The 144,179-nt window shown below is 42.6% G+C and overlaps 4 protein-coding genes across 5 annotated transcripts in view; 3 read left to right on the top strand and 1 right to left on the bottom strand.

Annotated features, from left to right (window-relative positions):
* LOC136692727 (ICOS ligand-like) overlaps positions 1-15,472 on the top strand; it is a 29,551-nt gene extending 14,079 nt beyond the window's left edge. The window contains exons 5-8 of one of the 2 annotated variants that reach the window (XM_066666352.1): positions 3,818-3,955; positions 11,533-11,565; positions 12,090-12,137; positions 12,569-15,472. In XM_066666352.1, the coding sequence (XP_066522449.1) occupies positions 3,818-3,955; positions 11,533-11,565; positions 12,090-12,137; positions 12,569-12,621 (272 nt within the window). In that variant the 3' untranslated portion in view covers positions 12,622-15,472. The remainder of the gene's footprint in view (positions 1-3,817; positions 3,956-11,532; positions 11,566-12,089; positions 12,138-12,568) is intronic. The other variant, XM_066666353.1, reaches the window with a different exon arrangement.
* Positions 15,473-20,879: 5,407 nt separating this feature from the next.
* On the top strand, positions 20,880-38,327 carry LOC136692720 (uncharacterized). The gene is made up of 8 exons (XM_066666338.1): positions 20,880-20,966; positions 32,079-32,148; positions 32,581-32,644; positions 33,067-33,390; positions 34,811-35,116; positions 35,380-35,493; positions 36,711-36,761; positions 37,663-38,327. The coding sequence occupies exons 3-8, from the start codon at positions 32,584-32,586 to the stop codon at positions 37,731-37,733; spliced, it is 927 nt and encodes a 308-aa protein (XP_066522435.1). The 5' UTR covers positions 20,880-20,966; positions 32,079-32,148; positions 32,581-32,583; the 3' UTR covers positions 37,734-38,327.
* Positions 38,328-53,024: 14,697 nt separating this feature from the next.
* Positions 53,025-106,247, top strand: LOC136692547 (uncharacterized). The gene is made up of 14 exons (XM_066666056.1): positions 53,025-53,331; positions 53,442-53,507; positions 81,496-81,559; positions 81,811-82,131; positions 83,702-84,007; positions 85,906-86,223; positions 90,128-90,451; positions 90,658-90,963; positions 93,659-93,985; positions 94,630-94,935; positions 96,168-96,494; positions 103,724-103,813; positions 104,781-104,829; positions 105,154-106,247. The coding sequence occupies exons 3-14, from the start codon at positions 81,499-81,501 to the stop codon at positions 105,167-105,169; spliced, it is 2,751 nt and encodes a 916-aa protein (XP_066522153.1). The 5' UTR covers positions 53,025-53,331; positions 53,442-53,507; positions 81,496-81,498; the 3' UTR covers positions 105,170-106,247.
* Positions 106,248-138,435: 32,188 nt separating this feature from the next.
* Positions 138,436-144,179, bottom strand: part of LOC136692920 (CD276 antigen homolog) — an 8,075-nt gene continuing 2,331 nt past the window's right edge. Inside the window, exons 2-5 of the mRNA XM_066666647.1 lie at positions 142,313-142,376; positions 141,753-142,073; positions 141,008-141,361; positions 138,436-138,832 (exon numbers count right to left, since the gene is read on the bottom strand). Of these exons, the coding sequence (XP_066522744.1) occupies positions 138,669-138,832; positions 141,008-141,361; positions 141,753-142,073; positions 142,313-142,373 (900 nt within the window). The 5' untranslated portion in view covers positions 142,374-142,376 and the 3' untranslated portion in view covers positions 138,436-138,668. The remainder of the gene's footprint in view (positions 138,833-141,007; positions 141,362-141,752; positions 142,074-142,312; positions 142,377-144,179) is intronic.

Raw genomic sequence — 144,179 nt, 5'->3', positions numbered from 1 at the left:
TTGAAGATTGCGACTGTGTCTGAGTCCCGAACATTTTCTGGAAGATCATTCCAGAGTCTGGGGGCTTTATAAGAAAAGTCTCTTCCCCCAGCTGAGGCCTTCTGAATTCTGGGAACAATTAAAAATCCAGTAGTCTGTGATCTGAGTGAACGTGGAGGCTCATAATAGGAAATTGTATCTTGAAGGTATTCAGGAGCAAGCCCATGTAGAGCTTTATATGTTAATAACAAAATTTTGTAGTCAATGCGGAATTTAACAGGCAGCCAATGAAGTGATGATAAAACTGGGCTGATATGTTCAAATTTTCTAGTTTTAGTGAGGACCCTAGCTGCAGCATTTTGAACTAGTTGAAGTTTTCTTAAATTGCTGCTGGTGCATCCTGACAGTAGTGCATTACAGTAGTCAAGCCTTGAAGTAATAAAGGCATGTACTAATGTTTCTGCGTCCTGAAGGGATAAGACATTTCTAATCTTAGCAATATTGCAAAGATGTAAAAAAGCTGTCCTAGTGATACTACCTATGTGTTGATCAAATGATAAATACGGGTCAATTATGACACCAAGATTTTTTGCTGCTGAACCAGGTTTAACTGGAAAGTCAGCGAGATTTAAAATTAAATCTAATATATTTCTTGCCACCTTTGGACCCAAAAGCAGGACCTCTGTTTTGTTGCTATTTAGAAGGAGGAAGTTACGCAACATCCAGCCTTTCACGTCTTTTACACAGTCCTCTATTTTCTTTAATCTGTGTTTGTCATCAGGCTTGGCTGAAATATACAGTTGCGTGTCATCTGCAAGAGGCAAGAAGAAGATAATTTGTTATCTTGACTAGAGCTGTCTCTGTACTATGATGTTGCCTGAATCCAGATTGGAATTTTTCATATATATGATTCTTAATAAGAAAGGGAGTGGGTAAAAGGTTTCAAGTCTTTCTTTTACAGTTATATTATGTTTTATATCATTCACATCGGGTGGCAGCCAGGATGGATTTAATCCTGTGGCTTGAGTTTGTTGTCTAAAATTCTCAATTTTGTTATTAAAAAAGTCCATAAAATCTTTACTGGTGAGAGTTGCTGGAATTAGTTGTTCGGAACCTGTTTGATTTTTTGTAATTCTAGAAAACACACTAAACAGTGCTCTCTGATTATTTTTATTATTGGAGATTAGCGAGGCCAGATATGCTGAGCGAGCTTTAGTGAGGGCATTTCTATACTCTATAAGGCTGTCCTTCCAGGCAGAGTGGAACACTTCAAGCTTGGTTGATCACCATTTCCGCTCTAGTTTCCATGATGTTTGTTTTAAAGTATGGGTTTTATCATTATACCATGGTGCAAGCTTTTTCTGTCTTATACTTTTATGTTTAAGTGGTGCTACCTTTTCTAAGGTAGATCGACAGGTATTTTCTAGGTAATCAGTTAGTACATCTAGGTCCATTGGGTCTGATGGAGTTGGAACTGGGGTTGATAGTTCTGGGAGGTTTTCTATAAATTGTAGGGCGGTAGATGGTTTTATTATACGCCTTGTAGAATAACGAGGGTTCTTACATATATTATGGCTAAGATGTAGCTCATATGAAATTAAGTAATGATCGGAGAATGCTGAGGATTGCGGTAAGATATTAATTTTGTCAATGTTGTCTAAAGTGTGACTGCAGTAGTGTGTAGGCCCTGTTACATTTTGAGTAATACCAATAGAGTCTAAGATTGAGGTAAAGGCCTTTTTTAGTGGGTCACTTTCCTTCTCAAAATGGATATTGAAATCTCCTACAATTATATCTTTATGATTGCACACCGCTAGGTTTGTAGCAAAATCGCTGAATTCTTTCAGAAATTCTAAGTAAGGCCCTGGTGGTCTGTAAATGTTACATAATAAAAATGCGTCCTTTTTTGTGACCGGATTTGTAATAATGGTGGAGAGAACCTCGAAAAAAGAGAAGGTGTCACATTGTTTAAGATTACACATACTCCACCTCCTTTGCCTGATATTCTTGGGCTATGTGCATAATTATAGCCTAGGGGGGTGGCTTCATTTAGTGCTGAATATTCATTTGGTCTAACCCACGTTTCCGTGAGACAGAAAACATTGAATTTATGATCACTTATCATTTACGATGAGTGCTTTTGAGTTTAGTGATCTTATGTTGAGTAACCCAAATTTTAGTTCTGAGGTGTTGCTGCTAGGTGTTGTGTATGATTTAATATTGATTAGGTTGCTGAAACAGGCTGATTTTGTACCTATAAGACCAGGCTTGCCCTCGAAACGTAACCAATTGTCTATAAAGCACACTTGATTTTTGGAACACCACTTGGACATCCAGCAATTTAACGGCCAAAGTCTGCTGTAAGCTTCGTCGCCACGCCGCATTGGTATGGGACCAGAGCAGATTACGGCATCGGACATCGTCTGGGCCAGTTTAATCACCTCTGTAATATTACACTTAGTTACCTCAGACTGCCGCACACGAATATCATTGGCCCCTACATGAATGACTACCCTCAAATATCTCCTATTAGCTAACAGTCTAAGGTTGCCACTAATATCCGGCGCTCTGGCTCCTGATAAACAGCTAACTGTTACTTCCGGCGCCCCTAAAGGAGTAGCTAATTTCACGTGTCGAACAATAGAGTCTCCTATAACCAGAGCACTCTTAACAGGCTCCTCAGCGGGTGCTTCGCTGAGCGGGGCAAACCTGTTTGACACGCAAATGGGAGGAGAGTGGTGTCCCGGTGGGCTAGCTTTGGCCTCAGCGTTAGCATCAGCCTTTCCGGCTATGACGCCGAGACGTCACCCATTCACCCCGCTGTGAGGGCTCTAACGCCAGAGTTGTGGGGGTGCTAACTCTCCCTAAGGCACCCGGAGTTGCTAACACTGAATCTCGCTGTTTATCCCTTGACAATAATAAGCTCCGGATGCACACTTCTAGCTGGTCCACTTTATCCACCAGAGAGCTAACTAGCTGACACTTAGTACAAACACAACCACTATCTTTGTCGCTAGAGGTGGAAAAGGGGGTTAAACTAAACATGCCACACTCTGAGCAGGCAAAACAGCCAATAGTAGCCATGGAATTGCAGGTACTTACCGCTTTTAGTTGATTTTAGTAACTTACACCAAGAACGTTACTCCAGGGTCCGGTGGCAGTTTTAGTGCCTCTGTAATAAATATCCCTGCGGAGACAATCTAAAAGATAGATCTATGGATGGTTAGTAGGTTATAAAAACAGATATAAATACAGAAATAACAGTAGAAACGAGTAAACAGGAAAACCCGAGCGATCAAAACAGCTTCTTCTAAACGGGTACAGGAACAGCCAAACGGGTTGCCAGATCAGATGGGTTGCCAGCAAGTTGACAGTCTAGCAGATCCCTCTGGAATGTAGCAAAACCGCTCTCAGGGCCAAGGTATTCCAGAAGGAGCCTCTGTCTGGATAAAGCATTGTGTGCTCTGCTCACTGATCAGTTCTCCTTGTCCCTGGTTTTCAGGGGTGTGTAATCTGTAAATGTTTATAAGCACAGTTGTGTCACTGTGTCATTAGAATCAATATAAAGCTTATTTAAATAAGAAAATATGACGATGATTATTGATAATTGATGTTGTCTGATGCTGCAGATGAAAGTAAAGGCTCAGCCGGAGCAGAAGTGAGCTGTGAATCTAAAGTATAGACTTCACACACAGATTCTGTAGAAAATAGACTCGGTGTGTGGAGGAAGAGTGGGAAATCAAGACGAGAATTGAGTGGCTCTCTTTGGAATAAAGTTGTATCGTAATAAGTGGGTTTCCTTTTGTAAATAAAGTTATTGCTTCTCTGTTTCTTCCAGACGCTCCTGCAGACGCTGTCTCGGGTGATAAAAAGAATCTGACAAACACACAGATCATTGCTCCTGTGGTGGTGATCGGGTCCCTCATCGTCGGACTCCTCTTCACCCTCATCATTTTCAGACGAAGACGCAGTAACCGTGAGTAACTCAACACAACAAATATGTGTTTTCTTAATATGTGTTGTCTCAGATGAACAATCAAACAGTTTTAGAACTGGTCTCTACCCAAAGCTCCCAACAGAAGCAGAGGTGAAAATGAAAGAGGATTTAGAGCAGAGCGATGAGGTTAACGACACTAAACTGATCCAGTATTTCTGCGTTTATCTCGGTATTTATCATATAAGATCAGTAAAGTTGTGTTGTTACAGTTTTTAAAGAACATCCTTCAAAAACGCAGACTGAATGTCAAATGTTCATTGATATAAAGACATGCAGTCTTATTATAAGAACATGTGCCTAATATGAATATTACTCCAATCCACAAGGAAAGAATTCACTTAGAAAATGTAATACATTTTGATTACCCTCCACAGATGATAAAGAACTCAGTTCTAAAATAATTTTCCTACAAAAAGAAAAAATGGTGGGCTTCACCACCTCAAGCTTTTTAAGAAGTAGAAAGAGTAACAAGAAATAGATAAAAAATGAAGCGCTCTCTGAACTGTAAATTACACATTGGGCATTTTCACACCTGCTTGGCGTGGTCCAGACTTTCTGACTTTTCATTTTGGTCCAAACCCAAATCGCAGGAGTGAAACGTGCCTCGGACCACGGTGTGGAACGATGCAAAACGTGGTCCGACCAAAAGAGGTGGTTTGGGTTCGGATCAAACGGAGCCATGGTTGGGTTTTATGCAGCGCGTAAACACAGTTGGTTTGGACTTTCAGACCAGCTACAGGAAGTTGAAAAACCCTGTGAACAATAGAAGAACAAAGAACGGAAAAGAAGTAAAAATGAGCTGCGGTAGCACATGGGGAGATAGGAGAAATATATCATTGAAAAAGCAGATGGAAAAAAGACGCAAAATGCTGAAACGTGCCGTGTTCTCTGAGAGGACGAGAGATGGAGGATATGACGGGACAGAGGAACACTGCCGAAGAGAAAGAAACTGCAGCGGCAACGTATTAAAGATGCCGTCCGGAAAGGCATCACGTCCACTAACGAGAAAGACTTTACTGAGCACACGTCAAGTTCAGACACACGGCATCTACAAACAAATCACAGTCAAGTGTGGCGAGGTGCTGTCCACGTGTGTGAGGACGACAGGACGCGTGTGTGTCCTGCAAAGGTCTTTTGTTCACTCTTTAACTGCAGTGTGAAACCAAAACTTACCGGATCAAATGTTTACAGTGTAACAAAAACACAGACCTTGGCACAGACCCTGGCACGGACCCTGGCACGGAACTTGGTACAGACCTTGGCACAGACCTTGGCACGAACCTTGGCACAGAACCTGGCACGGAACTTGGTACAGACTTAAATATCCTTTTATAAACAGAAGCAGCTTGGTCTCAGAAGCAGGTCACAGTCTACGGCTGAATCACAGAGAACACAAGACATGATTCATTCCTATGTTTTTAACTCGATGCACACAATCACTTGAAGTAAACACCATAGTCTTGTTTCTTGTGCCGTGTGGTCATTACAGTGTGTGCTGCATGATCTGACGGCTTCTGGTGCCAGTTTTATCGAGGAATGTTTATTAAACCATTGTTTAAAACTCATCTTCATTATTGGGCAAACACTTATTGCTTATTGCTTTGTGTCTCAGCGTTGGTGCCAGAGCTCGAGGAGAACAGGAAGTAGTGAATCAATTCATACTCAGGACGACGGGGTCTGAGGTGTAATTACACTGACGTGCCTCCAGATTAGAGAACAGTCCTTCTCTGTTGGACCTTTGGGGACTGTGGGTTTATCGCTGGTTTGAACTCGAAGCTCTTGTCTGATCCAAAGCAGAAGTTGTGGAGGAATGCACTGGGAAATTCCAGCAAGAGATTTAATCCAGCGCTAATATGAAAATAATATCACACCAATATAAAGCTGAAGGCCACACCAAGTAAATCATATGCTGCAGTTGCAGTAAACATTGTAATAAAATACTCTGTCCTCAGAGGGTCATTTCAAACTCCTGAGCTTTGGACTTAGACACTGTGATCCTGACTGACTCATAAAAGACTGATTACAGCGTTTATCACTGTGATTATAAAATAAACATTACACGAACATACCCCTCTCGGACCACACAGGCGCACCCTGTGGTTCCACAGTTACAGACTGTAGTCCATGTGTTGCGCTGCATCATTTTTACTCCCACTTTCCCCCGGGACCCCCACAGAGCAGGGATCAGACACAGCAGTTGCTGCTGGAGTTTTTTAACCCTGTGTCCGCACACTCCTACCTCATCAGTCCGCTTGGAGAGGTAACGTCAGGGGAAGTCGCTAGCCTCCGAGGACGCTGTCGGCTGGATGCTTTTGTTTGTCGAACTAATATTTGTCCAGCCGTGACACTGAGGGATTTTAACCCATTAGAGCCCAGACCCAGTTCACCATGAAGCCAAATTATGAGAAATATAAAACAGACCAAAGAATCAACACGGAACCAAGATTTGTTTGGAATTATTTTTGGGCTAAAATCCCAATGTAACGTAAATATCACAACAACCATTTTTTAAGCTTGTATTTCCAAATTTTGTCCTTAAACATGTATCAGAGCGAGTCGTACGGTAACACACACACCTTTTAAAAACAAAAATATGCTTTTTACGGTCTCTGTGTCCTCACCGTTGTCAGGGAAATGAGGCCACTCTGTCTCCAGGGAGTTCGGTGAATGTCACTCAGGGACTTGATGATTCAAAGTTATTTAGGGATTGTTCTAGACTTCGTAACGAGCTTGTGATACATATATCACCACAAATGTTCTTATGGCTGCAGACACTGGTGAATGTGGAGAGGGAATGAAATGCTAAGTATGTGTGGTACCATTCACCTCCACTGGAGATATGAGCCTCAGAGTTCATTGTAGTAGGAGAGCGACAACTGACCTAGTCACTATTGTATTTTGGGAAACTGGGCAGCGACACTGACCCAAACACGAGCTGCAGAACTGCTGTGTATTATAATTATTGCTATAGTTATTTACACTCTCTCCTCCTGAATGTGTCTCTCTTTCTAAAAACCTCTCCCTGTTTAGCTCTAACCTCACAGTAGTTTGACCACAGCAGAGCCGCTCCTTCAGGAAACTCAGTAATGTTTTTATCTTCATACCTTTACAGCAGAGGAATGCTGGTTATTTGTTTTATTTATCTTTAAAGGAGCAATCAGTCACTTTCTCCCTGTGATTGCCTTTCGTTTGGGACCTTGCCTAGCCGCGGTGATAATTAAAATTAAACGAGAAAATTGTGTAACGTAAAATAAACAAATATAAATTCTAGAAATAAAGTACAATGTAAACCAACTGTTTAAAATAGAGAAGATGATAACAGTTCAAAATGAATAAATAAATAAAATAGTAGAAATATAAGAGAAACAAACAGTTCAGTTCACTCAGATCATGAGAATAGTAAAGGAACTAAATTAAAAACTGTACTAAACCTGTTTCAGACCTTTTTAGTTTGATTCTACGTCTCGTGGGATTTGGACTTCATCGAAAATAATAATTTTCATAAATATTTTTATTACTTCCTGTAAAAGTCCAGATGTGTGTGGACACGCCGTACACTGAGGGACAGTGTTTATACAGCTCTGTAGAGAAACATGAACTGAAACCGGACGCTCTGGAGCAGCTGCACATGAGCCTTCTCTACCAGAGGAGTCTAAATCCGGCAGCATTAGAGAAGAGGAACTATGTCCTTTGGGATGATGTGGGCTCCAGAACACATTCTCTCTAATGTTCTCAGGGTCACAAGGTTCTCACAACAATGTTCTAACATGAGGTTTAAAGCTTTTCCAAAAGATTAGAGGCTGTTAACTCAGACTGATAGGCATCATTTCAGAGGAGACTGTGGAGCAGCACATTTTAAAGCCTCCAGTCTCAGGACTCTCAATCTTAGTTTCGCGTGCTGTGACCAGAAATCTGAGAACTGGCTCGAGTCCCGGGACTGCACAGCTCCACTTTCTGCTTTGGTTTGAAGAGCTCACACGGCTCCTTGTTTGTCCCCAGGCTGTTGATAACTCCTAGCCATTACATCATACTTATGTTGCAACAACCAGATGCAACCTCAGATGCCTGTTTCACACAGCTGTAACAGCTTCAGTCCCACAACTCCCTTGACTTTTCATCTGTGCTCTTCTGAATGGAGGTTTAATATCATCAATCAAATATGTGACACTGTCAGGGTTCACTGTTGAAGGGAAATTAATGAATAAATCCGGTCCATCTGCCCCTGTGGTGTAAACACAGAAGCATTCCTGGTATGATTTACAGAGTGAGGTTTTCACTCTAAACACAAGAAAGATGTTGGCTGCTTCAAGTAAACACTTCAAGTTGTAGCTGTCCAACTTTAGCTAAGGTCTCTTTCATGCAGCCGTCTTGACCGGCCACATGGACCCTCGTTCCCATTAAGGAGAGCTGTGTCTATGGGTGGGCAGTCATCCGACCGGAAATTAGATGGTTTCTTTTTTCCTCAGTTTAAATATTGAGTTTTAGTGTCAATACAACACATGGACAGTTTTGAGTCTCCAATCCACCGATCAGACAGTCACCCGGAGGAAACCCACACAGACACAGGGAGAACACAACACACTCCTCACAGACAGTCACCCGGAGGAAACCCACTCAGACACAGGGAGAATACACCACACACCTCACAGACAGTTACCCAGAGGAAACCCACACAGACACAGGGAGAACACACCACACTCCTCACAGACAGTCACCCGGAGGAAACCCACACAGACACAGGGAGAACACACCACACTCCTCACAGACAGTCACCCGGAGGAAACCCACTCAGACACAGGGAGAATACACCACACACCTCACAGACAGTCACCCAGAGGAAACCCACACAGACACAGGGAGAACACACCACACTCCTCACAGACAGTCACCCGGAGGAAACCCACACAGACACAGAGAGAGAACACACCACACTCCTCACAGACAGTCACCCGGAGGAAACCCACTCAGACACAGGGAGAATACACCACACACCTCACAGACAGTCACCCAGAGGAAACCCACACAGACACAGGGAGAACACACCACACTCCTCACAGACAGTCACCCGGAGGAAACCCACACAGACACAGGGAGAACACACCACACTCCTCACAGACAGTCACCCGGAGGAAACCCACACAGACACAGAGAGAGAACACACCACACTCCTCACAGACAGTCACTCGGAGGGAACCCACGCAGACACAGGGAAAACACACCACACTCCTCACAGACAGTCACCCGGAGGAAACCCACGCAGACACAGGGAGAACACACCACACTTCTCACAGACAGTCACCCGGAGGAAACCCACGCAGACACAGAGAGAACACACCACACTCCTCACAGACAGTCACCCGGATGAAGCCCACGCAGACACAGGGAGAACACACCACACTTCTCACAGACAGTCACCCAGAGGAAACCCACGCAGACACAGGGTGAACACACCACACTCCTCACAGACAGTCACCCGGAGGAAACCCACGCAGACACAGAGAGAACACACCACACTCCTCACAGACAGTCACCCGGATGAAGCCCACGCAGACACAGGGAGAACACACCACACTTCTCACAGACAGTCACCCGGAGGAAACCCACGCAGACACAGGGAGAACACACCACACTTCTCACAGACAGTCACCCGGAGGAAACCCACGCAGACACAGAGAGAACACACCACACTCCTCACAGACAGTCACCCGGATGAAGCCCACGCAGACACAGGGAGAACACACCACACTCCTCACAGACAGTCACCCGGAGGAAACCCACGCAGACACAGGGTGAACACACCACACTCCTCACAGACAGTCACCCGGAGGAAACCCACGCAGACACAGGGAGAATACACCACACTCCTCACAGACAGTCATCCGGAGGAAACCCACACAGACACAGGGAGAAAACACCGCACTCCTCACAGACATTCACTCGGAGGAAACCCACGCAGACACAGGGAGAACACACCACACTCCTCACAGACTGTCACCTGGAGCGAGACTTGAACCCACAACCTCCAGGACCCTAGAGCTGTGACAGAGACACGACCTGCTCCACCATTAGACCTGCTGTAAATAATGTATATGGAAATGTTGGTAATAAATTATATTGTTGTTGATTTTATATCGCAGTATATATTTATATTAAATTATCATCCAGCCCTGAAACAGATGTTAATTTTATAAAACTGAAAAAAGAACACAATCTAGATTAAACTACACAAAGGAGGGATCAGACCATTGCACACTTTCTGTTTCACCCAAAATCACCATTAACCCCTTCATGGCAGTTCTAGCGAGGGTGGAGGTTTGACACACTCAAAAACTCCCTCAGATATTTGGAAATTTTCACGGTCTTTCCGTGTTTGCAGCACGTACAACACCCCCTCATCCATAGAGTGGCAGGAGACTTCACTAAATCAATATTAATAAAATACAAACCCAATATTTGTAGATGAAAGGGATAATGCTGAAGAATAATGTCTATGAAGACTTTAGATTTGTTAAATAGTCCCTCATTGCCCCATCACCGTGATCGAGCCCCTCCCCCACCCCTTGTGATCGTCACCGTACTCTCTTTGTTACATAACATATTATTAAAAAGCAACATGTTTTTTTTTGCCCCTCTGAATAATTCAATTCCCAGCCAAGGATGACGCCTCTGTTTCAGTCCAGAGGCAGAGAGCAGGACAGGACATGTCTGTCATTTTTATTAGCTTTGTTAGTTAACGAATTACACATAGGTTAATTACCCCTCCAGGGAACATTTAAGTAGACAATGGCGTGTAGTGGTTGGTTCTGTTGCACCCGGGGAATACCGGGGAGATGTGAGGAGGAGTGTGTTTATCGAGATAGAGTTGCAAACTGGCATCTGTCTGAGAAACTGAGACTTCATCGATTTTCTCCTGAACTCGCTTTCAGACAGCGTCTCACATCCGTCACCAGATTTCATCATTCAGGCAGGAACTCTACATTTATTTAAAGGTTGTTCTCTGCAGTTCTGGACTGTGCCTTAAGATTTTAGTGGAAATAATGTCAGACTGCAGCGGAAAGCACATCCTCTTTCTTCAAACCAGTATCAGAATGTTCTGTTACGGCAAGTCAGGCAGGAAATATGAGGGAGGACTGTTGCTAAAACATGATTTGCATGTGTCAGTTGATGATCACATGCTGCAGCGGACAGTGGTAAACCCCTGACCTCACAGCAAAGGGCTTTTAAAATAAAAACAATTCAACACTCAGAGCGGATGGTTTCACTTCTGTGTAAACCCTGATAAACGCTGTGGAATTTAGCTGTCGCCTCTCACACTCCTTTCATCACGAGATTACATTCTTCAGGCGTTAAATAAACCACTTTGACGGGAAAAAGGACGGAGAGGATTGATTAAGTCGGCCGTGCTACTTAAAGGCATAATTAATCTAGTTTAAACGGAGTAAAGGTTCGTTTAACTTAAGAAGTCCTTCATTAAACGTTATAACTGATTGACCTGGTTATTAAACATACTGTCATGTAATTTAATGTCTGTTTTGTGAATGTGTTTTTACTGACAGAGGCCCGGAGAGTCTCCACCCTGCCCATTCTGAGTAGGTTTATTATATGTGCTTTGTTTATCTTCTGTTTCTGGATCTGTGGTGTGGGAGCTGGGGGTCTTTACTTGTTTTGAGGTTTTAGTTTCTCCTCTGTTTTCATTAACATCTTCATTAAACATCTCCATTCCCTCAGTGAGCCGCCGTGTCTCTCCCCACAGCAGAACTCCAGAAGAGAAGGGTAATAAAGACATGTCGCAGGGTTGTTTTTGTTTCTTCTTTTTGGGGGAAAGAAGGAAATGTGCCAAAAGAAACAGGAGCACTCGGGGGCACATGTCTCTGGGCACTTTCTCCATCCTTTTATGGCTCTCGTGTTTTTCCTCTGTCCACTCTGCTCTAGCGCTCCATACTTTATTACTGCATGTATTTATAGATCATTTATTTTCAGTCAGAACACTGATAAGCTCAAGTTATTAACTGCGATGAGATTTCAAATAACATCTTAATTGTTGGGATTAATGTTAAAGGAAAGGGTGGTGTGTGATGCTGTGATCTCACAGTGATGTTTTCTTTGGTTTCAGATTATCCTGGGAATGGAACTGAAAACCATTACACTGAGGTGGAACAAGGTAATATTTTGTGCCTGATGGAATTTTCCATCTGTTTTGTTATAACATGAATTCTTCTGCACAAGTTCAGACTTGTTCCATCTGATAGGTTTCTTATACACACTGGTACGTGTTTGTGTTTTTGTCTTGTGTCACAGACTGTTTGTTTCATCTAAAGCGTGTTTGGTCTGTTTGAAGTAGTGGACTATTGATTTTAACAATAACATCAGACAGCAGGGGATTTACAACATTATCTCTAGCAAAATGCTAATTGGAATTATTATTATTATTATTATTGCTAGTAGTAGTAGTAGTAGTATTTTATTATTACTGGCAATAGTTAAACACTGGAGATTCACACTGGATTAAAATCAGTACAGTTATTACTGTCAGACTGTTCACACTGGATTGTCTGTTGTGTCTAAGCTGAGTTTGGATGTTCTGTGTTTCAGGGCACACTGCAAATCCGACGCAGAACGGAGAAGTCATTAAAATCAAACCATGAATCTTTCTGATGACGCTGAAGTAAACATTCACTGATTTTGAGGTTTTTTAATCACTGATGAAACTGATCTTCTTCATGTTTTTGGGATTGATCTCTCCATCTTCTTTGAAAAGTCCCTTCTTTTTCTTCACGGTTTCACTGTCCCTTTTCTTCAAAAGCAGAAGAAAAACCCTGTCGAGGAAAAATGTGGAAAATCCCAGAGAGAGACTCATTCAGCTCCTAGTGAAAGTGAAAGGGAACTGAGTGTGCCCAGATTATTGATGAGAGGTTTGATTCTATAAACAACCAGTCTGCATTCCACAATAACTAATGCATTCATATTGCATTTTTACATAAAATACACATTTACTGATGTCCACTGATAATATTTGTGCTTTATGCATAGTTTAATGATTATTTTCTCTCTTCATTATAAAAATTAAAATGAGCTCAGTTCTGATTCACACAGCACGACTGAAACACTCCTTATGACATCAGTAGGAGTGGGCGGAGCAAAACTGCTGGTCGGTTTATATGAATTCACAAAAAGAACCCATTTAAAACGTCTTGGTTCCTCTAGGTGCACAGTTTTGACACATTAACAGTAATTAAATGTGACATCAGTCTCTAATATTTATTTATAAATTCAGTTTTCCATGTTACTGGCCCTTTAAGGCAGAGGTTCCTTAGTTTTTAAAGTTTCTAAAACACCAGATATTTTAGTTGTACAGTGAGAAAATGCAGGAAAGGATCCAGATTTATACTCGACAAACAAAAGAAAAAAAGGAGTGGGGTTTCAGATTTTTTTATTTAGTTTGTGCTCTTTTATGTTCATGTTTATATTCTGTGTTTGTTTGTGTTTCTGACTTCGACTGTTACTTTATATGTATTTTGTTATGGTAAAAGTTTTGTTAATTTGTGTGAAAGGCCCCATAGGAAATGTCTGCGCATGTTTCTGGTGATTTTACATCGCTGCGCCATTCAAAGTGTGGTCACCTCTGGTCAGTCTTAGATTTTTTTTCTTTTTTTTTTTTTTCTTTACTGCTGATTGTAGGTGAACAGATCTTCAAAAGACGGCTTCTTTAATTAGGAATATGTTATTACTGTGAATACAAAACCTTCTATCTCCAAAAAGACAACTAGATAACAAGCATAATAACAAATTTAATGTTATGTAATATATTCTTGAGATTTTGGCAAAATAATAATAATAATGAGAATAATTAAATTAAATAATAAATTAATAATATTAAATAATAATAAAATAAATAAACAACAAACATAATAATAATAATAATAAATTAATAATAATAATTAAAATAATAACAATAATAAAATAAATTGACAACAAATATATTAATAATAATAATAGTAGCATGATAATAATATTAATAATAATAATAATAACAGTAATATGATGATGATGATAAGCCAAAAAATAAATAAATAAAATGAATCAGCAACAAATATAATAATAATAATAAACCTGAATAATTAATATAATATTTTTCTTCTTCCAATTCCCTGAATTGGATTAAGCGGAAAAGATGATGATGATTTGGAAAATATTTTTCAACCCCCATAATTACAGGTGTCAAACACAAGTGCAGCAAATTATATTTACAAAATGGAGATGGCAGGTTTTGGAAATTGGCCAGAGATTTAAAACATCAGCATGCTTTGCACAGTTAATAGAGACAAGTTTGTAAAAGCTTCAGGAGTTTGTTTGTGGTCAGTGTGTAGGTCATAAGAGTTTTCACTTTAGTGGCCACACAAAAAAGACCAAACGGAAATCAGGTACGGCTTTAAATTTGAAGCCGATAAAGGAATGTTGGCACCGAGGTCTAAACTCATGCACTGTGATGTACTGTGATAACTCTGCAGTCTAGTTATCATTGTCCCAGCGCCAGCGCTAATTACACAGCAGCCACAGCTTATCTGAGCTTTGCTTCTTTGGTGCAGTGGTGCTGTGAAGAGGAGAGAAATAATGCTAATTCCTGTATTAGCATGTTCAGCAATGTACTAGCTACACTAATGCTAAACGGCTACTAACCCTGTTTATTTTTTATTTTGGGGTTCAGACACTGAATATCACACTCATTTATTAACATGGACACAACATGCTAAGTGGCTAACTAGCAACTCTGCAACAGGACACCACCCACATATTCCCCTACACACACACACACACACACACACACACTAGCAAGATTTGTCCCTATGCACACAGATGAACAACACCAGATGCTCTTTAGCACTTCTTCAAATATTTTTCTGTGTTAAATTCCACAATTTATGACATAAAATTCAGCCAAATTCACAAATGTGAAAGTATTTTGCGGGTGGTTTTCACAGCGTCGGCCGACCACTGGACATTATTCAGGTAAATGAAAGATAGAAGGAAACAACCCAAATTAAGAGGCAAATGTGGGTTTTGTTTTGCTTTGGCCATGACCAACATCCCAGACACTATACTATATTCCTCTCAGATACAGAACTCCTTATTTGGGCATATCACTGAGTACAGTATAATATATTTTCATGGGTCTGTGAAGTTTAAGATCTTAACAGATTAATAATTTCTCAGTTTCCATCACTGATGCCAACAGAATTAAACCCTGCCAAAGTAAACAGACCCTGATTCCAAGAAAAAGCACCTTAACCAACCTGTACTGTCCAGGCCTCGCTCTACAAACAGGTTTGGTGATAAAGGAGAGCGTAACCGGTTTCATATTTTCTCACTCTGTTCATAATCAGATTATCCAGAATATTATATCTATAAATTATCTGTTTAAATAATTCATTATGATTTTTTAAAAAGGTTGATTATGTTGGTTTTCAAATAAACATTTTTATTACATTTCTGTTTCCTCTCATTTCTGCTGTTGGAGGGAGTGTGTTTTTATTAATGTTTGTGTTTTATATCATTTTACACTCCACTATTTATGTGTGAATTAAGGTGCACAAATATACAATAAATGGATTAAATGATAAAATGGCTCTAAATTATGCACCAGTGGCTCTTGCTTTTAACAGTTTAATTGTGTTTTTACTTATGAATTTAGCAATGGTCAAAAATGTAGCTTAAATGTGAGATTTTCAGCTGTCACCTGCAGTGCCCTGAATATAAAGGAGAACACTGTAAAGACAGAGAAACTTTATATAAACATCAGTTTAACAAAATGAATATCATCTATATTATCATAAATAATCTTAGGTTTGCAAAAGATTTACAATGTCCTTTAGGGGTAATCTGACACATGATAAATAACTAAATTGTTCATTCATTCATTCATTGTCTGTAACCCTTATCCAGTTCAGGGTGGTGGTGGGTCCGGAGTCTACCTAGAATCATTGGGCACAAGGCAGGAACACACCCTGGAGGGGGCACCAGTCCTTCACAGGGCAACACACACACACACACATTCACTCACACCTACGGACACTTTTGAGCCTCCAATCCACCTACCAACGTGTGTTTTTGGAGCATGGGAAGAAACCAGAGCACCCAGAGGAAACCCACGCAGACACAGAGAGAACACACCACACTCCTCACAGTCACCCAGAGGAAACCCACGCAGACACAGAGAGAACACACCACACTCCTCACAGACAGTCACCCGGAGGAAACCCACGCAGACACAGGGAGAACACACCACACTCCTCACAGACAGTCACCCGGAGGAAACCCACGCAGACACAGAGAGAACACACCACACTCCTCACAGACAGTCACCCGGTGGAAACCCACGCAGACACAGAGAGAACACACCACACTCCTCACAGACAGTCACCCGGTGGAAACCCACGCAGACACAGGGAGAACACACCACACTCCTCACAGACAGTCACCCGGTGGAAACCCACGCAGACACAGGGAGAACACACCACACTCCTCACAGACAGTCACCCGGTGGAAACCCACGCAGACACAGAGAGAACACACCACACTCCTCACAGACAGTCACCCGGTGGAAACCCACGCAGACACAGGGAGAACACACCACACTCCTCACAGACAGTCACCCGGAGGAAACCCACTCAGACACAGAGAGAACACACCACACTCCTCACAGACAGTCACCCGGTGGAAACCCACTCAGACACAGAGAGAACACACCACACTCCTCACAGACAGTCACCCGGTGGAAACCCACGCAGACACAGAGAGAACACACCACACTCCTCACAGACAGTCACTTGGAGCCGGATTCAAACCCACAACCTCCAGGACTCTGGAGCTGTGACAGTTACAGTTCATTTAGAGAATTAAACAATCTACAATCCTGGATTTTCTCACGAAACCTCCGGAGGGACTGAGAGTCCCTCATTATTGTTGAGTGCCAACTAAAATAAACATGGTTAAAGGTCTTTCACATGAAACTCCCATTGTGCATTGTCCCTGAAATATTTGGACAACCTCGGGCAGAGTGGCCCTGCAGGGCTGCAGTGTGTCCAAACTTCATTAAAATGTCACCCGCTCCAAGAATTGGGGCAAAGTTCACCTCAGAGAACAGAAGCAGTCATAACGAAACTGAAAGGGTTTCATACAAAGATGATCTATTCCCTAATCAACCACAACAATACAACCACGTTCAGCTGAAGTGTAGAATAAGTGTCTTGCCTCGGGCCACTTTGCGTCAACACTGACCACTTCACAGCAACCGCACCCCACCCCCACCTCAGACATTTTTTGGAGAGTGGCAAAACAGACAAAACATTACGAACATCACAATGTGACTCTCAGAACCTAACACTGACCATTTCTCTGAAAAGCTATCTTTACAGGAGAAGGGAACCAGGCTGCCTTTATCTCAGTGGAAATCAAGGTAAAGGATGTTATTGAAAGTAACTCTGGAGCGTTTTTATTGGTCTTTCATCATGAGATTTACACACAGAGTGAAGGGCAGCTGCTGAATTCACACGATGCAGTAAACGAAACACCCACAAACACTGAGATACGTGTTGTTTTTCAAAGAGAGAGGATTATTTATTATAATGAGCATCGAACAGGAGTCAGGGACAAAGCCACTGAGTTGTGGGAGCTCTTGATTAAACCGTAACGTGGGCAGAGGGCAGGGACAGACAGGTGTGCAGTGAGAACGAGAGCCATATTCACAAACATACACACCTACAAAGGAGTGTGGAAAACTCTCACACATACCTTAGGTCATAAACAGCCACCCACACACACACCTACACACAACCGCGAATGAGCACAAAAAATATTGAACACAACAAAGTAAACCTCAGGGTTCAGAGGGGTGCCCCACTGCTTCAGCTGCTGTTCTCACCACAAACTGAAATTGAAATATAAATATACAGGGGGGGGGGGGGGGCGCATTTATATGGATACGCCTTAATAAAATGGGAACGGTTGGTGATATTAACTTCCTGTTTGTGGCACATTAGTCTATGGGAGGGGGGGCGGGGGGACTTTTCAAGATGGGTGGTGACCGTGGCAGACATTTTGAAATCTGTCATTTTGGAACCAACTTTTGTTTTTTTCATTGGGAAGAGGGTCATGTGCGTACAAAGACAGTGGGGCCATTCTTCACATTCTTCATCAGTGGAGACCTCAAAGCCACGGGATTTGTGAAATTGCTACATGATGATGTGATTATGCACGGAATTTTTCCAGCAAGATGATGCACCACCACATTATGGGTGTGAGGTCCGAGCATTTCTAGATGAGCAGTTTCCCGGAAAGGGGATTGGTCGTCGTGGGCCAAGGTCTCCCGATCTGACCCCCTTAGACTTTTATCTTTGGGGTCATCTGAAGGCAATCGTCTATGCTCTGAAGATACGAGACGTGCAGCACCTGAAACTACGGACACTGGAAGCCTGTGCTAGTGTAGCGAATTGCTAGAAAATAGTAGTGACTTAGCTAGATTCCAATATTTAAATACCAGCGCTAAACACCAAAGGTAAGTATCTGGGATTAATTAACAAGAAATATAAAATAATACTGTGGGCCAATCAGAAAAAACCTAGGATCGTCTACGGAGCCAAGGACAACACCACGCAAGAGATGACACTGCACCACTGCTCTGAGATTTGGAGGTTAGCCTCCTTTTAATAAAAAGGTAAGTAAAATATTATAAAATAAAATACAAAAAACAGGCAGGATATTCAATATAAATAATACACCTTATATTACTGTTATTACCATATATATATATATCGGATAACTGTATCTGTATCAATATTTATATACTACTACCCGGGTAGGAAAATATGTATATCAATAAGAAAATATATATTTATATATTTATTTATACACCAATATCTATCAATATCAAAATATCCTTTTTTTTCTGTGTGTGTATATATGAGAAATTAATGTCCGGTTGTTTCACAGGTGGTAGTTGGAACTGAGTATGCGCAAAAAGGTCCAGTCTGTGGAAAGGTATGTGTTTCTCCCACACTGGAGAGTAGTGAAAGTTCAGCAACAATAGAAAAGAAGGGGGTTTCACAGAGCAGAGTTGTCCACAGCACTTATGGACAGCTTCCAGGGTCGGGATCCAGGGAGGCTCGCCATCAAATGTAGAAAAGGGGGGTCCAAATTGAATCTAGCCAAAAAACCTGACCTATAGTAGGTCATAATACTCCATCAACATCAAGTTTTTATATGAACACATATGAGCTTTAAACATAATAATTCACATTCAACTACACATACTCACAACATATTTACCTTCTTGACCAATTAATTGAACATATTTACAACAATTGAGATTTATGTACAGAGAGAATAAAGATAAATGCACTGCTTGGCACACAAGGGGCTAAATTCTCGCAACGCGCGCGAATTTGTGGCGCTTATCGTGGGCTCACAAAGGCCAGCCTATGGTTACACAGGCTGAAATATCTCCAATAAATAATAATTCATATGAGCTATAAAGAATTTTAAAGAGTTATATTGACACGTTTAAGCACAGGCATCACCGTAATCCTAATGAAAATGCATGGTTAGCGTAGCATAGTCGGCTAGCGCCGTAATTGCTAAATTAACTCACCGATGCAAAACTCAGTGTAACCAGCTAATAACGCTCCTCTTCACCACGGAGGGCCTCCCAGGTCCACCAGCTCGGTGATCTAGTCTAAAGAGGGTTTACTTGCTATCACTGCAGTTTTTTACTACATAAATCCAGATTTTTAATCTATCTTTCTCCTTTCTTCTGCAGATGCCCTCCGCTCACGATGGCTGCTCGACCCAAAAGAAAGAACTGGGTCCAGATCAGCAGAATTACCCGCGCTTATCAACGTAGTCAATCACCTTATTGGCTGTAGTGTGTGACGTACTACTAAACAAATTAAATATTCTCCAAAATATATAAAATAATTATTTTTTAAGTGAATAAAGTTTCTGTTCCTCACATATTTGTGTCTTTATTTATTTATAATATTTCAATTATTATATTATGCTTCATATTCAATTTCATCTTCAGTCTAACTCTACTTTTGTGCCCTTTTAATAATAAAATATTCTTTTAATAAATCAGGCTTTTATAACCTGGGTTACACTAGCATTTCTCCTGCGGTGTTGCTATCAGTGTGTGAAGAGTGGGAGAAGAGGACTGCATTGACAATCCAACACAATGGGCAGCACTTTGAACACATTTATAAGTGGTCAGAAACTTGTAAATAACTCGTGAAAGTATAAAGTTACGTTAAAACACAAGCACACCATTGTTTTTCTTGTGAAATTCCCAATAAGTTTGATGTGTCACATGACCCTCTTCCCACTGAAAAAACAAAATTGGATCCAAAATGGCCGACTTCAAAATGGCCGCCATGGTCCCCACGCATCTTGAAAAGTCCCCCCCTCCTCCCATATACTAATGTGCTACAAACAGGAAGTAAATATCACCAACCGTTCCCATTTTATTAAGGTGTATCCGTATTAATGGCCCACCCATATATATAAGGACAGAATTGGAATCTAAGGGAATGAGGAAGATATATCATAATACAATGATTGTTTCTCAGATGAGATAAATGATCAGTTGTCTGTGTTTGTGTGTGTTAAAATTGACAGAAATCCCCTATTTTTGGAATATTATGAACTGCTTTGGGAATGATTTACTTAATTAATGACTTAGTAAAAATATAAAGGAATTAGAAACAGTGCTTGGTGCAAATCTCAGAAATAGCACTTGTTATAAATATCACAATAACAGTAACTGCTCTCGATATCGAGGTATGAATGTCTGATATCTGATGCTGATATCTGCGCGGTATCGTCCAGCCCCTGCCACTTAATGACAGCGCGGTGGCGGAGAGAAAACGGAGGGGATTTTAGAGAAAGCGAAAGCTCTTCTGCTCAGTGTCCGCTCTTCATCCAGAGGACGAGCTCTGCTTCTGTGAGTACGGCTCTCATTCACACTTCACTCTCGCTTTCTGGACACTGTTGGGGGTTTTATCACTGCTTAGGCGCTAAAGTTACACGTAGCGTGGAGATTTAAAGTCTGAGACATGCGGAGAGTGCTGCGGTGCACGCGCCGAGGTCTCGGGTGATTGATCTGTGCGGTCAGGGTCAGAACTCAAATCAATCTTATAAAACACACACAGATCGCCTCCAGAGTTCAGAAAACAGGGTCGCAGTGCAGTAGAGTGGCGTTTACCTCCGCATTAAAACACAGAGATAGAACAGAGTCCATCACAGAGCGGAGAAGCAGTGAAACAGCCTCCTGCACAAGACTCTGGAGTTTAACCTCCACAGGAGTCCACCGCTAAAATATTTAACCTTGTTCAGTTCATTGTTTCTATTCAATTCTGTTCTGATATTTCCATTGCTTTTGTTTTTTGTCGTTGTTGTTGTACTTATTATTATTATTGTTGTTGTTATTGTTATTGTTGTTGTTGTTGTTGTTAAACTGTTGCATGCTCCTTGTTCATATTTACCTTTATCTTTTAAATTCCTTAGACACACTATAAACATATACAGTGAAATTAGTCTAAAGTTTAAAGATGATGTAGTTTATTAAACTTTAAAGAGTTGGTGCCTGTGCTACTAAATACACACACACACACACACACACACACACACACCCACACACACACACACACCTGACTAAACACCAAACCAATTAAACACTTAACATACACTAAACACTATTTAAATATAAATCATATCTTTTTTATTCAGAATACGATGACATTTTATAAAAATAAAATTACATTATGCAAAAAACAAACAAACAAATAAACAAAAACAACAACCCTGCACTGATCGTAGACGGAGGAATGTGGAGAGCATTAGCCCATAGTTTGAAATGTGATCTGAGGAGGCAGGGCCAGGTTTATTTTTAAGCCTCTTAAATACATATACATTCAGTAAAGAGTGATGTACAGAGTGAAATGTACTGTAAAGTCAGCTCAGTTAAGAGCAAGAACAAAGGCATTTAATAAAATTGCATCTGTGCAATGAATAACATGATTAAAATGATTCAAATGAAAGAAAAAACACTAAAGTGCAGTTCCAGAATAAACTACAAAGTGAGAGGTGTTTAAAAGTGAGCTGCTCAGGAATGTTTTCAGTTCTGGGACTCAGCTGATTCTTCTTCAGAGCGGGGTGTGTGTGTGTGGGGGGGCTGTTTAATAGTTTAGAGACCATTCATTCCTTTAATCCCACTGATGTTATTAAGATGGTAAAATGCTGGTTTAGCTACTGCTTTAACACTGATACCCCTTTCACACACGAACTCCAGAGAATGTCTAGAGAACCCCTGGAGTGTCAGGTCCCCAGAGCCTTTCCCAGGGTGTGAGGAGGATAAAGTCCAGGTAATGTCCGGGACAAATGTTGTGGGTGGTCGCATTCAACATACACCTTCATGAGGAAAACTCCGGAACATTTCTGGATTACCGCTCATGTGTGAAAGGAGCAAAACCCTGATCTGAGTCCATTACTGCACCAAGGTTGCGAGTCAGTTCTTTAGATTTGAGGGTTCTCGAGTCCAGATACGCAGCCAATCTGTGCCTCACTGCTGTTCCCACATAGAACAATCACTGTATTATCTTTATTTGGCTGCAGAAAGTTGTGTCCCATCCAGTTGGGGATGTGTTCAAGGCACTTACACAATGAGTCAGGACCAGAGTCGTTTGGGGACAGCACTATGTAAAACTGAGTATCATGCACAGCTGTGATAGGAACATAGCCTTGTTGAATATGGTTCAGAGGAAACATGTATATATTAAATAGGAGTGGACCAAGAATCGAACCCTGGGGGACACCACAAAGAAGTTTCTGCCTTGTCGGTATAAACCGAACCACTTTAGGACTGTTCCTGAACATCCAACCCAGGCTGCACTGAGATCAAGAAGTAATAGAAGAGATACTTCCCCAATATTTAAGCGGATGTCATTAATGACCTTAATTAGAGCTGTCGCAGTGCTGTGATTAACCCAGATCCCAGACTGGAATTTGTCCAAGGAACCTAGTTAAGGGCAGTGATTTACTTGCAACGCTTTTCTGAATGATTTGGCAATGAACTGTAAATTTTGAATTGATCTGTGGTTACGTATCTGAGATTATTCTAAATTGTTCTTAACAACCACAGTTTTCAGTGAGTTCGGAAATACCCCAGACACAAGTGAGGTGCTTACAGTCTGGAGTATGTCTGTGGCTGCAGAGTGTAAAATGTAGTTGTTAACAGTACTGAAGTCTGACCTTTAAACCCAGATGCCTTTGCGAGGTGACGGAGAGGGTACAGGCTCATTGTGGGATGTGTTATTGTTTTTAATGATGGGGAAACAGGACTGTCGAGTTTTGGCTGTTACCGTGTTGTATTCACGTATCTTTAAAGATTTGTTTGCGAATATAAAGGCTGCATTTACTCCACCTGCGTTCTGATTTGCATCATTCTGGATGTTTTGACTTCAGTGACGTGAATGTGGATGGGTCAGGGCAGTGTCTGTGTGTGTTCAGGGACACAGTTCCAAAATGAAGGAGCAGCTCTGGAAATGTCTCTCAGCCCCCAGTTGATGAGCTCAGTCCTGAGGGATGTGGACAGGAAACCGATGTCAGAGGTGTGAGGGTTTCAGGAAGGAGTGATGGTAAAGCAGGTCAGTGATAGAGGAGGGTGTCTGTTTATGGAGGGCTTTGGGAGTAAGAGGTGAAACTGAATTTTTTAAACAGAATCTGGTGTGAAACAGGCAGCCAGTGAAGTGCAATCTTGGGAACAGCTATGGAGCTGAGATCTGGACGTACTGGAGTTTGTTGTGACAGAGAATGCTGTTGCTGTATTTCATTTTGAATGCGATGAAGGCATGAATCCAAGTTTCAGCGGCAGAGAAAGAGACGGAGGTGTGCAGTGTTTTAGATGGGGAAAGGCAGTTCTTGTGATGTGATTTACATAGTCATGGAAGGAGTTATTGCTGACCACCATGAAGCAGAGGTTAAGCACATGTGAGGAAGCAGCCAGGGTAGAGTTAGCGAAGGTGAAGTGAAAGTTGTCTGTGGTTTTTGAGGGTTTTTGGAGAAGATAAAGCCATGTCTGCTTTATCACAGTTGAATTTGAGAACATATTTTTCAAGAGTGACACAGTTACTCACTTCAGTGGGGGTTAAAACTAAGGGTGGGGCGATACAGCCCTAAAATTATATCACAATATTTCATGGCATTTTGGTGAAAACGATACTTTTTACATTTCAGGAACACACTCTTTCAACAAAATAAATGTTATAAAATAGATTGAATTTTTCATTTAATTACATATTATTTTAGTACAAATCTAACAATTTCAAACATTCAGAAGAAACAACATATAAACGTGTAAACATTTGCTTGTTTTGTAAACGACCGTAACTTACCAAGATTCCGACTTTGTATTAAAAATAATTAGACTATTGATTTATTTCCAAACCTCCACACGACTGAAGTCACTCGTCTTTTGGAGCAAATTTTGAACGCAGAGCAAATTTTCTCCATCCCTCACTGAGTCTAAATGACTCATGTCATAAATGTACGCCATGTTACATGTAACAGCACGTCATTACGTAAACAAATCCGAATATCACGATAATCACGATATTGATATTGTTTATATTTTAAAAAATTTGCGATATTATTGCACATGATACGATACGGCACAGCCCTAATTAAAACCATATGTCGTTAGTATAGCAGTGAAAATGGAGTCAATAATGACACGTGATGTTACCCAATGGGAGAGGATTAATAGAAGGGGACCAAGCACTGATCTTTGGGGAACACCTTGGGACAGAGGGGCAGTGGAAGACATGCAAAAATCAACGATAAAGTTGCAGTGAGATGGAGGAGGAAGATATAGCTTGTTATGTTTATGTTGTCTGTAGAGAGAAATATGTCCTTTGTATCTTTAAGAAGTTTTGTCTCAGTGCTGTGCTGTGGGCGAAAAACCAGACTGATACAGTTTAAAACCGTCTTTGGAGATAAGGTCGGCTTTCAGTTGGGAGACGTTTGTGTTTATGACTGAAAATCACGATTAAAGATGCTACTAAAATTACTCAGGCTTCAGAACAGGTTTTTTGAGAATGTTTTGTTACGTAAGCTTTTTCAGTTTGGTTTAGTGTTGCATTCGTTGTTGTGTCATCATTTCTATTGTTCTGCTTTGTTTAAGCTTGTTTATATCTAGTTCTGTGTTTTCTTTCTAACATTTGTGTGTCAGCTCAATGTATGCTTCCACCTTTTCGTTCCTCGATAAAGGACAGCAGCGAGGATCGTGCGAATGATTCAGTGGGTTTAAGAGTAAAATGGGTCTATCTGTCATCAGCATAGCAGTGGAGATTGAGGCTATGTAAGCAAGGGGCAGTGTTTAGATAATCAATAAGAAGGGGCCAAGAACAGATCCTAGAGGCACACCCTGAGAGTCCTGAGCAGAGATAGAGTTGTGTCTGCCGGTGCTAACAAAATGAATCCTAGATTTAAATAAGATGAGAATCAGGTCGACACACTGCCAGAGAGGTCTCAGCGAAGGCTGCAGGGAGATCAAGCAGAAGCACATTGGCATATTTTTAAGGACAGGTATAAGATTAGCTTCTGTGAGGTGATGAGGGCGGAAGCCTGATTAAAATGTCTCAAAGAAGATGTAGTGTTTTGAAATTCGTGCAGCGGTGAGACAACTCCCTCCATATTTTTAAAAGCCAAACAGGCAGATGAGACATCTAAAATGTTCCCATTACCAACTACTCAACCCCAGGTTTTTAATTCTAGGGGTAAGAGATGCTTTTTTAAAGCAGAGGGAACGTAGCCAGAAGAAAATCAGTGATTATGAGGTGAGCTGGGGGTAGAAGCGAAAGTTCAGGAGTGAGTTTGGAGCAGGGTGTAGAGTATTAAGATACGATGAGTGATGACCTCAGAGATTAACACCAGCTCAACAGGAGAAACATTAGCTACTGCAGGAGCTTAGAAGAGGGACAGTTAGACTTTGGTGTCTTTGGAATGTCTTTGTGAATAGAGCATATATTAAACATAACAATCAAATCACTGAGCACCGAGTCTGTACTTGTGCAGGATTATTCACTAAACTACTGCCTCCTCCTGCTCTGTGTTTTTTGTGAAGATAGGGATAGAGGAGCCTTTGTGAAAAAACTATAGTTAAAGGTGTAGTTTTTATAAGACAAAATCAACAATGCTACTGACACCCGGAAGCTGTTTTCAACCTTCAAGTCTCTGCTAAACCCTCCACCTCCACCCCCTGCAACCAACCTCACCGCTGACGCATTTGCTGACTTCTTCACCAGCAAAGTTGCTGCAATCAGCAGCCGGTTTTCTGACCCCTCTACACAGCCTCCGGCTTCCCCTTCGAATCCTCCTAAACCTACTGCTTCCTTCCCTTCTTTCACTCACTCTCACAGAAGACGAGGTATCAAATCTTCTTAGAGGTGGCCGTCCCACATCCTGTCCACTGGATCCCATTCCTACCACCCTACTGCAAACTAGATCAATCCATTGTGTCCGCAGCCACTCATGTAATCAATTCCTCACTAACCTCTGGAACATTTCCAAACACCTTCAAGCAAGCTCAAGTAAGACCTCTACTCAAAAAAACTGCTCTTGCTCCTTCTATAGTAGAGAACTACCAACCAGTCTCTCTCCTCCCCTTCCTGTCTAAAATCATTGAAAGAGCTGTCTTTAAGCAGGCAACAAAATTCCTCTCCCAACATAACCTTCTTGACTCGAACCAATCCGGCTTCAAGAGCGGCCACTCGACGGAAACTGCACTTCTGTCAGTAATGGAAGCTCTTAAAGATGCAAAAGTAACAGGTCAATCCTCAGTTCTCATTCTGCTTGACCTATCAGCAGCATTTGATACGGTCAACCACCACATCTTACTAAACAAATTCACTGACATGGGCTTCAAGAACAATGCACTCTCCTGGTTTGAGTCCTATCTCACTGGACGATCCTTCAGTGTGTCATGGCTTGGACAAACATCAGCACGACACCACCTCAACACAGGTGTGCCCCAAGGCTCGGTGCTGGGACCCCTCCTCTTTGCCTTGTACACTACCTCTCTAGGCCCAATCATACATTCGCACGGCTTCTCCTATCACTGCTATGCAGATGACACACAGCTCTATTTATCCTTTCCTCCCGGAGACACTTCAGTGGCAACTCGAATCTCTGACTGTCTCTCTGACATATCTACATGGATGAAGGAACATCACCTCCAATTGAATTTATCCAAAACTGAACTACTGGTCCTCCCAGCCAAGCAAGCTATTCTCCACAACATCAGCATCAAGCTAGAGTCCCTATCAGTGGCTCCCACCAAGGTTGTAAGAAACTTAGGTGTCATGGTTGATGACCAGCTGACCTTCGCAGATCACGTTACCGCTGTAGCTCGATCGTGCCGCTTCTCCCTATTCAACATAAGGAAGATTAGGCCATACCTAACTCAACATACAACACAGCTCCTTGTTCAGACGTTAGTAATCTCCTGTCTAGACTATTGCAACGCCCTCCTGACAGGTCTTCCGGCCTGTGCTGTGAGACCGCTACAGATGATCCAGAATGCGGCAGCACGCCTGGTCTTCAACCATCCTAAAAGAGCACAAGTCACGCCCCTATTAGTTGAGCTGCATTGGCTACCCTTAGCTGCTCGCATCAAATTCAAATCACTAATGATGGCCTTCAGAGTATTCACTGGTTCTGCTCCCATCTTCCTCAATAGACTCTTAAAACCATACGTTAGCGCCCACCCTCTCCGTTCCTCAAAGGAGCTCCAACTAACACGACCAGCCCCCCGTACAGGTCAGTCGAGGCTATTCTCATCTCTGGTACCACGCTGGTGGAACGAGCTTCCAAGCACCATCAGAGCAACAGGAACCCTCTCCGCATTCAAGAAATGCTTGAAAACCCAGCTCTTCCGAGTGTATCTTTTGCACTGAATGTCTTTCTTTAATGCACTTATTACTTCCTGCATATTGCACTTAATGTAAGGTACTTTGTATAAATCGTGCTGTAGTTCGAATGTTAGAACCTCTTTTGTAAGTCGCTTTGGATAAAAGCGTCTGCCAAATGCATAAATGTAAATGTAAATGTAAATGTTATAAAAACACTTTTCATAAAACTCAGAAGATGCTTCCTCACCATTCACTAGTTCTCAAATCTTTGTGTTCGAAACACGTCTAACGCATTTACGAAGCCCCAGTCTCTATAAATGAATAACAAAAACAAACTGGCTCGGTCCCGTACACTAGACTACAGCTACGTACAAACAGCAACCCTTCTTTTAATTCCCTCAAACATACAGTTCCACCTTAAAAGACCGTAAGGTCTGATGACATCACAAACCTCCAACTGTAATGTGAACTGTGGGCTTTGAAAACCACAACAACGGCAGCAGTAAAGTCAGGCGCCATTTAGTCATTGTGGATGTGTGTCAATAGATTGGGAAGAGGTGGTGCAGTGCAGTGAATGTCTTGTTCAATGTGTGGGAAATGGGTCACATGCAGAGATCAGTGATTGGCCAAAAGGAGGAAGTGCATTTAGGCACCAAATGCTACAGTGTGAGGGAAATAGCTGAGTTTGCTGGTGCATGGATGTGTAAAATCACACAGGACACACCAGCAGCAGCAGCGTAAATCCCAGTGGAAATTCAAAGACAGGGAGCTCCGGTAGGATTCAACGCTTGCAAATGAAAACAATTTCCAGGAAATGACTGATCTAGTAGTTACTGCAGCTCATTCAAAACCGGAAAACTCCACAGGGAACTGAACACCGTGAACATCGGGAAGTTCTCATTATTTGAAATTGTAGCTCAGATATCCTTGTGCAGCGCCACCTGCAGTAATCTGACGGTACTACCACCTTAAACATGAACTGTGAATTGTCTGGTGAGCTTATATTTCTTTGAGCTGCAGAACTGAACTCTAAAAAATCACATTAAAACTGTGCTTAAATACAAATAAACAAACAGCCCGTGTCAAAAAAGGCACTAACGTAGCTCTAACACAAAATATGATCCTTATAATTATTAATACAAATAAAAATACATTTAAATGATAAGACAATCATTTACACTACATTAGAAAAGTGGTAAAATAACACATTTTATAGAAAACATAACCACATTGCATCATTTAAATCCACTGTTTTAACAGGGGACTTCCTGTGGGTTTTTTTCTGGAGCAGGGTGGTGGCCGCCAGACCACAAGGACACAGAGGTCTTAGGAGGGGTGCACTGACCTCCACACACAGTCCAGAGAGAGTCGAGCATTCAGCTTAGACACAGTAACGAGAGTAAAGCAATGTGGTGTTTAAAGTGATTGTGTTCTTCTGAGCTCAGTCTGTGGAGACGTATCATTAGAGTCTCTTTTCTGCAGTGTACAGATTTATATAAACACTATACAGATGTGCAGAGGTGCACTGCTGGATGTGAGAGTGAAGTTACAGTAAGTGAGCTCACTGAGGTTTTGGTGCTTTATGGGGAAATGTGCTGGCATTGGTTGTCATGATTTTTCCTCCAGATGGATGAGGTGGTACGGCGGGAGGGGCCTAGCTAGCATACTAATGAATGCAAAAGTTGGCCAACGACAGTGGTTCACTGTCTCCTCTGTGCTTAGTTGGCACTGGAGTGTGTTACTCGATTGTGCAATGATAAGTCTATTATTGCAAGCCCGTAAGAGAAGCTATGAACACACACACACACACCCTGCCTACAAAATATAAAATGGCACACATCATGTGCTCCTGTGGGAAACCTGTGGATCAATGTGGGCAGCCCAGTAAATTTCCACACACAGGGGTCACATGGGCCCAGCATGGGACGCCTTAAAGGGAACGTAGACTATTCAGACTTTCCTATTCAGAAGCTCTGTGTCTTTTAAGGAAGAGTGGTGTGTGTGAGTAAGAAGTGGCTGTCTTTTAAGGTGGAGCGGTGCGTGTGAGTAAGAAGTCACTGAGAAGAGAGAGAGAGAGAGAAAGAGAGAGAGAGAGAGTTTCCTGTTTACTGAGCCAGGGCTGTGTACAAACACTGGACCTTTTTCCAGCACAAACAGCAGAGAGCAACAAATGCTGAGGAAACATTCTCTGTTCTTAATAAATGTGTATTGGTTTAAAATCATGAACACCACCTTTAACAAACCCTCGTTAACATTTAACCCATGGACAGACCTTGCCGTTTCCTGGTGGGCTGTCGGTGTGGGCTTCAAGGATGCTTTGGCAGAAGGGTTGAGAGATTATTGATGCAACATTTTTACTGCTCACTGGGCATTTCATTCCCACGCTTTAAAAAAGACGAGAAGCTCGCTGAGAGGATTCAGAACCCAAAATGGCAGGGGTCACCGCCAGTGGGAGGACGCTGTAATGCCAAACCCATAAGTCCACTGTTTTCACACACACAAAAACGCAGACGGAATTAAACCGGCTGAAATCAAGCCACAAACAACTCTCAGGGTCAAGGTGTGCCTCGGGCTGCCAGTAGGGGGCACATTAGACGAGCTGCTGCTACTGGCTCCAGGACTCCAGCCCCCAGACTCCTCAGCGCTGATTGAGCGCACCTGCTGGGCTCTGTATTTAAACCCAGCACACAGCAGCAGGGTCATGCCTTTGTAGAAGTGAGGCTGGTATGAGAGTGCGTGACAGGAACGTTGAAATAAAAGAAAGATAAAAGAAGACATGAACGATATAAAGAGGAAAATAAGATGGCTCAAAGCAAACAAAAAGGAGAGCTAAAGATAGAAACAGGCAGTAACATAAAGACTGTCTCATGTAATAGACAAAAGAGAGAAAAGAAATAAGACTCCATGCCAAAGAGGAAAGAACAGAGCTAAAACATAACAGGAAATACAGCTTTAGAGAAATGGACATTAGTTTTAACAAAGGGAAGAGATCCATTATCTGTGCTGCCTTTATTTGGAACTGTGCCACATTCTATAGATTTCCTCCTTGTCTCTGTTTTAGTTTAATCCTGTGTTTCCTGTGTGGTTGTCTCCTTTAGCCACGCCCCTCTCGTAATTGGTTAGACATTTTTCCTGAGCTCACAGGTGCATCTTATTATCTCCGTGTGTTAAGGTCCCAGCCTCACTGTCAGTGTGTGTCTCGGTGTTTAGTGACAGTTAATGTGTTTGTGGTCAGTGAACACTTGTGTGTTCTTGGTGTTCAATAAAACATCCCCCAATCCAAATATTTTCATTTTCCTTTCTCTGCGAGAACATAAATAAATAAAGGAAAAAGTATAAAGTCTCTTATTTGTGTCCACCCATGCACTCTGATGACCACCACAAAGAAAACAACACTGAGCCCTTGAGGACACAGGGATTTGTGGATATTTTACACAAAGTAAACAGCGAACAGTGGCACCACACTTTATTTGGACAGAGAGAAACAGACGAAAGCGGTGAAAGGAATGTATATAACAAAGCAACAATTGCATATAATACACTATAGTTACATTAAGAAAAACACTGTTTTATATAACTTTACTCTCCAGAGAAAACCTGTGTGTGTTTGTGTGTGTTTTCTTTACTACATCCTCTGAACACAGCAGCTGTCCTTCACTCTGTGAACCTTTAATGATGAATGACCAATAGAAACGCTCCAAAATGACTTTAGAAATAAAATCTCTTCACACTGACTTCCACTGAAAATTATTATGTTTTTTCCCTTCTGCTCTAAAGGTACTGTTTAGGAGCTTGTTTCTGATTGGACAACACTAATATAAGCTGTGTATACAGTCTCCAGATCAGTGTGTTTACAGGAGGAGGGTTAAACATTCTTTGAGCAGTTAGTAGTGGAGCTGGTTTTAACTCCCACTCCCTGTGAACTTTCGTTTTTTTTTGCCCACTGCTCATGATGTAATCAGAGGAAAGACTAACAATGGCTGAAAATTCCCACTTTAAATCTTCACTGATACACGGCCAGGAAAAGTCCAGACCTGAGCTCAGGGAACTTTCTCTTTTCCTCCTGAGGGCTTTGAGGAATCAGTCTCAAATATAAAGTTGCTGTGGGGATTATGAAGTGAATTTTAAAGCTCTGTTTGTGTTTCCAGATGTTTAGAGTCGCTGTGTGAAGAAACGCCGAGCAGCTGTAGTTCCAAGAGGTCGTTGAACCAAACGGAAGTGAGTTCAAGTTAAAGTTACTTTTGTAAATGACACTGTCTCCAATGAGTCTGACCTCTGACACTAAAAGAGCAATCAGGTGTTTTACCGACTCAAACTTTCAGCTGCTGTCACTGGAGCACAACACACTCGGAGGAGAACACTGAGCCTTCATTGTTTAATCAGCTCAACACATTTCTGATTATTAATAAAATAAAAAAAAAAAACCCTTTATAAAGTGCCACTCTTTAGTCCCTGAAAGACCCAGTTTATTCTTCATAGAGCAGGTCCTCCACCTGTGGGAGGCCATGTTTGAAATAGTGTAGAATCTCTGACACGTCCAGGCCACTAGGTGTCAGTATTAAGGCATTTTCAAATTGTTAAATAATATACTGCATGTTTTTAAACACTCACCTGAATAAAACCCTGTTGTTGTGTGTGTGATTCTCTCAGGACATGGCTGTGAAGATCGTCCTGGTCCTCCTCTTGTTCTCTGTTTCTCTGGGACACGCTCAGAGTGAGTTTCTCTGATTGCTTTACGTCCATGAGTCTACAGTCAAAGGTCACATTTGTTATTTATTATAGTGAAATTGTCATAAATGTAATTAGATAAATGACCTATTTCTCTCTGAGAGAACTGTTAGAGCATTACAGGATTATTCTCATGTTTCTACACAGTTTCATTATTTATATATTTTATTTGGAAGGAAATTTTAAAAAGTAAATTGATCCACCAGTTAATTAAGATTTCACTAATGAAAACGTCACTTTAAACAAGGAGAATTGTTTAGAACGAGGACATTTTATTCTGGACATTCCCAGAGTACATTTAAATAAGTGGCCAGTTCTTCACTGGAACATTTATCACACACAGGGTCTAAACATGAGCTGGTTTTAGTTTCTAGTGGTTTTTATAAATATTTTATATGATTTACACAGTTCTGGACCTGGAGTGTCAGCCTGCTGTTGGAGTCGTCGGAGAGAACACTAACATCACCTGCTCTTTCAGGATTACATCTGGAGATAAGGATGTTATCATCTATGAAGTGATGATTAAAAAAAAAGGACAGAAAGATCCAGTCTTTTATATCAATTATAATAACAATGAAGTTAAAGGAGATCCTCGAGTTAAACTTCCTTCTAGAACTGATCCGTCTCTGCTCTTCACCAACACCGCTGTCTCTGATGAGGGAGAGTATGAATACAGGCTCCTGACCAGCCGTGGCCAGATAAAGGATGGAAGATTCAGTCTGAGAGTCACAGGTGAGTGCTGCCCTTCTTCAGTGAAAGCCCTTGTTAATGAAGCTCTGTGGGGCTGGGGCTGAAGAGCAGGGCTCTGTAAGAAATCATTTCTTAATCAGTGACACCATCTTAAATCTAAATGTGTCCTGAACTGAGGGGCGTTAATCAGGAGTGTGTTCCTCTCTTCACTGCAGTAACACTCCCTGCTCTAATGGGAGGACTTTACTCTAGGGGTTAGAACATAGCTGTGAGGATCTGATGGAGTTCAGCCTCATCATCATCAGTGAGGATCAGGGGCTGATGATCAGCTTTGCTCTTCACAACTGAGCCACAGTCAGCTCTAGCAGCTGGAGTCAGTGTGTGTGTGTGTGTGAGGGGAGTGTACACACTTCTGGACGTAGAGTGGATCTTGTGAGTTACATTAGAAACAGAGCAGAGACTCAGCATCTGTTTATGATTTTATTATAATATGAGGAACTTCTGGTTATAGATTTTGTTGGTTATTATTTGTAGAACGTTTATCGTAGTCTGTCCTCATTGGATCAGAGTGGTGGTGGGGGGAGGGGGGGTTGTGTAAAGACAAGGAGGGGTTTTGTTGCTCTTAGTGGGTCGGTGAGTTAAGTACACAGTGTTCTGTCGTTCCTCCTCCTTTGGCTTTCAATCTTCATCTGGTTTTGTTCCAAAAACATTTCTGTGGCTCTGAGCAAATACTGATCTCCTGCCAAAAATAAACCCAAACGTGTCCCTCACAGAGAACACACTCAAACACACACAGAGCCACTGCCTCAGCTGCTTTCACATGTGGACTCCAGTAAGTGTCTGGAGAGTCAGGGCCAGACCTGTTTCAGAGATTCTCTCACACATGTAGCACACAGTGGCTATTCTGTGTCTGACGTGTTCTCACATCTGGAAATGTTTCACACAGTTCCGGGGCGGAGCCTGTGCAGTGTAATTCACAGTGATATTACTGGAAATTCCCAGCGCCGTTCACACAGGAGACAGTTGGACTGCACCTGCACTGTGCACAGAGCTGGCAGCATGAAGTCTGTGTCAAATTAGCTACAAACGTCACAGATGTTTGTGTTCACACACACACAGCTCCTCAGGGTAGAGTCCAGAGAGATTCTGTGTTACTGTGGGGTTTGTGAAAGGGGCTTAGGACCACCCCAGTCACACCCTGCTACCACTGGAGCTCAGAATCATCATTACATTACTGTAGTTGTGTTAATTATTTTAATTATAAAACTTACAGCTCATGAGAGAATTCAAACCGTTTTGTTGTTTTTGAAGGAGCCAGTTTATGCTTCATAGAGTGATTCTCCCACATGGGGGCGGCCATGTTTACAATAGGTTTAGTACAGAATCTCAGACACCTCCAGGCCACTAGGTGTCAGTGTCACTGCTGTTCCTTTAACATTGTGTGTGTTGTCTCTGTTTTCAGCGAAGTACAACCCACCAGTCATTAATTCAGTTCCTGAAGAGATTAAAGACGGAGACGGAGCTGAACTGTACTGTAACGCTAGCGGTGGATATCCAGCAGGGGGCATTCACTGGTTCGACAGCACTGGAGCCAACTGGACAGAGAGAGCCACACTGAAGATAACGAAGAGAGACGATGAACTGATGACAATGTCCAGTAAACTGACCCTTACTGTCTCTGACCTGAGTCTGGAGCCCTTCAGGTGTGTCGTTCTCAACAGCAGCTTCAGTGAAGTAGGAGAGACCAGCTTCACACAGAAGCGGACCGGTAACTGCTTCAGTATTTACATTAACGCTTATACCAGCTCACCTTAGTGGGGTCCACATGGGAAGGACATGGGCTGAAGAGTGGAAGGGGGGTCTGGGTGGGTTAGTTAACCTGTAATTATATTTATAGAAGCACACACAGTACAGGATTAATAAAACCTGGGCTTATCTCAATAGAACATTTAGACGGGACTGAAATCACTGAGGTACTGCCTTAAGGAGACATTTCAGTAAATTATATGATTTGTTTTTATGATGTTTCAGGTGATCCAGGTTCCTCTACAGACTCTGCGCTGCAGCATGTTGGACTTGGAGTTTTATTTCTGGTCTTAATCCTGGGACTGGCCTTCACCTTCTGGTACCGCAGACGCAGAAACAGTGAGTATCAGCAGTTCTCAGGAACACCTGTGCTCTAGGACCATGAGGATGCCTTTATCAAAAAATGTCTCAATTTTTGTAGATAACGGGTCAAATGTTTAAACCGTATTCTTGATCAAATTATTAAAAACTGTTTAGAAAAACTAAAAAAGGAGGAGCGAGGAGCAGAAGCTCTGGTTTTTAGCCGTTTTCACTCTGTTCTCTTTCTTCTCCGTTTTTACTCAGTGCTCTTATTTCTCCGCGCTCGTTGTGTCTGTTTTGCTGAGTTTAACCTCGTCTTTGTGCTCTCACATAAACACGGGTCCAGCGCTGTGATTGGACAGACTCGGACGAGGGGGCGGGGCCATTCTAAAGTCTCTGCGCTTGACGTCAGAAGCGGAGCAGAATCAGAACGACTCGTTTTATCTTGTGTTTCTGACTCAGGCAGCGCACAGAACACTGACTGTGGTCTTGTTTCACAGTGTGTGGGTTGGTGGGCTCCAGATCCACACTTTAATGTGAACATTCACAATATGCCACTTTTTAAGCTGATTCTGTTTGCAAAGGCACTGTAAACAAGGGTTGCCGCAGTCAGGAATGAGAGAGCAGTTGTAGTTTGTTTTTTCTCTTCTGTAAACGCTGCTTGTGTTGGGTAACTTCAGATTGTGAAAGTGTCTGAGAGAGAGGGTCACACACAGGACAGCTGCAGTTAAACATATGGACTTGCACTATGGCTGTAAATACATTATAATAACCTCTTCTCAACAGCTCCACTGACCCTACAGCACTTAAACTACAGTCTGTAATTGTAGAACTGTTACCTGTTGCTTTTCATACTTTTGGAGAGTTTCCATGTGGACCGTACGACTCGGCCCGTCTCTGTCCGTCGATCAGAAACATCCAGCCGTAAGTGTCCTGTGGTCAGTGAGTGTAGAAAGGAGGATGTGGTTTTAATGTTATGGCTGATGGGTGTATAGTGTCAGTGGAGTGTTTATTTGGGGTAGGTATGTTGTGAGATGATGAGGGGGACCCCCTCCTCTGTCCCTCGTCTGTTCTGTGGCCGACGTCCTGTCCACTTTCCTCCGGAGTTTCCCAGTCTCTGGGCGGAACTGAAAGTGAAAGTCCTCATTCCTCGGGAAACATTCACTGGATTTAAAACCACAGCAGATTTATTTTAGAGTGTTGTATATTTACACTGAACATTCCCCTGACCCTGAGCTCTGTGTCCTTTTCTCCAGGGGCTCCTCGTGGACGGGACATTGAAGCGGATGCTGAAGTTGATCAAACAAGTAAGTTCACATCATCATCATCATCATCATCCTCCCACTGAGGTCATGTCTGCACTCAGCAGTCGACCCACATTTAGAGCTCTGAGTCTGACCTTGAGGTTTTCAGGATTTTCCTGTGTGTGTGTGGGTTTCTGCCAGACGCTCCAGTTTCCTCGCACGTGTGTGTGTGTGTGTGAGAGAGAGAGGGAGCATGTGCTGAACAATTGAAGGAGATGAACCTCTGAAGGCATTGTTTCTGATCAATGCTGTGATTGTGATTTAAACTCTGATTAAAATCACATGACGTGAAGGAGCAAAAAACGGAAGTCTTTGTTTGAGGCGTACGTCATAAACTACAGCAGCCAATCAGTGGAAGACGCTAGTTTGAGAAATAAAAGTCAGTTTGTAGACACAGGATAATGGACTGGAACACACAAATAAATCAAACACATCAAACAAAAGAATGATTGTCTTCATTAGGGGACTGCTGTGGAACTTAATTTGTTTTCTATTTGTACAAATACATTTACTTTGTGCATTAGGTTGAAATTCTCTGTTTTACCACAGGATGTCGCCAAAGCTCGCTCTCTCCTAATTGTTTTTATGGCGTACGCATGGGTCAAACCGCAGTGTCTTAAACCTGCAGCTCAGAGGTTTGAGTTTCCGCTGTGATTTCGATACAGAGACGATTAATCGTTCAGCCCTGGCTTCGACACTTCACTCTTTTCACTCCAGAGCGGCGCGACTGTGTCGTTTATGTAGCCTTTGTGCACAGGTTCTGACAGGAGCTTAATCTGATGTTTCTGCTACTGGAATTTTACTTGGAGATTCTCTCTCTCTCTCTCTCTCTCTTTGTGTTTTATTCCTGTGGTGGATGGAGGGCCCTGATGTCTAACACGTGTTCACTGTTGTATCTCCACAGTGTTTCCAAACAGTGAGGAAGAGGAGGAGGAGGAGAAGGAAAACGAGGAGGAGAAACAGGAAAGAAGCTGAAGAAAACACAGATTCCTTTTCTCTTTTCCAGCTTCTCACTCTCGCTGTTTCTCTCCCTCTCTCTCTCTCTCTCTCTCTCTCTCTCTCTCTCCCTGTCCCCGGCGTCTGGAGCAGTGTCTGTGTTTCTGTGGACTGTGATGGACTGTGAGACGGAGCTGAAGCAACTGCCCATGGGTCTCTGATATAAAACACTGTGTAAATAACAGTGATGAAGTGGTTAGTGTCTCTCCGCTCCAGACGCAGCAGACGGAGTCGGACTCTGAGGAATGAAGTGGTGAAGTCTGATCTTTCTTTATTGACGAATGAAACACTGCTACGACTTTTCTGTTTCCTTCTTCTGCTTCTTCTTTTTAAAACCACTTCCTCCACTGTGTGGGTTCTCAATGCTCTTTAAAGAAGCGATTCTGCAAGAAGTAAACACTAAAATCAGCAACTAATCCATAATTTCTGTAACAACAGCTTTAAAACTGGGACAGGGTCAATCTGCAGGGTCTCGGTCCTGGATACTTTCCTCAGGTCACTGTCTGTGAGGAGTGTTGTGTGAGAGTGATGGGGTGAGTGTGAGAGTGACGGGGTGAGTGTGAGAGTGACGGGGAGAGTAAGAGAGTGACGGGGTGAGTGTGAGAGTGAAGGGGCGAGTGTGAGAGTGATGGGGTGAGAGTGAAGGGGTGAGTGTGTGAGTGACAGGGTGAGTGTGAGAGTGACGGGGAGAGTGTGAGAGTGACGGGGTGAGTGTGAGAGTGAAGGGGCGAGTGTGAGAGTGATGGGGTGAGAGTGAAGGGGTGAGTGTGTGAGTGACGGGGAGAGTGTGAGAGTGATGGGGTGAGTGTGTGAGTGACGGGGAGAGTGTGAGAGTGACGGGGTGAGTGTGAGAGGGATGGGGTGAGTGTATGAGTGACGGGGTGAGTGTGAGAGTGACGGGGTGAATGTGTGGTGCTCAGTCTATGGTGCGTTTCTGATTTCTGACTCAGGTCGGGACCCACAGTGACTCTGATCAGAATGAAGATCTTACAGAAGACTGAGGAATGAATGAATGAAGGAATGAATGGATGAATCTTTGTACACTTTGTGAAGGTGATAATTGTTGCTGTGGTTTAGGGCACGCTGGCTTTCTCTGAAACTTAAACAGAACCAACACAAGTGAAATGTATGTAGAGTGAAGTGGAGTATTTTAAATAGAAAGGGTATATTGGGGTCAGTGGGGGTCTGAGCGCTCGTGTGATGACACTGTGATCTTTAACTTTGCGGTGGTGGTGCTTGTGGCCGTCTGAAAGCTCTTAAAGCGGAAGTAAACCTTCACTGAAGGGTTTGAGTGGAAAGTCCCTGAGACATAGAGAGAATGTTTTTTATTATTAAGTGCCTTTCAATGAGCTCACAGCAGGAAAATTGATGAATGACTGTTAAAAAACGGGAAGAAAATCGATTAATGATTATATTTAACTGTGAGGCTTCACGTATTTAACTTTAGAACTGAGACAGAGGTTTTTTGGGGGATTTTCTTTGTCTCTGCTGCCCCCTGCTGCACTTTATTAACAGGGGCCTTTAATTAGTGCTTTTTGCTGCTTATACCTTCATTTATACAACATGCATAAACGTATATGAACGGTTTTGATATGGGGTTTGGCTTCTGCTCAAATCTGAGTGAAAATAAATGAACTGTGAAGTGAAACACAACAAAACAAAAAACAAACAAAACCAGTTTATTTACTGTATTTCATCAAATTAGGTACAAAAATGAAACTCAGAACACACAGTGTTCACTGTAGATGTTATATATATAACATTCTCATTAAACAAAATAACAAATGTACTAAAAAACACTAAAATTAGCAGAATGTTTTTTATGTGTTCATTTATTTTCATTTTTTTTTGACAAAATACAGAAGATCAATGATCTGCAGGAGTTTCCACACTTTGTTTTCTTTGTGAAAACAGTAAACTTCAATTGTGCTGAAATAGTTATGTTTTTATGTTCGTTTGAAGCCACTAATTTGGACTAAATAACTACTCATTAATGTAATTAAATTGACGTTGATTGCACTAAATAAACTCGTCATATGTTGTTTTCGCCTCTCTTTTAATAAAGAGAAAAAAGTATTTCTCAAAGCTGAACTCTAAAAACACATTAAAATGAGCTTAAAATATAAAATTCAAAATAAAAGTCACTAATAGAAGCAAACACTGTCACAAAATCACTAATAAATAACTACTGATAAATAAGGTGAGACCTACACTACACTAAACATAAATACATTTAAAGTGTATTAGGAGAGCGGTGAAAATGACTTTGACTCGTACACTCAGTAGAAACGGTGTAGTGTAACTTCATATCATTGACATATTAATAGTGATTTGGTGTAATTTAGTGTTTCCAAAGTAACATAATCACAGCACAGTTTAATTTCTGTTTTCACAAGGTTTAACCTCTTTGTTCCTATGTCTTTATAAATGTAGGAAAGTGATTTATTGTTTAATACTCAGACTATGACTTTTGAGGATTTTCAGGCATTAACCCTTTTGTGTATATTATTAACACCTCTATTTGGATCATGTGCAAATATATTGTGTGGAATCTGTAATGGTTCCCAGAAATGTGTGTATAAGCTGCGTATGATTCACCTAAAATAATACAGTAACAACCCTTTCATGTTGATTCACTGTTGGTAGAAACATCTCTGTTATCACTGTATTAATCAGTTCTCATGAAAATGTGGTTTCCACTGTGTGAAAATGAGTGGCCAATGAAAATGGCCTCAACGTTTTCTCTTTCTTCTGAAAATTTCTCCCACTTTATTTTATTTTATTATGATCCGAGCCAAAGAGCTGAAATTGTAAAGAGTTTTTACAGCGCTTTCATTATAGCTCAGTAATTTAAAGACACAGCAGATAATTACTGACTCACTGACACATTCAGGCCACGAGGTGTCAGTGTGATCCCTGTTTCTAATGTGAAAAAGAATCATCTGAGAAAATGTTTGACATTTCTTTAAAAGGTGCATTATTTGAAAGGGTTAATCTAGCGTCATCATCAGCACTGGTGCATTCTGAGCCTGAGACAACCCGTACAAACCACACTCAGGGTCGGAGCAGCTGTCTGTGTTGTTGTGGTTCACCCGCCTGACCTCTGGTGGCCGAGTGGGTGAACTACAATAAAGGCTGATAAAACTGCCTACTGCACATTTAAAGAAATAAAGAAGAAAATAAAAACAGCCATTTTGATTAGATCTGAGGAAATGTAAAATGTAAAACCATGGCCTTTTTAAACACTGTTTTGTATTTTTTTTATTTTGAATAAAACATATTGTTTATGGTTTTTTTTTTACTGTTCCTGAGACTTTTGGTTCCTTCCCTGGTGGTGCTTCAGCCGTCCAAGGCCAGGAGAGTACAATATGCCCCCCCCCCCCACCCCATGCCCTCAAATAGTGTTCGCAGTGCTGATGGGTGCAGGCGTCTGTTAGCTGCTGTGACAGATCTGGGCAGTTGGTGTTCTTCTCCAAGCATGTTGAGCTGTCTTGTAGCACTGCAGCTCTCAGGTGTCTTAGAGAAAGCAGGTGCTGTGTGTGTGATGGGGGTTCCTTGCTAATGGGGGTAAGGGGGGGGGGGGGTGGGATTGGGGAGGATAGGGGTAGGGGGTTCCTGGCTAATGGGGGAGAACTGGTGATTTCTAATGAACGTGGAGAAACTGGGGTTTAATGTTTTGATCATTCCTTGTGTTTCTATGTTGTTTTGGTGCAGTGACTGGAACAGTTTCCTTAAAAAAATAAAGTCAGTTCCCTACTGTGAATCTTCTTGTGTGTTGTTTCTTGCACCTCGCCAGCAGATGGCGCTCTCACATCATCACACCTTTTGACCTTTGTTTTAAGGCACTGGATCCTAAAATTTTTCTGCAGTGCCCTCTTTTATAGTTCTTCATTGGTTTATGGTGTTGTGCTGGTGTAGAGTGGATCAGACACAGCAGTGCTGCTGGAGTTTTTAAACCCTGTGTCCACTCTCTGTCCACTCTGTGAGACACTCCTCCCTCGTTGGTCCACCTTGTAGATGTAGAGTCAGAGACAGTAGCTCATCTGACTACTTTTGTCATCAGCGCTGTCGTTTCACTGATTGCTAGTTGTATGTTTAAAATTATTTAAAGAAATAAAATAAAAACGTATTTAAGACAAATGACTAAACCCACTCAGAGGAACCTAAATAACTAACAGAGAAGCCCAGACCTCACCGCGCTCATTCATTCCTAGAGGGAAATGAGGGATCACTTCGGTTGTTCTTCCCTGCACCAGCACTTACCCATTAAGACATAACCCAGGAGTGGGAACCCATATTAAAGATTTATTAAATAATTATATTAAAGATTTATTAAAGATCTATTAATCCACTTCAGGAACTGACTTTTTAATTAAGGATGGTCAAATACAAACAGATTCACTCAGAGACAACTTACATTTGATTAATATATTCAAGTACAGAGTCTTTAAAATAACACATACACTACATTTTTAAGGTTTCACATTCAAAGCTCAGCAGTAAGTGGAAAAACACATGACTCTATTGTAAACAAAACACAAAAGAGAGAAGCAGGAAGAGAGAGCAGGAATCTCTCTGTTTCCTTCAGCATTTCTCCTCCTCCTCCTTCTCCTCGTTCAGGTGAAACTCTGTGGGGAAACCACAGTGAACCAGTGTTAAACATCAGGGCCCTACGAAGCCCAAGAGAAATAAAACCTGTGCAGGAAAAGGCCAAATATACAACACAGAATTACCGTCCTATAACATCACACACACACACACCCACACACACCTGTGGATACTTTCACACACTCACCCAGTCACTCACATATCGAATAACTCATAGACTCACACATGTGAGTATTGAACCGGACAGAGTGAACGCTGGTGCGGTTTGCTGCCGCTGCTCACCGGTAATTTTAAAATTTGTAGTCTTCTAGCTCAGCCGACCAAAGGACTTTTCGATTGTTCTTATCAGTCAGTATCAACCATCGTCTTTTAACAAGATCAACAATTTACCCAACACCATTGACTGGAGTATACAGACTATTACTCTCTTACCTGTTCTGCTTCGGCCATCGAGACCCTCCTGCCTCTGCTCACCTGTCCAAGCTGCCCGACAATGTTAATCAGCAAGATTCATATCTGGTCGGTGCTTCTCTGGGCTCTTTTGGCATTGACTCATCAACCCGTGACGGGTCTGCTGCAGTACTCTGTTATCGAGCTTCTCCGGCTGCGTTTTCACCACCTGTCTGCACCTCTGCCGGCTTCATTACTGCCCCATCCGGACATAACTTGCCTGCCACGCTGGAGATATGTCCACTGCAGATCTCACCGAACTTATCACCAAGACACAACGAAAACAATAACATCCATCTGGTCCACTTCTCGTCGACCCTCACGTCACACTTGCCGGGTCACTGACCATAGTGTGCTAGCCCGCCTAGCCCGGTCGGCTAACACTCCGGCCAAATGTGATAACTCCATCGTCAACTTCGGTCTGCTCAACATCTGCTCACTCATGAGCAAGGGACACCTAATCCAGGATCTCCTCATTGACCGAAAAATGGATTTTCTTTACTTAACAGAAACTTGGCAACAACCCAGTGACTTCTCCCAACTTAATCAATCCACTCCTTTTTGGGGGTTTGTTTACACCTGCCAACCCCATAGCACCAGCCGGGGAGGAGGTGTCGTGATAATTCACCGCGAAAAATGGAAAGTCTCTCAGGTGCCTGTTCCTGCCTTCTCCTCTTTTGAATCGGCCGTGTGTCAACTCTCTGGATCCACCCCCACCATCATCACCACCGTTTATCGTCCCCCAAAACCTAATCCCGAGTTTCTAAATGAATTTGCTGCCCTGCTCACACACCTGTCCACCCTCTCGCCAAACAATATAGTGCTGGGAGATTTTAATATCCACCTGGACAATATCAATAACCCTCTCACTAAAGATTTTACATCGTGCCTCGAGGGTTTTGGATTCCAGCAGTACACTAATGTTCCCACTCACTCTAAGGGACACATCTTGGATCTCATCTGCTGTTCTGGTGTCTCCCCTCTCGACAACACAGCGGATGAACTCCCTATAACTTACCATTTCCTCCTCTCATTTAATGTCAGACTCCCTCTCTCCATCAATAAGCTCCCCGCCTCATTTCTTTCCGCAATATTAAGGACATTGATTTGGATTCTCTCTCCTCCAGCACCTACTCCCTCATGGACACTCATAACTTAACCACCCCTGATGAGCTGGTTTCACACTACAACACCTGACTTAATTCTTTACTCAACTCCCTTGCTCCGCTAAAAACCTGGTCTGTTACTTTCTCTCGTTCTGCCCCCTGGTTTACGCCGGAACTTCGGCTCATGAAAGCCAAAGGTCGATAACTCGAGCGACTCCACCGGAAAACTGCTCTAACTGTTCACAAAGACATCTACAATAATCATATGTTATGCTACAAGGACTGTATTACTCAAACCAAATCCGCATATTACACTGGTATTATCTCAGCTAACGAAGGTAACTCCAGACCTCTCTTTTCTCTGTATAAGAATATCACCCAAGCTCCGGACTCTCTACCATCTCATCTGTGTTCTACTGCTTTCTGTAATTCACTCATGACATTCTTTGTTGATAAGATCCAGAAGATTCACCAGCATCTCAGTTTACTACCCATCTCCTGTATCAACTCTGAACTTCCTCCTCCTGCTCATTCTTTCTCCTTCTTTCAGCTTCCTTCCACTTCAGAAATCTCAAATATCATCCGTAAGTCAAAGCCATCCACATGTCAGCTGGACCTTCTCCCCACAGTTCTTGTTAAAGCCTGTCTTCCTTCTCTAGTCTCTCACATCTCTGCCATCATCCTCTCCTCTCTTTCCACTGGAACTGTTCCTCCATCATTTAAAACTGCTGTAATTACTCCAATTCTAAAAAAACCTGGTGCTGATCCAATTTCAATAACTTCCGTCCAATCCGTCCAATTTACCCTTCATTTCCAAAATTCTTGAGAAAATATTAGCGTCTCAACTTCATATTCATCTTTCTCAAAACAAACTGTATGAACAGTTCCAATCTGGCTTCTGCCCTCTCCATAGCACTGAAACTGCTCTCATAAAAAGCACCAATGACCTCTTAATGGCAGCTGATTCTGGTTTACTCTCCATCCTCGTCCTCCTCGATCTGAGTGCTGCATTTGACACCACCCTCCTCAATAGACTATCCTCCATTGGTATCACTCAGATCCCTCTAAACTGGTTCAAATCACACCTCTCCAGCCGCACTCAGTACATCCAGCTTAAAACTTTCACGTCCCACCCTTCTTCTCTCACTTCAGGTGTGCCCCAGGTCTCCGTCCTGGGGCCCCTCCTCTTCTTCATTTATCTTCTTCCCCTTGGCCATATCTTTCGTAAGTACAACATCAATTTCCACTGACATCTAGCTCTACCTTGCCTGTAAGCCCACTTCCAACCTCCCTCCCTCCTCCCTGACTGACTGATCATGAATTTCCCCTGGGCATCAATAAAGTATCTATCTGACTGCTTAACGGAAATAAAATATTGGCTTTCCTCAAATTTACTTAAACTCAACAGCGATAAAACTGAGGTTCTTCTCATTGGTACTAAATCAACATTATCCAAAACTGACAGCTTATCTCTTAACATTGACAATTGTTCTTTTCTCCCCTCCCCACAAGTAAAGAGTCTGGGTGTCATCCTCGACAGTACTCTCTCTTTTCAATCTCATATCAATAACATTACCCAGTCTGCCTATTTTAATCTCCGTAACATCAACCGTCTCCACCCCTCCCTTACTCCCCATACCACTGCCGTACTTGTCCACAGTCTTGTCACCACCCGCCTTGATTACTGCAACCCCCTCCTTTTTGGTATCACCCACAAATCTCTCCATAAGCTTCAACTGGTCCAGAACTCAACTGCCCGTATCATCACTAGAACCCCCTCCATCCACCACATCACTCCTGTTCTGCACCAGCTCCACTGGCTTCCGGTCAAGTTCCGCATTGATTACAAGATCCTTCTGTTAACATTCAAGGCCATCCACAATCTGTCTCCACCGTATCTTTCCAATCTCCTCCATGTTGTAACTCCCTCTCGCACCCTCAGATCCTCCTCCTCCATTCACTTGACTGTTCACCCTGCCCGTCTCACGTCCAGGGGAAGTAGAGCTTTCAGCCGCTCTGCTCCCCAGCTTTGGAACACTTTACCCCCCGACATACGGAACATAAACTCACTCCCACAATTCAAGTCTTCACTCAAAACCCACCTGATTGTCTTTTCTTTAAAATGACTCACTTGCATTGTTTATTTTTTCCCAATACTTTATACATGTGTTTTTTTCGGTATTATTTATGTTTATTGTTTACTTTGTACTCTTTGTAAGGTGTCCTTGAGTGACAGAAAGACGCCTATGAAATAAAATGTATTATTACATGTGGGAGGAAACTGGAGCATATGGTGGAAACCCACACAGACACAGGGAAATCTGGAGAAATCCAGGTCAGACCCAGAACTCCAAACATGGGTCGACTGCTGAGTGCAGACACGACCTCAGTGGGAGGATGATGTGAACTTACTTAATCAGCTTCGGCATCTGCTTTAACATCACGTCCAAAGCGAACCTCTGGAGACAAGGACACACTGCATTTCACTTTCAGATTCAGGGGGGTTTCACTCCAAATAAATCACTCTAAAATAAATCTGCTGTTGTTTAAAACCTAAAAGCAGCTCAGGGGAGATTTCCCCAGGAGTGGGGCACGTTTCACTTTCAGTTCAGTTCGCAGAGAGGGAAGCTCCAGGGGAAAATGGACAGGATGCAGGAGAAGGACAGAGGAGGGGGTTTCTCTCATTATCTCACAATCATCTACTGACACTATACACCCATCAGCCATAACATTAAAACTACCTCGTCCTTTCTATCCTCGCTGTCCATTCTCTCAGCTCCACTGCCCACAGGACACTGACCACCACCATTTCGACCCAGAACTGTGTTCCACTGCAGAGAAGAGGGGGGTATGTCCTCTTTAAAGTAGTCCATATTTCTAATATTTCTCACTCTGAGATTATATACAAAAATGTTCAAATGGTTTACAGCACAGATGCAGAAATACTGTTTTTTTCCAACCGAGTACGAGTAAATGTTCGTGTGTTTTTGTACTTTGACGATGCCTTGCTTGGAATTAAACATTGAGGAGCACAGTGTAATAGTGCAGTTATTAATAAAAACATTTCTGTTGAATTAAAAACTTTATTGTTCATTTCTGGAAATGTCCATCTTTTATTTAACATTTTCCCATGTTACACCAATAATTAGATCAATAAAGTATCTATCTAGAAATTAGTAACATGAGCTGCAAGAAACTCTGGATACGCTTGTACAGTGTTGTGCATCTTTCCGTTATACGATAACAGCTGAGAAGTTGTGCACTTGGCCGTGTTTATTTAACAGCAGCCTGATCTACAGCGTCGGATCCAATTCACAAACGGAGAAAATAATTTTGTCTGAGGAAAAACCATGTTAGGCAACGAGAAGTGATCTCGCAAACGGGAAAACATCTCCCAAGAGGAAAATACACTGTGAGTGAAGAAAAACCCTCCTTGTTTGAGGAAAGTCGAAACAGCGCGGCATACTCACTGCTCTTGGGCTCCCCCTGCAGGCCGCGTTGCTTGGGTTATCATCACTGATCATGAAATATTTCCAGATCACTGACATTTTGAGTTCTCTGCTGAACTAGGCACAAGGTGTCGGATGTTGGAACAGGAGCGTCATTTGTGACTACGAGTACGAGGAAATGAACACGGGATCAGGCAAATACTCAATACCAGTATCTGTGTTCATGCATCTCTAGTTTACAATATTTCTAGACTTTTCCAATTGTTTTGAATAAATTTATCAAATAAACAGTGTCAGAATTTCAGTCAGTTTAATATTTTTCTCATTATGGTCCTAGAGCTCCCTTATTCCTGGGAGCTGCTGATACTCACAGTTTCTGTTTCTGAGGTACAGAAAGATGATCGCCAGTGCCAGGATGATCAAGACTGGAACTAGAACTCCAACTACAACCAGCTCAGGGTTTGCAGAGGGATCTGAATCACCTGGAAAATAACAAAAACTATCATGTCACTTGCTTCTTAAATCAGAAAGACAGGAGGAGATGGTTTAATTTAATTATTCCCACTGTAACTCTGTGATTTTAGTCCTGTCCAAATACGTCTATTGTATTGCAAAAATAACCACATGCTATATTAATCCTGTGCTGTATACATGACTCCATGTTATATTAATAGAGATAATCCCAGATTATTTTTAGATTTCAGGTCTTTAAACACAGGGCAGATAAGTGTAGCCCACCTGATAACACAAACCCTCATATGTGGACCCCTTATACAGAGAGTTACTGGGCTCTCCACCTGCACCTGATAGAGGCAGCACGCATAGGTCTCACGAACAGCCCCTGTACCTAGCTGGACTCCCTTCACCCCCATGTGGACCGCACAAAGGTGCGCTAGCTGTGAAGAAGGCATTAATGCAAATGTAAATAATAAAGTGGTTACCTGTCCTCCCGAATCTGAAGCTGCTCTCTTCTACTTCGCTGAAGGTGCCGTTGAGAACGACACACCTGAAGGGCTCCAGTCTGAAGTCAGTGCTGGTAAGGGTCAGTGTGCTGGACATGAACAGCTGTTTGTTTCCTGCCTTCGTTATCTCCAGTGTGGCCCTCTCTGCCCAGTTGGCTCCAGTGCTGTTGAACCTGTGAATGGTTCCTGCTGGATATCCACCGCTAGTGCTGCAGTGAAGTTCAGTGCTATTACCGTCTTCTGTATCTTCTGACAATGATGTAATGACAGGCTGTTGGTGCTCCCCTGAACCTTGAGAGACAACACACTCAATGTTAAAGGAACAGCCATAATACTGACCCCTAGTGGCCTGAATGTGTCAGAGATTCTTTACTAAACAATTGTTACACATGGCCGCCTCCATGTGGGTGACCCTTCAAAAACAACAAAGGGAATGAAATCCGATTGCTGTATGGGATATATGAAAATAAACTTTATCCTGCCAGCCCCCAGTACACAGTCTGGGTGATGTCCGAGAACAGAGTCAAGAATGTCCCGGAGAATCCCAGTAAATTCATGAAGTGCCTCTTGCACACACTGTAAAGGCTTAACCACGTGTAACATTTCCAGCTGTGAGAACACGTCTGACACAGAATATCTCCCACTCTATGCTACATGTGTTTAGAGAATCTCTTGAAAATGTCTGGACCTGACTCTCCAGATATTTTATAGAGTCCAAATGTGAAAACAGCTTTAGCAGTGGTTCTAACTGAGTGCGTTTAACAGATGAAGACTGAAAGTCAGAGAAGGAACAAGAGGTTTTTACAGGAGAATGTCAACACTTACCTGTAACACGCAGCTTGAATCTTCCATCCTTTAAAATGCCACGGCTGGTCAGGAGCCTGTATTCTCTCCCTCATCAGAGACGGCAGTGTTGGTGAAGAGCAGAGATAGATCCTTTCCGTAAAGTTGAACTCAAGGATCTCCTTTAACTACACTCTTTATACGATCAGAATATAAGACTGGATCATTTTGCTTTTCCTTTTTAATGATCACTTTATAGATAGTAGCATCATCATATCCAGGTGGAAGCTTGAAAGAGCAGGAGATCGTTGTGTTCTCTCCAGCGACTCCAACAGCAGGCTGACACTCCAGGTCCAGAACCCCTGTTAACATAATATCATAATAAATATGTTTATAAAAATTATTAGAAATTAAAACATTGTTTATAAATAAAACCTGTGATAAATGTTCTAGTGAAGAGCTGTTCACTTGTATTCTGGGAGTGACCTGTCTTTTCTCCACTGCAAAAATGATATCCTCTTCTTTCTGGACTTTTCCTTGTTTACAGTGATTTATCTTTAGTGAAAGGTTCTTAATCCATTAGTGGATCATTTTTCTTTTTTTGACCATTATTTCCTTCCAAATAAAATCACTTAAGACAAGGAAAACACTGTAGTAACACGGGTATAATCATACAACATTCATTCAGCAATCTCAGAATGAGAAATATAAGACAATTTTTAATTGCTTACTTGTAATGATTTAATTTTCCTTTTTTTAACTGGCAACAAAACAAAACAGAACATTTGGCTATGTCCAAACGTTTAAGGACTGCTGTGAGGTGGTTTTTTAAACAGAGAAACTCATTTAGAGCATTTCCCAGAGAAACAGAGAACAGGAGGAGGATCAGGACGATTTTCACAGCCATGTCCTGAGACAATCACACAAACAACAACAGGGTTTTATTGAGTAGAGGTTTTTAAAAATTGCAGTCAATCATTTTCTGCACTAAATCTATTTAACATTTTTGAAACAGACTTAATTTTGACACCTAGTGGCCTGGATGTGTTAGTGACTCTACGCTATTTCAAACATGGCCGCCCCAAGTGAGGGACCTGCTCTATGGAGCATAAACTGGATTAGTGAGGGACTAAAGAGCAGTTTGAGTCTCATGTGAGTGGCACTTCATAAAAGAGATCATGATGATTTATAAATGATGTAAATCATGTAAGTTGATGTAAGTTGATTCAAAATGCTGCAGCCAGGGTCTTCACTAAAACCAGAAAATGTGATCATATCGGCTCTTTATTATCAGCCCTTCACAGTTAAATTCCAAACTGATTATAAAAATCTTTTACTAACGTTTAAAGCCCTGCATGGTCTCGCCCCTGAACACCTGTGAGACCTTATCATGCACTAGGAACCTCCACAATTACTGAGGCAAGGCAAGGCAAGTTTATTTATAGAGCACCTTTCATACAGAAGCAATTCAAAGTGCTTTACAGAAAAAGAAATTAAATTAAAAACCAGATTAAAATCATAAGTTTCCAATAAGACAATTACATAAAAAGAGTAAAATTATTAAAATGATTAAAACAATTTAAAATGACAATAAAAGAAAAGAAATAAAAGAAATAAAATGCCGTTACAGAAAAGTGCAGAATATTTTAAACTGAGCTGTAAGCCTGCTCAAACAGGAGTGTTTTAAGTCTTGATTTAAAAATGTCTAAAGTCGGGGCTCTTCTAATATTCTCAGCTGGTTCCATTTAAAAGCGGGTTGGAGCTAAACGCTTCTTCATGTTTAGTTTTGACCTGAGGCAGAACTAACTCTAGTTCCTAAAGATCTGAGAGCTCTGCTCGGCTCATATCTCTGTAGCAGATCTGATAAATACACTGGTCCTACCCCATTTAGACATTTATAACCAGTAATGACACCTTAAAGTCTATTCTGTAATAGACTGGTCTCCAGTGGAAGGATTTGAGGATGGGAGTGATATGATCTTTTCTTTTGCTCCGAGTGAGAACTCTGGCAGCTGCATTTTGAATCAGCTGAAGCTGTTTAATGGTCTTTTGTGGAAGTCCAGCTAAGAGACCATTACAGTAATCAATGCTAGAAATAAAGGCATGGATAAGTTTCTCCAGGTCTGCTTTAATATGAGACTAAAACTGATCTGAGTCCATTATTACCACAAGGGTACGAGCCAGTTCTTTAGATTTGAGGGCTCTCGAGTCCAGATACGTAGCCAATCTTTGTCTCTCAGTGCTATTCCCAAATAGTATAATCTCAGTTTTATCTTTATTCAGCTGCAGAAAATTGTGTCCCATCCAGTTTGTGATGTGCTCAAGGCACTTGCTTAATGAGTCAACTGGGCCAGAGTCGTTTGGGGAGAGGACTATGTAAATCTGAGTATCATCTGCACAGCTGTGATAGGACACCCCATAGTCCTGTAGAATCTGGCCAAGGGGAAGCATATATAAATTAAATAAAAGTGGACCAAGAATAGAGCCCTGGGGGACACCACAGGTTACTGGCATGTTCTCTGAAATATTATTTTCTATTTCTACAAAGTAGTTCCTGCCTTCCAGGTAAGAAACGAACCACTTCAGGACTGTTCCTGAGAGTCCAACCCAGTTTGCGAGTCTATCTATAAGAATCTTATGGTCAATGGCATCAAAGGCAGCACTAAGGTCAAGAAGTAACAGAAGAGTTACCATTCCAGCCTCTGTATTTAAGCGGATGTCATTAATTACCTTGATTAGAGCAGTCTCAGTACTGTGATTAGACCGGAACCCAGACTGGAATTTGTCTAGGCTACTGTTAATGGACCAGAAACTAGTAATTTGCCTGAAAACTATTTTCTCAAGGATTTTGCCAATGAACTGTAAATTAGAAATTGGCCTGTAGTTACTTATCTGAGATGATTCTAAATTTTTCTTTTTTAGAAGAGGCTTTACAACTGCAGTTTTTAGTGAGGAGCTCGGAAAAACCCCCGACATGAGTGAGGTGTTTACAATGTGGAGTAAGTCTGGTGCTATAGTGTGAAACACACTCTTTAAAAATTTGGTTGGTAGTGTGTCAAGACTACAAATGGATGATTTGAGATGATTAACTGTGTCAATTAAAATTTTATTATCAACATGAACTCTGACATTTTAACTAAGACGTTTTTATGAGGTGATGGAGAGGGTACAGACTCATTGTAGGATATAGATGTACTAATCGCTTGTCTGATATTCTGGATTTTAGTGTTAAAAAAGAATGCAAACTCATTACATCTCTCAGTTGATACTAATTCAGGGGCCATCGGTGTGGGTGAGTTAGTAAGTCTGTCGACCACGGTGAAGAGTATTTTGCTGTTGTTAGTGTTATTGTTGATGATGCTAGAGAAATAGGATTGTCGTGTTTTGCATATTGTCGCGTTGTATTGACGTAGCCTATCTTTGTAGATTTCTTTGTGAATATGAAGACTTGTTTTAAGTCATCTGCGTTCTGCCTTGCGACACTCTCTCTTTTGGATTTGAACAACAGAAGCATTTCTCCATGGTGTTTTCTGTTTGTAAGACATAGCCTTCACTTTAACTGGCGCAGTCTCATCCATAACACGTACGATTTTTGTATTAAAACTATTCAGCAGATCATCAACAGAGTTGGATCGTTCACATGGTGTAGTGCACATTTTAATCATGAAAAGTGTAGCTGTGCAGTCCTTTATAATCCTTTTCTTGACACAAACTCTTCTATCCATGATGACTGGTGAGGCCCACACATCAAAGAACACACAGTAGTGATCTGACAACGCGACGTCCTTCACAGTCACTGATATGTTGACACTCTTTGAGATAACAATATCCAGAGTGTGACCATGACAATGTGTGCTCCCTGTAACATGCTGTTGTGGTATGGTTGACAGGGAACCCCTGGTGGGTTGGATAGGACGATAAAAGCCCCAGGATCACCAATAATTTTCACTTCCGCTTTCGATCAACCAAGGTGGTGTGTGTGGGCGTGCAGCGTCGTCGCGGCGGTGGAAGCTGAGTCGTATTTCTCTGGCTGAATCGGAAGCCAAGTGTCCGAGGTTTAAGCAGGTTTCTAGCCTTGCTTGACTACCCAGCGATCTATAGTGTAGATGGTGGTTTGAGGCCACGGATAACTGACTTCGCCGTTAAGGCTTTACACTTGATTGCAGTTGCCTGAACGTCATTGTTCCGGTGCTGGTTGATCGCACTTTGCAGCAGCTAGGTTGGTGTTTCTCTTTTTTTTATATTAGTGCATCTTATCTTGGTGGGTTAGGAATTGTGATATGGGGAGCAATGCGGTTAATGTCGATTTATGTTTTAACTCTAATATAGTAATTGACCGCGGTGGCCTGAATGTCACACTTCCTGTGCCAGTTGATCGTGCTTTGCAGCCTCTAGGTGGGTGTTTATTTTTTTAGTGTATCTCATCTTAGCGTTTTTGATATGTTTTAATGACAGGAGTGTACTGAAATGTAGACTGATCCTGTGTTTTATGTTTCAGTGGGGCCAGGCCTGGTTGCCTGTAGGCCACTTTTCTTTTGTTTCTTTTTTTTTTTTTTCCTCTCCCTTCTTTTTATATTACTTGCTTGCCTCTCATGCCAAATTTTTAGCAGTATTGTATTGATTTATTGAGCCATCTGTACTGTTGTCTTTTAATTTCCTTCTCTGAGTGGACCATAGGACCACTATTTTTACTCAGTGTTACTAGGGGTTGCCCTTTATGCCCATTTAGTGTTTTAACACACTTGAATAAGTCTTAATTGTGATGGCCCTAGAGTAATTATTAGTGTTCCGCCCCAAGGCTTAAGTTTGAGTATTTTTGGTTTCTTTCTTCTTGTGAGTGGTTTATGTTTAGAGGTGTTTTCTTTGTTTTGTTTCCTTGGGGTAATTAACTGGAACTCCTTTATTACTCTGTGGGCATCTTACTATTAACCTTTTAGGCTTTGCCAGAGGTATTGGGCTGAATGGGAGTGTTCCTGGTGTTCACTATTGACTTCAAGACTCGGGTTAATGTGACTTGATTTTATGCTGTGTTGACTGAATAAAGTGCCCCTTTGTTAAGCAGCCTTAGTACTCATTTATTTGAGAAACCTGACAGGGATCCCCATACCCTTTAGACAATTGGGGTGGCGTAGTCGTGGTTACTGTATGTGGCGGTAAGCTCTTTTATTTTATAGAGGGTGCATAGTAGTAGCCCCTGGAGCGTGCGTCCCGCCACATTGTGAAAGGCCAAAAGAGTCAAATATGGTGTGCAGTTCTTTGGCAAAACAGTCCCTGGGATTGTCGATATGTTAAAGTCACCAGCAATAACCAAATGGTCAAAGTCTGTAGAAATAAAAGACAGCATCTCTGTAAATTCATCAATAAAATTAGCACTGTACTTCGGAGGCCTGTAGACAGTTACTAGTGAAAAGAACCACGGAACAAAGCAACTAGACCTCCACCTTTTCTACTGGCACGAGATGCATTTAAAAAATGAAAATCTGGAGGAGCCGACTCCAATAAAACAGTTGCAGCACTACATTCATTTAGCCAAGTCTCAGTTAAAAGTATAAAATCAAGCCCATGTGCTGTAATAAAATCATTAATTAAGTGTGATTTGTTTGTGAGAGATCTGATATTTAGAAGAGCTAACTTAGTAACTCGTGCACTTTGCCACAGAATCTCTGTTTCACATTTTATTTGCTGTAGATTGGCTACATTCACAGAATCTGACCTGAACTCCCTGTTCTTTCTCTCTCTGATAAGTACTGGAATGGGAGAGATTACAGGCATCAAAGGTCCAAGCTTGTTTTGAATACATGTTACTGCTGACATCATCACTGCAGCAGCCAGGACTCGAGAAACATCACTTTTCCTCGCCCTTATCAGCTGACGAAGCTGTGTGAAGCTCCTGCTGGCAATGGGGCCATGAGCGAAGCTACCTTTCTGGGGGTCGAGGAGCTTGTCTCTTCCGTTGAGGTGCTCTAGGTGGTGATGGGGCATGATTTTTCTTAGGGGACAGTCTGGGGGACTGCAGTGGGGAAGTGGCAGTAGATGAGGGTGGAGTAGAAGCTGGGGTGGTTCTTCTCTGCACCTGAGGGCTGGCTGACAGGGAAAGTGACAGCCTTGTCCCAGCCGAAACCAGCTTCTCCAGGGCTGCTGGGAGGTTCAAGTGGGGTGATGGGAGGATTGATAGAGTTGGTCATTGCCACTCATGTCCAGTGTCTGCTGCTCCCTCAGGTCGTCCTCAGTGGAGAGAGGATGTTCTGGCTGTGACATGGTTTCATCAGCTTGTACAGCAGAGTTCCTGGATGTTGATGCTGATGCGCCACCCCTAAGAGAAGTAGATAGATTGCACACTGAGAAAATGAGATTGTCTGTCAGGAGTTTAACACCCCTCTTGTTCGTGTGAAGTCCATCTCTCCTAAACAGTTCTCTCTTCCCAAAAAACAAGTTAAAGTTGTCAGTGAAGTTCAGTCCATTGACCTGCAGCTTTTCTGTAGCCAGGTGATTAATCCCAGTAACCTTCAGAACATATTGGTGCCTCCTGCAGGTAGAGGTCCACTTACAATTCTTCATATGTTGAACCTACTGAGTGTGTTAATGAGGTCATTAAGGTCTCTTTTTAAAACTTCAGACTCCTGCTTGACAGTGTCATTCTTTCCAACGTGTAAATAATCCTCTTCATATTCGTGTACTCAGCCAGTACAGCTGGAAGCTTTGCAGTAAGTTCAGGGACGGTGATGTTTGGCCTACATCGCACTGTGTGTTTTGGGTTTGTTACTCCATTAACAGTGTCATCTCCAAAGATCAGGGTGTCTGCTGTAGGTTTGTTAGGGTTTGGTGACCAGCTGACACTTCTGGCACTTTCTGTGCTGTGTTCACTGTGTTTGTGATTCTCCTGAAGGGCATGCAGTGGTTCAAATCTGTTTTTCAGCTAAAGTGAATAAGACCTGTATTCTGGTCTGGGTCTGTGCTGTGCTCTCTCAGCAGCAGTGTTAGGTTTAGCAGCTGAATTTCCTGGACCAGCTGTGGTACCAGGAGTAGAAGACAAGACTACAGAGCTATACAAAGCATGGCGCTTGGGTGTTGCCATTCACTTGATCCTCTGGTCTGGATCTGTGTCCCTCCACAGTCCGCTGCTCTGTTAGGTCCTCAGCCCGCTGTCTGCTGCCCGTACTCCCACTTACTGTTACTCCTCCACAGCTCCGACATGCCAGTCCTTAAACTCTGATAGCAGGTTCCGAAAATCCCTTTCTAAAGCTGACATTCTCTGTAGAAGTCCGTAACAATTCTGACAGCACGTGTTGAACAAAATGATGAGGCATTTCACAAGTTTCTTCTACTGTAGCCTGATGAAACTGTCCTGGTTGTTGGAACAGTCCTGGTTCTTAGAGCAATCGCACTATTTTAAAAAGTATCAAAAGCAGAAGATATCCAGGTTTGGCTTCGTAGTGCTGCTGACTTGTGTATATTAAAAAGCTAAGATACTCTATCACAGAAAAACAAGTCGGTTTTGAAAAAATAAAAGGAAAGAAATAGAAGATAGCAGAGCTAAGCAGCAAAGCGTCTGAATGGCAAGGAAGCAGGAAGATCACAGGATACCGGCCTCTTACTAGTTCCCAGAATACAGCCGAGGAAAGCTTTCTCCTACAAAGTCCCTCAGCTCCGGAACAATCTTCCAGCTAGTGTTCGGGACACAGACACAGTGTGTGTACAGGTTTCAGTTCAGTCTCTGTCATTGTGTGAAAAACTGTTGCATAATCAAACAGTACTGGACCAAACGCTATGAAACCATCTTCCAGAGGCAGGAGAGAGAACAGAGGGGTGTGTGGGGTCTTCCTCAACACTGCTAGCTTTGCAGATACATCATGTGGTGTAAATATCAATGATGGAGGGGAGAGAGACCTCAAAGATCTTCTCAGCCGTCCTCACTATTCATTGGAGGGTCTTGCGGTCCAGGACCAGTTCCCAAACCAAGCCGTGATGCAGCTGCTCCGGGGGCTCTCTATAATTCCACCACAGATAGTGGTGAGGGTGGTTGATGGTAGATGAACCTTCCTTAGATTCCAGAGAAAGTAGAGACACTGCTTTATTGGATGTGAAGCTGGTGTTCACAGTCCATGAGTTTCTCCTCTATATAAACACTAAGGACCTTTGTCTCCACAGAGGAGAGAGGGATCATTCCATCCTCTCCTGAACTCAGTAATCATTTTAGCTTTTACTGTACGCTCAAATGTATGTTGTTGAATTTGTACCAGTTCTCCAGTTGCCGCACTTCCTCCATGTACATTGAGTCATGATGCTTGTTGATGAGTCCCACCATTTGTGTCATCAGCAAATGTAATGATGTGATTTAACTTGTGTGTTGCTGCCAAGTCATGTGACAGCAGAGGACTTCACACACTGCCCTGGGGAGTGTGTATTCTGTGTTCAGTGTGGTGGTCCTGGGGGTTTTGCTCCCAATTTGTACAGACCGAGGCCTCCCAGGCACAGAGTCCATGATCCAGATTTAGTGGGAGGTACTCAGGCCCACAAGCCTTTGAGGTGCTTTGTGGTGATGGAAGTGAGTGCAATATGATGGCAGTAGTTGAGGCAGGACACTGTGGGCTTCTTTGGAGCAGGGAAGATGATGGAGATTGTGTCACCGAGATGTCTGCGAGTACGTCGACACATTCTCTGACCACTAAGCCAGGAGTGTTGTCTGGTCCAGCAGCCTTCTGTGGGTTGACTACACGCAGAGTTTTTCTCACATCTGCTGCATTCAGACACAGCACTTGTTCATTTGACTGGTGTTCTGTGCTTTAAACCGGACAAAGATGTAACATGGTGCATCTCTAGCAAACGTTAGAGTCGTCATTTTATTCCAGATGCTGTTCGAAATGGTTGTAATCTGACACTTCATTTAGTCTCTTCTGGTAAGAACAAAATGTATAATATGTAATTAACTTACAATATTATATAATGCCTGGTGATTAATAGTGTGTGTAAGGTTGTGTGTGTGTGTATGTAAGCGAGTGAGAAACAAAGAGAGCATTTATTTATTAAGTACGTTATAAACAGATCAACCATAACATTAAAACCACTCACAGGTGATGTACAAACACCTGTTAACATCAAGACAGAAAAATCTGATCTACATGTCGTTCACATGTAATCTTGTGAATAGAGACTTCTGGTGTGAAATAGTACATACACAGCACACATTATGTTAAAGAATGGTTAAAAAAATTTATGAAAATGACATACATAAGACGTCAAAATGACCTAAAATTAACTTGGTAAACAACTACTGCACGGACAGAGAACGTCAAAAAAATCTAATTCGAACATATTTCGACCGTTAACTGACCCGTGGCCACTTTGCAGTCCAGTCTTACACACAGTTTATAGTTTTATAGAGTTATTTTAAGTCCAACAAGATACTTGTAAGACCTAACAACTTCCACTTTAACCCACTGCTTAGAGACTGGTTGTGGGATTGGGCCGGCCCTCAAAAGTTCCCTACCATCTCCTGGTTCTTGGAATTGTTTAGCTGCAAGTTGTATGACACCATGCCAAAAAGCCCTCTGCTAGGCTCCTGTGTATGAAATCCTTTCAGTTTCGTTATGACTGCTTCTGTTCCCTGAGGTGAACTTTGCCCGAATTCTTGGAGCTGGTGACATTTTAATCAGTTTGGACACACTGCAGCCCTGGAGGGCCTCTCTGCATGAGGTTGTCCAAACCTCGGGTCAGAGTGGAATGACCAGTGTTTCAGTGTTTTTTAGCAGGGTTCGCAGGCACCCTCAACCCACACCACCTGCCCCCAACAGGTACAGCACAAAAATAACTTACAAACAAAACTGCACAATTAATTTTACCCACTATTTTCATAAATTCATTTGCACAGACAGCAGCCTGGTTTACAGCACTTAATTTTCTGTGATTCCTTTAAAAAAAAGAGCTCCATGGCTCTATCATAGGGAAACTCTGCCAGAGGTTTAATCACAGGATTAATCACACTTCTTTCTTTCTAATAAAATGATTTTTAAATTTAAAATGAAAGAATCAATGTAAGAACAACACAACACATTTTCAATACTTTTAATAAGTGTTCTGTGAAATAAAAACTTTTAATAAATATTCTGTGATACATTAAAAGTTAAAATTTGTATGGGGGGAATAAAACAAATACATGTGTAAGTTAGTAGAGTAATATCACAGGATAAGTACTCAAAGAGACACAGGTAAATGCAGGGAAGGTTTTTATTAAATAAAAAAAACACAATGGAAACAAACACCTAATCAAACAAACATGAAAATTAACAAAACCTAAGACACAGGCCCCCAGATAAAGACAATAAGGAGACCTAAACAAAGCTCAGAAATACAAGACAAGACAAACACAGAGACCTGGAAATCCAAACCTAAACACAGAGAGCTTTAGACAGAGCTATTTAGAATGTCAAATGGTGCCTGGAGACTTACACTCAGGACAGGGCTTATAAAATATGCTTATAAACTATTATACACACAAGGAACACCAAGGAAACAAGAGGGCAGGACCACAAAGGGGACACAGGTGGAGACACTGACGAGAGGGTAGAGCTAATTACCAAGGTGGGGCTAAAGCAGAGACAAGGGAGGAGAACAAGAACAGAACAAAACAAAGAGCCATGTGCTCCTAAGCACATGACAAACAAAGGAAAAGGCAGAAATGTCTGGACCTGACTCTCCAGATAGTTTATAGAGTCCTAATATGGAAACAGCTTTAGCAGTGGCTCTAACTGAGTGCATGAAGACTGAAAGTCAGAGAAGGAACAAGAGGTTTTTACAGGAGAATGTCAACACTTACCTGTAACACGCAGCTTGAATCTTCCATCCTTTAAAATGCCACGGCTGGTCAGGAGCCTGTATTCTCTCCCTCATCAGAGACGGCAGTGTTGGTGAAGAGCAGAGATGGATCCTTTCCATAAAGTTGAACTCGTGGATCTCCTTTAACTACACTCTTTATACGATCAGAATATAAGACAGGATCATTCTGCTTTTCCTTTTTAATCATCGCTTCATAGATAGTAACATCATCATATCCAGGTGGAAGCTTGAAAGAGCAGGGGATCGTTGTGTTCTCTCCAGCGACTCCAACAGCAGGCTGACACTCCAGGTCCAGAATCCCTGTTAACATAATATCATAACAAATATGTTTATAAAAATGATTAGAAATTAAAACATTGTTTATAAATAAAACCTGTAATAAATGTTCTAGTGAAGAGCTGTTCACTTGTATTCTGGGAGTGACCTGTCTTTTCTCCACTGCAAAATGATATCCTCTTCTTTCTAGACTTTTCCTTGTTTACAGTGATTTATCTTTAGTGAAAGGTTCTTAATCCATTAGTGGATCATTTTTCTTTTTTTGACCATCATTTCCTTCAAAATAAAATCACTTAAGACAAGGAAAACACTGTAGTAACACAGGTATAATCATACAACATTCATTCAGCAATCTCAGAATGAGAAATATAAGACAATTTTTTAATTGCTTACTTGTAATGATTTAATTTTCCTTTTTTTTAACTGGCAACAAAACAAAACAGAACATTTGGCTATGTCCAAACGTTTAAGGACCGCTGTGAGGTGGTTTTTTAAACAGAGAAACTCACTCTGAGCGTGTCCCAGAGAAACAGAGAACAGAAGGTGGATCAGGACGATTTTCACAGCCATGTCCTGAGACAATCACACAGACAACAACAGGGTTTTATTGAGTAGAGGGTTTTAAAAATTGCAGTCAGTCATTTTCTGCACTAAATCTATTTAACATTTTGAAACAGACTTAATTCTGACACCTAGTGGCCTGGTTGTGTTAGTGATTCTACGCTATTTCAAACATGGCCGCCCCAAGTGAGGGACCTGCTCTATGGAGCATAAACTGGATTAGTGAGGGACTAAAGAGCAGTTTGAGTCTCATGTGAATGGCACTACATAAAAGAGATGATGATGATTTATAAATGATGTAAATCATGTAAGTTGATTCAAAATGCTGCAGCCAGGGTCTTCACTAAAACCAGAAAATGTGATCATATCAGCCCTTCACTGGCTTCCAGTTAAATTTCATACTGATTATAAAAAGGACGGAGTTTACCTCAGGGTCCGCTCTTTGGTCCGAGGACTAGCTCTGTCTCTGTCTCTGTGAGTAACAGCGCTGTCACACTTTACTCTCGCTTTACGGACATTGTTGGGCTTAAAATAACTCTATAAAAAATAAATAAATCTGAAACTATAACTGTGAGTGAACTGAGCAGAAAGGAATTTTAAATAATTACACACTGAGTATTTTTAGACAGTTGTGTTCTGCCAGATCCAGAATCCTGAATATCCCCCAGTGTTTTACTTCACATTTATCTTCTTTAATCATCTCCAAAAAACTCCTATTAAAGGGGTGTGGCCATTAGGTGATTGACAACTGTATTTTGGCGACAGAGCAGTAGAGAAAGAGAGAGAGAGAGACAGACAGAGAGAGAGAGAGAGTTACATTTACATAAACTAAGCTATGTATTGTATTTCCTGACCACCAGGGGTGGAGCTGACCAAGTGAATGATCCCTTACTGTGCCAACTATAGACAGAGATTTTGAATACCAGTCTGTCATAGGAGACCTGGTGAATACTATATAAGCTCATGACTCCCACCAGAGTTCACTCTTTACCTTCTCGTCTTCTCTGACCTGAAGCCCTACAGCATTCTTACTGGAGCTACGATATTCATCCTCCAAGGACTGGAAAGTGATTTTCCTCTGGTTTCTTTCAACGTCAGGTAAGTATTCTGCGTTGTTCCTTGACCACGAAGTTAGCTCCTTGTCGCGTTCAGTTTTGAGCAGAATTAGCTAGTGATAGTTTTTTAGAGAGAGATGTACAGGTGCTGGGCAATGAAAGTGAAACACCTGGTTTTAGACCACAGTAATTTATTAGTGTGGTGTAGGGCCTCCTTTTGCGGCTGATACAGCGTCAGTTGGTCTTGGGAATGACATACACAAGTCCTGCACAGTGGTCAGAGGGATTTTAAGCCATTCTTCTTGCAGGATAGTGGCCAGGTCTCTACGTGATGCTGGTGGAGGAAAACGTTTCCTGACTCGCTCCTCCAAAACATCCCAAAGTGGTTCAATAATATTTAGATCTGGTGACTGTGCAGGCCATGGGAGATGTTCAACTTCACTTTCATGTTCATCAAACCAGTCTTTCACCAGTCTTGCTGTGTGTATTGGTGCATTGTCGTCCTGATACACGCCAATGATACATGGTCCAATGTGCACTTAATGAAGATTGGCCACCAGACTGCTCCAATTTAGCCATGAATCCTCCCACACTAAAATGACAGGTGTTTGAGTTTCATTGTCTATCCCCGGTAATTCATTCCTTGCTTATAGGTGTTGAGCTGTGACGAGCCGTGTGTTACTTTGCTGAGTTGGTTCAGAGATATACTCCTCTTTTTCACTAGTGCTGAGAAGAGCGTTTTCTCCTTCCTCCTGAGCAGAGAGTGAGGCTGCGTCTCAGACACAGTACTAGCCCACTTACCCGCAGGGTCCAACATCACAACAGATGCAGGGGCCCTGCTGGGTTTGAATACATGTACTAAAGGGGTTCAGTCTACAATTTTGAATGCATGTGCTCCATTCACTTGTATGTTGTATGAAGGTTGATGGAAGGCATTTGTACTATGGTGTAGTGATCAGAAGATTGAACGTTGCTCTTGTCCAATCGAGACTGTTCTTTGTTTTCTTCAGTCTCTCCTGGAGGCGGGGAGGTCTCCTTCCATTATCAAGGTCTATGTAGCTGCTCTGGCAAGTTTTCTGACTCTTTTCACGGGTGTGTCTCTTGGTTGAGCGGCTGAAATGTGTCAGTTGGCTGAACCAGTGTTAAACATCAGGGCCATACAGAGCCCAAGAGAAATAAAACCTGTGCATGAAAAGGCCAAATATACAGCACAGAATTCCCACCCTATAACATCACACAGTCACACACTCATCCAATAAGTCAGACACACATGTGGGAGGAAACTGGAGCATCTGGTGAAACCCACACAGACACAGGGAAATCTGGAGAAATCCAGGTCAGACCCAGAACTCCAAACCTGGGGCGACTGCTGAGTGCAGACATGACCTCAGTGGAAGGATGATGTGAACTTACTTGATCAGCTTTGGCATCTGTTTTAACATCACATACAAAGCGAGCCTCTGGAGACAAGGACACACTGCATTTCACTTTCAGATTCAGGGGGGGTTAAGTCCAAATAAATCACTCTAAAATAAACCTGCTGTGGTTTAAAATCTAAAAGCAGCTCAGGGGAGATTTCCCCAGGAGTCGGGATACGTTTCACTTTCAGTTCAGTTTGGAGAGAGGGAAACTCCAGGGGAAAATGGACAGGATGAAGGACATGGAACAGGAGAAGGACAGAGGAGGGGGTTTCTCTCATTATCTCACAATCATCTACTGACACTATACACCCATCAGCCATAACATTAAAACTACCTCGTCCTTTCTATCCTCGCTGTCCATTCTCTCAGCTCCACTGCCCACAGGACACTGACTACCACCATTTCGACCCAGAACTGTGTTCCACTGCAGAGAAGAGGGGGGTATGTCCTCTTTAAAGTAGTCCATATTTCTAATATTTCTCACTCTGAGATTATTTACAAAAATGTTAAACTGGTTTACAGCATGGATGCAGAAATACTGTTTTTTTCCAACCGAGTACGAGTTAATGTACGTGTGTTTTTGTACTTTGACGATGCCTTACTTGGAATTAAACATTGAGGAGCAAAGTGTAATAGTGCAGTTATTAATTAAAACATTTCTGTTGAATTAAAAACTGTATTGTTCATTTCTGGAAATGTCCATCTTTTATTTAACATTTTCCCATGTTACACCAATAATTAGATCAATAAAGTATCTATCTAGAAATTAGTAACATGAGCTGCAAGACGTTCTGGATACGCCTGTACACAGTGTTGTGAATCTTTCCGTTATACGATAACAGCTGAGAAGTAGTGCACTTGGCCGTGTTTATTTAACAGTAACCTGATCTACAGCGTCGGATCCAATTCAAAATTCATAAGCGGAGAAAATAATTTTGTCTGAGTAAAAACCAGCTTGGGGCGAGATCTGGCACCCCCACCCAGAGAGACTTCAGCTTTGGCTGCGGCCCCTGGGGCCCTGCCGGGTTTGAATATGTGTACTAAAGGTGTTCAGTCTATAATTTCTAATGCATGTGCTGCATCCACTTGTATGTTGTATGAAGGTAGATGGAAGGCATTTGTACTATGGTGTAGTGAGCAGAAGATTGAACGTCACTCTTCTTTGTTTTCTTCAGTCTCTCCTGGATTCGGGTAAGTCTCCTTCTACGATCAAGGTCTATGTAGCTGCTCTGGCAAGTTTTCTGACTCTTTTCATCTTTTCAGGGGTGTGTCTCTTGGTTGAGCGGCTGAAATGTATCAGTTGTCTGTGGTCTTTTTGAAGGGAGCAAGAAGACTGTGTCCACCTCTCACGCTCTGCAAACCACTGTGGGATCTTACTTAAGTATTGGATTCGCCGGCTCCAAGTTGGGTCTTCGTCTTTCAAAACAGAGGCTTTCTTACTGGGTGGTGGAGGTCATCCAGTGGGCTTATCAGAGTTTTGGATGTTCCATGACTTCCTTCATTACGGCTCACTCCGTCAGATGTGTGGCAACATCTTGGACCTTACAAGGGGTATCTTTGGTGGAAATTTGTGCAGCAAATTTGTGTACATGGGCCTAGCACTGCATTTTTTCCAGATTCTACAGGGTGAATGTGGCTGCATCTGTTGGATTGTCTCCTGTCATCCTGTCCACAGCACGGGCTGCAGCTGGGCACTCCTCATGACTCTGTGGGATATGTCATCCACCTGGTAAGCTCCGCCCCTGGCGGTCAGGAAATATTATACATAACGCTAGTTACATATGTAACTGTGGTTATGTGAGTAGTGGATGACCGCCAGGATTCCTTGTCACTGGTGCTCGAGGCAATCAGGTCCCAGAGTGAATTCTTGCGGGAGTCGTGAGCTGATATAGCACTCACGTCACTCGCCAGGTCACCTAAGACAGATTGGAATTCAAAATCTCGTTCTGTAGTTGGCACAGTAAGGGATCATTCACTTGGTCAGCTCCACCCCTGGCAGTCATCCACTACTCACATAACCATAGTTGCATATGTAACTAGCGATCACTCCAATGCAGGGCAATATAGTCTGGCTGCAGACATACACACCCTGCCAGATGCACTCTCTGCCACAGCACAGAGGAACGGTAATGTTTGGCTGTTTCTACTTTACCTCATGTAGAAATACCACTAGTAATCACTAGATTCATAGAGCTTTCTCTTTATATACAGACTGTACAGTGTTTGTGGAGAGATTTATCCAGGAGTTCATTATAAAGGCCTTCTTTAATAAAGTTATTTTGCCTCTGCAGCGAGCCATACAGGGTTGTGCACAAAATTAATCAGTGCCCTATTCACTATATACTTCATTACATAGTGAGTAATGAATGTAGGGAATAGAGTAGGGGGCCATTTGGAACACGCCTCACCTTGTATATGACAAAAGTGTGTTGGCGCATGCTCCCAAAACCCACTGAGAATGAACTGAAAGCTCTGCAGCTCGAAAAAACGAGCCTTAACATGAGAGTTTATGAGAGGAGTCTGGGGCAATTTAACAACAAAATTTTCAAAAAAAGAGGCAGGACTCCATGGTACAAAACCTAATGCTGACTGGACTGTGATACTCAGAGGCGGGACAAACCATTTGACAGAGCTTGGTTAATACAGAGCCATGGGTTTTTACTGTAGTACAATGAAAGAAAAAAATATTTCCTCCCTTTTCCTTTTGGTGGTGTGTCGCCCCATCGTCCTAAAGGACAAACCGCCCCTGCTGACAGTCTCACAAGTAGATTAGTGTAAAATATGCAGACAAGGCCAGTAAGTTTCACACTAAATGGTGTCAAAATTTTGTCTTTTTAAAGCGTATTTATGTAACTACATACTCAGGTCGATGTGCTGTAGAAATATTGTAAATCCATGCATTTATGGAAGACTATTTAAATTGGCTGGAGCTTCCTGGGATTATTTGGAGCCTGCGGGAGTCACATGACCAATTAACGTTTTGAACCTATGTTGACGTGACTCTTCTTCTCAAGTATCAATGCATATATGGATGCCTTTCAAAGGCGACACATTGCCTCTGTTCCAGTGATGGCGGCGACCTCCGCTGCTCCTGTCCCTGTGAAGGCAGCATCCGCCGCTCCTGTCCCTGAGATGGCGGCGAACCCGGCTGCTGCTGTCCCTGAGAAGGTGGCGATCCCAGCCACTCCTGTTCCTGCAAAGGTGGCTTCCTCAGCCGCTCCTGTTCCTGCAAAGGCGGCTTCCTCAGCCGCTCCTGTTTCTTGCAAAGGCGGCTTCCTCAGCCGCTCCTGTTCCTGCAAAGGCGGCTTCCTCAGCCACTCCTGTTCCTGCGAAGGTGGCTTCCTCAACCGCTCCTGTTCCTGCAAAGGCTGCATCTGCCGTTCCTGTTCCTGCACTGGCGGCATCCGCTGCTTCTGTTTCGGTCGCTTCTGCACCTGTGACTGTGGCCCCGGCCACTTCAGTTCATGTCCGTAGGTCAGCCCCAAGGACTTTGGGGCTGATCCCTAGAGCTGTACCCAGGCTGGTTTCTCGGACAGCCCCACAGTTTTTTGCCAATCCTGGGCACCCCTCAATTGTTTTGGTTCCCCTGTCTGTCCCTGTCCTGGTTCCTGTTTCTCTCCACGTTCCTGTATCTGTGTCTGCTCTTGTCTTTGTCCCTGTCCCTGTCACTGTGTTCGTGTCTGTACCCGTAAATGTCCTGGTCCCAGTTCCATTGCCAAGTCCTGTCCAGTCCCCGTTTCTGGCCAGTGTCTCTTCAAGTTCAAGTTTAAGTTCAAGAAGTTTATTGTCATTTCAGCAGTATACAGTGTTTACAGTACACAGTGAAACGAAATAGCGTTCCTCCAGGACCAAGGTGCTACATAAAACAATACACAACATTAAAGTGCAACTAGTGCAAAGCTAGTGCAAACATAATAATAATAATAATAATAATAATACATTTTATTTCATAGGCGCCTTTCTGTCACTCAAGGACACCTTACAAAGAGTAAACAATAAACATAAATAATTCCGAAAAACACACAAGTATACAGTATTGGAGAGAAAAAAAAAAAAAAAAAAAAAAAAAAAAAAAAAAAAAAAAAAAAATGAACAATGTAACTGAGTCATTTTAAAGGAAAGGCAATCTTGAACAGGTGGGTTTTGAGTGAAGACTTGAATTGTGTGAGTGAGTTTATGTTCCGTATGTCGGGGGGTAGAGTGTTCCAAAGCTGGGGAGCAGAGCGGCTGAAAGCTCTACTTCCCATGGAAGTGAGACGGGCAGGGGGAACAGTCAAGTGAATGGAGGAGGAGGACCTGAGGGTGCGAGAGGGAGTTACAACATGGAGGAGATTGGAAAGATATGGTGGAGACAGATTGTGGATGGCCTTGAATGTTAACAGAAGGATCTTGTAATCTGTGCGGAACTTGACCGGAAGCCAGTGGAGCTGTTGCAAGACAGGAGTGATGTGGTGGATGGAGGGGGTTCTAGTGATGATGCGGGCAGCTGAGTTCTGGACCAGTTGGAGCTTATGGAGAGATTTGTGGGTAATACCAAAAAGGAGGGAGTTGCAGTAATCAAGGCGGGAGGTGACAAGACTGTGGACAAGGATGGCAGTGGTATGGGGTGTAAGGGAGGGGCGGAGACGGTTGATGTTACGGAGATGAAAATAGGCAGACCGGGTAATGTTATTGATGTGAGATTGAAAAGAAAGAGTACTGTCGAGGATGACACCCAGACTCTTTACTTGTGGGGAGGGGTGAACAGAACAATTGTCAATGTTAAGAGAAAAGCTGTCAGTTTTGGATAATGTTGATTTAGTACCAATGAGAAGAACCTCAGTTTTATCGCTGTTGAGTTTAAGTAAGTTTGAGGAAAGCCAAGATTTTATTTCCGTTAAGCAGTCAGTAAGGGAGGGGGGAGGGAGGTTGGAAGTGGGCTTACAGGCAAGGTAGAGCTGGGTGTCATCCGCGTAACAGTGGAAATTGATGTTGTACTTACGAAAAATATGGCCAAGGGGAAGAAGATAAATGATGAAGAGGAGGGGCCCCAGGACAGAGCCCTGGGGCACACCTGAAGTGACAGAAGAAGGGTGGGACGTGAAAGTTTTAAGCTGGATGTACTGAGTGCGGCTGGAGAGGTATGATTTGAACCAGTTTAGAGGGATCTGGGTGATACCAATGGAGGATAATCTATTGAGGAGGGTGGTGTGACAGATAGTGTCAAATGCTGCACTCAGATCGAGGAGGATGAGGATGGAGAGTAAACCAGAATCAGCTGCCATTAGGAGGTCATTGGTGATTTTTATGAGAGCAGTTTCCGTGCTATGGAGAGGGCGAAAGCCAGATTGGAACTGTTCATACAGTTTGTTTTGAGAAAGATGAATATGAAGTTGAGACGCTACTATTTTCTCAAGAATTTTGGAAATGAAGGGTAAATTTGAGATTGGACGGAAGTTATTGAAATTGGTAGGATCAGCACCAGGTTTTTTTAGAATTGGAGTAATTACAGCAGTTTTAAATGATGCAGGAACAGTTCCAGTGGAAAGAGAGGAGTGGATGATGGCAGAGATGAGAGAGACTAGAGAAGGAAGACAGGCTTTAACCAGAACTGTGGGGAGAGGGTCCAGCTGACATGTGGATGGCTTTGACTTACGGATGATATCTGAGATTTCTGAAGTGGAAGGAAGCTGAAAGAAGGAGAAAGAATGAGTAGGAGGAGGAAGTTCAGAATTGATACAGGAGATGGGTAGTAAACTGAGATGCTGGTGAATCTTCTGGATTTTATCAACAAAGAATGTCATGAGTGAATTACAGAAAGCAGTAGAACACAGATGAGATGGTAGAGAGTCCGGAGCTTGGGTGATATTCTTATACAGAGAAAAGAGTGATTTGGAGTTACCTTCGTTAGCTGAGATGATACCAGTGTAATATTTGGATTTGGTTTGAGTAATACAGTCCTTGTAGCGTAACATATGATTATTGTAGATGTCTTTATGAACAGTTAGACCAGTTTTCCGGTGGAGTCGCTCGAGTTGCCGACCTTTGGCTTTCATGAGCCGAAGTTCCGGCGTAAACCAGGGGGCAGAACGAGAGAAAGTAACAGACCTGGTTTTTAGCGGAGCGAGGGAGTTGAGTAAAGAATTAAGTCCGGTGTTGTAGTGTGAAACCAGCTCATCAGGGGTGGTTAAGTTATGAGTGTCCATGAGGGAGTAGGTGCTGGAGGAGAGAGAATCCAAATCAATGTCCTTAATATTGCGGAAAGAAATGAGGCGGGGAAGCTTATTGATGGAGAGAGGGAGTCTGATATTAAATGAGAGGAGAAAATGGTCAGTTATAGGGAGTTCATCCGCTGTGTTGTCGAGAGGGGAGACACCAGAACAGCAGATGAGATCCAAGATGTGTCCCTTAGAGTGAGTGGGAACATTAGTGTACTGCTGGAATCCAAAACCCTCGAGGCACGATGTAAAATCTTTAGTGAGAGGGTTATTGATATTGTCCATGTGGATATTAAAATCTCCCAGCACTATATTGTTTGGTGAGAGGGTGGACAGGTGTGTGAGCAGGGCAGCAAATTCATTTAGAAACTCGGGATTGGGTTTTGGGGGACGATAAACGGTGGTGATGATGGTGGGGGTGGATCCAGACAGTTGACGCACGGCCGATTCGAAAGAGGAGAAGGCAGGAACAGGCACCCGAGAGACTTTCCATTTTTCGCGGTGAATTATCGCGACACCTCCTCCCCGGCCGGTGCTACGGGGTTGGCAGGTGTAAACAAAACCCGAAGGAGTGGATTGATTAAGTTGGGAGAAATCATTGGGTTGTTGCCAAGTTTCAGTTAAGCAAAGGAAATCCATTTTTCGGTCAATGAGGAGATCCTGGATTAGATTTCCCTTGCTTGTGAGTGAGCGGATGTTGAGCAGACCGAAGTTGACGTTGGAGTTATCACATTTGGCCGGAGTGTTAGCCGACCGGGCTAGGTGGGCTAGCACGCTAGGGTCAGCGACCCGGCAGGTGTGACGAGAAGGTCGACGAGAAGTGGACCAGATAGATGTTATTGTTTTCGTTGTGTCTTGGTGATAAGCTCGGCGAGACCCGCGGTGGACATATCTCCGGCGTGGCAGGAAAGTTATGTCCGGATGGGGCAGTAATGAAGCCGGCAGAGGTGCAGACAGGTGGTGAAAACGCAGCCGGAGAAGCTCGACAACGGAGTACTGTAGCAGACCCAACACCGGTTGATGAGTAGATGCCAAAATAGCCCAGAGAAGCACCGACCAGAAATGAATTTTGCCGATTAACATTATCGGGCAGCTTAGACAGATGAGCAGGGGCAGGAGGGTCTCGATGGCCCGAGCAGAACAGGTAAGAAATAGTCCGTAGACTCCAGTCAATGGTGTTGGGTAAATCGTTGATATTGTTAAAAGACGATGGTTGATACTGTCTGATAAGAACAATCGCAAAGTCCTTTAATCCGCTGAGCTAGAAAAACTACAATTTTTAAAATTACCGGCGAGCAGCGGCAGCAAAACGCGCCAGCGTTCACTCGGTCCGGAATACACCCTGGCATAAAACAGTGCATACACATTAAAGTGCAAAAGACATGGTTAAGAAAATACAAAACAAGATCCATACAATATAATACAATACCATAAGTACGGGGGTGGGGGGCGAGGGGGGGGCTGAGGGGGAGAGACACTGCAATTTAAAGTGTATTTGTGCTGTAAATGGTAACTGGATGTAACCATGATGTAAACAGGATATGTGTAAACTCATTTTCCGTATAGCATTTTCAGTCCAACAAACCAGTGTTTTGTGAAGGTGTGTGGGTGCGCTTCTTCGGTCCAGTCTCTAGATGTTCAGGAGTCTGATAGCATGTGGGAAGAAGCTGTTACGGAGTCTGGATGTGAGGGCTCGAATGCTTCGATACCTTTTTCCAGAAAGCAGTAGGTTGAAGGGTGTGTGTGATCTCCCACAATGCTGAGTGCTTTGCGGGTGCAGCGAGTGGTGTAAATGCCTGTGATGGAGGGAAGAGACACACAGATAATCTTCTCAGCTGTCCAGGATCCAGTTGCAGAGAGAAGTGTTAAGGCCCAGTATATTCAGCTTCCCGATCAGGTGTTGAGGAATGATGGTGTTGAATGCTGCGCTGAAGTCTATGAACAGCATTCGGGCGTATGTGTCCTTCTTGTCCAGGTGGGTGAGTGTCAGGTGGAGTGTGGTGGATATGGCATCGTCCGTTGAATGGTTAGGATGATACGCGAACTGTAGAGGGTCCAGTGTGGGGGGAAGTAGGGTTTTGATGTGCCTCATGATAAGCCTCTCAAAGCACTTTGTGATGACTGGTGTGAGTGCAATGGGACGATAGTCATTGAGGCAGGACACAGAAGAATTCTTAGGCACAGGGATGATGGTGGTGTTCTTGAAGCATGTTGGAACAACGGCGCTGCTCAGAGAGATGTTGAAGATATCAGTGAAGCCATTAGCAAGCTGGTCTGCACATTCTCTGAGCACTCTGCCAGGAATGTTGTCTGGTCCAGCAGCTTTCCGCGGGTCGACTCTGCATAGAGTTTTCCTCACTGCCACATGTGAGGCCACATGCCACATGCGCAGAGTGTCTCTACTGCTCTGGATGTGGCTGTGGATGATCTGGCCGTGTGCACGCTTTGCCTCTCTGATAGCTCAGGAGAGTTTGGCCCTCACTGTTCTCAGGGCCGCCTTATTGCCTGATTTGAAAGCAACATCTCTAGCCTTCAGTAGCGCACGCACCTCTGCATTCATCCACGGCTTCTGGTTGGAGCGGATGGTGATGGTCTTGGAGATGGTCACATCATCGATGCACTTCTCTGTGTAGCTGGTCACTGATGATCCGTACTCCTCCAGGTTGATTGTGTTGTTGTAAGTTGCAGCCTCTCTGAACATGTCCCAGTCAGTGCACTTGAAACAGTCCTGAAGAGTAGAGATTGCTTCTGATGGCCAGATTTTCACCTCTTTCAGAACAGGTTTCGATCGCCTGATGATGGGTCTGTATGCAGGAATTAGCATAACAGACATGTGATCTGAGTATCCAAGGTGGGGGCGGGGCTCTGCCCTGTATGCGTCTGGAAGGTTTGTGTAAACAAGATCCAGCGTGTTCGCCCCTCTCGTAGCAAAGTTCACATACTGGTGGAATTTAGGGAACACTTTCTTGAAATTTGCATGATTAATATCTCCAGCAACAATAAACAGTCCATCTGGGTGTGTGTTTTGGAAATCGCTTATGGCTTCGTATAATTCCCACAGCGTTTGATTTGTGTTTGCATCGGGAGGAATATAGATTACGATTATGTAAGCAATGATGAATTCTCGCGGTAAATAAAAAGGTCTACATCTCACAGCCACGAACTCCACTAATGTTGAACAATAAGCAGAGACCAGCACAGAGTTCTTACACCATTCAGTGTTGATATAGACACACAAACCTCCACCGCGAGTCTTACCGCATAGCGCTGGGTCTCTGTCGGCTCGAAATGCGGCTAGCCCATCTAGCTGAATGGCAGTGTCGGGAATACTGTTGCTGAGCCATGTCTCCATAAAAACAAAAACACAGTAGTCTCTGTATTCTCGCCGTGCAGTTCGCTGAAGTTTGATATAGTCCAGTTTATTTTCCAGCGAGCAGACATTGGAGAGAAAGAGAGAAGGGATAGCCTGCCGGCTCGGGTTAGCTCTTAGCCTAGCATGGATCCCCCCTCACTGTCTCCTCTCACACTGCTTGCTTGGTTCCGGAGCGGCCGCTGCACGTGTGTTCACGCGTGCGCCGCCATCTCACATCCAGTCCAGTTCCCTGTCCTGTCCCAGTACCCCACCTCAGTCCCATCACCTGTCTTGTCTCCAGCCTCCATCACCTGTCCAGTCCCAGTATCCAGCCTCAGTCCCCTCACTCTGGTCTCCCTTCCAGTCCCCTGTTAATAATCCTGTCTAGTCTCTGTTCCCATCCAGTGTCCAGTCCAATGTCAAGCACCATGTCCTGTCCTTTGTCCAGTCACCTGCTCCTGTCCAGTCTACCGTCTCTAATCCTGTTCTGTCCCCAGTCTTGTCCCAGTTTCCTATGTCTGTTCTGTCTCAGTTCCCATCCAGTGTGCAACCCCAGTCTCCTGTCAAGTTTCCACTCCCTTCCTGTCTAGTCCTTTATCTGTAACCACTTATCCAATTCAGGGTCGCGGTGGGTCCAGAGCCTACCTGGAATCATTGGGCACAAGGAGGGAATACACCCTGGAGGGGGCACCAGTCCTTCACAGGGCAACACAGACACACACAAATATTCACCCACACCTACGGACAGTTTTTGAGTCACCAATCCACCTACTAACGTGTGTTTTTGGACTGTGGGAGGAAACCGGAGCACCCGAAGGAAACCCACGCGGACACGGGGAGAGCACACCAACAGTCACCCGGAGCAGGAAATGAACAAACAACCTCCAGGCGCCTGGAGCTCTGTGACTGCGACACTACCTGCTATGCCACAGTGCCACCCTAATCACTACTTATTATATAATTTAATTTTACTTACACAAGTATTTAAAAAGGATATTAAGTTACTTCATGTAAATATTAAATGTAAAACATTGTTTTATATTAAAAATGTAAAAGTACCTTAAAGAAATGTCTGTGAAACTTTGTGTTGTACCTGACCATTCTGACATTTGTTTAAGGCACTGGATCCCAAAACCTTTTCTGCAGTGCCCCCTTGTGTAGATAGGGGTATTCTGTGGGCGTGCTCTGGGAGTATGGGTGTAACGTCCAAAGAAAAACAGAGAAACTCAAGGATCCAATTGCTTTTTTTTACAAAGTTTTATTTGCAAAGAGGATTAAATGGATCGCAGAGACGTGTACGGTCCATATGGGTTTATTCCTGTAAGCGTAGTCAGGGAAAGCGTGGGTCACACTGGGAAGGCAGAGTCCAGAGATTATCCGAGGGGCTAGGTGAATGACGGGTCCTGAGGGGAAAAGCACAGGTCGAAATACCAGAAGACAGAGAGGAAAATTAGACAGTTCAGTTAATCGCATGAAAGGGGCAATACTTTGCAAGGAAGAGAGAGGAGAGAGGAAACTTAAAGGCTGCCACCAGGGTGTGGCTTATGAGGTGCAGGTGTAACAAAATAATACTCAGTTGAGCTGGAGCGCGAGTGGTTCTTAACAGTACCCTCCTCCCGACGGGCAGCTCCTGACGCCCTGGAATGCCCTACCCTTGGTCTACCTCGCTTTCTAGGAGCTGGACGGTCTGGGTGGTCTGCATGAAAGTCGTCGATGAGTGCAGGGTCCAGGATATCCCCAGTAGGTACCCAGCATTGCTCATTTGGGCTATAACCCTCCCAGTCTACAAGGTATTGGAGGTGTCCGCTCCATCTGCAGGAGTCTAGTAATGTCCGCACTATGTATGCGGGTTGACCTTCAACCTCCAGGGGTGGAGGAGGGCGGAGACCGGTTCCAGCTGCAGAAAAAGGACTGTAGAAAACAGGTTTCAATAAGGACACATGGAAGGTAGGATTCATTTTATATCGAGCTGGTAGTTGTAGCCTGTAGGACACAGGGTTGACCCATCGAAGTACCTTGAAAGGGCCAATGTACCGGGGACTGAGTTTCTTACAAGGTAGTCTAAGATTCATGTGTCGAGTGGATAGCCAGACCCGCTGACCGGGGTGGAATACCAGGGTGGGATTATGGCGACGGTTGGCGTAGTCCTGCCGAGTTCGGAATGCTTGTCTAAGGTGGACATGGGCCTTTTCCCATGTCTTGCCACTATTTTGAAACCACTCCTCCAGTGCTGGGATGTCCGTGGTTGTGTTATCCCATGGGAACAGGGCTGGTTGGTGACTATATACACACTGGAAAGGAGTAAGGTTAGTTACGGTGTGAGTGAGTGAGTTCCTAGCATATTCTGCCCATGGGAGGTATTTACACCTGTCACTTTGGGAAGTGCAATATTGGCGGAGAAAGCGGCTTACTTCTTAATTCACGCGCTTGACTTCTCCTTTAGATCGTGGGTGATGTCCTGAGGACAAACAGATTGTTATCCCTTGTTTCTTACAAAACTGTTGCCAGACCCGAGATGTAAACTGAGAGCCTCGGTCTGATAGTATTTCCCCAGGCAGACCAAAGATTCTGAAGACTAAGGAAAATATGGCCTCAGCTGTTTCTGTAGCTGTAGGTAGATGAGGGAAAGGGATTAGACGGCACATTTTTGAGAAACAGTCTGTGACTACCATGATAGTGGTATTACCTTCAGACTCGGGCAGATCTTTGATGAAGTCCATGGCGAGATGTGTCCAGGGTTGACCAGGAATAGGTAACGGGTGAAGCTCTCCTACCGGGAGGGATCGGGGGGTGCGAGATTGGGCACAAACAGGCCAAGCTAAAACGTAGTCTCGAATATCATCTCTCATGGATTTCCACCAGAATTTTCTAGTGATTAGTTGTGTGGTCCAAGTAACCCCTGGGTGACCTGTGCTCAAAGCTGTATGTGCCCGTTGTATCACATTGCCCCGTAGTGTGGCAGGAAGATATTGTTTACCTTGAGGGCAGTCTGGAGGGCTGGGGTCCTCTCGTAGAGCCTCCTCGATCTCCTCTTGAAAACCCCATCTAATAGGGGCTAAGAAACACCTGGCTGGTAGGATGGGAGCCGGTTCATGGTTGGGAACTCCCTTGTCATAAATGCGGGAGAGGGCGTCAGCCTTCAGATTCTCAGAGTCTGGACGAAAAGACACTGAGAAGTTAAAGCGTGCAAAAAATAGGGCCCACCTGGCTTGTCTGGGTTTTAACCTCTTTGCCGCTTTCAGATACTCCAGATTCTTATGGTCTGTGTAAACAACGAATGGATGTTTGGCTCCCTCTAGCCAGTGTCTCCATTGCTCCGAAGCCAATTTTATGGCTAGGAGTTCTCGGTCACCAACATCATAGTTTCTCTTCGCAGGCAGTAGTTTCTTAGAAAAGAAAGCACAGGGTAACTTAGGGGAGTTACCTGACCGTTGTGAGAAGATGGCTCCTGTGCCCACCTCAGAAGCATCCACTTCCAGCACGAATGGTAGGTCGGTATCGGGTTGGCGGAGAATAGGGGCAGAGGAGAATGCTTTCTTCAGGTGTTCGAATGCCATGTCAGCGCTAGATGTCCAGGTAGGTTTCTGTTTGGGATGTTGCTTGAGTAGGTCTGAGAAGGGAGCAGCTAAGGATCCAAAGTTATGAATAAACCACCTATAGAAATTATCGAAGCCCAAAAATCGTTGTAACTCTTTTTAAGTGGTAGGTATAGGCCAGGAGGTAATAGTGGATACATTGTCAGAGCTCATAGATATATAACCTGGAGTTAGGGTGTATCCCAGGAAGGTTATGATATTTTTGTGAAACTCACATTTTTCTGCCTTAACATAAAGGTGGTGTTTGCGTAACCGGGAGAGAACTGCTTTCACATGTTTGATATGTTCTGGGATGGAATGAGAATAGATTAAAATATCATCAATGTAAGCTAGGACGCTCCTCCCAATCATGTCACAAAAGATCTCATCCATGAAGGCCTGAAAAACAGAAGGACTATTAGTTAAACCATAAGGCATAACTAGGTACTCATAGTGCCCCCTGGAGGTAATAACGGCAGTTTTCCATTCATCTCCAGCTCGAATCCGAATGAGATTGTATGCACTTCTCAAATCAAGTTTAGTGAAAATAGTTGCTCCTTTTAACTGTTCATGAGAGACAGACATGACAGGAAGTGGGTAGGCGTACTTCACTGTGATGTTATTTAAGGCTCTGTAGTCAATACATGGTCGGAGGCCGACACCTTTCTTTTCAACAAAAAAGAAGCCTGCTGCTACAGGAGAAGTAAAAGGCTGTATGAAACCATGGTGTAAAGCTTCTTCCACGTATTTCTCTATAGCACTTTCCTCAGGACGGGATAAGGGGTAGGCTTTAGCACGTCAGGGTAAATCGCCCCTGGTAGAAGGTTAATAGCAATATCCCATGACTGATGGGGTGGTAGATGAGTTGCCTTGGATTTGCTAAACACATCACTGTATGCCTGGTAGGGACGTGGGATAGATTCTAAAACTGGATTCTCAGGACTTTCAATGGAAGTAGACCGGAGGGGTAACTGAATACAGTGAGTTCTCGGGTGGCCCAGCAGATGTGGGGGTTATGTTTAGAGAGCCGGGGAAGCCTAATATGATAGGATCACGTGGGATAGGTAGTAAAAAAAATTTATTTTTTCCTGATGAACTAAACCAACCTTCAATGAGACCTGAATAGTTTGATGTCTCACCCATCCCTCTCCTATGGGCTGATCATTAATAGAGTTTACTCGTATGGGGGGGTGCACAGGAATGGTAGGGAGTTCTAATTGACAGGCTAAATTGATGTCTAAGAAATTAACTGCTGCTCCTGAATCTATGAGAGCAGACAGAGACACCTTTTCACTGGCCCACGAGAGCAGTACAGGTAAGTTAAGCTGTTGATTTATGAGATTTAATAAGGAGGATAACCTTACTTGAGTAACGTGATGAGGTTGACAGGCGTTTGGTGCGTTCCTGCACGGACAGGGGGGATTGACCCAGTTGCATAGGTTCGGTAGTGTCCTCCTTGAAACCCTGAGATGAGGTGGTAGTAGTTAAAGGCATTGGCCGAGGTTCTCGGTTCCTACCGCTTGGCTGATGCGTGTGTCTTAGGTTGTCCACGTTAATAGTGATCTGGATGAATTCGGTAAGGGAGCTAGTATCCCCACGGCAAACAACTTCAAGTTGTAGCTCCCTAGAAAGCCCTCGGCAGAACATTGTTTTCAAGGCAGGGTTGCTCCACCCACTCCCGGCCGCAATGGTGCGGAATTCCCTTGCAAATGCGGCTACGGTATGTTTACCTTGCTGAATCTCACATAGGTGTGTACCAGGGTCCTTGCCGTCAGCTGGGTGGTCAAAGACTGACTTAAACAGAGAGATAAACACTGTAATCAATTGGAGAGAGGAATCTCCACTGTCCCAGAGTGACGTTCCCCAAACCCCAGCTTCTCCAGTGAGGAGGGACAGCATGAAATGGATACGCTGTTCCTCGGTGACAAACGGAGAGGTATTGTAAGCAAAATATATCGAACATTGCATTAAGAAATTTTTACAACGGTTGGGAGAACTGTCATACCTCTCTGGTAACGCTACCGGAACGTGAGGAGAGTTCGCTCCAGAGATAGTAGTTGAACTAGAAGCAGGTTGGGCTTGGGTAGGGTCAACGAGTCCTTGATTTGTTTCCTGGAGCTGAGTAATAGTAAAATGCAGCAGCCAGGGTGCTCATTGGAGCTAGAAAATTTGAACATATCACCCCAGTTCTCTCGTCCCTACACTGGCTACCTGTAAAATTTCGCATTGACTATAAAATACTCCTCTTAGCTTATAAATCTCTAAATGGTTTAGGCCCGCAGTATCTTACTGAATTTCTCATACCTTATCGCCCATCACGTACACTTCGTTCACAGGATGCCCATCTACTCTTTGTTCCTCGCTTTAAGAAAAACACTGCAGGAGGAAGAGCCTTTTCTCACAAAGCTCCTCAACCCTGGAATAGCCTTCCGGTTACTGTTCGGGGCTCAGACACACTCTCAATTTTTAAATCCAGATTAAAAACCTACCTTTTCAAACAAGCTTTTGGTTAATCATTCACTTTCAGGTTTCAGGTCTGGTTTTCATATTATCACTGTTCTGTATTAACCCTGTCATATCACCATAGCTACAGCATTTTTAGTTAGCTTTCTAGTAACCGCCAACACGCTGTCTGTCGCTGGGTTCTCTTGCCTGCCCGTGGAAGCTTTTTTCGCAGGACAAATTTGCCTGTTCTTTACCATGACCCTACTAACCTCTGTATTTTTATTTGTTCCCTTTGTCTGGTTTTCTTTCTCCCGTCTCTCTCATGCTTTGAGATGTCCTGCTGCTCTCCAGGTGTTGCCCTGATCCAGCCCCTGTGTATTCTGTACAAGATCCTGGCCTTGTCTCATCCACAATATCATGCTTGGCCATGCTGTTTTATCTCAGATTAACTCATTTTAACTCACACAGAATCCCTGATCACCTTCTCCTCCATCAGACTCATACATCACTAATATACTACATTTATATTACTATAACCCCTTCATCTGTCATCATTTCACTTTTACTTCTGTTCTGTTCTCTGTTGTGTCTCCGGTGTCGACCCGAGGAGGATGGGTTCCCCATATGAGTCTTGGATCCTTCCAAGATTTCTTCCTCGTGTGCTGAGGGAGTTTTTCCTTGCCACTGTTGCCCCTGGCTTGCTCATAGGAGGCTTGGACCCGGATCTCTGTAAAGCTGCTTTGTGATGACTTTTTGTTGTGAAAAACGCTATATAAATAAAATTTGATTGATTGATTGATTGATAGTAGCGTCCTGTCGAGAGAGGTGAGCTGACAACTCCGCTGGATCCATTTTTTCGGGTGAAGTATTCTGTAATGTCCAAAGGAAAACAGAGAAACTCAAGGATCCAATCGCAGGAGTTTTATTTGCAAAGAGGATTAAGTGGATCGCAGAGACGTGTACGGTCCAGACAGGTTTATTATTCTTGTAAGCGTAGTCAGGGAAAGCGTGGGTCACACCGGGAAGGCAGAGTCCAGAGATTATCCGAGGTGCTAAGTGAATGACGGGTCCTGAGGGGAAAAGCATAAGTCGAAATACCAGAAGACAGAGAGGAAAATTAGACAGTTTAGTTAATCGCATTAAATCTTCGTAAGGAAGAGAGAGGAGAGAGGAAACTTAAAGGCGGCCATGGGGGTGTGGCTTATGAGGTGCAGGTGTAACTAATTAATATTCAGGTGAGCTGGAGTGTGAGTGGTTCGTAACAATGGGCTTCTGGACTCAGTACTGCTAGTGACCCAGTTCCTATATAAACAGAGCAGGAGTCTGGGTCTCATTGCCGGCTGTAAGTTGAGGTTGGACTCCGTCAGGGTGCCCGTTGTCACCGGTTCTGTTTATAATTTTTATGGACAGAATTTCTCAGCGTAGCCAAGTTGGAGAAGGTGTCCAGTTTGGTGTTCTCAGGATCCTATGTCTGATTTTTGCAGATGAAGTGGTCTTGTTGGCTTCATCAAGCCGGGGCCTCCAGCTCTTTCTGGACCAGTTTTCAGCTGAAGCGAAGCTTGTGTGAAGCAGTGGGTATGAGAACCTCCAAATTCAAGTCCATGGTACTCAGTCAGAAAAGGGTGCTCTCTCCATGTTGGAAGTGAGATCCTGCCTCAAGTTGAGGAGTTCAAATACCTCGGGGTCTTGTTCACGAGTGAGGGAATAATGGAGCAGGAGATTGACAGGCGGATCGGTGCAGCATCAGCAGTAATGCGGGCTCTGTACCGGTCCGTTGTGGTGAAGAGAGAGCTTAGCAGAAAAACAAAGCTCTCGATTTACCTTTTAATCTACGTCCCAACCCTCACCTATGGTCACAAGCTTTGGGTAGTGACCAAAAGAATAAGATTGCGGGTACAAACAGCTGAGATGTGTTTTCTCTGCAGCATGTCTGGACTCTTCCTTAGAGACAGGGTGAGGAGTTCAGACATCCAGGAGAGACCCGAGCGGTTCAATGGAAAGAACCAAGGTTCCAAGAATCAGGAACGGAACCAGTTCAGAGTTCTTTTGGTGGAATAGTGCTATGGTTGACAGCAACAAATCAGTGATTCAATGATTCTGATTGGTTAAATAAATCTCGCGATCTGATTGGTCCAACTAAAGCTTTCCTATTGGTCCATCAATTGGCCTTCAAAACAGGGTCTTAAATCCTCAACTGCAAAAAGAGATTTGCACACACAGCAGAGAAGGCAAATGTGTGGATGTTTTCCACCTCATTCAAAAACTCTCACTGTCACATTTGGAACCTTAAAAAGGTTTGCTCTTGCACATTTTAAGACATAAAAATTATTTTATTATTAAATTATTGTTGTTGTTGTTGTTGTTTTAAAATTTGAGCATACCAATACATTTGTAGATTTGAAGATCTGTGTCTGTAGTTGCTCAAATGCAGCTACAAATTCTGTTAACTTTGTGAGTATTGTTTTACAAACTCAAAATATTTTTGACCCTTTTTTGACTCACTAGACAGGTTTGTACCAGAACTGCTCCAAAAAACGGGCGCAGGACTCAGCTCTCTCAAAAATCAGGAAGTAGACGTCATTTTTTGCAAGTGATAAGTTTTGCGTTTGAGAGTAAATGTTTGTGTGTTTTATTTTGTCACAAATCTGAGTCTGTGTGATTCTCTCAGGACATGGCTGTGAAGATCATCCTGATCCTCCTCCTGTTCTCTGTTCATTTGGGAAACGCTCAGAGTGAGTTTCTCTGTTTTCTAAACTTCCACAAAAGTCAAATCACTTGTTGCTCATTAAAATGAAATCATCATAAATCTTAAAGAAACCAACTGCTGCGTTTATCTTCTGTTTCTCATTCTGAGATTGTTGTGTGAATATTATAAGATTATTCCTGATATTCACTACTACATTTATCTCACACAGGTTCTAGGTGTAAGCTTTTTATTTTAAGTTCTAACAGTTTTTATAAACATTTTATATGATTTACACAGAGGTTCTGGATGTGGAGTGTCAGTCTGTTGTTGGAGTCGTCGGAGAGAACACAACCATCCCCTGCACTTTCAAGTTTCCACCTCAATATAATAATGTTATTATCAACGAAGCAACGATTAAAAGATGGAGAGCTCGACTCTTTTATATCAATTATAATGACAATGTAGTTAAAGGAGATCCTCGAATTAAACTTCCTTTTAGAACTGATCCTTCTCTACTCTTCACCAACATCACCGTCTCTGATGAGGGAGAGTATGAATACGAGCTACAGACCAGCCGTGGTGTGGTAAAGAGCACAAGATTCAGTCTGAGAGTCACAGGTGAGTGCTGCCCTTCTTCAGTGAAAGTGTCACGCCCTGGTCCTGTCATGTGTCTGTTTTCCCACATGGTTCTGTTTGTTATTGTTCCTTTCACCGCCCTAGTCCCGCCTTAGATCTGCCCTCTAATGAAGCTCTGTGGGGCTGGGGCTGAAGAGCAAGGCTCTGTAAGAAATCATTTCTTAATCAGTGACACCATCCATCCATCCATTATCTGTAACCGCTTATCCAATTCTAGGGTCGCGGGGGGTCCAGAGCCTACCTGGAATCACTGGGCACAAGGCCAGTGACACCATCGTAAATCTAAATGTGTCCAGAACTGAGGGGCGTTAATCAGTGTCTCCTTCTGTATCTCTTTTGTAATCCTGCCCCCTCATTATCTGTCCCAGGTGTCTCTTGTCTGTGTTGTATATTTAAGTTCCTTTGTGTGACTTCCTGGTTGTTGGACATTCCACTTTCATTCATCTGTCACTAGTCTGCTTGTCTCGTCTGTTCCTCACTTCTCTTTCACTTCTCTTCCCTTCGTATGTCTGTCTGGTCTGTTCCTTCCCTTTCTGTGCTCGGTTTGTCTGTTTCTCTTTCTCTAGTCTGTTAGCATTTCTCCCTTTCTCTAGTCTATCAGTAATTCCCTCTCTCTGTCTCTCTAGTCTGTTAAGTATCTGTCTCCCAGTCCAGGTCTGTCTGTATCTGCCTCCCGGTCCAGGTCTGTCTGTATCTGCCTCTCAGTCTAGTTCTCTGTTCAAGTCTTACTGTCTTAGTATCCTATCTGTTTTATCCAAGTATAGTTTTATCTGTTGGTTTCCTGTTGTTTTAATAAAAATCTGTTATTGCACTTGCATCGGCCTCTGTCAGTCTGCCCGGTCCTGAGAGAAAGCCCATGTTAATGAAGCTCTGTGGGGCTGGGGCTGAAGAGCAAGGCTCTGTAAGAAATCATTTCTTAATCAGTGACACCATCTTAAATCTAAATGTGTCCTGAACTGAGGGGCGTTAATCAGGAGTGTGTTCCTCTCTTCACTGCAGTAACACTCCCTGCTCTAATGGGAGGACTTTACTCTAGGAGTTAGAACATAGCTGTGAGGATCACAGGAGGTAAACACAGGAGGGGTTTTGTTGCTGTTCATGGAGTGTTCAGTACACGATGTTCTCTGCCTTTCAGTCATCGTCTGTTTGTATTTCACTCAGCAGATGAAGCTTCCTGTAATCCTGATCTCCTTCCAGAGAACACACTTAAACACTCAGTTAGAGCCAATGCTAAAACTGCCCCAATCACAACATGCTCCCAACCTGCTCTTAATAGTGTCACTATAGCTCAACACACTTGGAGGAGAACACTATCCATTCTGCTCCATCAGCTCAGTCTTTTACTATTGTTATATTTCTTATAAAACGTGCAGCTCACAGGAGATTAAAACTGTTTTGTCATCACAGTTTGCTCCAAAGAGTGGGTCTCCCACAAGAGACAAGTGGCCATGTTTAAAATAGATTTAGTACAGAATCTCTGACACCTCCAGGCCACTAGATGTCAGTATCACTGCTGTTCCTTTAACATTGTGTGTGTTGTCTCTGTTTTCAGCGGAGTACGACCCACCAGTCATTAATTCACTTCCAGCAGAATTTGAAAACTGTGACAGGCCTGATCTGTACTGCAGCACTAGCGGTGGATATCCAGCAGGGGGCATTCACTGGTTCGACAGCACTGGAGCCAACCTGACAGAGAGCTCCACACTGGAGATAACGGAGAGAGACGACAGACTGCTGATAATGTCCAGTAAACTGACCTTCAACTTTATGGACCTTGTAAAGGAGCCCTTCAGGTGTGTCGTTCTCAACAGCAGCTTCAGTGAAGTAGGAGAGACCAGCTTCATGCTGCGGAGGATCGGTAACTACTTAATTATTTACATTTACATTGATGACCTCAGTGGGGTCCACATGGGTAGAACAGGGTCCAGCTGGGTCCAGGAGGGGCACAGGGCTCTGGGGGGGTGGTACGGGGGCTGTTAGTGTGACCCAGGCGGGCTGCTGTAGCGGGTGAATGTGGAGAGTCCAGTAACTCTCTCTCTGTGGGGTCTCTATATGGAGAAGGCTTAGGGTGTTTGACACCTGTAGTGGGTTTGCTCCGATCTGAATCAGTTACAGAGTGTAAACTTGGAGCGTTTTCCCCTGGGAAGGTTCCTGTGTTCTGGACTAGTGCAGGTTTCTGTTCTGTCCCTGACTTTAACCAACACTGGGTACAGGAGGCACTTAGATCAGACCTGCTGAATAGATCATCAGACCTGCAGAATAGATCAGACCTACTGAATACTCTGGAGCTGCCACCTTTTCAACAAGAAAAATCAGACTTACCTCAGGCCCAAACACATTTCAGGTCAAATTTCATTAGATTCCCCTCAAACACAATATTTTTTGATAAAAACCCAAAACAAAACAGTAAAAATAACATGAATACATACAATAGGGGTCTGCACTGATGTCTCCTTCCTGCCAGGACACACCCCTCAGTCAGACTTAGAGGCTACACACTCAGCTTCACTTAAAAACGATGGTCTTCAAGGGTCCTTTAATAAAGAAAATGGATTTATACAGAACCCTGAACACTCACAGAACCCTTTGCATGATTTATTTTCCACGGATCATTCTCAATGGCCATGGAGTGATGTAAATGTCTCATGAATTCAGATCTGACCGTTCACACATCGCCACAGATCGGATATGGATCGGATCTCAGTACCACATATGAGAGCGGCCAAAATCTGATTTAAAAAGCTCAGATTCAGTGCGTTTCTGCTGTTCACACCGACACATGAACGACCCGTCTGTGTCACACATGAAGAAACTGATCTGATTCGGGCCACTTTTACCTGCCGTGTGAACGCAGCCTTGGAGCCTTTTTAAAAGATTCGACATAGAAACATTTACAGAGTATTTTCCATCGCTCCGAGGAAATATTACACAGCGCGGAAACTCCAGCAAAAGTGCAAAGGGTTCTCTGGTGTTCATGGTTCTACACAGAACCACTGTCATTAGTGAAAAACCCTCGGAGAACATAATTTAAAGTGAATAACAGTGAAACTGGGACTGAAACCAGTGCTGAGCTGATGAAATTAAAGGCAGTGAGAGTGGACAGTGATCCCCACACTGCGCTCAGTGAGGTCTGTGCAGGTCAAACACAGAAGGAATGAGACTCAGTGAAAACCTGGAGAGCTGCCGAGAAGACGGGACAGTTCTAACAGCTGCATACTGCAAGATCAGGTGTAAGGGGTTTACATTCTCTCTCTCCTCCACTTGGCAGTTCTCCATCATACTTTCACATCAGCGCACTGGTATTAGTAAAAAGGAAAAGGATAATAAAACAAACTATTACAGTAGAATAAACTAGTAACATAAAATAAACAAAAGAAGAGCTCTGCACTCCACTCTCCCCACCCTCCACGTCCCGAAACATCAGGGGGTTTGATTAGAGTTGGAGCCAAAGTGCGAAGTGTGGTAGATCTCCAGGACCAGGAATGTGTTGAAAAAAAAATATATATATATATACAGACATCCCAAGTCTCCCGGAAGTTCCAGGAGTCTCCCGCATATTAAATGATATACACAGCAGCTCCTGGATGCCTGCAAGTCAGATAAAATCTCCCAGAGTCTCGAACGAGTGGCCAAGAGCACACACAAATGTGCACGCTGAAGACACAGACTTTTTGGGTGGGACCTGAACCCTTCCCCCTGAAATTAGTTTTTGCAACTTGGGATGTGTGTGTGTGTGTGTGTGTGTGATTTAAACAGGACATCTGGACGTGGACTGTCAGTCTGCTGTGGGGGTCGTGGGAGAGAACACAAAGATCCCCTGCTCTTTCAATTCATATCGGGAAGATGTTGTTATTTCAGCTGTGGCGATTGGGCAGTTAGGCCAGGGCGATCACGTCGTACGTATCAATGTGCAAGATAATGAAGTTGAAGGAGATCCTCGAGTTCAGCTTCCTTCTAAAACTGATCCGTCTCTGCTCTTCACCAACACCGCCGTCTCTGATGAGGGAGTGTATCTCTACCACCTCCACACCAACCATGGGATGATGTTTGAAATATTCAGTCTGAGAGTCAGAGGTGAGTGCTGCCCTTCTTCAGTGAAAGCCCTTGTTAATGAAGCTCTGTGGGGCTGGGGCTGAAGAGCAGGGCTCTGTAAGAAATCATTTCTTAATCAGTGACACCATCTTAAATCTAAATGTGTTCTGAACTCCTGGTGTTAATCAGGAGTGTGTACCATGTGCAGTTGGAGCTAAACTGTGCAGTGTGGTAGATCTCCAAGACCAGGAATGAGCCCTGCTCAATAATACACTAAAGAAACAGTTTAAGAAACAGCTTTTTACAACACACTAAAATAGTGATGCATGATGGGTAGTTTTGCATATCAGTGTGGATGGCTTCAGTCAATGATGGCTACCTATCACACTGAAATCTGATTGGCTAGCTGACTCTAGTGCGTGGGGTTCAGTGGCGATTGCTCTAAGACTGCAAGGGAAGCTCAGCTTCCCCTAAAATGTAAAAATTAAGTGATCAAATATATACTGTTGTACGGAGCCCCTAAAGGGACTGGGGGAAAAATAAAAAAACACTATTGATTTTGCGTTCAATTCAGAACGCCGTAGCTCCACGTATCTCTATAGTTACAGGTGTATGAGACGTAGGCGGCTTCTTGAAAGAAAGTAAAAGTGTGGACGGCTGGGTTTATTTATTGTTATTGACTGGGGTAGGGGTCAAGCTAAGAATCTTAACAAAAAACCTTTACCAAGCAAAGACTCTCTTAAAAGTCCGGTCATTCAATAACAAGATGGAGGGTGTAAGGTAGTGGCTTAACACACAGAGATCTCAGGGCACGCTGCGGACTAATTTTTACAGAGACGTGGCTCAGCGCGATGACTCCAGACACGGCTGTGGAGCTAGAGCCGGTCGCTACACCGTGCATTTCGTTTTATCTGGGAATTCTGTTTTTTAAAGCTGCAGTAAAAAGGATATCATTTTCTGCCAAAAACTTTTACACACACATTACTCCAATACACTACCGATAGCTACACATTTATTTAGGTGTTCACTCTCCATTCTCTCCCACTGTTTGGAAACTGTTCAGTGTCTCTGTGCTGTTCACGTAATCTTTGTCCATGCGCTGCACTTTAAATTCTCTCATCCTCCTTTCATAGCAGTTAACAACACAGCAACAAACGTTTCAGTTGGCGCTCCCCAATAACACAACCATGTTTTCTGCTCAGAAGAGATGCTATGTCTTTATATTTCAGTCCAAGATCAAAGTAAAATTCAACGAGCTGCTCCATAGTTCACCTGACACACACAGCAAGCACAGTACTACGGAGCCCACAAAGTATTTGCGAGGGAACGCAATTATGTTTGCGAGGGAACGCAAAATCAATAGTGTTTTTTTTTTTTCCCCCAGTCCCTTTAGGGGCTCCGTACTGTTGTGTGTACTTATCATTGAATAAATATGCACTACAATGCGCTCAACTTTTGTTCAGAATCAGCTTTTTATCACTGGTAAAGATGCGGCTTTCCTCTCAGTCATTCCCGCAGCTTCACAGTGGTTTAAACAGTGAGGACCCTGAGCGTCCACAGAGTTCAATAGTGAAGCAGCGAAGTGCAGCGAAACGAGACGAGTCATTGGATAAATGCTGGGCTTTGTCCCGCCCATCGGATGCTCCGTGTCTCTGGGGGTCTATGGGGCAGTGGGCTGGCCTCGGCTGGCCCGGACGCTCAGCTTCTGAATGATGATTGGATGATCTGTCTGAGGCCGAATCCCTTTTTGATTGACAGCGAAATGAGCGAATCAGCGATCCTTTGGTGTAAAGATCCGTGGGAGCACAGGCGGACACACTTCACATGGGCCAAGGCCGTTACAGCAGCCTAGCTCTGCTGGCCATTGAGAGGACACTAGTCAAGTCCCTGGAAAGACGCCTTGTTGGTACAACAGGGTCACAGATCATTTTCTTGAAAAGGAACGGAGGGTAGAATTTACGTATAAATAAACCGGCACATTTTATGATGTAGGCCGAAATTGAGCTTCCCCTCCTTGAAAGACCAGCATCCGCCACTGGTGGGGTTTGACCAGGAAATGTTGCTGTGTGCGTAAGGGCATTGAAAAAAAAAAGTTTAATGAAAACACAGCAGATTTAGAACAAAAGAAACCCTAAATCACCTTCCTACTATTCATCAGCAGTCAGTGTGGTTTTAAAAGTGCTTGGGGTTTAAAAAGAGTCACAATGTTAAGAAGAAACTAAAGACCAGGCTCCGTTTCCCAAAAGCATCTTAGTGTTAAGATCATCTTTACGGGGAGAGAGAGTGTTCACTGTGATGCTCACTCTACCACTGAAGAATCTTCTTTGTTTTAAGATGCTTTTGAGAAAACCCAGCCCACATCCGAATCAAACGTAAACAGAGTTGTCTTGTTGCTGAAGTGTTTTCAAACACTGTGGAGACAAATAACAAACATCCATCAAACTCATGAGTAGAAACCTCACTTACTAACAATACTGTAACGTCTCGCTTGAACTTAGATATATGCGTATACTGACTGACTGACACCTAATGTTGATACACACATGCGCGAGTAGGGAATGTTAATTCAGCCGACCGGCAAACACAGGTAAGCCATATCAAAAAATTTTCACGATTATGTCTTTTAGTAATGCACAGCTCATTATAGAAGTGTAGAGTCATTTTCAAATCAGGGTTAGAGTGTGCAGAATGGGCTGGGTGGCAGGGCTTAACTTCAGCAGCCAATAACTGTCTATATCCTGACACCGTCAAAAGTCAAAAGCAAGGCAACAGCGAGACGGAGAGAAGCAAAACTGAGTGAAGGCGGAAAGAAAGAGAAAACAGATTCTTCAAGAACATTAAACTCAAAGTAGATGATTATATACAGAAATATTCTGTTTACAACCCCGTTTTTATAACTCTCAATATTCATGACAGTTTTCTCAATTATGAAATGTAATTCATTGGTTATGGATTCTGTTTTTTGGTTCTCAGAACTTTAGAACCTATTTTAACGTCATACATTCTCTCCCTCTCACTTCGCTTTTCCATGAAGCACCGTTTATGACAAAACCTGTACAAAGACGAAGAGACTGAAACCACAAGAGAGAGCGAGTGAAACAAATGTATTTTATTATTCTTTTTTTTTCTTTTAATAAAAAATACATTGCGAGTACAAAACTTTGTTGAGGTACAGCGCACCTGTGAAAGAAGAAAAATAAAAACACTGTGTTTTAAAGTCAAAAACAGACTTTAAATAATATACAAACAGCAATGTAAGGCAAATAAAGAAAGTGGAGCGAGTTTTTAAAACAAAAGGAATTTGGAAACATTTGAGGTTATGTTTTTTGCACATTTACATTTAAGACATCTCAGTGAGGAGTAATAAAGTCCTGAGTTCATATTAAAAATTTCTCAGATTCTAATTCGACTAGTCACAGACATTTTCAGATCCCTGCATTCTACTCATTGTGTGCATTAGTCCCCGTGTGCTGCCACAGGTGCCAGGTGTTGCTCATTTTAAAAGAATGACAGAACAGGCTTATTTTTCTGTAAAGTCACTTACAAATATTAGTTGCAGATTACATTTTCCCTACCCTTCCCCCCACACATCCAAACTAATCATAACACCAGCCAATGCTCCATCAGTGAGAAATGTTCATACGTTTTATTCATTTACAGAAATATAGAATACTCCCTAACTGATCCACAACAGGAGAGAAGAGGAGTAAGTGTAATTTTACATAGAGTACTATACTGTGTAGCTTTTTAACACAAACAATAGCAAGAGCTGACTCCAGCCCTCAGCTTCTCATTCTTCAGATTCAGAAATAACCCCCATCCCAAACATCAGAGTAAAACACTAATGTGTCAGAGTTTTAGTCACTAGAAGATTAACACAAACTACATCCACTTCAACAAATCAAACGTGTTTGAATAACCATGTGTGTGTGTGTGATTTAAACAGGGTATCTGGATGTGGAGTGTCAGGCTGCTGTGGGAGTCATAGGAGAGAAAATGACAATCCCCTGCTCTTTCAGTTCATTGAGGGGAGATGAAGATATTATTATTACAGCGGTGTCGATTGGAAATTTAGACCAGGAAGATGGAATCGTACATATCAATGTGGAAGACAATGAAATTAAAGGAGATCCTCGAGTTCAACTTCCTTCTAAATCTGATCCGTCTCTGCTCTTCACAAACACCGCTCTCTCTGATGAGGGAATTTATCTCTACTTTCTCCACACCAACCATGGGATGATGTTTGAAATATTCAGGCTGAGTGTCACAGGTGAGTGCTGCCCTTCTTCAGTGAAGGCCCTTGTTAATGAAGCTCTGTGGGGCTGGGGCTGAAGAGCAGGGCTCTGTAAGAAATCATTTCTTAATCAGTGACACCATCTTAAATCTAAATGTGTCCTGAAATGAGGGGCTGCAGGCCACTAGATGTCAGTATCACCACTGTTCCTTTAACATTGTGTGTGTTGTCTTTGTTTTCAGCGGAGTACGACCCACCAGTCATTAATTCAGTTCCTGAAGAGATTAAAGACGGAGACAGACCTGAACTGTACTGCAGCACTAGCGGTGGATATCCAGCAGGGGGCATTCACTGGTTCGACAGCACTGGAGCCAACTGGACAGAGAGAGCCACACTGGAGATAACGGAGAGAGACGACAGACTGCTGACAATGTCCAGTAAACTGCCCCTTACTGTCACTGACCTGAGTCTGGAGTCCTTCAGGTGTGTCGTTCTCAACAGCAGCTTCAGTGAAGTAGGAGAGACCAGCTCCATGCTGCAGAGGATCGGTAACTGCTTCATTATTTACATTAACAAATAGATTTCATTATGTTGCCCTAGGCACAAACAATCTGCAAAATCATGGCCCAAACTTTCATTGTTATGCTGGTGATACTTAGATCTATGTGAGCACCAAATCTCTTCCACACTCCCACCCTCTGGTGTCCTGCATCTGAGACCTCAGGCACTGGATGAATGTAAACTTCCTCAAACTCAACCCCGATAAAATTTTAATTTTACTCTTTGGGCCAAAGACCATTTTCTATAAATTTTCCAGACATCACTCTCGACTTTGGAGGTGTCACTGTTAATTCCTCAGCAACTGTTCGTGATCTTGACGTGCTTTTTGACTCTCTCTGGTTAAATGTAACATTACAAAACATTACAGAGCCTTACATGTTTTTACCACCCCCAACTCATTTATATTTACAGCATTTAGCTTTCGCTCTTATCCAGAGCGACTCACAGTGCTCAGTGTTCAGACAGTGTGTGAATCCTCGCTCGTACAAATAGGTTCATGTTTACTCTCCCCTTGTGCTCAGACGCCGTCAGAACAAGGTTCAGTGCTGATACAGAGAAAGAAGTAAACCTACAAACCGGATTCCAAAAAGGTTGGGACACTAAACAAATTGTGAATAAAAACTGAATGCAATGATGTGGAGATGGCAAATGTCAATATTTTATTCATAATAGAAAATAGATGATGGCTCAAAAGTTTAATCTGAGTAAATGTAACATTTTAAAGGAAAAATGTTGATTCAAAATTTCATGGCGTCAACAAATCCTCAAAAAGTTGGGACAAGGCCATTTTTTACCACTGTGTGGCACCTCCCTTCTTCTTACAACACTCAACAGACGTCTGGGGACAGAGGAGACCAGTTTCCCAAGTTTAGAAATAGGAATGCTCTCCCATTCATGTCTAATACAGGCCTCTAACTGTTCAATCGTCTTGGGCCTTCTTTGTCGCACCTTCCTCTTTATGATGCGCCAAATGTTCTCTACAGGTGAAAGATCTGGACTGCAGGCTGCCATTTCAGTACCCGGATCCTTCTCCTACGTAGCCATGATGTTGTGATTGCTGCAGAATGTGGTCTGGCATTATCTTGTTGAAAAATGCAGGGTCTTCCCTGAAAGAGATGACGTCTAGATGGGAGCATATGTTGTTCTAGAACCTGAACATAGTTCTCTGCATTAATGGTGCCTTTCCAGACATGCAAGCTGCCCATGCCACAAGCACTCATGCAACCCCATACCATCAGTGATGCAGGCTTCTGAACGGAACGTTGATAACAACTTGTTATCCTTGTCCTCTCTGGTCCGGATGACATGGCGTCCCAGTGTTCCATAAATAACTTCAAATTGTGACTCATCTGACCACAGAACAGTCTGCCATTTTGCCACACTCCATTTTAAAAGACCCCTGGCCCAGTGCAAACGTCTGAGCTTGTGGAGCTCGCTTAGAAATGGCTTCCTCTTTTCACTGTAGAGTTTCAGATGGCGACGGAAGATGGCACGGTGGATTGTGTTCACTGACAATGCTTTCTGGAAGTATTCCTGAGCCCATTCTGTTTTTTCCTTGACAGTGGCATTCCTGTTTGAGGTGAAGTGACGTTTAAGGGCCCGGAGATCACGAGCATCCAGTAGAGTTTTACGGCCTTGACCCTTACGCACAGCAATTGTTCCAGATTCTCTGAATCTTTTGATGATTTTATGCACGGATGATAATGATAACTTAAAAGTCTTTGCTATTTTATGCTGGGTAACACCATTCTGGTATCGCTGCACTATCTTTCTGCGCAACAATGGTGGAATTGGTGATCCTCTTACCATCTTGGCTTCAGAGAGACACTGACATTCTGAGAAGCTCTTTTTATACCCAATTATGTTGTCAATTGACCTAATTAGTGTTAATTGGTCTTCCAGCTGTTTGTTATATGCTCAGTTTCCTTTTTCCAGCCACTTATTGCTACTTGTCCCAACTTTTTTGGGATTTGTTGACACTGTGAAATTTTGAATCAACATATTTTTTCTTTAAAATGTTACATTTACTCAGATTAAACTTTTGATCTGTCATCTATGTTCTATTACGAATAAAATATTGACATTTGCCATCCCACATCATTGCATTCAGTTTTTATTCACAATTTGTTTAGTGTCCCAACTTTTTTGGAATTCGGTTTGTAGTCTAAGTGCAGTACACAGCATCTACTGAGTGCTCAAACCTAGAAAGAAGTTAAGTGCAGTGTAAGTGCAATAACACTGTGTTATGAATTAGTGCTTAGATTAGTGCTCACTCAAGTGTGTCACAGAGAGAAGGGTCTTCAGTCCGAGTGTGAAGACTGTGTGTCTTGGCGGGTGGAGGGTAGAGTTGAGCTGAAGCTGGAAGGGCTTGAGGTGCAGTCCGACTCTTGACCGTTGCCATAAGGCGGCGAGGTTCTGGTCTCTCGAAAGCCGAATGTACAAGTAAAACTGATGTGTGAGAACTGGAGACGGAGCCGTATTCAATCCAAACAACAACACCACATGAATACACAATGAGCAAATAGCATCTAAATTTATCAAGAACCAGCTCCAGTTTAGAAACAACAAATGTCTTTTATGTATACTGGTGCATCTCAATAAATAAGAATATCATCAGAAAGTTAATTTATTTCATTAATTCAATTCAAGAAGTGAAACTGTGTGTGTGTATGATTTGAACAGGGTATCTGGACCTGGAGTGTCAGTCTGCTGTGGGAGTGATTGGAGAGGTCACAAAGATCCCATGCTCTGTCAAACCATTTCGGGAACATGGGGATATTACTATCTCTGATGTGGTGATTAAAAAGAAAGGGCAGAAAGATAGAGTAATATTTATCGATGTGGAAGACAATGAAGTCAAAGAAGCTCCTCGAGTTCGATTTCTTTCTAGAACTGATCCATCACTGCTCTTCACCAACACCACCGTCTCTGATGAGGGAGAGTATGAATATAGGCTCCTGACCAACCGTGGTGTGATAAAAAACAGAAGATTCAGTCTGAGAGTCAGAGGTGAGTGCTGTCCTTCTTCAGTGAAAGCCCTTTTTAATGAAGCTCTGTGGGGCTGGGGCTGAAGAGCAGGGCTCTGTAAGAAATCATTTCTTAATCAGTGACACCATCTTAAATCTAAATGTGTCCTGAACTGAGGGGCATTAATCAGGAGTGTGTTCCTCTCTTCACTGCAGTAACACTCCCTGCTCTAATGGGAGGACTTTACTCTAGGTGTTAGAACATAGCTGTGAGCATCTGATGGAGTTCAGCCTCATCATCATCAGTGAGGGTCAGGGGCTGGTGTTGGGGATTAGTTCTGGATCAAACTCACCACTCCAACTCACCCCAGAGAACACAGTTCCACTGTTGCACACACCAGAGAAACTCCGTCACTCCAGAGAACACAGTTCCACTTTTCCACACACCAGAGGAACTCCATCACTCCAGAACGTTTACTATTACTGTTATGTTACTTATAAAAAGTGCAGCTCACAGGAGATAATTCAGACAGATGTATTGCTTTTTGAAGGAGCCAGTTTATGCTCCATAGAGCGGGTCTCTCAGAGGGGTAAAATATTTGTAATATATGTTTTGTACAGAATCTCTGAAAGCTCCAGGCCACTAGGTGTCAGTATCACTGCTGTTCATTTAACATTAAATTTCAGCGGAGTACGACCCACCAGTCATTAATTCAGTTCCTAAAGAGATTAAAGACGGAGACGGAGCTGATCTGTACTGCAGAACTAGTGGTGGATATCCAGCAGGGGGCATTCACTGGTTCGACAGCACTGGAGCCAACTGGACAGAGAGAGCCACACTGAAGATAACGGAGAGAGATGACAAACTGCTGACAATGTCCAGTAAACTGCCCCTTACTGTCACTGACCTGAGTCTGGAGCCCTTCAGGTGTGTCGTTCTCAACAGCAGCTTCAGTGAAGTAGGAGAGACCAGTTTCACGCTGCAGAGGATCGGTAACTGCTTCATTATTTACATTGATGACATTGAGGATCTCGTGGTACATCTTACATTACAAATAGATTTCATTATGTTCCCCTAGACACATACACACCTGCTACTGACACTGTTTCAGAAGGTTTTCCTCAGGGTTCACTCCTTGGCCCTCTGCTGTTTTATCATCTACATGCTGCCCCTCTGTCAGATCTCGTCGTCATAGCCCAAACTTTCATTGTTATGCTGGTGATACTCAGATCTCTGTGAGCACCAAATCTCTTCCACACTCCCACCCTCTGGTGTCCTGCATCTGAGACCTCAGGCACTGGATGAATGTAAACTTCCTCAAAGTCAACGCTGATGAAATTTAAATTTTACTTTTTGGGCCAAAGACCATTTTCTATAAATTTCACTCTCGACTTTGGAGGTGTCACTGTTAAATCCTCAGCAACTGTCCGTGATCTTGACGTGCACTTTTACTCTCTCTGCTTAAATGTAACATTACAACACATTACAGAGCCTTACATGGTTTACCACCCCCAACTCATTTATATTTACAGCATTTAGCTTTAGCTCTTATCCAGAGTGACTCACAGTGCTCAGTGTTCAGACAGTGTGTGAATCCTCGCTCGTACAAATAGGTTCATGTTTACTCTCCCCTTGTGCTCAGACGCCGTCAGAACAAGGTTCAGTGCTGATACAGAGAGAGAACTAAACCTAGTCTAAGTGCAGTACACAGCGTCTACTCAGTGCTCAAACCTAGAAAGAAGTTAAGTGCAGTGTATGTGCAATAACACTCTGTTATGAATTAGTGCTTAGATTAGTGTTCACTCAAGTGTGTCACAGAGAGAAGGGTCTTCAGTCCGAGTGTGAAGACTCTGTGTGTCTTGGCGGGTGGAGGGTAGAGTTGAGCTGAAGCTGGAAGGGCTTGAGGTGCAGTCCGACTCTTGACCGTTGCCATAAGGCGGCGAGGTTCTGGTCTCTCGAAAGCCGAATGTACAAGTAAAACTGATGTGTGAGAACTGGAGACGGAGCCGTATTCAATCCAAACAACAACACCACATGAATACACAATGAGCAAATAGCATCTAAATTTACCAAGAACCAGCTCCAGTTTAGGAACAACAAATGTATTTTATGTATACTGGTGCATCTCAATAAATAAGAATATCATCAGAAACTTAATTTATTTCATTAATTCAATTCAAGAAGTGAAACTGTGTGTGTGTGTGTGTGTGTGTGATTTGAACAGGGTATCTGGACCTGGAGTGTCAGTCTGCTGTGGGAGTGGTTGGAGAGGTCACAAAGATCCCATGCTCTTTCAAAACATTTCAGGGACATGGGGATATTACTATCGCTGATGTGGTGATTAAAAAGAAAGGGCAGAAAGATATTGTAGTATTTATCAATGTGGAAGACAATGAAGTTGAACAAGCTTCTCGAGTTCGACTTCTTTCTAGAACTGATCCGTCTCTGCTCTTCACCAACACCACCGTCTCTGATGATGGAGAGTATGAATACACACTCTACACCAGCCGTGGGATGATAAAGGACGGAAAATTCAGTCTGAGAGTCACAGGTGAGTGCTGCCCTTCTTCAGTGAAAGCCCTTGTTAATGAAGCTCTGTGGGGCTGGGGCTGAAGAGCAGGGTTCTGTAAGAAATCATTTCTTAATCAGTGACACCATCTTAAATCTAAATGTGTCCTGAACTGAGGGGCGTTAATCAGGAGTGTGTTCCTCTCTTCACTGCAGTAACACTCCCTGCTCTAATGGGAGGGAGGTTCAGCTGCAGCTCCACTCTTTTAGACGTTTGTATGATATTTTTGAGATTAAGTGTATTAAGATGGACGATGATTTGTTTGAAACAATGGTGGTGTTTTTCTCAAACAATTCATCCATTTTAAGTCTTAATCGGGACCAGATTTGATCACCTGCCCCTTACCTTTATTTAAAAATCAATTAAAACAGGATCTGTCCATGTATATGAAAGTAAATTGCCTGCTCTATCTAGTTCTGTTCATTTAAAACAATCCTAGAAGTAGGCATTAAAATAATCTGGAGTCTCTCTTATCTTCACTGCTACTGAAGGAGCTACAATTTGTTAGTTTTTTTTGTTTTCTGAATAATAATTAACACTAATGGATATTTTAACATAATTCTAATGGCTGTATTTAAAGGGACAGTATAATATTTTGCTTGTGCTCTAGACAACATTCCATTTTCTTTGTTGAAAGAGACCATACAGCATTTTAGTCTTTTATTTCATGAAATAAACTGACATGGGTTACACGCTCCCCCACTGAACCGCATGAGTCTCTGCATGCGAATCAGTTCTGCATGTGAATGATGATGTTTATTTGTCACTGATAGAGGGCATTCCCCAGGTTCTAAAAGAAGGTGATAATTGCAAGGATAAAGGGTGTCTCGAGCTCTTCATAAGTAAACCTTTGAGGTTGTCGTCTGTCTGTTTTGGTTGTGCCTTATTTTATTTGTCTCTGTATATTTGTGACTCTCTTCCTCAGATTATCTGAGTTCACATGGTATATCAAGCATTGATGTTTCGGGAATCTCAATTATAATATGATCTTGGGATTGGTTAAGAGGATGAATATCAGTACCAATACCACTGACTGGGAGGTCTGTATGCCTGTGCACTTCTCAGTAGTGGACCAGCTTTTAGGCTGTGGCTCATATTCTGTAGCATGTGGTTAAGTATTACTGGAGGCTCTGAGAAATCTCATGGGATTCTGTCTGTTGTAGAGAAAAGCACTTTTTGTAACAATCTCAGGTGTCTTGTCAAAAAAGTAAATACATTTCTTCATCACTGTATGTTTCTTCCTCAGGATTTAGTTCCTCAGTGGGCGAATCTGTGTATCTTCTCAGCTTCCTTCTTCTTAGTAGTTGGTGACTGGACTCCTCAGTTAGCTCTTCAACAGGTAGAAATCCACTTGGAAGGAGAAGATCTCTGTGAAGTGTACGTTGTGGACCATCTCTCTTCTCAGGTTTCATAACATAAATCGGGCCATCTGAAATCCTTTTAACTACCACATGAATTGTGCGTTTCCACCTGTCAGCAAGCTTAGATGTCTTTAACGTCTACGGTTACTCACTGAGCCCATCACATGAGAACCCAAACCACCCACTGTATCACTAGCTCTTCACATGGGACATCAGGCAGGCATCTTCCCTAGTCAGTGTTTCGCTGAATTAAGCCCATGACACCTCCCGAAGGCTCAACAGTGAAGTGTGGTGTCCCAAACCCACCCCCGTTCAAGCCAGCTTTACAGTCCTTTACCCTTTACCATCAACAACCGTAAATCCACACTGGCCTCCCTAAGGCTGTACCTAGCCCCACTGGCACCGTTAATGTATGCTCAGTGCCACCAGTTCCATGTGATCTTTACATGCTACATCACCAACCACCACAACAGCACCTCTACAGTGCATTTCCCCAAGTAATCTGTGTTCTCCTTATGCACAACCACTGACTAGAAATTCAGCTGTTTCTGATTTCCTTCAAACTCCTTCAAAGCTGCCCTTAATTTCTGGCCCCTGATGCTGAACTGCACAAGCAGGGATGTTTCTGACTTGGCTACAAATCTCCTCACACCTATCTCCACCGGTCTTACATGTGCATGCCACCCACGTTCCCTCACCTCAGCTGCCAAATCCGTGTACTACAGCTTCTTCCTTTCAAATGCTTCATCTACTGCATTTTCACATGGAGCCGTTGACGCTATGAAATAAACTAGTAATAATCTGTTTACTTTCATAGTAATTGTCCTCAGTAATTTCATTGGCCTCAGTGTAGTTAACACAATGCACTCTGAAACCTGCAGTTTTTTTACCTACGTCCAACAACAATTTCCAAACTCGTGCTTCACTCCATCTATCAATATTTATAGACTGTGCATGCTCTTGAATACTTTCACCCTCACACACAAACCTAATAATTTAATTACTACAACCACTCATTAACGGCACGGTGGCGCAGCAGGTAGGTGTCACAGTCACACAGCTCTAGGGACCTGGAGGTTGTGGATTCGATTGTGACTGACTGTAAGGAGTGTGGTTTGTTCTCTGTGTCTGCGTGGGTTTCCTCCGGGTGACTGTCTGTGAGGAGTGTGGTGTGTTCTCCCTGTGTCTGCGTGGGTTTTCTCCGGGTGACTGTCTGTGATGAGTGTGGTATGTTCTCTCAGTGTCTGTGTGGGTTTCCTCCGGGTGACTGTCTGTGAGGAGTGTGGTGTGTTCTCCCTGTGTCTGCATGGGTTTCCTCCGGGTGACTGTCTGTGAGGAGTATGGTGTGTTCTCCCTGTGTCTTCATGGGTTTCCTCCGGGTGACTGTCTGTGAGGAGTGTGGTGTGTTCTCCCTGTGTCTGTGTGGGTTTCCTCCGGGTGACTGTCTGTGAGGAGTGTGGTGTGTTGGATGTGATTGTGAGATTCAAAAGTGTCTGTAGGTGTGAGTGTATGAATGAATGTGTGAGTGACCCTGTGAAGGACTGGTGCCCCCTCCTGGGTGTATTCCTACCAAACCAAATGCAGATTTAAGCAGAGCAATGGGAATGGGTGGGGAACTGGTGCCAATTGTTAATGTTTGTTAGTTAATTTTTTTCTTTCTTGAATAATAATAAACTGTAGCTCCCTCAGTAGCAGCACAGATAACAGAGACTCCAAATTATTGTGATGCCTACTTCTAGAGGATTGTTTTAAGCAAACAGATATAGATAGAGAAAGAAGACTGTTCATTTTCATAAACATGGACAGATCCTGTTTAAATTTTTTTTGAGCTGCATACGAACTGTACTTCTTTACTATCCTCCCTGAGCCAAGTCTTCGTCCTTGCATCGTCTGCTCATTACTCAGTGCACCTTCGGCTTTCTGGTGTCCAGCGTCTCTGGGATCGGCGACAGAGACATTGTGTTGTGGAGCAGTAGGGACTGAGAGCACTCAGGGATAGAGAGTTTATAGAAATTGATCAAATTCCTTTAGTATTATTATTTTTTTATAGATTGTTTATTTAACTGAGAGCTCTTTTTCAGTTGTTATCATTATAAATGTTATTCATGATTTTTGATGAATTCAGTGTATATTTTTCACATTTAGATATTTTTTTTTTTTTAGAAAGTAAATAGATAAACATTGATTAACACTGACTTAGACAATACAAACATCAAATACAAATACACTAAATCATTAATAGTTGTTGGCTTTGTCTTCCTTGGGGTGGAAAACATTTATTTACTTGTATATTTTATTTTTAATATATCAGCCAAGATTAATTAAATCAGCCAGTATTTTTAAAGAACCTAGATTTTGATCATATATATATATATATATATATATATACACATACATACATACACACACACACACATACAGTCACTGGAACAGAAGCGGCCGAAGCCGCCATCGCGGGAACAGGAGCGGCCGTGGAAGCTGCCTTCTCGGGGACAGGAGCGGCTAGGTTTGCCGCCTTCACGGGAACAGGAGCGGCCGTGGAAGCCGCCTATAAAAGTCCTCCAGAAATGCATAGACGCTTGAAAGCTTCTCCTGGGGGTTAGGAGGGACTGCAGCAACATCCTTGGAAGCAGGGGTCCTGCGACTACGTCCACAGAGGCAGGGGGCTCTGTGACTACTTCTGGACACATGCCCGAGCTGTAGAGGGTTTAGGGGGACTGATGGGCGCACTCATGAGGGGCTTCCTGAGAGCGCCCTTGTTAGCCTCACCCCCCATGTCCTGAGATTTGAGGCTAACAGCCCCTACCATCAACCCCCCCCCCAGAAAATGTCACCGGACCTGAGGGGGTAATCGAGGGGAAGACTCCAGTCTGTTTTTTCTTGGACTTCCTTTAGCCTCAAAAAATAGCCGTCTGTGCTAGCTGCGTCCTTTAACAGGTCGGTCATTCTGTCAGGATCGTGGAGCGGACTGACGGAGGCGGACGCACATGCTAAAACACAGTTATATTTATTTAAACAAAATAACAAAACAAAAGGACTTCAACAGAAAGGCAACACACAGGGAGCTAACAGAGACAGACAAAGGGAGCTAAGCAGACTAAACTAAAATACAAAGAGCTAGACAGACTAAAACGGAGAACTAAAGCAAACGGGAAAGACAGACAGACTAGAGACCTAGACAGAGATACTTAACAGAGACCTAGAAAGCTAAATAAACACAGATAGCTAAAGCTAAACATAAACACAGTGCTAAATCAGAAACTAAACACAGAGGGCTAGAGCAAACACGACAGACAGACTTAATATCATGACATAGGAAACGACAGAGACAGACAGACTGGACTGAGTAACATGACACAGCAACAATGGAAGACAAACAACATGACCTGGGAAGTGAAACAAGAAACAGCAGAGACAGACTAGAGGGCTAAACAACATGACCTGGGGGAATGAAACGAATGACCAACAAACATACAGATACAAAGGGACTTATATACACACAAGGACACGGAGACTGATAACGAGGGGGCAGGACTACAAATGAGACATGGACGAGGAGGAGGAACAAAGGTGGGACATGGGCGGAGACATGGACAATAACAAACAGATCCATGTGATAAGAGAGCACATGGCGGGGAAAACAGACACAACAGGACAAGGGAGTGACAGTATCATGCTAAAAACAAGCCTCCAAAATAACTTTAGCCAATCTGTAATCTTAGGATTTCATTGGGAAAGTGAGTGTATGCACTAGAAATGACACATGAGAACATTTATGGTGCAGTTTAGCAGCTTGGAGAATTAGCTAAAATCAAGATACTCACTGGAACTTTACACCATCAAACTCATATTTCAGCTTTGTCTTCAGGGGATTAATATATCCTGGGGTTATCTCTACAGTAGGGGGTTAATATAACCTGGGTTTGTCTCTACAGTAGGGGATTAATATAACCTGGGTTTGTCTCTACAGTAGAGGATTAATATAACCTGGGGTTATGTCTACAGTACTGGATTAATATAACCTGGGGTTATCTCTGCAGTAGTGGATTAATATAACCTGGGGTTATCTCTACAGTAGGGGATTAATATAACCTGGGGTTATCTCTACAGTAGGGGATTAATATAACCTGGGGTTATCTCTACAGTACTGGATTAATATAACCTGGAGTTATCTCTACAGTAGGGGATTAATATAACCTGGGGTTATCTCTACAGTGCTGGATTAATATAACCTGGGGTTATCTCTACAGTGCTGGATTAATTTAACTTGGGGTTATCTCTTGTCACATCTTGGCACTTTCTTGTTTGTTTTCTCCTTCCATGTGGCTCTGTCTGTTTGTTGTTATTCCTATCTCCGCCCTCGTTTCACTCTAGCTCCACCTTTTGTTCCGCCTCTTTGTCTTTATCTGTGTCAGGTGTTTCTTATTAGTTCGTATATTTAAGTCCTCTTCCCTCACTTCCTGGTATCGGTCATTTGTGTTATGTTTTCGTCCTCGTTCTTGCTCGGCTCTCTTGCTCTTTTCATGCTCCATTCGTGTTTACCCTCTAGTTCGTTTGTCTTGTTGTTTTGCTCTGTTCTAGCCATAGTTTTTCCTACTCGTTTATATTGTTATTATTATTGTAGTCTTCGTGTCACCAGCTCATTTCTCGTTCCTCGTTCGGTCTCCTGCCTGTTTCCTATGTTTATAAGTAATGTTATTTCGTGTCCCTCGTCAAGTTCGTTTGTCTGTTTGATATATATTAAACTATCTGTGTTGTAGCGAGCGTGTCCGCCTCCCGTATATCCACCCATCACGTCCCCCGTAACATCTCTAGAGTATAGGATTAATATAACGTGGGGTTATCTCTAGAGCAGGGGATTAATATAACCTCGGGTTATCTCTACAGTATTGGATTAATATAACCTGGGGTTATCTGTACAGTACTGGATTAATATAACCTGGGGTTATCTCTAGACTAGGGGATTAATATAACCTCGGGTTATCTGTACAGTACTGGATTAATATAACCTGGGGTTATCTCTAGACTAGGGGATTAATATAACCTCGGGTTATCTCTACAGTACTGGATTAATATAAACTGGGGTTATCTCTACAGTACTGGATTAATATATCCTGGGGTTATCTCTGCAGTAGTGGATTAATATAACCTGGGCTTATCTCTACTGTAGGGGATTAATATAACCTGAGGTTATCTCTACAGTACTGGATAAATATAACCTGGGGTTATCTCTAGAGTAGAGGATTAATATAACCTGGGGTTATCTCTAGAGCTGGGGATTAATATAACCTGGGGTTATCTCTAGAGCTGGGGATTAATATAACCTGGGGTTATCTCTAGACTAGGGGATTAATATAACCTTGGGTTATCTCTACAGTATTGGATTAATATAACCTGGGGTTATCTCTACAGTTGGGGATTGATATAACCTGGGGTTATCTCTACAGTAGGGGATTAATATAACCTGGGGTTATCTCTACAGTACTGAATTACTATAACCTGTGGTTATCTCTACAGTAGTGGATTAATATAACCTGGTGTTATCTCTAGAATAGGGGATTAATATATTCTGGGGTTATCTCTATAGTAGGGGATTAATATATTCTGGGGTTATCTCTACAGTATTGGATTAATATAACCTGGGGTTATCTCTACAGTAGGGGATTAATATAACCTGGGGTTATGTCTGCGGTACAGTAGTACTGAGTACAGAGTCCTGAGTATTTGGACAGGACTAAAATCTCAGAGTTTCTCTAGGAATAATTACATTAACCCACTTAATGCTGTGAAACCCCTGACTCTTTGATTTAAGGACATTTCAGCCAATGACATGATTATGTTATTTTCCAGACCCTGCGCCAGTTGTAGCTGGTGTTCTACTTCTGATCTTAATCATCCTGGGACTGGTGATCATCTCTCTGTACCTCAGAAAAAGAAACAGTGAGTATCAGCAGCTCTCAGTAACCTGGGGGCTCTAGGACTATGAGGACGCCTAGTGGCAGAACTGACCCCTGCCCTGCAAAACATGGGCTGTTTCTCAGTGTGTTATGTTCTCATGCTCTTGTTTAACATTATCTTCCACTGTCGAAGTTGCCAAGAACGGTTAAGTACCCGGATGTTGTTCTTGCTCCACCCACAGGAGGGCGCATGGATTCGTGATGAGAATGTCCTGAATGTCACTTCTCAAGAACATTCTTCTGAAGAACCTTATTTTAGAGAACACCAGTCTATTATTTTTGTTCCTGGTATTGATAAACAGCCATGGGCTCTCAGTGTGTTCTCACATTCTCAAATTCTCGCTTGACACCATCATCCTCTGCCAATGTGCTATTCCTGTTTTCAAGAAACACAGACACCAAGAAATCTCAATGAAAGCACAGAGTTCCAGACTCTCCAACAACATGTGTGTGCTGGTGAAATCCACTTAAATTTCCTAAACAAATCTATATTTCTCATTTTATAAATATGATCATTTTTTCATAATTTCAGTTGTGAGATGAAGCGAGAACAACATCTGGGTACATGAAACAGCTCGTCTTCAGTGAGTGAAGGAGACACTAAGCTCACTGTCTGCAGCAAACACATACGAAAGTAAACAGGGAATGTGGAGAACCTGGGGCTTCTGTTTCTTTTCTGGAAAAGTAAAAATATTACTGTATTTCACTGAAGGTTTGTGAAAAGGTTTGTCCAGTGCACACAGTTATGATGATGTAGGAAGGTTCAGTTAAAAGTATTTTAACAAAATATTTCTGTATGCTGTCATTTATAATTCATAGAAAGAAAGAAAATCTAAATCAGACTTGTCCAGAGAAAGAGCAGTCAGTGCGTCTCTAGTTGAACTCATCTGGAGTAAATGTGGAGTAAATTTACTCAGTGAATGTGAAATGCAGTGTGTCCTTGTCTCCAGGGTTCTTTATGGAGATGAATGATGTGCCGCTGAAGCTGATGTTATTGAGGTAAGTTCACATCATTATCAGCAACATCATCATCCCACTGAGGTCATGTCTGCACTCAGCATCAGAAATCATAAAAGACTTAAACCTGCAGCTCATTTTCCACTGTGAGTTTGATACAGAAACGATTAATCGTTCAGCCCTGGCTTCGACACAGAATTTCTAACACAGACCACTACAAAGTGGCACAAGTGTTGTTTAATCTGATGACTACTGGAGATTTTAGTTATTTCTGGAGGAGATCAATCTCTCTCTCTCTCTGTTTAATTCCTGCGGTGGATGGAGGGCCCTGATATTTAATGCGGTTTCCCTGTTGTTTCTCCACAGAGACGAACTTGAATAAGGAGGAGAAAAGGTAAAGGACACAGAGAGATTCCTGCTCATGTTTCCAGCTTCTCTCTCTCTCTCTCTCTGTGGTATCCGTCTCCTACGAGATGCCGTTACAAAGAGTAAACACTAATAACACTGCTGTCTGTAGGAGCTCCACAAAAGAGAAAAAAGTCTTTCCCAGAATGGAGATGTTTTTGTTTGACTCACAGATGTAAGCACAGTCTAAAGTCAGTGGGAGTCTGCTGCACTCGGCTTGGCATTAGTTATCATCTTTACTGGAGAAGAGCTGTTCTAGTCATAGACTGTGTAAAATATACATTCTGAAACTCTATAATTACAGTGTGATAATGTAAGCTATAGTTTAAATTATAAATAATCATTCTCTTCTTATTTCTGGCTTATTCCAGCCATGGTGTTTTCTTCATTCTCACTGCATTTAACCTGTGTGTGTGTGTGTGTGCATTCAGGCCACTAGGTGTCAGTGCACTTACTGTTTCTTTATGTGAAGAATAGTCATCATCATTATCGAGGGTTGACTGCTACTTTAGAGGTGTAGTAAGCCACGATATTTCATCTCATTAAAATGATGCAAAAACATAATTTAAAAACTGGTGAATTCTCAGGAAACCTGTCTGTAAAATCACACTCGAAGATGGAGTGTCTGTGTTGTTGTGGGTCACCTGTCTGGCCACCAGAGGTCGCTTTGGTTAATGCACTACAACTTTGGTTTAAATTCAGGAGACATGGCCTCTGGTGGCTAAGTGGGTGAACTACAACAACAGACATGTGCTGATAAAATTGTCTACTGTACCTTTAATGGAGTAAAGAAGGAATCATATACTGGTGAATATTTATGAGCAAATATAAAATGTTAAATCAATGACCTTTTAAACACATTAGTTTTGTTTGTTTTTGTAGACACTGGTTTATTTTCCTAATTCCCAGTTGTTTTATGTATTTGTTTTTATTCCTGAGATCTGTGGTTCAATCACTGGTGGTTCTTCAGCCTTCTGAGGCAGAGAGAGCACCGATATTTTATTATTCCTCAGCTTTCAGTCCTGTTTTATGAAGCTGTGTTGTTACCTAGTGACTGCAACATTTTATTTTAAAGAAATAAACTACTAGTTACTTACTGTGAAGCTTCATGTGTGTTGTTTTGAACCTCATCAGCAGATGACGCTCTCACATCATGCCTGACCTTTCTGACCCTTGTTTAAGGCAGTGGTGCCCAAACTTTTACTGGAGCACTGAGTTACTTTTGTTCTCCAAAAACTGTGATGAAAAATATTTGTTGACGACCTTCACCACGGAAACTAGATGAGAATTAAATAAATTCATTTGAAGATGAGAACTATGACAAAATATATTTCATTAATGAATAAAAAAAAAGGCTGTGTCTGAAATGGCTCCCTATTTACCTTGTAGGGCACTACAATTCCCATAATGCACTAGTAAGTCACATGAGCTGAATGTGGGCCAGGATGCATTGCAAGTGCCTTACTCTATAACACACTACTAATGAGGGATAAGGGTCACAGATAAAAAATGAATGAACATTATGCCCAAATTATGGTGGACATTGGTGTTGGCCAAAAATAATGTTCAGTTACTCTCCCATATATAAACAATGTAAACACAGCTGTAGGTTTGTAATTTCTGTTTTTATGTTTTGTACGTTTTTAGTTATAAAATGATGTAGTGAGATTACATCCATCCAGCATGAAAACACCAAGACAAGATACAACCGCATTCACCCCAGACCTGGAGCAGTTGTGGAGAGGGCTGTAGGACAGTGGAAGTGGTGTCTCCAGAGTCTAAGAAAATCTAAGAAATCTAAGAAAATCTGCTGGAGGCCTGCGACTGCATCCCACACAACTGCTGCTGCTCAGTACTGCCCTGAAAGTGTCAGGTTATCAGACAAAGAGGAGGTCTTTGTACAAGATGCTGACCATCTACAACAGGATGGAGTACATCCTACAAGCCTAGATTTTAACCTCTATTAATATAAAATATATTTGGTCCCACCCCCACACACTGATTTTTAGCCACAGTTACCCATTGTTGTTTTTCTCCCAAAAACATACCATTGTAGCGTAGTAACAGTATTTGAATTATTTCTGCTTAATTGTGGTTATCAATTATAAATTATTATTATTATTACTAATTTTAGATAATAACAATACTAATAATTTATGAGAAATGTGGATACTATTCACGCTAGGGTGTGAGTTTCAGGATCTTCAGACTTTATGGACAAACTCTACACATTATTATTTTAAATCAAAGAATACTTTATTGAAAAGGAATAATAATGAGTTGATGAACATAGCATAATTATCAAAATCTCAACAACGAGATCAACGCAGATGAAGCCCTTATTATGATTTTAATAACTGGCTAGGCCATATGACTTTTGACTAATATGTATTGTTAAATGAAGTTTTAACTAATGATTAATATGTAAATTTTTCAAGAGACTTAATTAGACATCAGTCTGGGTACAGCTATTCCGTGGAGGTGGCAGCAGAGAATCCAAGCCTGGTTCTCCCCGTGGGAGCTGCTAAGGCTGGGCTCACTAAGGAGTCATCACTCCCGGGGGGGGGGGGGGGTGGTTGGCAAGCCGCTTCATGCACCCTCAGAGCGTTGTGATGTCAGTTGAAGAATTTCCTCTGGCCTCGCTGTCCTGGCTGGAAGTCCCTGAAATGAGAGGGCATTGAAAGGAAAGCTCTCTGTTTTCTCAAATTTTCAGAAGTGACGTCTTGAAGTCGGCATATACCGTTAATATACTAACTATCAACTAATCTCAGAGGTGGCACCTTATTTTGGCCAAAAATCAGCCGTAAAATGAGGCTTTGACTGGGCAACAAAAAAACAATAAACAACAAAATAAATTGAGACTAGCTGACAAAATTATTTCTACAGGTTTTTAATCGACTCAGTCACTGAATTAAGCAATGCTAACTGACCCAAACCGTCCCTTGTTCAGTTGCATAAAATTGGTCCGTTATCAGAGTCTTAGAGAAAGGTGTGGAGTCGGCTCCATTCAGCTGTTCAGATCTTGCGACTTCTCTGTAACTCTGACCCTGACCTTTCGGCCGTACCACTGTTTCCTATGTGGCGCCATTACGCCCACTTGGGAGCCATTCTCTGATTGTCAAAGATAATTCAACCTGGGGACAGCAATAATGAGAGAGAGACAGAGGGAGGGGTGAGAGAGAGATAGACATATGATTTTCCAAATGTCCACTTGGATGCACTGTTGGTCCATGCTGTTCTGGCTGGGTTGAATTCCGATGTTTTGAGAACAACATTAGCAGCAGTTGGGCCATATGGTGATTTCCCAATAAAATTAAGTCCAAAGCTGAGGTGATAAATGCTCCGGGGGGTCTTGGGTCTCCTCACATGGTGAGTTTATGATTCAGTTCCCAGGCTCTGGTGAGTTATCTTTTGGGTCTAATGATGTTTCTTGTCATCATAAAGTTTGAAGAAAACAACTCACTGTCATTAAGGAGCCTTCTATGTTAGTCTCAGGGTCACTGGAAAGGGTTCTGCTTGGCCTTCTGGCCATCAAACATACTATGTATGCGCATTGGTGTGTGTGGGGGGGTTGGTCTCATGTAGTCTCCACACACACCACTGTGGAATGTGGTGTTCCCCTTTGCTTCTTTTATAAAAAATATATATATATATATATATATGGAAAGTCAGAGTCTTAGAAAGGTTCAGCATACCTGGGCCTTCCTCCACTACATTCCCCCCTTTTTTCAGTTTTGTGGTCCAGTAAGGAACATGGAGAAAAATTGCTGTGGAGGGAGGTGAGATCAGCAAGCACATTCAAATACATTTTCAAAGCTGATGTCTTCCTATCAGTATGTATGGGTGCATATTGAGTGTTGTTGCTTGTGTAATGAAGGAATTCTAATTACTTATGGATAGGTCTTGTTCAAACGCTACCTCGAGGGCTGGTTCTTCGACATTGCCCTTTGCTTTATATATAAATTTGGGGGCCCATCTCTCTGGGCTCTCATGTCTAACGTAACCATTTTATCAGACCAAGTTTCTAACCTGCTTTGTAGGGCTCAAGTGCGTTTGAAATAGAATCAAGCTATACCAAAGGTCAAAAGATATCCTAATCCTACCAGTGCAACTAGGTAGGTCTCATGTCTGAGGTGTCATATTGATCATAGGTTAGTAGGGCCTCTTTAAATGGAGTGTTAACCAACCAACGGTTTCCAACAATCTCAGCTTGGGTACTGGTTACTAAATGTCTGGGCGTGACGACCACTGGGCACTGAGTATTAGTCATCATAGGCTTAAGGCCACAGATCCCATTCACGAATAAAAGGTTTGCTAGGGCACAAGTAGTGGAAGTCTTTGGTGAGTGTGCACATAAGCAAATTAGGCACCAAGTATAGATCAGGGTTATCATCTTGGCATGCTATAAGAGGTGTTGCCTTTACTCAAACATAGGCAGAATCCTGCCAGAACCCAATGTTTACAACATCTTTCAAACGGTAGATGTTTTCAGGTGCCATTATGGGAAGGTAATGATGAATGCTAATTCTCCGTTTTGGGGATCTCAAGTGGCTGTAGAAAGAATCTCCTGTACTAAGGATAGAGGAACCAGATGGGGGGAATCTTCGCCATGGCTAAGCTGTCCACAGAGGAGCTGATTTCTTGTAGCATATCAGACAATAGCATATTCACAAGCTGGATGTGGGCAAGGTCAAGTTGTACTACTGAAAGCAAAGAGGTAATCGAGTTTTGTTCAAAGCGACACTGTGAGCATTGAGTACCACGATGGTGCCTTGTACGATTTGTCCAATTGTTTGCAAGTGTTGTTTCTGCTTGTTAAATTGGGTTTTAATGTTTGGAATTTCAGCCTGCAATTCCCCTACTTGACATTTGACAGTGGCTAAGTTGACGGCAGACTTTCCAAGGCTCAGTAGTGATCCGACAGTTGCAACTGCCATTAGAAATCCCCCTATGAAACATTTAAGTCGTTTATTAAAACCACTTAATTATGATTGCGTAAACTTTTGTAGCTGGTGGAGCATATGAGTTACGTCAGCTTCTGCATGGCTGATAGCTTCCTCAGTCCATCTAGCTCCATTCCTGCCAGTTTGCAAAGCAGTTAAAGGTAGGTTTTTCCTATATGCTTCGGCAGGATTCAACCGTACAAATACCCTCTGTGTATGTAGGCGGCAGTTAGTGATTAGCAATTCTGGCTGGTCTTTCAGTATTTTTCCGGAGTCAGTACCCAGTTCAATCACTTAAGTACGATGGTTCCTAAGGAGCCACTGATCAGGAGAATTAGCAGTGGGGCCATCCTACCGGGAAAAATGCTCATGATAAGATTTGAGTAATTACGACGAGTCACTTTTATAAAAAAATTACCACTATGCCCCACTTTTGACAAAGGTTTTATACCTAGGATAAACACTCTAGAATAATTAACAATGAGGGACTAGGGTCTTGCACCCTGAGTGTCCTCAGTCTGGCTAGAAGCTTGTTGCCTGCTGAAAAGTGAGAGGAAGAGGGGAAGAGAGATAGAAGAACTGAGGTTGGGAGTAGAAGGCTGTAACTGGTTGTTAACCACACCCTTCCTGCCTTTGTTTCTGTTGTTTTATGACCTAACACAAACATTAGTGTCCCCTACAGATCCCATGGAGGTTTTGTGTGACCTGATTTGGCTGCGGTGGACCCATTTGAGATAGGCACTGCCCTGACATTGTTGATTTTGATCTGGTACACAAAGGGAGACAGTTTGTCAATAATCTCATAGGGACCTGACCATTGGGGTAGGAATTTGTGGGCCAGATTCTCCCCTATTTTTTGTGACCTTCCAAGAGGTTGGACAAAGATGTAGTACCACGCCTTGTCCCCTATTTGGGGTTCATCATGGGATGCCTTGTGATCATAGTACGCTTTGCGACCTTCTGTACTTTTTCCCAGTTTCTGGTGGGCAAATGCAAATCCTCCATATACTGATTAGTGGTGTAGGCTACTGCTATGCTAGCTTCACCTGGTGAATATAACAGATGTAGAGGCAGAGTCATTTGTCTCCCTGTCATCAACTCAAAGGGTGAGACCCCGACCTCATCATGTGGTGTCACACGTATGGCCATTAGTACAAGGGGTAGCTTGCATCCCTGTCTCACTGGTTTGCTGCTACATACTTTTTCAGTATGCTAACAACTGTTCTGTTGACTCGCTCTACCTGATCTGAGCTCTGAGGATGGTAGCTAATGTGAAGACTGGCTTTTACAGCTGCCAGAGCTGCTGTATGACTTCTGCTGTGAAATGTGTCCCTCTGTCAGAGTCGACACGGCTGGGTAGGCCAAACCGTGAGAAGAAATGGTTCATCAGTATGTAGGCAGTGTTTAGCGCTGTGTCATTCAGTGCGGGAGGCATTCTACCCATTTAGTGAATGCACACGTGACTGTGAGGAAGTACTTGTTACCTCTCATTGTTCGGGTGAGTGGTCCAACCCAGTCTATCTGGAGGTTTGACCAAGGGAACGATAACCCTTTCTTTTGTAAGGGGGCTCTATGGAGAAGATATGAGGGTTGAAATGGGCAACGCACCAGACAGCTTTTAATGTAATCAGCCACATCTTTTACCATGTGGGGCCAATATGCCACCCGCCGGAGCGCATGGTGTGTTGCTTTGACCCCTTTGTGTCCCGCAGATGAGGAGTTATGGGAATGCATCAGCATCACCCCCCGTGGCACTGAGAAACCACAAATGCAGGTGAAGTGTGCGAGTCAGTGGCTTGAACAAGCAAGCCTTTGACGACCTGGAGAGACGCTCTGGCATCATATAAGTCTTTAAGGCCTGGTATGGTGTCAAGATCTTGAGCCAAAATGGGACATGTAGATGGGTCAGAGACACAACAATCACTTTCTGACCACCTAGGTAGTTGGAGAAATGTTTGACTGCCCACACTGTTGCTAGTAGTGCTTTTTTGCAGTCACAATATTTGTGTTCAGCAGCCAGCATAGTTTTAGTAGCATAGGCTATGACACGTTTGTCTTGGTCATGTAATTGATACAGACCGGAGCTGAGAGAGTGGTCAGAAAATCCCACTTCTAGGTAGGATTCTTTGCTACTGTCGGGATAGGCAAGGCATGAGACCATGCATAGTTTTGATTTCAGTGCCTGCATGGCTTGTTCCTGGGCTTCGCCCCAGGTGAACTGGGTATCCTTTTTTAGTAGGTCATAAAGTGGATGGGCTAGGTCTGCATAGTTTTCAATGAACTGGCGTGAGTAATTGCATACCCCTAGGAAACTACGGAGTTCCTTAAGCTTGGTTGGTGCTGCAAGGTCTGTTACCCCTTGCACTCGATTCACTTGTGGTTCAACGCCATCAGTGCTTATGAGTAGACCGACGTAATTCATCTTTGTTCTGCACCACTGACATTTGGAGAGTGATATTTTCGCACCTACTGTTGTAAGATGGTCAAGAACATGATCAGTCTCTTCAATATGTGCCTGTAAAGAATGGTTAAGCATGAGGATGTCATCCACATATATCAGGGTACCTCGCTTGCGGGCATCAGGGCATGCTTTGTTTAAGAAAATGTTGAACTCTGCTGGCGAGTTGGCGTACCCGAACAGGCACAGAGTGAATGTATACTGTCAGGTCGCGAAGGTGAAAGCTAGCTTGTGTTGGTCTTCTGCTTGCACCGGGATAGTCCAGAATCCAGAAGCTACATCAATGGTGGAAAATTATTTTGCGTTTCAGACTGAGGGAAGATCTTGCTCTAATTGTGTCATCGGCCACAGAGACAATGGAACATGTTGATTAAGTTTCCGATAAGCAATGGTCAGGCACCATTTACCATTGGGTTTTATGACTGGCCATAATGGTGCAGAGTATGTGCTGTTGCAGGGTCGAATGATGCCCTTTTCCAGCAAGTCATCAATGATTTCCTGTACCGATCCATATGATGCCAACAGGATTTTGTATTGGCGGACTAAGGTGAGACCTAGTTCAAAGACCCGAGGTGATGGTTGGAAAAGTGCATGAGAGTGACTTAGGTGTTGGCCAGGCCGCATGACTAAGCGGATGGGTACATTTGCAGTTTTCGCGGGTACCACAAGGGAACCTTGGTTGGCCACCTGACATACCTCAGGAATAGTTTGTCCTGACCCTAGATTGCTGAGATCTGAGGACAAGGTTTCTGGTGAAATTTCAGTCAAGGACCACAACACATTATTGGGGGTGTCTACGTGGACATCAAGACGCACCAATAAATCACTTCCAATGTAAGTGTCATGTGGCAAGTTAGGGATGACCAAGAAGTAATGGGTGAGTACCCTTTTGTTCCACCGGATGGTTAGAGCACAAATTCCATCAGTGGGGGACATTGCTTTTGATGTTGGGTCGAGAGGAAAGCGACAAAGACTGCTCACCAAAGGAATATTTGGTTGAGTGAGGCGCAGGGTCTCAAAGAGTGTTCTGCTTATGGCGGACTTGTCAGTCCACAGAGCCAGAACGGCACTGTCAACGTGTTGATCTTGCATTGTAAGGCCGTTCACAATGGGAAGGCCCAGGGTATCTGCTGTGGAAGGCATAGTGAAAGTGCACAGAAACATGCTCCACTGCTCTAACATGGCATTAGGGGGCCAAGAAGAGATTGCGGTCTCTGGTGTGGCCACCATAGGCTCAATTTCCTCCTCAATGTGAAAGGTCAGATTTGGTGGGCCTTCTATTGATTCAGGTTGGATTTCGAGGTCCCGGTGGTGTGGGGTGCAGATAGGCAAAGGCTCATGCACTTGTGCCCAGATGTTTGACCTTTTAAAGTCAATCAGTGGTTCGAAACGGTTAAGGAGGTCTTTGCCGGTGAGGAAGGGAATTGTTTCAAGAGGAGACACGTGAACTGGATGCACCAAAGTCATCGGTCGGATGGCTAAGTGTATTAGTGCCATAGATTGAATTGTGAGGCCTGCACGTGAGTACGGCTGAATTTTAAGAGAACAATCTTGGAGCTATACCTCGCAATTTTCACGCCAAGCCATGTCTCGAACCTGGTGGAACAAGGTGAAAGACATTAGAGTGACATCTGATGCAGTGTCCAGCAGAGCCTCATGCATTAACCTTCCTTCCACAATGGTGGACAAGTAGAACTTACGTGCAACACCTTTTTCAGTTAAGTGTCCCACGAACTGTTGGACGGGCGTGCCACCTTCAATTACTGAAGAGTATTCTGGTGTTAAACCTTCTCTGCCATCTAACTGAACAACCAAGACAGCACTGGAGGATGTTTGTGAGTCACCCCCCCTCCACCATTTGGTTCTCAGCGCTTGTCTGGGTCACAAGAAGATTGCACTGTACACTGGAAGACGGAGCCTCGCTTGTCACTTCTCCTACATAACTCTCTACCATTTCTGGAGTGTTAGAGGATGGCTCTAAGTCAGGTTGGACAGAGGTGATAGAGAGAACGTCAGGTTTTTTATTTATCTCTTTACAAATCATTGCAAGCATTTGGCGGATTTCCTCTAACTCCTCAGAATTAAGTTCCTTGCCTTTAGATTTATCTTTGGCATGATTTTCTTTATTATGATACCAGTATTTCTCCTTCTTTTCTTTAGTACAATCAGAAGGCTGGTTCTGAGCTATTCGCTCATATCCCTTATGGGAATATGCTGATTTTCCACGGCCCACTCCGTGGTTTCTGCAGGGTAATAGTCACGACCATAACCAGACCTGTCCCAAAGGTTCCAGAATTCTTTGCCTCAATTTCTGTCTGGCCTGCGGGGTGTTGTGAGGGCGGAGGAGCTTTTTGGCCCTCTCTGGACCACAGTGTTTGTGAAGCGTCTCAGGCAGATTTTGGTGGATCGGCATGGGTAGCACCCTCCAACTCTAAAGGTGGAGAGCTGCTATTGACATTTAGGACTAGGGGGATTTCAGGCCGTTTATTTGCATTTTGTTGGGATTTTAGGAAACCTCTAAGAGCTAAGTCATGCAACTGTCTGCTAGACAGGGTTCGAGGGCAAGCTGAGACTCCCAGCTGGTGACTAGTGTGGGGATGGAGGTTTTGGATAAATAATGATTTAAAATTTAACTCTTCCTCCAATCCGGAGTCATTTCTAGGTCCGAAATATGCCTACCCGAGTCTGTTATAATACTGCTGAGGAGATTCCTGGCAATGCTGTTTTACATTGAAGGCAGCGGCCAGTCCTGTCTATGACAGGTAATTGGAGAATTCTTCCTCCAATGCTTGGCAAAGCACTTTATATCACGCTTTCACATAGTCTGGCTGGCATTCAATGAAGTTACTGATGTCTCGGCTAGAGGTCAGGTTAATCACAAAGTTTGTCATCTACTGTGATTCCGGGGAACTGTTGTAGATAGAAATCAATATTTTTCAGATAAGAAAAGATATCATTAGAACCATCTGGTTTGGGATCAATGCATGTTATATTGTGTGCAATGTCGTCCTTGTACGAGGGACCGGGAGAGTGTAGAGACTGAGGGGGCCAGGCACTGGTTTGCAGTTCTCTGGGTCTAGCAGGGTGTTGGAATGGATGGCTGACAGGAGACACAGGGGCAGGCACAATACCTATTCATACCAGAGGAGGTGCTGTAGCAGCTCTAAAGGTTATGGTCCCTGAGCCTGGTTCCTGATCCTCACTGTCTTCCTGCTGGTCCTGTCTTTTACTAGCGGCACATTAGGAGTGACATGTGGCAGGGTGTTCCCCTCAGCCATTTCTTGCTGAAGCTGACTTAATTCTGCCTCCACCTTTGCACACTGTCGCAGTGACACATCAAGTTCACATTTACTGGCCCTGAGCTGTACTACAGCTAGGATGGCTATTTGACCTAAGTTGCCTCAGTTAGGGGCTTGGCCTTGAGTATGTCTGTTAAGTGGTCATCTACCAACTTGGCCACCATGTGTTCATGACTGACCTGTGAGGCTTTTTGCACTATTTTTGCGAGTCCAGGTATCACATCACTGGTGAAGCTGGTCAGGACAGAGAATGCCTCATCCCATAAGCTATCTAAATGTATTCAGAGGGAGAAGTCCCTTCTGAAATGTTAGCTGTGCCTAATTGTGTGGTGTACTTTAATTCTATTTAACCAGGATTGATCTTGTTAATCCCTTTTAAATTCACCTGAATTAAAATTCACCAGCACAAAGTACCTTAAGAATAAATGCTAGTCTGTATGGTGTTCAAGTTCACTTGTGAATTTCTAAAAGGAAGACTGCTAGTGGTAGAGTGAGGAGGTGAAGTTGCTATACGCAACAGGAGCAGAAAAGGAAAAAAAGTATTTTTTACAATAATAGGAGTGGCCTGTTTAAGATACGGGCCTCACAACTGGTTCCTCCCACCTCTAATTCATAACTAGGACCTGTTCCTAAATTAAGCCTTGAATGTGAGTGATAATTGTCATTTCACTGTTGTTTTGATTTAATGATTGGTGTGAACACGCTTTTCATTCGTGAAATTATTAGGCTGCCGCCGTGCGCCTAATTGTGAAGTAATACTGTGGGTTTATCAGCTGTGCTGCATCACTGTAATAGCCTGCATGAAAAGCATATGACACACCCGTGAGAGGTTAAATTAATCACTACGCGTGACTCTCTGTGTGTGTGCTCGGAATCACCCAAAAGTCTGCGAATTCCAGCTTTTGATCGGCAAATATTTTACCTCAGATGTACGGCTTGTTAAAATACGTCCATAAATGTAGGGATTGTTTGTGAGAAGCGTTGATTCAACCCATAAGTAGTGAGACCGCGGATCCCGCGCTCATAATTGCACACAGAATCTTGTGCCTTGAATTTGTAAAACAACGTGAATAGTGAACTCGCTCTAAAGTGGCCCAAACAAAGGTCCCTGTTTTAAGACTGGCAATAGTGTGTTTTCCCTTCATTGTCCAAACTGGAATGTTTAAATTACGCCAAACCAGTGAACCTACCCCAGGGGGAGGAGTTAAGTAAATAAGGTGTCACCACTGACCCAGCCCTGGAAACACTAGGAGCCCTGTGGCTGACTTGTGCTATTGCAACTGAAGTCAATGTATAGTGCCCCCTTTTGTATGATTTGGATTGTGGATGACTTGTGTAAGTGCAAGTTAATTAAAAGCAGTTGTCTTTCATATAATATACTAAATTTGCATGTAAATAGTAAGTTATATATTTGTTGTACTGCTTCTATCCTTTACTCATTCTTCCATAAGTGGAAGTAACCAATTACTGATTATAAAATCTATATTGGTTGAGGTGAAATAAAATAAAATTGCAATAATTAAACATTAGTTAGCATTAAATCTGACACACAACTCACAAACATTAGTCGTAAGAGCCCTGACTGAGGTGTATTTGTAATTAGCAAGCTCAACAGGAGCCACCGTGTCAGAATATACAGCCATGACCCACAGCACTGAGCCCTCTCACATGGCAAATATGATGTCACAATTAATGGCCCTCCATTTAATGGAGAAACCTAAAGGTGAGGCCTTAATAAAGGTAGCCAGCCAAGTGGCTACACTAGCAATAGAAAAACTTAAACATACTTTACAGGACATAGAATTAGAAGCAGTGAAAACACTGAGCCCAGAATGATGAGCCCAGAAATGGAGAACATCAGAAATGCTTGCAAAAAGCCTGATCATTTAATGGCACTGCATGCAAAAACAGCAGAACTTGCTGCAGTCAAAGATGAACTCCAGTTGTCTCAGCACCTGCAGTCAGAGACAGAAAACAAGCTAAACATTGCTAAAGCAGAGCTAGAGAAGGTACGCTCACAGCTATTTAGCAACCAACAGAGAACCACTCACATTCTGGAGCTCCCTATAAAAGTCCAAAGGACATAATCTACCTGATCAGAATGACAGCCAGCAGTTTCATTGAATGGCCACCTAACTATGTCAGGAGACAATATGATGTGCTCTGTGATGCTTTGGAGAAGGAGTTCTCCAATCAGCTGTCAAAGGCAGGACTGATGACTGCACTGCAAGTTAAACAACACAGGCAGGAGTCACCCCATCAGTATTATCACCGCCTTAGACAAGCTTATTTCGGGCCCCGAAATGAACCAGGAATGGAAGAAGAGTTGGATTTCAAAACACTGTTTGTCCTAAATCTACATCCCAACACTAGATATTATCTAGGGGTTGCAGCATGTCCACGCACCTTTTCTAGCAAACAGCTGCGTAACTTAACATTCAAAGGCTTTTTAAAAGACCAACAAACTTTAAATCAACAGCCAGAAATGCCACAAAATTTTAGCTGTTACATTAAGCCTTCCCCCATGGAGCTAGATGAAGCCCCTAGGGTTGAATCATGGTATCCAAAACCCGCTCCATCTCACAGGCTTACAGAAAATCAGGAGAATAATACACCTTTACAATCCAATAGGAGTTCTCCTCACTCCAGTCCTCACTGGTCAGGTGAAACTCAACATCACTCAAACCCCTGTGTTAATGCGACCAAACCCTAGACAAAAGCCTCTGTCCTAAATCAACTAACGAGAACAGGGATGAGAACTGGCACTAGTGTGAAAGCTCAGATGATGTGAATGAGTCTGAAGTATCTGGAATTGGCAAAGAAATTCCAGTAACCGCTGAACAGGTGTTTTCGCACCTGTGTAAAGAGGAGCGTCAGACAGCTGACCTCTTCTCAGACACCTCAGGTGAAACTGAGCATGTCCCAAGGACCCCTGCAATTCGGACTTGCACGTCTGACCAATTTAATAAGGGGGGTGAAAATCAGACTCCTTAATGTCACGGTTGTTCAAGGTGATCCACCTGCAACACAGTTCCTTGGCCATTTAACAGAAAAGGGGGGTGCTCGTAGATTAAAGCTGACCACAGTCCTGGAAAAGAAGCTTGTACAAGAAGCTCTCTTGGACACTGCATCAGACATCACACTGATGTCATCCACACTCTTTGATGAAGTGTGGGCTGCAGCAGACCATGCCCCATGGAGATTACAGTTACAAAACTGTTCCCTCCAATTGCGCCTTATTCATACACTGGTATCAACATAAGGTCTGTGGCAATAGTGCTCATAACAATAGGACCCATAAGTCTGGTTCACCCTGTATGTGTGTCTCCTATTGAAAACATTGCCTTCCTTATTGGCAAGGACCTGCTCAACAGATTGACTTCAAGTGTTTGAAAATCTGCGCCCAGGTTCACAAAACCCTGCCGATCTCACACTCATCACCTTGAAGCTCAGTCCTGTCACCTAAACACCAGGTCCACAGAGACTACTAACACCTTTCCCACTCCAACAATGACAAAGGATGCCATGAGCCAGAGAATCTCAGCTCATGATGAACAAATAACTGTCCACACAATAACAGTTCCTTTTACTAACACCCATTTGGATCCCAAATGGCCTCCAGAAAGAGATAAATTAAAAGACCTGACAAACCAGGGTAACCACAAAAACCTCGCATGTGATTTTGATTCCATTCAATTCCCAAGTGCAGGACAAAAAGCGATTAAAGTGAAACATCACATAGTCCAGCAAAATACATACAACACACAACAAGATAAGGGCAGCTTGCAAAACTCCTCAGAGCCGGATTTGCAGTCAGCCAGCAGAGAGTGGAAAAGAGCAAAAAGGGGATGCAAAAATGGTTATGGCCAAAATGTGTTCCATGAAAGGCTGAAAAGGGGGGACAATTTGCAAAAGTACAACTCAATTAAACTGCCCCAAAAGTTCATGAAAAGTGAGAAACAAGCTCATAAGCTCCTGCCACATGAGTCAGACCCACACAAGGTCCTAAATCTTTCCCTCACCATTCATCTTTGTTAAGTCATAAAAAGCAGCAGACACCCAGAATACCTTTAATTGTATTAATCGTCAGCTTCCACAACCGAATATATAAATATTAAAAAAAACAAAAACAAACAAACTTTCTGTACTTACGTTGCGTCCGCCTGATAAAGTAATCCGTGGTATATCAATCTAGAAATAAAAATTCTAGTTTCTAATTCAATTAATTATCTTCAAATTATCACTAAGGCAAAGATTTTTTTTAAGTATTTGCATGAATATATCTACCCTTGAAAATTTCCTTTGATAACAATAATATTTCCTAGCTAATAGACACTTTTAAAGTAAGGTGAACACTCATAATAGCATATTGGATCAAGTCCAATAAAGTTTTATTCCCCAAATTGGTGCCTGGCTGTCTGTGCCAGAGAGTCATAAAACTGACACTAAGTCCTTTCAAGGAAAGTTTATGACCAGGTCTTGGGGGATCATGGAACTCTTCTCAAAAGCAGGATGCAGAGAGACACTCCCGAGGATCCGTTTAACTTTAATTAAAACAATTTGAAGTTACATATGTGCACAACTGTTTGAAATTAATTCCATTTGGACAATCAAAATAGGTGGGATTAATTTACGTGTTTAAAGTCATTTTTGTTTATATGAATTTATGTAGAACTAAGGTAGCCACATACTATGTGTGTAGTTGCTTAATAATTATGTAGAACATGGTTGTCTGAATGATATTACTTTGTGTTAACATAATCTTTTATATTGCAAAAGCATGATTCAGAATTCTGGGATGGTCAGGAATTGTCTTCAAGTCTTTGTCTTGCCAAGCCGTTTGGCTGTTCCTGTACCCGTTTAGGAGAAGCTGTTTTGATCGCTCTGGTTTTCCTGTTTACTCGTTTCTACTGTTATTTCTGTATTTATATCTGTTTTTATAACCTACTAGCCATCCATAGATCTATCTTTTAGATTGTCTCCGCAGGAATATTTATTACAGAGGCACTAAAACTGCCACCGGACCCTGGAGTAACGTTCTTGGTGTAAGTTACTAAAATCAACTAAAAGCGGTAAGTACCTGCAATTCCATGGCTACTACTGGCTGTTTTGCCTGCTCAGAGTGTGGCATGTTTAGTTTAACCCCCTTTTCCACCTCTAGCGATAATGATAGTGGTTGTGTTTGTACTAAGTGTCAGCTAGTTAGCTCTCTGGTGGATAAAGTGGACCAGCTAGAAGTGCGCATCCGGAGCTTATTATTGTCAAGGGATAAACAGCGAGATTCAGTGTTAGCAACTCCAGGTGCCTTAGGGAGAGTTAGCACCCCCTCGACTCCGGCGTGCATGGGTGACGTCTCGGCCTCATAGCCGGAAAGCTAAGGTTGATGCTAATGCTGAGGCCAAAGCTAGCCCACCGGGACACCACGCTCCTCCGATTCGCGTGTCAAACAGGTTTGCCCCGCTCAGCGAGCACTGTTAAGAGTGCTCTGGTAATAGGAGACTCTATCGTTCGACACGTGAAATTAGCTACTCCTTTAGAGGTGCCGGCAGTAACAGTTAGCTGTTTATCGGGAGCCAGAGCGCCGGATATTAGTGGCAACCTTAGACTGTTAGCTAATAGGAGATATTCGAGGGTAGTCATTCATGTAGGGGCCAATGATATTCGTCTGCGGCAGTCTGAGGTAACTAAGGGTAATATTACAGAGGTGATTAAACTGGCCCAGACCATATGCAATGCCGTAATCTGCTCTGGTCCCATACCAATGCAGCGTGGCGACGAAGCTTACAGCAGACTTTCGGCGTTAAACTGCTGGATGTCCAAGTGGTGTTCCAAAAATCAAGTGGGCTTTATAGACAATTTGGTTATGTTTCGAGGGCAAGCCTGGCCTTATAGGTAGGGATGGTATCCACCCCACGCGGGAGGGTGCTGCCTTACTTTCTTGCAGCATAGCACATAGTCTTTTAGTTAGTCAGCAGAGTAGTGTAGACAGCTGCTGACAATCCAGAGCCAGGACCAGGCCGCAGACAGACAGGCTAAACCGACCGTCTGCGAACTGTCTTGAGGCGTCACCCAGGTTCAACTGTATTGAGACTGTGTCTTTTCCCCGAACTAAATGTAAAAGTAGAAAAACAAAATCAGCATGTTTCAGCAACCTAATCAATATTAAATCATACACAACATCTAGCAGCAACACCTCAGAACTAAAATTTGGGTTACTCAACATAAGATCTCTAAATTCAAAAGCACTCATCGTAAATGATATAAGTGATCATAAATTCAATGTTTTCTGTCTCACGGAAACATGGGTTAGACCAAATGAATATTCAGCACTAAATGAAGCCACCCCCCTAGGCTATAAATTATGCACATAGCCCAAGAGTATCAGGCAAAGGAGGTGGAGTATATGTAATTTACCAAAATACCCTAGAAATTATTCTTAAACAATGTGACACATTCTCTTCTTTCGAGGTTCTCTCCACTATTATTACAAATCCGGTCACAAAAAAGGACGCATTTTTATTATGCAACATTTACAGACCACCAGGGCCTTACTTAGAATTTCTGAAAGAATTCAGCGATTTTGCTACAAACCTAACCGTGTGCAATCATAAAGTTATAATTGTAGGAGATTTCAATATCCATTTTGAGAAGGAAATTGACCCACTAAAAAAGGCATTTACCTCAATCTTAGACTCTATTGGTATTACTCAAAATGTAACAGGGCCTACACACTACTGCAGTCACACTTTAGACTTAGTTCTGACACTAGGTCTTAACATTGACAAAATTAATATCTTACCGCAATCCTCAGCAATCTCTGACCATTACCTAATTTCATATGAGCTACGTCTTAGCCTTAATATATGTAAGAACCCTCCCTATTCTACAAGGCGTATAATAAAACCATCTACCGCCCTACAATTTATAGAAAACCTCCCAGAACTATCAACCCCAGTTCCAACTCCATCAGACCCAATGGACCTAGATGTACTAACTGATTACCTAGAAAATACCTGTCGATCTACTTTAGAAAAGGTAGCACCACTTAAACATAAAAGTATAAGACAGAAAAAGCTCGCACCATGGTATAATGATAAAACCCATACTTTAAAACAAACATTACGGAAATTAGAGCGGAAATTGAGATCAATCAAGCTGGAAGTGTTCCATTCTGCCTGGAAGGACAGCCTTATAGAGTATAGAAATGCCCTCACTAAAGCTCGCTCAGCATATCTGGCCTCGCTGATCTCCAATAATAAAAATAATCAGAGAGCACTGTTTAGTGTGTTTTCTAGAATTACAAAAAAAATCAAGCAGGTTCCGAACAAATAATTCCAGCAACTCACACCAGTAAAGATTTTATGGACTTTTTTAATAATAACATTGAGAATATTAGACAACAAACTCAAGCCACAGGATTAAATCCTTCCTGGCTGCCACCCGATGTGAATGATATAAAACATAATGTAACTAAAAGAAAGACTTGAAACCTTTTACCCACTCCCACAGTTAGAACTAAAGAAGATTATCACCTCCGCAAACTGTACAACTTGCACACTCGATGCAATTCCCACAAAATTGCTCAAAGAAGTACTACCAGCTATTATCGATCCTCTTTTAACTATAGTAAACTCATCCCTTAGCCTGTGCCATGTACCCAAAGCTTTTAAACTAGCAGTTATTAAACCTATGATCAAGAAACCAAATCTTGATGCTAGTACACCGTCTAATTACAGGCCTATTTCTAATTTGCCATTTCTGTCCAAGATCTTAGAAAGAGCTGTGGCCCAACAACTTAGTTCATATCTACATAAGAATCATATATATGAAAAATTCCAATCTGGATTCAGGCAACATCATAGTACAGAGACAGCTCTAGCCAAGATAACAAATGATCTTCCTCTTGCCTCTGATCAAGGCCACGTATCCCTGTTGGTGCTTCTTGACCTAAGCGCAGCCTTCAACACGATAGACCACAATATTCTCATAGAAAGGTTAGAAAACATGGTTGGAATCACAGGGACAGCCCTATTATGGTTCAAATCTTACTTAACGGAACGTTATCAATTCGTAAAAGTAAACAATCTAAATTCAAATTATTCTAAAGTAAGATTTGGAATTCCACAAGGCTCTATTTTAGGACCATTATTATTTACATTATACATGTTACCGCTAGGCACAGTTATAAGAAACCATGACATTAACTTTCACTGTTACGCAGACGACACACAATTGTATATTTCAGCCAAGCCCGATGACAAACACAGATTAAAGAAAATAGAGGACTGTGTAAAAGACGTGAAAGGCTGGATGTTGCGTAACTTCCTCCTCCTAAACAGCAACAAAACAGAGGTCCTGCTTTTGGGTCCAAAAGTGGCAAGAAATAAATTATCAGATTTAATTTTAAATCTCACTGACTTTCCAGTTAAACCTGGTTCAGCAGCAAGAAATCTTGGTGTCATAATTGACCCGGATTAATCATTTGATCAACACATAGGCAGTATCACTAGGACAGCTTTTTTACATCTTCGCAATAGTGCTAAGATTAGAAATGCCTTATCTCTTCAGGACGCAGAAATATTAGTGCATGCCTTAATTACTTCAAAGCTTGACTACTGTAATGCACTACTGTCAGGATGCACCAGCAGCAATTTAAGAAAACTTCAACTAGTTCAAAATGCTGCAGCTAGGGTCCTCACTAAACCTAGAAAATTTTAACATATTAGCACAGTTCTATCATCACTTCATTGGCTGCCTGTTAAATTCCACATTGACTACAAAGTTTTGTTATTAACATATAAAGCTCTACATGGGCTTGCTCCTGAATACCTTCAAGATGCAATTTCCTATTATGAGCCTCCACATTTACTCAGATAACAGAATACTGGATTTTTAAATTGTTCCCAGAATTCAGAAGGCCTCAGCTGGGGGAAGAGCCTTTTCTTATAAAGCCCCCAAACTCTGGAATGATCTTCCAGAAAATGTTCGGGACTCAGACACAGTCGCAATCTTCAAATCTAGGCTAAAAACTCATTTGTTTAGTTTATCTTTTGGTAGCTAATGCTCCCCCATAGATAAAGGCGGCAGATCCGGGGGGTCCATGGACACAGGGAATTATAGTAAACTGAGACGCTGGTGCTGTCGTCCCACCGCTTCTCGCGATCACTCAGGTTTGTTGAAGGTGGAGCGGAGGGATGCCAGTGTTTCAGGATGCTCCCGTGTCTGTGTGTCCTTCTGGTTCTCTCCTTTTAGATAAAGCTGTTATAGTCAGATCTGCCGGAGTCATTAGCCACACTCTGGAAATTTTCATATTTTCTACTTTACAAACACAAAACAGTTCAAAACTAATTCCATCCCTTTACATCTTTCCGAGTAAACGACTGCCCACCTGTCTATCTGGACACTGATGAATGACTGTCGAGATCCTCCTCCACGCTTCAGATCAGCTGCCCACGCTCCAGCAACCACCAAGTGCCTTGAAGCTGCCCCTACACTGAAGTTCTCACGGACTACTAACTATTATCACCAGTAGATTGACCAGAGGAGGATGGTTCACCCCTTGTGAGCCTTGGTTCCTCCCTCAGCTGGGGGAGTTTTTCCTTGCCACTGTCGCCCCTGGCTTGCTCACTTGAGGGTTTTACATTTTGTTTTTTACATTTCATGTCAAATCTTTGTCTTAATGGAATTCTGTGAAGCTGCTTTGTGACAACATCAGTTGTGAAAAGCGCTATATAAATAAATTTGATTTGATTTGATTTGTCAAGGGTCATAAATTCTATGTGATGCCACTACCAAGGTACAGGAAACAGCCAATCAGGAGCAAGAAATGCTCCAATTCTCCCTCATTGAAGACGAATCTGGTATTCAGGGCGGGTTTTCTAAACTCTGGTTAAAAACCTGTGGCGCCAAATGACACGGGCTTCTTCCCCTTTTTCTCTTGGTGCGTTTACTCTTTTAGCATTTTTCAAGGCTACAGAGTAAAATGACTTGAGTTTTTGAAGTGACTCTGCAGGCGTCAGACTCATGGCTTTCTTAAACAGTCTTGGGCCTTTAAAGCATGGTCCAGATAGGAACTACAGATTAAGAAAAGCTATAGTTTAACCCTAGCGAAATTTTAACGCCACACCCAGAGCCTGAAGGAAACCTTAGACCTCTGACCCTCAAAAGGACAACGACAAAGATGGCGGCTGCAAGCACCCTCAGAATGACCTTCTGAAATGAGGCCCCAGGAGAGACCTGCTTGGACTGTCTCTCAAGGTGGCAGATCAGCGACGACGAAGAATCCCCACCGCCGGCTGCGTCTGAAAGCCTTGGGAGAAAAGGAACGCCCGCGTCTGCAATCCTCCAGGAAGTCATGCCGGAAGGCTCCGTCAGGGACATGATCCCTGTCCATCTCCGGATACGTAAGGTCACATGGTCTCATAGGTTGGTACTGAAAGTTTGCTGGAATAAACAGCCTTTCTTAGAACTTAGGGTAATAATTATCATAGAGAAATTCCCTCATATTAATCTCCCTGTTCCCTCATATCGCTTTAATCCATTTTATTATATGAATGTCTAATCAATATTCTTATTTGATATTACAATTAATAAACCAGTTGTGTGATAAAAATCAATCCTTGGTTATTTGTTTGTGTGTGCACTTTTCTTGTATGAAATTATAATTTCTAGTTCAGATTCTATTTCAGAGTCAAGAACCCAGGGCAGGTCAATGAGCATAATTCATTAATAATAGTTAATTCTAGCTAATTCTGCTATATAATATGTGAAGATGACCTACTTGTCTAAGCTAAAATTAAGACAGGTAAGGACACTACATATTATTTAATGACTCCCAAACATGGAGCTTAGTAAAATGAATTAAATGATTAATTATTAATAAAATAATTAATTATCATTGACTCCGCTATGTAGTGCTAATGACACTGCAACATGTGCATACTATTTCCACTACACTATTCATCCTAGTTTCAGGATCTACAGACTTTATGGACAAACTCTCTACACAGTATTATTTCAAATCAAAGAATACTTTATTGAAAATGAATAATAATGAGTTGATGAACATAGCATAATTATCAAAATATCAACGGGATCAACGCAGATGAAGCACTTATATGGCCTAGCCAATTATAAAAATCATAACTTGTGACTAATATGTGTTGCTAAATGAGGTTTAACTAATGATTAATATGTAAATGTATCAAGACACTAAATTAGACATCAGCTTATGAAAATTATATTTTATGAGCTTACGCTTCGCCCAGGTCGACCAACCGATGGGTACAGCTGTTCCAGCTTGGTTACAGAGTCCAAGCCTGGTTCTCCCCGTGGGAGCTGCTGAGGCTGGGCTCACTAAGGAGTCGTCACTCACGGGAGGGGGGGGGGGGATGCTTCATGCACCCTCAGAGCGTTGTGACGTCAGTTGAAGAATTTCCTCTGGCCTCACTGTCCTGGTTAGTAGTCCCCGAAATGAGGGAGTGCTGAAAGGAAAGCTCTCTGTTTTCTCAAGTTTTCAGAAGTGGCGTCTTGAAGTCCGCATATACAGTTAATATACTAACTATGAACTAATCTCAGAGGTGGCACCTTATTCTGGCCAAAAATAAGTTTCACCTGCTATGATCAACCGTAAAACAAGGCTTTGACTGGGCAACACAAATGACAAACAAAATAAATTGAGACTAGTTGACGAAATTATTTCTACAGGTTTCTAGCCCCTTTCAGAGTGACTCATCCCAGTTTTAAATCTAGACCCTGGTTGAATGATTGTCAGGATGCCATGCAGGAAAGCTGAGCGTAAATGGAAGAAGGATAGGCTGCTAGTATGATTTGAGATTCTTAAATCAACATTGTTCAGATTTCAAGAACTTATGAGATCTGCTAAAGCAAAATATTTTTCAGAAATTTTAAAAAACCAGTATAAGCCTAAAATTCTTTTTAATACAATAAATTCAGAACTTAATCCTGTTCCATGTATTGGTCCTGAAGCATCTTCTAAAAACTATGAGGATTTTCTGGATTTCTTTCTGGCCAAGGTTGAGAATATTAGAGCTAAAATTTCAACTTCTGTGTTCAGACCTGTTGTCCATAAGCTGGGTATTCCAATATTGGAGAAATTTGACCCAATTTCCTTGTCTCAGCTGGCTGATATTGTTTCTCATATGAAGTGCTCTAGCTCTGCTGTTGATGTTCTTCCATCTTGGTTTTTTAAGGAAATCTTTGATAGAATTGGCCCTGATGTTTTATTAATTACAAATACAAGCTTAGCCACTGGCACAGTCCCTGCATGTTTTAAGCATGTTGTTCAGCCTCTCTTAAAGAAGCATAATATGGATACAGGGGTTTGGAGTAACTACCGGCCCATATCATAATTATCCTTTCTGGCTAAAATTTTAGAAAAAGTTGTTTTAACTCAACTAAAATCATTCACTGACAGCCATAATATCTATGAGACTTTTCAGTCGGGCTTTAGGGCATTTCATAGCACTGAGTCTGTTCTTTTAAAAAGGTACTATGACCTTTTACACAGTGCTGATCCTGGGGATTGTTCAGTCCTGGTTTTGCTGTACTTGAGTGCCACATTTGATACTGTAGACCATGATTTACTCAGAGCGCCTGGAATACTGTGTTGGAATCAAGAGCTTGGCTCTTAATTGGTTTATTTCATAAATTAAACAAAGGACTTTCAGTTAACATTGGCAAATACTTCTCGGCCTCCTCTACTGTGACATCCGGGGTTCCTCATTGATCAATTTTAGGCCCTGTTATTTTTTCACTATACATGCTTCCCCTTGGTCAAGTTATTCATAAGCATGGTGTCTCATTTCATTGTTATACAGATGATCTACAACTGTACTTACCTTTGAATCCCGTGAAAAACATCACGCTCTAGGTAGACTCAATGAGAGCATCATGGATATTAAAAAATTGGATGAATGAAAGCTTTCTTCAATTGAATGACAGTAAAACAGAGGTTATTCTATTTGGGCCCCCTTCATTAACCAATAGTCTAAAGGAAAGCCTAGGCCCCTTAAACCCTTTTCTGAAAACACGGGTTAAAAACCTTGGGGGTCATTTTTGACTCTGATTTCAAATTCGAAAAGCAAGTAAATGCAGTAGTGAAGGGCAGCTTTTTCCAGTTAAGAACAATCTCCAGATTAAAGTCATTTCTTAATACCTTAGATCTTGAAAAAGTCATTCATGCTTTTGTTACATCCAGACTGGACTACTGTAATGCACTGTACTTTGGAATTAGTGAAGCTTGTGCACTTAGTTCAAAATAGTGCAGCCAGATTATTAACTGGTTCCAAAAAAGAGAGCACATCATTCCAATCTTGGCTTCTCTACATTGGCTACCAGTGCATTACAGAGTCCAGTATAAAATGGCATTGAGGGTTTTTAAAGCCTTAAATGGATACATTGTGGACATGCTTTGCCTGTATGTGCCCTCAAGAGCGCTAAGGTCTTCATCTCATTTGTATCTGACTGTTCCTAGGTCTCGTCTTAAACATAAAGGGGATCGTGCATTTACTGTTGCTGCACCAAGACTTTGGAATGGTCTTCCAAGTGATGTAAGAAACGCGCCATCTATGACTGTCTTTAAATCCAAGCTTTACTTACTATAACTGGATTGAGAAAACCATAGTGTCAAAGAATTCTCTCTGGGGACAGTGATAACGAGAGAGGGAGAGAGACAGAGGGAGGGGTGAGAGACATGATTTCCATAATGTCCACTTGGAGGCACTGTTGGTCCATGCTGTTCTGGCTGGGTTGAATTCCGATGTTTTGAGAACAACATTAGCAGCAGTTGGGCCATATGGTGATTTCCCAATAAAATTAAGTCCAAAGCTGAGGTGATAAATGCTCCGGGGGGTCTTGGGTCTCCTCACATGGTGAGATTATGATTCAGTTCCCAGGCTCTGGTCAGTTATCTTTTGGGTCTAATGATGTTTCTTGTCATCATAAAGTTTGAAGAAAACCACTCAGTGTCATTATGGACCCTTCTGTGTTAGTCTCAGGGTCACTGGAAAGGGTTCTGCTTGGCCTTCTGGCCATCAAACATGTGTGTGCGTGGGTGTGTGCATGGTGGTTGGTCTTATGTAGTCTCCTCACACACCACTGTGGAATGTGGTGTTCCTCTTTCCTTCTTTATATAAAAGAAATGGAAAGTCAGGGTCTTAAAGATTCAGCATACCTGGGCCTTCCTCCACTACACCATTCCAACAAACTTAGAAATATCCACAGTTGCAATATAGACACTCAAGGTACAAAATTAAAGCTTTAAAGTCTCTGCTTTTTATCGATTCTGCAATTTTATATATATTTCCATATATGCATTTTTGGTCAAAATATACCTTGCAAGGATTGTTATGAAAAAATTAGAGATTCATATTTTTCATGGCACCATATTTGAGTCAATGTTTAAATGTAATACACCAATCGAACGGGCAGACTCTCAGGATTAAGAGGATATAAGCCATTATATATATATAAAATGTAAGACTAAAGAATTAAAGCTGAAAGAAATTAAGTGTCAGGTCTGTTTCTCTTACGAGGAAACATCCATGCGTCTCAATGCCTGCACAGCCGCCACGTGGCTCACACACACAGTTAGCATAGCAGCGCTTAGCTTAGGCTCTCTCCTTCAAAACGAGACTAAACTTGAGTCTTTCCGGCAAACAGTTCACGATTAATCCTCATGTTTGTGTCGAGTACTGGTCGAAAAAACATTTTCAAAAAAAATAATAAAAATTACTTCCTCGTGGAGCAGCGCCTTTCCACACATACCTTCGTGTAGAGTAGGTAGGCGGGGTCTCTGCTTTCTAGCGACATCAAGTCGATAGCCCAATCAGGGGCAGAGTTATGGCGATGCACACCCAAGGAGGCGGGAGCAAAATGCAGCAAACATGCTGAAAGCGCAAATATTTCCAGTGCCTAACAGAACCAGACTCAAACGGTTCTGTTTAACAGCCAGAAGCTCCATAAACAGTAATCAAGTCAATAAACATGTTTTGAAAGCTTATTTCTTTATTTCCCTCACTGAGGTCATTTAAATGCAGCAGGGGGTGTGGGGGAGGCTGCCTAGCTCTACAGCTAATCAGAGCGTAGCTCTCGCATCTGACATTTAAAGGAACAGTGTACTCAGTGAGAAACATCAGAAATAAACTGAGTATTACTGTATTTTTGCAGTAAAAGTAATAATTTTCCTTATGGAGTGTAACGTGGCAGCTCACCCAGGGGTGGATTGAAATAGGGCAAGCCACCAACAGAGCACTAGAGAAAGGCCTCAAGTGCAGAGACACACAAGCCTAACTCTGGAAGTTAGGAACACCGAGACTAAATGAAACACAAGAGGAAAACGTAAGATGTCAGGGGAAAACTGATCAGCTCAGAATTGAGCAAAAGAAAACAAAAAGGCAAGAGAGCTTCCCAAAACAAAAGGGAGGGACAAGATGAGACAAAAGAAATTAAAGATAGAACACAACTTATTTCTAATAAATTATTTACACTAAAAAAAGGTAACAAAGACAATATTGAATCCCTGGAGAAACCAGAGAGAAAGCTCTGGTGGAGAAACAGAAGATAGAGAGAGACCCAGGAGAAAACTCAAGAGCCTTTACCAAATTACCAGCCAGACTTGCACAGCACTCTGAAAAGAGGAAACCCAAGACTGAGCACAGAGGTGTGTGTTGGCTTCCCTTAAGTAGGGGTAGCCCAGGTGGAACCAATTGCCCCAAATTAAGAGTGTCTCTGTCTCCCTCTAGTGACTGGGGTTGGCTTAGCAGGCAGCCTTGCCCCAGTCCCAGCCCCAGGCAGACCTCTTACATGGAGAGCTTGGGGCCTAAAGAGACACTTGTCCACGGTCTGCTCCAGCTTCAATAAATTCAAATCAGTAGGAGGTATCAACTCCAAATTTTAGATTGTGAAAATAGACCCTTGGAGACAAAATTTTAAAAAGAAAAAAGAAATAGGACTCAGGAAATCTTCAGTTTATAGTCACTAACATTTTTTTTTTTTTCAAAAATAAGACAAGCGCCAACATTTTTTTTGTGGTTTTCATAAGCTTTTGACCACTTCATGTATATTTCAGGACTCTAAATGGTTTCTTTTACAAATTTCAAGGGTTTTCTGTAAAAATAAATCATGATAATGCCTCTAGCTTATTCACTATCTGAACAGATAGCCTCTAGATTGGGGTATGTAGTTTCAGATGGAAAATCGAAAAAAGGCCTGGGTTTACATATTTAATACAAAGTTTTATTTTCTCATAAATGACACAGGAGCCTTGATTAAAGAGTTTCACAAGTTTTTTCAGTAGTTTTGACAAAGTGTAAATGCTTTAACCGTCTGTTCCCACGTCCTAAACACCTCAAATTAAAATGAAAACACTTTGTACCATAGTCCGGAGATCAGTTTCAGAGCCGGAGTGATGTACAGTCACGTTAATTCAGATCTGACTGTTCACACAGAGTCGCACTGCCACAGATCAGATACGGATCAGATCTCAATTCCACACACGAAAGTCGCCCAAATCTGATTTTAAAACGTCAGACTCAATGTTTCAGATTCACAACCAACACATCTGTGTCACATTAATGGGGCATTTGTTCCTGCTGCGTGAACGTAGCCTCTGACACTGAGATGGTGGCTGTTATTTATAAACAACTTTAAATTTCTGTATTGTTTGTCATCATTAAAATAAAGGAACTGAAAAGGTTTCGATACTGAATTAAAGCTGCACCCAGCTCCAGACAAGAGCTCTCCACAGGTTAATAATGAGTTACCTGGCAACAATAGATCAATGAAAAAATAACAAGCGAAAATCAGTAAAATCACTTCTTTAAAGAGCATTGAGAACCCACGCAGTGGAGGAAGTGGTTTTAAAAAGAAGAAGCAGAAGAAGGAAACAGAAAAGTCATAGCAGTGTTTCATTCGTCAATAAAGAAAGATCAGACTTCACCACTTCATTCCTCACAGTCCGACTCCGTCTGCTGCGTCTGGAGCGGAGAGACACTAACCACTTCATCACTGTTATTTACACAGTGTTTTATATCAGAGACCCATGGGCAGCTGCTTCAGCTCCGTCTCACTGACGCTCACAGTCCATCAGTCGGTGCAGGAGTCTGAACTGGTCAACAGTGACCGCTCCTGGAGACCGATCCCCACTGTGGCATTTTCTGTAGATTGTAGTGCAGTTTATATTTATTTACTGAGATTCAGGCCTCTTCCTCCTCCTCCTCCTCCTTCACCTCATTCTCCTCCTCCTCCTTCTTCAGGGGCGTCTCTGTGGAGAAACACAGACACCAGGCTTTCCATCCACCACAGGAATAAAACACACACACACACACACACACACACACACACACACACACACACAGAGAGAGAGAGAAAGAGAGAGAGAGGTCCAGATATATCTTAATATAACAGCAGCAGGACCAACCTGCATAAAACAACATCAGCACCTCCTCCAGCAGCAGGTTCATGAGGAGCCCCTGGAGAAAAGGACACAGAGCTCAGGGTCAGGGGGGTGTTCAGTGTCAGAATAAAACCACTCTAAAATAAATCTGCTGTAGTTTAAACTCCAGTGGAAGTTTCCAGAGGAATCAGGACTTTCACTTTCAGGGCTTTAATTAAGACCCACAGCTGTGTTCCACTGTGGATACGGGGGAGAATATATCTCCTTTAAAACTAAATTTCTCATATTTCTCACTCTGCGTCTCACACAGAACATGAGAACCCTCAGGAACACACAGAGGAACAGCCCGTGTTTCCCAGTGTAGGGGTCAGTTCTGACAGTAGGCCTCCTCATGGTCCTAGAGCACTGGTGTTCCTGAGAGCTGCTGATACTCACTCTGCTGAGACTCTTTCTGTGTCTGAATCACCAGATGATGAGGGCCAGTCCCGGGATGATTAAAACCAGAGCTAAAACTACAAGTCCAACCTGGTGCAGCACAGAGCCTGAGGAGGAATCTGGACCACCTGAAAAATCATAAAAACCATCATGAGATTTGATCAAATGTCTCCTTTAGGGCAGAGAGCCCTGACAGAATTCATTTTACAGGAGGAGGTGGGTTAATGTAAATATTCCTAGAGTACCTCTGTGATTTTATTTCCATCCAAATACTTCCACTGCACCATAGGAATAAACCCTGTTATTAAACGCATCCTATAAACCAGTGTTTATTATTGTGACAATGAAATTGTAAGGGTTGGTCAGGGTGCTGGTCCAGCTTCGGCCACTAGAGGACGGCAACTCAGAAATTAGCCTTGACACTTTGCACCTGTGGAGCTACCTATAAAAAGGCTCTAGGAACACAGCAGAGTTTGCTGGTTCTTTTGTGTGCTTTATCATGTGCTGGACGTCAGCTGATATTAGTACGTCTCAGTTCTCATCTTCCCCAGTCTCTTGCTCAGGAGGCTGAGGGGTCTTGCCCTTCATCTACTGTTTGTGGGTTCTGTTCAGTTGGGAGTACTCCTCAAACCTCAGTATTGTGGAGGTAGCCAGTCTCCCCTGGCATCCTTTGTTCACTTTTCCCAAACAAACTTCTCCTCTAATACTAATAAGGTTTGGGAACATTTTCTTCCCCAATCTCTGTTCCATTTCCATTTTCATTTTTACTGAATTATTGTATTTTTAAAAACAATAAAAAAGCAAAAACATATTGAATAAGTGTATAATATTCTAACAGCAGTTTCCTGATGAGAAACATCTACAAACACAGAAAACACTGAGACACTGTGGAGAAAGTGGGAAAAAAAACTAAATGATTTTCAAATAATTTAAACCCTATATTTAACTGAAAACTGAACAAAGGCCACGTATGAAATTTGGAAACTGCTGAAGTTTACAGTTTTTAAAAAATATTTAAATTTGAAGCCAGCAACACGTACATTTTGCAGCGTTCCAACGTTTTTGTAAAAGGGGATTGTAATAAAATCTAAAACACTATAAAAGACTCACAGTAACTAGACGTACAGAGCTCAGTAAGATGATGTCCGTGGTGTAGATTACAGCTGTGATTTTACTCATTCTTTCTAGATCTCAGGGCCTTACCCTCTGCACTATTTTATTTATTAGCGTTCCTGTGATCAGGAAACAGGACTCAGATTTAAAACCTCTTTTACAGAACCCTTCTGACCAAGACATCTGTAAAGCACCCAGCAACACACTGTTACAAACACATCAGCACCTCCTCAGTGATCTAAGCCCACTCTACTGTTTGGAGAACTCCTCTCAGACTGTAGTGTAGTGGAAGATTCCTGTCTGGAGAATAGATACACACCCTGCAGTTCCCTGGAGAACACAGCAGTGTGGGCTCCAATAAATATTTAGAGATGTGAACATGTCTCAAATACAGTAACTTTACAGGAGAAGGAAAATACCTTCATTGTTTTATACAGACGTCAATGTAACATGATTTTATTCTTATTTAAGTCGGTTATGATTCATTTCATAATGAATTTACACTCTGCTCTCCCATGACCTTTGGGCTGTCAGCGTGTGTATTTATTTATGACTGAGCTTCCCACCTGGGTCCCACTCACAACCCCCCGCCCCCACAACAGAGCCCCATGCCCCTCCTGGACCTAGCTGGACTCTGTTCACCTCCATGTGTTACCTCACTAATGTGGGCTGGTGGAGAGAAGGTGTAAATGTAAATAATGAAGCAGTTACCTATCCTCTAGGGCATGGAGCTGGCCTCTCCTACTTCACTGAAGCTGCTGTTGAGAACGACACACCTGAAGGACTCCAGACTCAGGTCAGTGACAGTAAGGGGCAGTTTACTGGACATTGTCAGCAGTCTGTCGTCTCTCTCCGTTATCTCCAGTGTGGCTCTCTCTGTCCAGTTGGCTCCAGTGCTGTCGAACCAGTGAATGCCCCCTGCTGGATATCCACCGCTAGTGCTGCAGTGCAGTTCAGCTCTGTCTCCGACTTTAATCTCTTCAGGAACTGAATTAATGACTGGTGGGTCGTACTCCGCTGAAAACAGAGACAACACACACAATGTTAAAGGAACAGCAGTGATACTGACACCTAGTGGCCAGGAGGTGTCAGAGATTTTAAACATGACCCCTTTTGGCTCCTTCAGGGACGACAGAGCAGTTTGAATTCTCCCATGAGCTGCACTTTATAGAATTATAACAATAACAGTGAGTGCACTGAGCTGATGGAGCAGAATTTATAGAGTTCTCCTCCAAAAGTGTAGAGCTCATGTCTCACGTTTGATAAACGAAGACGTCCCTTCTGTCCACTGCATTTAAAATATCTTCCTGTACCCCTCAGTTTTCCTCAGCGTCAGTTTAAAGAAGGGAGCAGGTGATGTACAGACGTGAAGAGGTTAAGTGAATGTGGTTACGGTGTTCACACTAATCATCTGCAGGTGTGGGTTTAACGGGCGGCTGGTTGCAGCTAGTGCCCCTTCTGTAAACACAGGAGACCAGGGACTAATCTGTGATCCACACTGTGTTTCAGAACTAATCCCCAACACCAGCCCCTGACCCTCACTGATGATGATGAGGCTGAACTCCATCAGATCCTCACAGCTATGTTCTAACACCTAGAGTAAAGTCCTCCCATTAGAGCAGGGAGTGTTACTGCAGTGAAGAGAGGAACACACTCCTGATTAACGCCCCTCAGTTCAGGACACATTTAGATTTAAGATGGTGTCACTGATTAAGAAATGATTTCTTACAGAGCCCTGCTCTTCAGCCCCAGCCCCACAGAGCTTCATTAACAAGGGCCTTCACTGAAGAAGGGCAGCACTCACCTGTGACTCTCAGACTGAATAATGAAAACACCACTGGTAGATAATCGGGCATGTGAGAGACACAGTATAGATATTGTCCTTCAATAGAGACGCTGATGTTGGTGAAGAGCAGAGTCGGATCAGTGCTAGAAGAATGTCGAACTCGCGGTCTTTCTTCAGTTTCGAGCCAGTCTAACCCTGCAACCACCACTGATGCAATACTTAAATTCAGATCTCTCCAAACTGAATTGAAAGAGCAGGGGATGGTCGTGTTCTCTCCTACGACTCCCACAGCAGACTGACACTCCACGTCTACATACCCTGTTTAAATCACACACACATACACAAACACACACACAGCGAAGTCAGTGATAATGAATTATTATTTGATTAATAATTAATTATTTAATTCATTTTGCTAAACTCCATGTTTGGGAGCCATTAAATAATATGTAGTGTCTTTACCTGTCCAATTTTAGCGTAGACGAGTAGGCCATCATGTTAGATGACTTTACATATTATACAGCAGGATTAACTAGAATTAATTATTATTAATGAATTATGATCATTGACCCGCCGTAGGTTCTTGACTCTGAAATTGAATCTGAACTAGAAGTAATAATTCCATACAAGAAAAGTGCACACACAAATAACCAAGGATTGGTTTTATCACACAAATGGTTTATTAATAATAATATCAAATAATGAATATTGATTAAACATTCATATAATGAAATGGATTACAGCGATACATGAGGGGAACAGGGAGATTAATATATGAAGGGAATTTCTCTATGATAATTACCCTAAACTCTAAAAAGGCTATAGTTTATCCAGCAACGATTCAGCACCAACCTCCTGAGCAATGAAAGAATTCAACCAGTGACCTTCCGTATCCCTGGAGAGGAGTGGAAGATCTGAAGGTCTCTGTGGGGACTCTCTGTCATCGCTGATCTTCCTCCTTGTGCCGGATACGGCCATGCAGGTCTCTCCTGGGCCTTTGCTCAAAAGGTGATCACCCTGAAGGACCATGTGGCCTTCTCCTTCGTCGATGATCCTGAAAGTCTTGTCACCACTTTGAGGGTCAGAGGTCTGAGGTCTCTTTCATGCTCTGGGCGTTAAAGCCTCTAATTATAGCTTCTTATATTACTGCTAGAAATGAAAATTAAACTTTTGTTGTAATTTCTAGCTGAGCTTCCTGACTGGAAGCAGATTAACCCTTTGGTGAATCTAAGTTTTTCCTTCATTCCTCCCCTCCTCTTTTCTTCTCTCTCTACATTTTCTTTCTATGTTCTGGGTTTGTTCTGCCTGGACCCTCCTGGAAGTGTCTAAGCCTGTTTTAGGAGAGAGCCATAAGAGAGATCTGAAGAGCTTCTGAAGAAGCTTCTCTAGAAAGTTCTGAACTGAACTGGAACTGAGAATTTTTTAATCTGTGCCACAGGTTTTAATACTAGGTTTTAGGAAACCCGCCTTGAAGGCCTGATTGGTCCTCAGGGATTGAGGATTGGACCAGACAAAGACTTAAGGAAGGTTCCTCTAATCAAAGCCCATATCAGACTTCAAAGAGTCCTTTGTTTCTGTGCCTGCTCAAAGTTTTTGTATATTTTTCCTTAGTACAATGATTAATTCTTTCTTAATCGAGGTTGTATCATCTTACAAAAACTCTCTTCTATTCATGAGTCCCTTATGGAATTAGATTTGTGAGAATGAATGTGTTGTTTTTGTGTTTACTGGTTACGCTCTGTCATAGAATTTGGGTCAAAGTACTAAACATATTAAATTTACAGTTGCTATCTTCCTAAGAGATTGATAAACCAGTCAGATCTAAAATATAATATAATTAACAAGGGCTTACACTGAAGAAGGGCAGCACTCACCTGTGACACTGAGCTTGAATCTTTCAACCATCATCCCACGGTTGGTCAGGAGATAGTACTGATAAACTCCATAATCAAATTTGGTGATGTTGGTGAAGAGCAGAGACGGATCAGTTCTAGAAGGAAGTTGAACTTGAGGATCTCCTTCAGATTCATTGACTTCCACGTTGATATGTACCAATCCAGAAATTTGACATAATCCACAATGAATAAATAATAATATCCTCATCTCCCTGAAATGAACTGAAAGAGCAGGGGATCGTTGTGTTCTCTCCTATGACTCCCACAGCAGACTGACACTCCAGTTCCAGATAGTCTGTTTAAAACACACACACACACACACGTTTGTTTTGTTGAAACTGGATGTAGTTTGTGTTAATCTTCCAGTGACTAAAACTCTGACACATTAGTGTTTTACTCTGATGTTTGGGGAATGGTTAAGAAGAGAAAAGTTGGTCTGAACTCTGCTGCTGCTTAAACACCACACTGTTACGTCCCTCTGCTTCATGTCTGTGTTCTGTTCTGCTTTGGGTTTTTCTTTTTTCTCCTGTTCTCTCTCCACAATTTAGATACAGCACAAAGAGACTGGCTGGAGCTGATAATAGAACCTGGCATGTGATTGGCTGACCTGGTGGGTGGGGCTTATTTCTGAAACTGGAAAGCTGAGAAATTCTGCCCACTACAGTTAGCTAGCCAATCAGATTTCAGTGTGATAGGCAGCCATCATGAGCTGCGTTCCCAAGCCTGGGCTGAGGCTGAGGCTGTTCCAATGTGAAGGATCCTTTGTATTCAGCCGAGAAATGCAGCCTAGGTTCGGAGGGAATTAAAGTATGCAACAAACATATCTTTCATGGCCCTCAGTTACCCACAATTCTCTGCGCACGTACGGGGCTTTGTAGAAAATAAACAAGACACAGAGAAAAACTTTTGTTTACCTTGTAAAGTGTGAAATTACTAATTAAGTAAACTATTCTTCTCTAAACCATATTTAATCAAAAAGCTGATTGGTGTGTTACAGTGCCACAGAAAGCATATAGTAGTATGTTATTTTTAATCCCAGTTGAAACGGTTTAAAGATGAAGTTTGAGTGTTTATAGGTTGAAGTATGAGTTTTAATATTTTTTAAAAGTATTGCTCTCCAGGTTTTCACTGAGTCTCATTCCTTCTGTGTTTGACCTGCACAGACCTCACTGAGCGCAGTGTGGGGATCACTGTCCACTCTCACTGCCTTTAATTTAATCAGCTCAGCACTGGTTTCAGTCCCAGTTTCACTGTTATTCTCTTTAAATTATGTTCTCTGAGGGTTTTTCACTAATTACAGTGGTTCTGTGTAGAACCATGAACACCAGAGAACCCTTAGCACTTTTACTGGATTTTCCGCGCTGTGTAATGTCTCCTCGGAGCGATGGAAAATACTCTGTAAATGTTTCTATGTCGAATCTTTAAAAAAGGCTCCAAGGCTGCGTTCACACGGCAGGTAAAAGTGGCCTGAATCAGATCAGTTTCTTCATGTGTGACACAGACGGGTCGTTCATGTGTCGGTGTGAACAGCAGAAACGCACTGAATCTGAGCTTTTTAAATCAGATTTGGGCCGCTCTCATATGTGTTACTGAGATCCGATCCATATCCGATCTGTGGCGATGTGTGAACAGTCAGATCTGAATTCATGAGACTGTTACGTCACTCCATGGCCATTGAGAATGATCCGTGGAAAATAAATCATGCAAAGGGTTCTGTGAGTGTTCAGGGTTCTGTATAAATCCATTTTCTTTATTAAAGGCCCATTGAAGACCATCGTTTTTAAGTGAAGCTGAGTGTGTAGCCTCTAAGTCTGACTGAGGGGTGTGTCCTGGCAGGAAGGAGACATCAGTGCAGACCCCTATTGTATATATTCATGTTATTTTTACTGTTTTGTTTTGGGTTTTTATCAAAAAATATTGTGTTTGAGGTGAATCTAATGAAATTTGACCTGAAATGTGTTTGGGGCCGAGGTAAGTCTGATTTTTCTTGTTGAAAAGGTGGCAGCTCCAGAGTATTCAGTAGGTCTGATCTATTCAGCAGGTCTAATCTATTCAGCAGGTCTGTGATCTATTCAGCAGGTCTGATCTATTCAGAAGGTCTGATCTAAGTGCCTCCTGTACCCAGTGTTGGTTAAAGTCAGGGACAGAACAGAAACCTGCACTAGTCCAGAACACAGGAACCTTCCCAGGGGAAAACGCTCCAAGTTTACACTCTGTAACTGATTCAGATCGGAGCAAACCCACTACAGGTGTCAAACACCCTAAGCCTTCTCCATATAGAGACCCCACACAGAGAGAGTTACTGGACTCTCCACATTCACCCGCTACAGCAGCCCGCCTGGGTCACACTAACAGCCCCCGTACCACCCCCCCAGAGCCCCGTGCCCCTCCTGGACTCAGCTGGACCCTGTTCTACCCACGTGGACCCCACTGAGGTCATCAATGTAAATGTAAATAATGAAGTAGTTACCTGTCGGCTGCAGCGTGAAGCTGATCTTTCCTACTACACTGAAGCCGGTCTCTTCTGCTTCATAGAAGCTGGTCAGACCTTCATCCCTGAAGCTGCTGTTGAGAACAAAACACAAGAAGGCCTCCCAGATCAGGTCATTGACGTTGAGGGTCAGTTTACTGGACATTGTCAGAAGTTTGTCGTCTCTCTCCGTTATCTCCAGTGTGGCTTTCTCTGTCACGGGGACTCCATTGTTGTTGAACCAGTGAATGCTCCCTGCTGGATATCCACCGCTAGTGTTACAGTACAGTACAGGTGCGACATCAGCTTTGATTCCTTCAGGCCATGAATTAATGACGGGTGGGCTGAACTCCGCTGAAAACAGAGACAACACACACAGTGTAAAAGGAACCCGCTCTTTGGAGCAAACTGTGACGACAAAACAGTTTTAATCTCCTGTGAGCTGCACGTTTTATAAGAAATATAACAATAGTAAAGGACTGAGCTGATGGAGCAGAACGGTTAGTGTTCTCCTCCAAGTGTGTTGAGCTGTAAATGACCTAAAGTAGATATTAAAAAGGATTAAACTATAACTAACATCACACACACACACCCCTCCCCCTCTGGAGTGATGTGAAGTCCTCACATTTAGATTTAAGATGGTGTCACTGATTAAGAAATGATTTCTTACAGAGCCCTGCTCTTCAGCCCCAGCCCCACAGAGCTTCATTAACAAGGGCTTTCACTGAAGAAGGGCAGCACTCACCTGTGACTCTCAGACTGAATGTTGTGCTCTTTATCACACCACGGCTGGTCTGTAGCTCGTATTCATACTCTCCCTCATCAGAGACGGTGGTGTTGGTGAAGAGCAGAGACGGATCAGTTCTAGAAGGAAGTATAATTCGAGGATCTCCTTTAACTACATTGTCATTATAATTGATATAAAAGAGTGGAGGTGTCCATCTTTTAATCGTTGCTTCGTTGATAATAACATCATTATATTCAGGTGGAAGCTTGAAAGTGCAGGGGATGGTTGTGTTCTCTTCGACGACTCCAACAACAGACTGACACTCCACGTCCAGAACCTCTGTGTAAATCATATGAAATGTTTATAAATTAAAATAAAAAGCTTACACCTAGAACCTGTGTGAGATAAATGTAGTAGTGAATATCAGGGATAATCTCATAATATTCACACAACAATCTCAGAATGAGAAACAGAAGATAAACGCAGCGGTTGGTTCCTGTAAGATTTATGATGATTTCATTTTAATGAGTAACATGTGATTTGACTTTTGTGGAAGTTTAGAAAACAGAGAAACTCACTCTGAGCGTTTCCCAGATGAACAGAGAACAAGAGGAGGATCAGGATGATCTTCACAGCCATGTCCTGAGGGAATCACACAGACTCAGATTTGTGACAAAATAAAACACACAAACATTTGCTCTCAAACGCAAAACTTATCACTTGCAAAAAATGACGTCTACTTCCTGATTTTTGAGAGAGATCCGAGTCCTGCGCCCGTTTTTTGGAGCAGTTCTGGTACAAACCTTTTACACGGGCGGGTTTCCTCAGCAGCTAAAGAGTTATTGACTGACAGCTCGGGGACCAGGGCATTGTGCAATGCGCATGCGTACACCACTGTCGTAGCTAATCGCAGCGGAGAGAGGAGCTTTAATTGTGCTTAATTTTACACAAATGAGATTTAAACTTTGTCATTTACTGCTTTAAAACGCGGAAATTAGTGATTAGTTTCTTAAACACAGAAGCTTTCCTCTTAACTGTAACAAAACAGTTCATGGCTCGAAGGTGAATTACACAGTGCACATTAGCGGCATCTCGTGGCGGAATTATGAAGCGCCTTATGTATCAGTTGGCAAGAAATATATTTTAGCGCTTTTATTGTTTTATTTATTTATTTAAATAACAGGGACAGCATCATAATTACATAATGTAAATGTGACAGATTTAGCAGAATGGCTCTTTTTCATTTGGTTGGTGTTAAAACTGTGTATGGAGCCCCTTAAGGGACATGACCTAAGATTATACATTAAACATACAAGTGAGTTTTCCAGGGAAATTTAAGCGCATTACAAACTCTGGCCGATAGATGGAACCAGTGTGCCCATCACGTTCTTTGTTTTTGTTTTTAATTTTAGATGATGCTGTGTGTATAATGATGTCTGTGGTGAACACTGAAACATTTTGAGTGAGTGAAGATAAAAGTGAATGGCGCATTACTGCCATCTAGCGGCGAGAGTAAAGGGTCACAGGTGTAAGGTGTCTGAGTGAACGTGTTTCCATTTGGCCATCCTTTATTGTACAGTTTGACAGAGCTCATATATTTTGGTTTGTTTAGGGTTTATTTTAATGGGTAAGTGCTTGTGTGGAGAAATACAACAGAAGTGTTCCTCCATTTCCTGTGGGAATAAATTCCTGTTTACGAAGTACACACACTATGTACTGAGTTAAAATTCAGATACTCAAGTTAAATTATTACTCCAGTAAAAATAGAAGTCCTCATTGTAGAAGTCTACTTCAGTAAAAGTACAAAAGTATGTAAAGTACCATGGTGTTTTATGGCTCTAACGTCCTATTATCATTTCTGTAACAAGACTCATGTTTAACACACTGTAGGTGAAAAGACTCTAGTGTCACTCTTGGTTCAACAGTCTTTTAATACAAACCGGATTCCAAAAAAAGTTGAGACACTAAACAAATTGTGAATAAAAACTGAATGCAATGATGAGGAGGAGCCAACATCTAATATTTTATTCAGAATAGAACACAAATCACAGATCAAAAGTTTAAACTGAGAGAATGTATCATTTTAAGGGAAAAATGTGTTGATTCAAAATTTCACGGCGTCAACAAATCCCCCAAAAAGTTGGGACAAGGCCATTTTTTACCACTGTGTGGCATCCCCCCTTCTTCTTACAACACTCAGACGTCTGGGGACAGAGGAGACCAGTTTCTCAAGTTCAGAAATAGGAATGCTCTCCCATTCATGTCTAATACAGGCCTCTAACTGTTCAATCGTCCTGGGCCTTCTTTGTCGCACCTTCCTCTTTATGATGCGCCAAATGTTCTCTACAGGTGAAAGATCTGGACTGCAGGCTGCCATTTCAGTCCCCGGATCCTTCTCCTACGTAGCCATGATGTTGTGATTGCTGCAGAATGTGGTCTGGCATT

This window comes from Hoplias malabaricus, chromosome 3, assembly GCF_029633855.1.
Source record: "Hoplias malabaricus isolate fHopMal1 chromosome 3, fHopMal1.hap1, whole genome shotgun sequence".
Lineage (NCBI taxonomy): Eukaryota > Metazoa > Chordata > Actinopteri > Characiformes > Erythrinidae > Hoplias > Hoplias malabaricus.
Note: the sequence above shows the minus strand (reverse complement) of the source record. Positions and strands in the feature narration are given on the sequence as shown.

What these genes read in the sequence shown, in the direction of transcription:
- LOC136692720 (XM_066666338.1), top strand. Translation starts at nt 32,584, where the DNA reads ATGGCTGTGAAGATCGTCCTGGTCCTCCTCTTGTTCTCTGTTTCTCTG. An exon ending in ATTCAGTCTGAGAGTCACAG is followed by an intron (nt 33,391 to 34,810) that starts GTGAGTGCTGCC and finishes CTCTGTTTTCAG; the next exon opens with CGAAGTACAACCCACCAGTC. An exon ending in TGCTGAAGTTGATCAAACAA is followed by an intron (nt 36,762 to 37,662) that starts GTAAGTTCACAT and finishes GTATCTCCACAG; the next exon opens with TGTTTCCAAACAGTGAGGAA.
- LOC136692547 (XM_066666056.1), top strand. Translation starts at nt 81,499, where the DNA reads ATGGCTGTGAAGATCATCCTGATCCTCCTCCTGTTCTCTGTTCATTTG. An exon ending in CTTCATGCTGCGGAGGATCG is followed by an intron (nt 84,008 to 85,905) that starts GTAACTACTTAA and finishes TGATTTAAACAG; the next exon opens with GACATCTGGACGTGGACTGT. An exon ending in ATTCAGTCTGAGAGTCAGAG is followed by an intron (nt 86,224 to 90,127) that starts GTGAGTGCTGCC and finishes TGATTTAAACAG; the next exon opens with GGTATCTGGATGTGGAGTGT.